This window comes from Maylandia zebra, linkage group LG7 (genome assembly GCF_041146795.1).
Source record: "Maylandia zebra isolate NMK-2024a linkage group LG7, Mzebra_GT3a, whole genome shotgun sequence".
NCBI classification, from domain to species: Eukaryota; Metazoa; Chordata; class Actinopteri; order Cichliformes; family Cichlidae; genus Maylandia; species Maylandia zebra.
The window spans coordinates 54,063,078-54,205,822 of NC_135173.1; the positions used below are offsets into that span (position 1 = coordinate 54,063,078).

Here is a 142,745-nt window from a genome sequence, read left to right on the forward strand (position 1 = left end):
TACTATTATACTTTTTAAAATATTACACTTTTTTCCTTTAATTTGTCCCATTGAAATGAATGGGAAACTTCCACAATTCTGCTAAAACTTTCTTGTCTTTGAAACTTAACTACTGCCTCATACTTTCACCTAGAAACTCCATTCAAACTTTAAAATGTTCTCAAATGATTTGGCTATTCCTGTATGATTCAGCTTTTTCAGATCTTCTACCGTTTTAATCTTATCCCTCTTTGAGTTTTCAGTTGCAAAATTGTGATTTTTCAGAAAATACATGCGTTGCTATGGTTGCTATGCAATTAACTCAGAGGGGACAGTGAAACTGTTTGAATTTTCTCTTCATGTCCAAACAACTTCTTGCTACTCGCTCAATTTCCACTCAAGCCCCACAAATTATACACCAAAACGTAGGTATTTTTGCTGGCTTTCAGAAAATGTCACTATCATTGTTGTGGGACTCATAGATATTTTGCAAATCTCCTCAGAGTAACACAAAGTCAGAAAACTCTCCATATAAACTCAATGGAGAGTTTGTTCAAAATCACCGCTGGATTTCTCTAATGAGAGGCATTTTCAAATTGTCATATCTCCTTAACGAAGCGAAGTTAAGACATGAGGCTTGTCCCCGTATATGTTCAGACACTCCTGACGCTCACAATTCAAGAATTTCTTTCTCACCTATTACCATTCTGAAATGAGTTGGACTTGTTTGAGGGTAGGAAATTTGTCCCTCGCTCAGATTTCATCAGATTTCAATCTCTGGAAATGAACCACTTTTTTCTCTCGTCATATCTTTTTGATGGATTTCCACAGAGCCCTGAAAATTTCCATGACTGTTCACCAAAGCCTGCTGTTTCTTACGGTGAAAGAATGATTTTGATGCTCCATATAGATTTAGAGTTACCAAAGGTTGTTTGAGCGCAAGTCAAGGCAGTTTTTGCTTCGCCTCTACTCAGTTACAGTGTATTACAAGTCATATATCTTTAATAATTTATGTTTTATCTCTGAATTATGAAGACCTGAAGATTCCCCCATCTCTTCTGAATAAAACGATGCCTGAATGACCGTTCTAGCCTCTACGGTTAGGAAATTATGGCCATTTGTTCGAGGGGAATCCTGAATGTCAGAAATACACTGAAGAAAACTCACACCTCTCTCTGTGTCTGTGTGTGTAAGGGCTGACTACAGCAGGTGCAGCTAATTTAACTGACCTACATATACCAAGCCCAGACTCTCCACAGCTCCTGTTCCCTTTACTGTCTGTGTATGTGTGTCTGTGTATCAATATTTCTCCTATGTTTAGGTATTACTCCTCAATCATAGTATTTCTGCTAAAGCAAAGTAGTTCTACTACATCTTAGTACTTCTGCTAAATCATAGTATTTCTGCCAATTCATAGTATTTTTGCAAAATCATGGTATTTGTGCAAAATCATGGTTTTGGGGCCAAACATTTCTGTTATTTTATAATATATGTGCTGAATATATTATATGTGCCAAATCATAGCATTTATCCCAAATCATAGTATTTATGCCAAATTACAGTGTTTCTGCTAAAACGCAGAAATAGTGCCTTTTAGCAGGAATTTCTACCAAAAGATAGTACTTCTTCCAAATCAGAGTATTTGTACTAAATCATAGTACTTGTGCCAAATCATAGTATATGTACAAAAATATACTATGTCTGCAAAATCACAGTATATCTGTTATTTTATAGTATTACTACTAAGTCACAGTATTTCTGCCAATTCATAGTATTTGTACTAAATCATAGTACTTGTGCTAAATCATAGTATTTGTTGCACATCATAGTATTGGAACCAAAACATAGTATTTGTCCCAAAGCATCGTATTTGTATGGAGTAATAGTATTTCTTCTAAATCATAGTATTTCAGTCAAATCTCAGTAGTTGTGTTAAAATGCAGTATTATTGCCAAATCATAGTATTTGTACCCAATCATAGTATTTTTGCCAAATCATCGTATTTATGCTGAATCATGGTATTTTTGCCAAATCGTGGTATTTGTGCCCAATTAATAATTATGTTATGTTATAGTATTACTACTAAGTCGTAGAATATCTGTTATGTTATAGTGTATCTGCGGAATATAGTATGTGTGCAAAATCATAGTATTTATACCAAATCACAGTATTTGTGGTAAAACATAGTATTTCTGCCATATTGTGGTATTTGTGCAAGAACATTGAACTGTTATGTTATAGTATTACTACTAAGTCATAGTATTTCTGCGTTGTTATAGTATTTGTGCTAAAACGTAGTATCTCTGCCAAGTCATAGAATTACTGCAATTTCATCGTTTTTTTAGGAAATCTGTTATTTTATAGTATTACTATTAAGTCATAGTATTTCTGCCAAATGATAGTATTTGTGCCAAAGCATCGTATTTGTATGGAGTCATAGTATTTCTTCTAAATCATAGTATTTCAATCAAATCTCAGTAGTTGTTGTTAAAACGCAGTATTATTGCCAAATCATAGTATTTGTACCCAATCATAGTATTTCTGCTAAATCATAGCATTTGTGCCAAATCATGGTATTTGTACCCAATCGTAGTATTTCTGCTAAATCATAGCATTTGTGCCAAATCATGGTATTTGTGCAAAAACATAGTATGTCTGCAAAACCATAGTATATCCCTTATGTTATAGTATTACTACTAAGGCATAGTATTTCTGCCAAATCATAGTATTTGTACTAAATCATAGTACTTGTGCCAAATCATAGTATTTGTTGCACATCATAGTATTAGAACCAAAACATAGTATTTGTCCCAAAGCATCATATTTGTATGGAGTAATAGTATTTCTTCTAAATCATAGTATTTCAATCAAATCTCAGTAGTTGTGTTAAAATGCAGTATTATTGCCAAATCATAGTAGTTGTACCCAATCATAGTATTTTTGCCATGTCATCGTATTTGTGCCGAATCATGGTATTTTTGCCAAATCGTGGTATTTGTGCCCAATTAATAATTCTGTTATGTTATAGTATTACTACTAAGTCGTAGAATATCTGTTATGTTATAGTGTATCTGCGGAATATAGTATTTGTGCCAAATCGTAGTATTTATACCAAATCACAGTATTTGTGCTAAAACATAGTATTTCTGCCATATTGTGGCATTTGTGCAAGAACATTGAACTGTTATGTTATAGTATTACTACTAAGTCATAGTATTTCTGCGTTGTTATAGTATTTGTGCTAAAACGTAGTATCTCTGCCAAGTCATAGAATTACTGCAATTTCATAGTTTTTTTTAGGAAATCTGTTATGTTATAGTATTACTACTAAGTCATAGTATTTCTGCCAAATCATAGTATTTGTGCCAAAGCATCGTATTTGTATGGAGTCATAGTATTTCAATCAAATCTCAGTAGTTGTTGTTAAAATGCAGTATTATTGCCAAATCATAGTATTTAATAATAATAATAATAATAATAATGGATACTTTATTGATCCCCATGGGGAAATTACTTGTTTTTCTCTGCATTTGACCCATTCACTCTGTGAAGCAGTGGGCAGCCCACTAAGCAGGCGCCCGGGGAGCAGTGTGTAGGGACGGTACCTTGCTCAGGGGTACCTCAGGGTAGCCGTTAAGTGGATTCGAACCGCCGACCTTCCGATCATGGGGCGACCACTTTACCTACTGAGCTATCCCTGCCCCATTTGTACCCAATCATAGTATTTCTGCTAAATCATAGCATTTGTTCCAAATCATGGTATTTGTGCAAAAACATAGTATGTCTGCAAAACCATAGTATATCTCTTATGTTATAGTATTACTACTAAGGCATAGTATTTCTGCCAAATCATAGTATTTGTACTAAATCATAGTACTTGTGCCAAATCATAGTATTTGTTGCACATCATAGTATTAGAACCAAAACATAGTATTTGTCCCAAAGCATCGTATTTGTATGGAGTAATAGTATTTCTTCAAAATCATAGTATTTCAATCAAATCTCAGTAGTTGTGTTAAAATGCAGTATTATTGCCAAACCATAGTAGTTGTACCCAATCATAGTATTTTTGCCAAATTGTGGTATTTGTGCCCAATTAATAATTCTGTTATGTTATAGTATTACTACTAAGTCGTAGAATATCTGTTATGTTATAGTGTATCTGCGGAATATAGTATGTGTGCCAAATCGTAGTATTTATACCAAATCACAGTATTTATGCTAAAACATAGTATTTCTGCCATATTGTGGTATTTGTGCAAGAACATTGAACTGTTATGTTATAGTATTACTACTAAGTCATAGTATTTCTGCCAAATCATAGTATTTGTGTGAATTTGTATACTGTAATATCACTGTAGTATGTAGTGGCTAAGTAGGGGGTGTTTACAGTGTAAATAGGTCATCTCTTGTGTTGGAGTGCCCTCTTGTGGCGCCTTTTGGGTAGTGCCTTAGTAAACGTGAACCCTGTAAGAAGTGGTATCAGACTGATTTGTAGTGGAGGAATTTGTTGCCAGTTTTCTTAATCATAGAAACCACACCATATCACCTCTCCACATCCTCCTACTGTATGCCATGCCTCCCTCTACCATCCATCTGACCGCCAATAAACTCCACCTGTGGTAATCTAATCCCTGGATGTCAGCCTCTCCTTCTGACCGAGGATAGTTACTATTGTAGCACCACCCAGCATTAAACTGACGTACACCATTCTGTACAATAGTATTTGTTCTAAAAAGTAGTATTTCTGCCAAATCATAGTATTACTGCTATTTCATACTATTTAAACGAAATTACAGTGTTTCTGCAAAAACATGTTTGAGGGGTGGAAATCTGTCCTCCTCTCATTTTTCAAACTCCGAAAATTAAGCCATTTCTTCTCTCGTCATGTCTCCGCCACGGAGATACAAAGAGCTATGTAAATCGCAGTCAAAGTACACCAAAGTCCGCTGATTCACCCAGTGCAAGAATTATGCTTCTATCCCACCTAGTTTTTGAGTACAAATTTATACACTATCACAGACCGGTAATTCATATTGATAATTTATTACAATTCTGCAAAGTTTTATGATTTTAGCAGCTTTTCTAATATGGACCTCAGATTCTTGTTAACAGTCTATGGCAGAAATACATACAAGTACACAGCCTGATGAAGCAGACAGAAGCAGTACCTCTGATTGGTTCAGCATTTTCACCTCTTATCAGCACAAATCTCAGCCTCTTCTGCTGTTTTCATTAGAATTGTAAGCTTTTCCACCTTTTTTCAGTTACGTGAGAACCAGTTTGGCTCAATGAGTAGCTGAAAAATATCAGCCTCTTCTGCTGTTTTAGCAGGATTTCAGAGTTCAGCTTTTTCACTTTTTTTAAGCACAAATTTCAGTTTCTTTACCTCATTTCACAACAAAGTTCTTCCTCTTCACCTCTTTTCTGCTAATTTGAGCTTCTGCTCCACAGTGCACATTGTCCCTCTCATCATATCTTTGCTTGTGACCAGAGCTCATTTCGCTCAGAGGGTAGGGCATCTGCCGTGAGACCCGGTGGCAGAGGTTTGAATCCTACCTGTGACAGTTGCTACACATGTTCCCTGCTTGCATGCGCTCTGCTTTCTTGTGTGTCACTGCTCTCCAGTGTGTCATTACACATACAGCCATCTTCAGCAAGCACTTCTGCTTCTACACCTCTTTTCAGCTCATCTTTTTGCTTCTTTGCCTCTTTTCAGCAGAAATTCTTCTGATTCACCTCTTTTCTGCCAAATGTTTATCTTTTTCACCTCTTATCAGCACAATTCTAAGCAGCTTCTGCTAATTTCACCACAATTGTCACTCTCTCCACCTCTTCTTTGTGTGAATGAGTTTGGTGCACTGAGGTGAATCGCCGCCTTTAGACCAGAAGGGCCAGGTTCAAATCCTGCTCAGGGCAATGTTTTGTTTTTTTTTTCAACTTTTTCAGCTTTTTTCAGCAGACATCTTCAGCGTTAAGGCATCCACACAGCATTTTCGCAGGAAATGCAAATTTTTCTAGTTTTCATTGAATTCTGACCACTTTTGCACCCTCAGTTAATATTAAAACAATGTGAAAGTAACTACTAAAGACCAAGAGGACATAAGTGGAAATTCAACCGATGTTAAACAAAACAAATTACTTAAAATACTTCAGATTAATGTATTTTACTTATCTAATATTACAATTAATGATGTAATGGTGTTGATTAAAACATTTTAACAGTTCTATTAAAGACTAGGCTCTAACATATAAGCAGCAAAAGACAACATCAGGCTATTTAATTTATGAAATCAAGATTAGTTTACAATCATTTTGGTAAATTCACTCCTGCACTGAATGATGTACTTCTCTGGTCTGGATCATCCTAACTGTGAGCTACTTATAGTTAAAGGAGAACTCACAGACTGTTACTGCTTCAATTTGCCGAGTTGCCTCATCTACAAAAGAAACCAAAACCAAAAAGTGACTGAAGGACATGAAAAAGTTAAGGAAAGGGCATAATTTGGTCAGATTTTAAATTTTCCACCTAAGACATGTCTCTCTGTTTCACTAACTCATCCTAGCTAATATAATCCGCCTGAAGTATCAGTTACGTTAGCAATCTAACTTCAGTTAATGACATTTTTGATGTGTCTAATAATGACCATGGTGACAGTCATACATCTACAATATATGTCAATGTATTGCATGTTCAGCAATATGTACAGATGGGGTGTACCACTGTGCGAGGGGTGCAATGGAACAGTCTAACTGATAATAGCTTTTATTTCCCGGTTAACTAGAACGCCACATCTTTTCAACTAAATCACACTGTTATACACATACACTGTCAGATTTCATCAGTATTTTAACATTGATCCAACATTTATATAGCACTGAGATTTCAATCTTGACTATAATGATAATGTGGATGAAAACTCTGCATCAGTTTAATGTCATCTTACTATCTGGGGCATTTTATCTACCTCACATCTATACCAATTTAGAATCACCAGATCTCCCCTGTGCTTTGAACCTCAGTGTGTATTTAGTGCAACAGAGAGCTTGGATAACCTCCAGCTCTATTGCAAATTGCAAAATCATGCCACCTTTCCTAAGCAGTGGTTCCACTGCACATTCAGACTGCCAGTTTCCACCGTGTCCACCTTGCTTTACCCGTCCAAATGGATGAACTCATAACCACTGCTACATTATCAAGTGGAGTTATACCGTACACATTTAGTACGGTACCATACTAAAGATATCACTAAAAGACCTTTAATCTCTTCACTGTTTACCCTCTTTAACTTGGAAAGTCATATATTGTATTTCTGACAATAAATTGTACTGTTAAAAAATTCAACTGTGAACATGTGAGCCATTATATAGATACAGTGGGGCAAAAAAGTATTTAGTCAGCCACCGATTGTGCAAGTTCCCCCACTTAAAATGATGACAGAGGTCAGTAATTTGCACCAGAGGTACACTTCAACTGTGAGAGACAGAATGTGAAAAAAAAATCCATGAATTCACATGGTAGGATTTGTAAAGAATTTATTCGTAAATTAGGGTGGAAAATAAGTATTTGGTCACCTCAAACAAGGAAAATCTCTGGCTCTCACAGACCTGTAACGTCTTCTGTAAGAAGCTTTTCTGTCCCCCACTCGTTACCTGTATGAATGGCACCTGTTTGAACTCATCATCTGTATAAAAGACACCTGTCCACAGCCTCAAACAGTCAGACGCCAAACGCCGCCATGGCCAAGACCAAAGAGCTTTTGAAGGACACCAGGAAAAGTATTGTAGACCTGCACCAGACTGGGAAGAGTGAATCTACAATAGGCAAGCAGCTTGGTGTGAAAAAATCAACTGTGGGAGCAATCATCAGAAAATGGAAGACATACAAGACCACTGATAATCTCCCACGATCTGGGGCTCCACGCAAGATCTCATCCCGTGGGGTCAAAATGATCATGAGAACGGTGAGCAAAGATCCCAGAACCACACGGGGGGACCTGGTGAATGACCTGCAGAGAGCTGGGACCAAAGTAACAAAGGTCACCATCAGTAACACACTACAACGGCAGGGAATCAAATCCCGCAGTGCCAGATGTGTTCCGCTGCTGAAGCCAGTGCATGTCCAGGCCCGTCTGAAGTTTGCCAGAGAGCACATGGATGATACAGCAGAGGATTGGGAGAATGTCATGTGGTCAGATGAAACCAAAGTAGAACTTTTTGGTATAAACTCAACTTGTCGTGTTTGGAGGAAGAAGAATACTGAGTTGCATCCCAAGAACACCATACCTACTGTGAAGCATGGGGGTGGAAACATCATGCTATGGGGCTGTTTTTCTGCCAAGGGGACAGGACGACTGATCCGTGTTAAGGACAGAATGAATGGGGCCATGTATGGTGAGATTTTGAGCCAAAACCTCCTTCCATCAGTGAGAACTTTGAAGATGAAACGAGGCTGGGTCTTCCAACATGACAATGATCCAAAACACACCGCCCGGTCAACAAAGGATTGGCTCCGTAAGAAGCATTTGAAAGTCCTGGAGTGGCCTAGCCAGTCTCCAGACCTCAACCCCATAGAAAATCTGTGGCGGGAGTTGAAAGTCCGTGTTGCTCGGCGACAGCCCCAAAACATCACTGCTCTCGAGAAGATCTGCATGGAGGAATGGGCCAAAATACCAGCTACTGTGTGTGCAAACCTGGTAAAGACCTATAGTAAACGTTTGACCTCTGTTATTGCCAACAAAGGTTATGTTAGTATTGAGTTGTATTTTTGTTATTGACCAAATACTTATTTTCCACCCTGATTTACGAATAAATTCTTTACAAATCCTACCATGTGGATTCATGGATTTTTTTTTCACATTCTGTCTCTCACAGTTGAAGTGTACCTCTGGTGCAAATTACTGACCTCTGTCATCATTTTAGGTGGGGGAACTTGCACAATCGGTGGCTGACTAAATACTTTTTTGCCCCACTGTATAAGTGTGCAGATGTCTATACATGCATCTTTTACAGTGAAAGAGTGAGCCTGTGGTTTCTGTTTGAATATTTCACCCATGACCAGTGTGTTTGCTTAAACTCCAGTTTAAACACCATCATACCCTACCAGTGAAAAAGCAAACATTACCAACTTGTAAACACAGTTAAGTCATTTAATTTGTGGGTAATATAAAGTCGACATTAAAAAAAAAAACAATTAAAAAACAAAAAAACATGCTGATCAAAATATTCCATTAATCTTTTTATCACAGTTTTGTTTTCATAAGACTACACATTACATTTTATTCACTGCTTACACAAAGTGCAAATTAGACAGCCTTGCTACTGCCTCTAGTGCCAAGTTTAAAGTCCTTGCTTAGGATATTAAATTAGGATTAATGACCGATTGATCCTAATCTTCCAAATCATGTCAAGCAGAGCTCTTGGACGTCGCTGAAACTTCACGATCATCGCTACGGACAGTGTCAGATTATAGCTGAGGACTGGATTATCACTGCTAATCCAATTACACATGGTGTGCTGTAATCGGCTGTGAAACTACTGTAAGTAAGGATGACCATTTGGAGACTGAATAAAAAATTGTGAACATGCACTCGTACCAAATAAATAAATAGGAAAGCTGTGGCTGTACCTAGAAATTATTTCCAAGTTTAAACGCCTACTGGCATAATAATTGATGTGTGGTTTGTAACGCCCAAATCTCTGTCGATACTTGACTATCTCTAGTGACATCGGACCATTTAGTGGTCAAGCAACCGGAAATAGAAAAACTCACAACCGATGACGATTTGACTCCACCTCATGATACCATTTAGCAACAGATGAGCAGCGCTTCATGTTCATTTTGTCGGGCCAGAGTGAAGCACAGCTGCTGCCGTGGTTTCCTGAGGGAATACTTCACTGTGTAAATGTTTGTCGGGGTTGCGGTCCGTCCCTCCGTCCCTTGCACCGTAGCTGGCTGAAACCGTTAGCGGCTTCCTCATCCAGAAACACCCCGCGTGAGTCAGTGCTGCTGCTAGTTTCTGCGGCGGTTTCGCTATGGATGTGCTGTGGATGATACCGCTGCTGCTGCTCATGATTATTCCGCTCCTGATGTGCACCAGCAGCACGTTTGTTTTTTATTTCAAAAAGTTCTTTTACGTGGCCTGGATGATGGTCTTGGCCCTCATCGGTATACCTCTGTGCATACTAAAGAGCGGAGGCAGAGACATTGAAAACATGAGGTGAGTTTTGCAGAAATGTCGCTCGCGGCGCCGTCTGACAGCTAGCCCTCGCTAGCTCGTTAGCTGGCTAGCAACCGTGGTTGTTTATATTGAAGCATTTGGGTTTTTACTCTCAGCAAAAACAATAATGGCCTCATTGTTGCGAGGAGTTAAGTTGGCGTTACAGCAATGTGGCGCAGGAGGTGTTTCCTGCCAAACTGTGTGAAATTTGAAATAAATAAATAAGCAGAAAATGAAGAAATCCCTAATGCAGTTTTCTTTATCATTCGTATGCTACTATTAGCTCGCTTGGCACATTGGCAGTAGCGGCGTGTGGACATTAGCTAAAAATCAGGGCGCTAATGTGACGTTGCGTTCATGCTGGGTTAATGTTTGGTAAATCTTAACGCCAGAAAAGCAATAATATCTTTAGATGACGGATATTTTCAATGTATTTTCTGCAGGCACTTTCTTAGAATCCCAACCCATACAAGTATCCACTAACTTGTGCCCTCTGAACGTGTAATCCAGCACTGTATCCGCTCAATTTGTCCTGTCTCTTTAAATCTGTGTGTGTGTGTGTATATAAAGGAGTGACTCATTTATTGAATCCATAGTTACTAGTAGTGCTGATTTAACTTTATATTTCTGTCTTATTCCACCTCATTTCATTTCTGTATTTTATGTATATAAGTTTAGATTAGTTATTTATAGTTGGTTTACACAGCGTTGTGTATGTATGTGTAATGTGTATATATAGACACGTGTGTGTGTGTGTGTGTGTGTGTGTGATTTACATTGCTGTGCTTGAGAGCCACCATCTACCGGAACCAAATTCCTTGTATGTGTGTGCACATATATTTGGCCAATAAACACGATTCTGATTATCTGCCTCAGTTTACATCTGTGTTGGGGGCAGAATGTTAAACATTTTACACCTGACACCAAAATCAGTCACCAAAACTGATCCTTACTGTAGGAATGTAACGCATCTTCAGTGTTGGTGTTCACGTTGTAGGGGGTGTTGTTGTGTGGTTGGTTAAATCTAGTCAGTGGTGATGGCTTGCTGCACACAAATGACTGCATTTCAGTAATTACCCTGAAGAGACAGATGCCAGATGGCACTTTCCCCTGATTGGAGCTGGGTTACTGAATAGTTATGAGACCCATCCTCAATGCAACCTCACTTGGCCCTGAACTGCTGACAGCAGCAATGTCGGTTACAACAGTAGACCTTACTGCCTCAGTGCTCCAGGAATAACAATGTCACAGTCATGTTAGCTGTGCCAGTGGTGTCATGTTGCACCAGTGTACCGTTCTATCAGTGCAGAGGTTATCTGGACCGGTTGTCTGTGACAAAGTGACCGAACTGAGGTCAGACCTTAGATGAATGAATAGACTTTTTGGATGGATATTTTACACGGCAGACAGGACTGGAAGAGAGAGCATTGTAATTCAGAGGGTTCTGTCACCTAAATTTACTGTTACACCAAAGCCTGAAGACTTGCTTTCCAGTCACTTTACCTCTGAATTAAACCTGTAGGCCACAGCAGGTATCCCTGAGTTCGCTCACTCAATAACATCTGTAAAGCATCAAGTTACAGCTTGTTGTGCTTTCATTTCTTGAAACACATCCATTAATTTACGTTTAATTGAAACTGTTTTATCCGTCACTTATGTGAATGGCTACTTCTGGGTAGAGCAGGGCGATATGGCCAAAAATATTTATCACGATATATATTTGAAAATTTGCGATAACGATATAACTGACGATATAATTGATGCGAGACAAAATACAACTCCACAACATTACTAGCGCAAAAAGACAACCTTCCATTTATTTTCACTTCAACAAGAAGCTGGTTTTTATGTACATTAAAGCTTTATAAAAATGTAACCGTGCAAATGCAAATTCCTTGCTGACAGTTTAACCAAAAGGCATTTCCAGTAGAAATGTGCTGACATATCCTGAGCATAACCATGTATAATATCCACTGAAGTTAAAAAGAGGTGCTTTGCAACATTAAACTGCAGTGTGCAGTACGTATTTTTCGGACCATAAGGTGCACGGGATTATAAGGCACATTAAGCGAAACAAAGCAGTCAGATAAATCAAACTTTATTAAACTCATTCTTCTTGCTTCCTCCACTTCTGTACCATTGATTCATTAATGTTGAATTCTCTGGCAGCTGCTCTATTCCCATGTTGTTGCAGTATATTAATGACTAACCTCGTATTGTGGATGGATTATCTCAGTTGTTCTCCTGACTGAAGTTTGGTCCGTTTACAGCATCCTGCCATGCGATTGCATTTGTCTCCAACTATCAGGAACTTTAACGTTAACTTTTATAAGTGGAAAAGTGTTAGTGTTCGTCCTCCAGCTTCACTGTTTATGTTATGCTAACATAGCTGTGTCGCTAGCGATCACGTAGCACATCATTATATACCAGCTAGCCCAACTTCAGTAACCCTACAAACATCACTGCTGTTTAGTTTCCTGTCTTCATTTATGTTGGAAGTGATAGCAGAGCTGTACGTTTGAATTTTTTCAGAAATCTCTCAGTCAGAACATGCTATATCATGCTTAGGTAACTAGCGAAACTAGCAAGGTAACTTCCGCTAGCTTCCTGCTAACTTCTAACGCCGTTAAATGTAATAAATTTTGTTTTAATGGATGCCTGGAAGCTAAACTTCATAGTTACACCTGGTAAAGCAGCAATGCTGATCGTTTTACTAAAGATGAAAGAATTTAGACAGTTTTTAACGCTCAGTGATGCTGCAGTGTTGTTTGACCTGAAGCATACAGCGTTTAGGACCCAGATTACTCCCAGATTTAAGAGCATCTTAGTCCGACAAATACGACAACAACGATGGCCGCTTGCATGTTCTGCAAAAAAAATGTGCTTTGTTGTGTATCTGATGGACAAACACCAAACCAGTTCCACATCACGGAAGTTGCACCATTTTTACAAACCAATTCTGGTTCATATGTTTCACTCAACAATCGGCCATGTGCGTATGAAAACAAAGGCACTGCGCATGCGCGTTTTACTCCCATTCTATCGCGATATTTCATTTTCCTATCGTTGCCTAACATTATACCGGTATTACCGTGAACGGTATAATATGGCCCAGCCCTACTTCTGGGTATGGGTTAGTTATTAGGTAGGATCTCATGACAACAGATAAAGGACGGGTTTAGTTTTCTCACTCACAATTGCATGAGCTCATGTTCTGTGCTGTGTAATGGTGTCGAACATCAGTGGGAGATTAGTGGCCCTGTCTTTTTCGTAAAGGAGTAATATTGCCACTCAACTTACTGTATTGAAAACAACCAGTTTTTTTTTTTTTTTTTTTTGCCATAGTATTTCTGATGGAAGTAATTGTTAGCTCTGTCACCCTGAGACTGTGATTAGATGCCTGTCCTTTGGACAACCTACTCACCTTAAACTTGTGAGTAAACTCAATAAGATTGGCAGTTTTACATTTTGGCAAAACAGGTCAGGCTGACCTTTGGAGTGGCCACATTGCATATGATTTGTCCTCTTGTTCAAATTTGATTGCACTCTCAGGGTTGCAGATAATGAAGTGAACCAAAGTAAATGCTTAGTGGACTGATCATAAAATATAATTCAACAGCAGTCACTCATTACCCTTGAACATAGAGTTGCTGCAACACTATATCGTTGCATAACCTGTGGCTTTTACTTCAGACCGAATGTGTTATCACTGCACCACTATGTTGTAAGATAACCAAAAGACTACTCTAGTTTAAAGGTTAACAACATTTTTCCTGTAGATTACCAGTCAAGCGCAAGTGGAAACAAAGTCTACTACAGTCATCAGAAGATAGTGCTGAGAAATAGCGTACCACCACTTACTACTTTATATTTTGCTTATAAGGAGCCGGACTGTGTTGCATTTTTATTTAGAAGTGGTTGAGTAATGGTTCTGCCTGAAGGTTGCTTAAAACATAAAAAAGGGCACCTGTTATGTCCACACATTATAACTTATCAAAGAACCAATTTTAAATTGTTCAAATGGTGAAGAACGATTGTCTAAGAGAGTTTAGGCTGTGTTGAAGAATAAAGCTGGTCATACCAAATATTAACTTTGCAGCTTGTTAGAATTGTGCAAACTCAGTTGTTTTTTTTGTTTTTTTTTACTCTTTATGTTGTAGTTGCATGTATGCTTGCACATTTCAGTAAATATAGTACTTATGTCCTATATTTCCTACCAAAATCTAAAGACATGAATTGTGGTTCAAGACTTTTTTTTTTTTTTTTTTTTTTTTTTTTTTGCTATATTTTAGTAAGAAACTAGGTCCAGTGTATATTTGAAAAAAGAATAATCTGGTAGTTCTTTTTTTATTTTTTTTATTTTATTTTTAAAGTGTAGAGTAGAATCACTATAAAATTCTTAAAAGACTGCATGTGAGGCCTTTGTCAGCAGAAAAGGGTGTGAAATTAAAAAAAAAAAAAAAAAATACAGTTAAAAGTATAAAAAATTTTGCCCTTCATATTTTCCAAAGCCCTCTAGCAAACCGAACTGGAGTCTTTGCTGGACCAATTCTAGGTCCTGAGCCTTATGTTTGACACTCCTGCTTTCGAGTTGGCAGTATTGAGTTGGGATGTGCCTAAATCCTTAAAGCTGCTCCTTCATGGCACATTATTAGCATTAGTGGTGTAGTTTTAATGAGTATGTGTGGCATCAGATGCACGTTATGGCTGAAACTTGCTCAAAGATGGTTTTAAGTAGTTAGGTAGATGTTTTAGTCCATCGACACATTTTGTGTACAGTCATGAAACTGAGCTTAAATGAAAGCAGAGTTGAAGGTGAGTTTGGTTCCTGTAATAGCTGGTTTAGCAAGAAAACTACCCCATGTTACAAGAAGGATAGTTTGTTGTTTTTGTGACAGCAAGCAGAGGGAATATGATTCAGGGATGAGCAAGGTCTCTTTTGTAAGTATTATGTATAGTATTATGTATAGCCTCTTCCTGAGGCCGGATTGGTAGTGCCTCTGCTCTTTTTCGGAGAAATTTCATTCAGATTATTGACAGAAGCCAGTTTTAGTGTGTCACACAGCTAGTTTGCTATCCAAAATTAGTGGTACAGTTTAGCATGGAGAATGTTATGGGAGTATGATTGTTCAGCTGCAAATGTAAAGTAGCATTTGCATGATGTGTGAACTCTGCCTGAGCACATCATGGTTGTTAAGAATCACACTGAAAGTTTTCCAAGCCAAGGGGCACCTTGGATTTGTCTTAACAGAGGTCAGAGCTGTTATCATGTTTGTGTCTATAAAGGTTAAGCTTTACAAGTCCCAATAGATCTCATCTGGTGGATCAGACAGTTTCAGGCTTTTAATAGTTGCAAGGGGGAAAGAAAAGCTTTAAAAAAATGGTTTTGTTAGATCATCAAATCACATTTATAAACAAGCACATGCTGACTAACAAATAGCTACAGTAATCACGTCATTATTGAACTTGAGTAATCATGCACAGTGCAGCCCAAAAAAAACCTTGTTTCTGTTGAATTTTTTTTCTTCTTCTTCCCTTTTTTTCCTTGTCCATTGCCTCATTGCATCAGCGAACCTCAGGTCACGAATGCCCTGACAGTAGGGCTGCACGATTTTGCATAAAATGAGAATCACAATTTTTTTTTTTTTTTTTGGCTTAGAATTGAGGTCACGATTCTCTCACGATTTTCTTTTCCAATCCATCCATCTTCATCCGCTTTATCCGGGGCCGGGTCGCGGGGGCAGCAGCCTAAGCAAAGAGGCCCAGACCTCCCTCTCCCCAGCCACCTCCTCCAGCTTATCCGCGGGAATACCAAGGCGTTCCCAGGCCAGCCGAGAGATATAATCTCTCCAGCGTGTCCTGGGTCTGCCCCGGGGCCTCCTCCCGGTGGGACATGCCTGGAACACCTCACCCAGGAGGCGCCCAGGGGGCATCCTTGTCAGATGCCCGAACCACCTCAGCTGGCTCCTTTCGATGTGGAGCAGCAGCTGCTCTACTCTGAGCCCCTCCCGGATGGCCGAACTTCTCACCCTATCTCTAAGGGAGAGGCCAGCCACCCTTCGGAGGAAGCTCATTTCTGCCGCTTGTATCCGCGATCTCGTTCTTTCGGTCACTACCCACCGCTCGTGGCCATAGGTGAGGGTAGGGACGTAGATCGACCGGTAAATTGAGAGCTTCGCTTCTTTTCCAATATAAATATTTATTGCACTTATTAACTGTCAATTAACTTCGCAACAGTTGAAACTGAACATAAAAACAATAAATAATCATAAAAACAACAAATGTCTCACGTTTTGTTGTTGCCGCAAAATGTTGTACTGCTTGAAATTCCGTCTCCACCGTTGCTCGACACTGCGTGTATAGAGCAGGTAGTGCAACAATAGAAAAATAGTTGCGGGACGGCACTGTGTAGCGTTTGTCTAGGGTGTTGATCATTTTCCTAAATCCCTGGTTTTGCACAGTGTTGATGGGAGCCATATCTTTGGTCAGGTGATAAGTAATAGCCTCCAAAATTTCTTTGTGCCTGCGGGAGTTCGACGGGTACAGGGAAGCGCTGTATAAGGTTCCCGTTATTGATGTTTGGGTGGTTGACCGGGACGGATTTTCTCCTGTCACTTTTTCGTCATCTCTGACGTGCTCTCCGTTGTTTTTTCCCTGCTAATTTTAGCATCACACAGCACAGCTTCTGTATCACGTGGTATAAGGCTCCGCCCTTGTCATTTGTTGAACAGGAAGAGTGAGCGCTTGTTTTCATGCAGATTACGTCCCGGATAAAAATGCGGTACAGTCGTCGTTTTTTTTTTTTAAATCGTTGTCATTTGGAAATGAGATCGCACAGAAGTATGAATCGAGATCGCGATTTTCTAACGATTAATCGTGCAGCCCTACCTGACAGTTTCTAGTAAAATTTCCTTGTAACATGTTTTTTTTCTTTTAACCCTAACTGCAAACAGATTACTTTTTTGTGATACTTGGAGAGCGCTCCCATGGAAGCCTATAGTTTTGTGAGTTATTGTAAGGTCAAAAGACGGCTGCTTTTGTTGTTGTCAGCAGACTAGCTCTGATAAACGAACTCTTCACTACCTGCCTATCAGAGTAAGACAGATAGTGACTATCTTGCAACGAGATAAAAAAATTAAATGTTCAGATAAATAAAAATGTGCATCTACTTTGACTAATCACAGCCTGTGTGTTCTTTTATGTAATGTTTGTCTTGAGGCAGGTGGATGAACATTGCTTTGTCAATGGTTACTGGAGCGTTATACTTGGTGAAAGTAATTATTTCCCCAACCAGGAAAAAAAACAATGCTTAAAGGGGTGTTGAACATGATTAATTTAGCCTATGTGTTTAAAGATAGTTGTGATTATATTGCCTGACACATTCCGCTTTTGTTTCTACCTTTCACAGGGCTTTGGTTAGTAATATGCAATACACTGGCATCATAAGTAACCAGTACATACTCACTGTATTTAACCTTTTTCTCTCTTTTAGGATCATCCGTTTCATGGTTCGACACGTCAAGTATTTGCTGGGTCTTCGATTTGAAGTGAGCGGTTGGGAGCATCTGCAGACCGAGGGTCCCTATGTCGTCATCTCGAACCACCAGAGCTCCCTGGATGTTTTGGGTGAGTCTTTTAGTGCTTCTCTGAAGACGGACGTTTTTGATATTGATTTAAATGCTTTCAAATACAGTCATACAATCAATTTCTTTTGGCATTTTAGCAAAAAATATAATTGGTGAAGCAGATAGAAAGGGCATGTGGATAAAGAGAAGGGTGTGCAGTAAAGGTCCAGCTGGCTGGGAATTGCTGGGATCCTGCTTGGGGCATTTGCACCCATGCAGGATGTCTTTACTGCTCTGTCACCAGGTAGGCCTGTTTGATGACACACTTAAAGGTTATTTGAAACACATTCAACTCTCTACTTATAAATGGTCATAAACATCAGATTGAAACGTGTTGAAAGTTTAGCAGTGACAGCGTGTCTCATCTGTTTCTCACTATACACCGACTTTTAATCTGAGAGGAAGAATGAAGCAAGGCAGTCATGCGGACGGCAGATTTGTCTCAGCTGTAGTTTTTGTGCTTTTAAGCCCTACAGACTCAAGAAAACAAACCAAGAGTAGGAAAAAGAGAGAATCCTCACCAGGGAAGAGTTGTTTTACAGTGAGTCCAGTTCATCCTGAGCAACTTGATACCAGATATGATGCATGCGGTCCTGAACATTTTAGCTGGAGGAGCAGCATTCCTCTGCAGTAGATGCATGAGTCCCAGATGGAAGAATTGTACCGTTAAGTAGGGCTGGGCGATATATCGAGTTTTTTTTAAAAATATCGATATATTTTCATATGAGATATAAGATGTGACAATATCGTTTATATCGATATAGTCTATGTTACGTTATAATTATACTTGTGGAGCCGCAGGTTTGCCTCTCTTTCGTCCACTTTTGTCTCTACGCAACGTTACTCGGCCTCGCCTCTCCTGCACTGAACACAACTCCCCCTCCCCCATAGCTTCACCTGCAGGCAATGACAAGATGAAAGCGGAAAATCTCCGTTAGCGAGTTACCGTGCGTGGGGCTGGATGGCGTCAACGTGTTAGCGAGCTAACCGCGCTAACGAGCTAACCGCGCTAACGACATGCAGCCCAGAAGGGGCTGCACGGCCTAAAATCCTTTCCTTTTCTCAAAAATCGACAGTGCGCCTTATGTATGAATTCTGGTTGTGCTTACTGACCGCGAACCGATTTTATGTGGTACACAGCGCTCAGCAATCTGTCAAAAAATGTTTTAATATGACTTTGGTAAAATGGTAAATGGCCTGTATTTATATAGCGCTTTGCTAAGCTATGGAGCTGCACCGCTTGATGGATTGTCAGAGGATTACGGCTACCAGGGAGGAGCCTCGCGGAGTGATACGTACTGTGTGTGTATAAGGACCACAAATGGCACCTGTTCAGAGAGGTGGTGCAGCTGTGAAATCTGTCTCTTTGTTATTATGCTCAGCGTCTATTAGTTTACATTTTGACTGCACAATTGTGAGCTTTTTGTTATGCACAAAAACAACATTGTTTTCTTTTATTTATGGACCATGATTATTTAATATATGCTGATAATTTATTTTTGAGTAATATCTACGCTGTATGTAAATAAAAGTGCCCGTGTGACATCTGGGACACAGTGTGACTAAGAACTCTCTTTTTGTTCTTAACTTATGGCTTTAAAAAGAAAAATCGAGATATATATCTTATATCGCCATCCAGCTAAAAAATATCGAGATATGAATTTTGGGTCATATCGCCCAGCCCTACCGTTAAGCTCCAACCATGGGAATTTTTGAATCCCACCTTAATATACGGTACATGTGACAAATCTCTACCTCATGACCTAAAGTAGGAAAGGAAAAGCTGATATTGAGCCTCGTCGACTGATGGCTAATTTAATGTCTGCTCCAATCACACAGGCCGAGAGACCAATCAGGGCTAAAAATGTATTTACCTACTGGCTTTAGGAAGGCGCTTTTGTGTCTTGGTGAAATTGAACACAAAGAGGTTTAGGATTACTGTGATTGCGCTGGTCACTAGCAGATTACTCTCGTCACCTGTACATTTTGTAAGATGGATGATGCCAACTTGTCTGCAAACAGTTGCCAACTATTCACCAAGCAGTTAAGAAAATTTGAATTGTAAACACAAACTGAAAATAGGAAAATGTTGTGCTTTTGGAAATGTGTTCAGTGGCCCAACTTTACTTTGGAGGCATTTTGCAGCTCCAGTTTATCGCTCTTCTTCAAGTTTTACTACCAGTCTGTGGTTAGTTCCCCGGTATCTACAGACAAGTTGGCTTCTTCATGCAAACCGCTGGCAAAACCACAAAATATGCATATTAAATAATACAAGAACGAATCTTGAATATCAGAAGAGTTCATGTCACCTGTATTCTGGTCAGCATGTAGTGATAGCTAAACTCAAGCCTGTGTGAAAGCACAAAAGCAACCAGCTAACTGGTACAGATGTTTGCAGTTGGCTCAGTTCCTGCACATGTAGTACCAGATGCAACTTGTTTTTGTGTCAAACTTTATCCTTGGTCTCTCCTTTTGAAAGTCATATACTACTATCTAGAGCAGGGCGATATGGCCAAAAATATTTATCACGATATATATTTGAAAATTTGCGATAACGATATAACCGACGATATAATTGATGCGAGACAAAATACAACTCCACAACATTACTAGCGCAAAAAGACAACCTTCCATTTATTTTCACTTAAACAAGAAGCTGGTTTTTATGTACATTAAAGCTTTATAAAAATGTAACAGTGCAAATGCAAATTCCTTGCTGAAAGTTTAACCAAAAGGCATTTCCAGTAGAAATGGGCTGACATATCCTGAGCATAACCATGTATAATATCCACTGAAGTTAAAAAGAGGTGCTTTGCAACATTAAACTGCAGTGTGCAGTACGTATTTTTCGGACCATAAGGTGCACGGGATTATAAGGCACATTAAGCGAAACAAAGCAGTCAGATAAATCAAACTTTATTAAACTCATTCTTCTTGCTTCCTCCACTTCTGTACCATTGATTCATTAATGTTGAATTCTCTGGCAGCTGCTCTATTCCCATGTTGTTGCAGTATATTAATGACTAACCTCGTATTGTGGATGGATTATCTCAGTTGTTCTCCTGACTGAAGTTTGGTCCGTTTACAGCATCCTGCCATGCGATTGCATTTGTCTCCAACTATCAGGAACTTTAACGTTAACTTTTATAAGTGGAAAAGTGTTAGTGTTCGTCCTCCAGCTTCACTGTTTATGTTATGCTAACATAGCTGTGTCGCTAGCGATCACGTAGCACATCATTATATACCAGCTAGCCCAACTTCAGTAACCCTACAAACGTCACTGCTGTTTAGTTTCCTGTCTTCATTTATGTTGGAAGTGATAGCAGAGCTGTACGTTTGAATTTTTTCAGAAATCTCTCAGTCAGAACATGCTATATCATGCTTAGGTAACTAGCGAAACTAGCGAGCTAACTTCCGCTAGCTTCCTGCTAACTTCTAACTCCGTTAAATGTAATCAATTTTGTTTTCATGGATGCCTGGAAGTTAAACTTCATAGTTACACCTGGTAAAGCAGCAATGCTGATCGTTTTATTAAAGATGAAATAATTTAGATAGTTTTTAACTCTCAGTGACGCTGTAGTGTTCGTTTCACCTGAATCTTACTGAGTTTAGGACCCAGATTACTCCCAGATTTAAGAGCATCTTAGTCCGACAAATACGACAATAACAACGGCCGCTTGCATGTTCTGCAAAAAAAATGTGCTTTGTCGTGTATCTGACGGACAAACACCAAACCAGTTCCACATCACTGAAGTTGCACCATTTTTACAAACCAATTCTGGTTCATCTGTTTCACTCAACAATCGGCCATGTGCGTATGAAAACAAAGGCACTGCGCATGCGCGTTTTACTCCCATTCTATCGCGATATTTCATTTTCCTATCGTTGCCTAACATTATACCGGTATTACCGGGAACGGTATAATATGGCCCAGCCCTACTACTATCATTATTCTATGTCACAATGGTTATACATAACAATTCCTTTTTTTCTGGATCTAAGTAGCTACTATTTCTGAGCCGTACTCCAATTTTAACGCTCGTTCCTTTGTATGCAAACAGGAACTGGGGAATATGTAAATAATGACAGCTACATTGTGGGTTATGCCATGCGAAAACACTTTGTGATCAGACTGCAAGATTGTCTGCGGCAGCCGTGATGGAGCCAGACTGTGATCTGGTCTCATCCTGTCACAGTTTAGTTCTTCTCAGCCAGCAAACAGTGGAGCAAGACTTTAGCTGTGCCACCATCTACAGCTTTATAGCTCAGTTCATTAAGGGAAAGTCTGCACAGGCTACTCACAACTTATTGGAACCGAATGTTAAGGCCTTCCAGGTGTATCTCACTTTACACTCCCACCTACTTAAGCAACGGTCACCTTTTCTGGTTTGTCAGACAGGCAGTAGGCATGTTAAAACTAGGCCAATTGTTAGATTACTGCATTCCAGCTTTGTGTTGGTACACAGTGCTTGTCAGAACAGAACAGTTTTCACAACCTCTGTTGATACAGGATCACGTGCTGTTTGCTTCTCAGCAAGCTGAATAATACAAAACCTGGTGAAGAAACAAAGCACGGGCACAGAAAGAACCTGTTACATTGGTATGGGTTTTTAAACATTCTTTACATACTGATCACTTACTGTATGAATGAAATGTAGGCCTCGCAGAACCCTGTCTGAGCTACACACTGGTCGAAAACAAAAGCATGTTGTAGAAAGGCTTCGATTCCTCTTTTATTTATTTTCTTCAGCTTGTATTGTTGATAGTTGAGATGTCTTTTAACAGTATCTCATTCTTCCCTGTTCTAAACCTGAGTGTTGAGGGACGGTTTCTCTCCATCAGTGTGTGGGGGAGAGGGTTTTTCAGCACCGGTGAGTGATGAGGGCAGGCTCAAGGCCAGGGTAGTGATAGCAGGAGGAGAGCTAGGCGTCTAATTAGCACTGACAAAACTCAGCATGCGGTTTGTTTGGCGTCCAAGTTGCCATGCCGACTGCTTCACCCCAGCCATTAGGAGATGCTGATCCTAGAGCAGATGTTATATTAGTTTCTTCACCTTTCTGAGCTGCTTTTTCAGCTTGGTTTAAATGCATCTGCTCACCTGCTGTTTTCAGAGTAACATCTTATAAAGAGATAAGACAAAGAGGCCAAAGCATGGATGTTTTCATCTGGTCACTGATCCTTCTCTGAATGAGCTCCAGTCAAAAGGCAGAAACATGTGATTTCAGTTTGGGTGTTATCCCCTTCTAAGAAAGCGCCACTTCAGACATGTAGCGGTGCTACAAATATCCCATTCTGACCACTTATCAGGGTTCATATCCAGCTCTTCGTGGAGGTGGACTCTCTGCTTTGAGAGGGCGTATTTTTAAAGTCTCTATGGTATAAGTGCATTGCATTTGGGGTATTATTTAATGACTGAAAGGAAGACAATTTATTATAGTAAAAGTTCTTATTGACTCTCTGTAACTTGTCATATTAGCAAACTTTGAAGCTACAAAGCAGTTGCTTGTAGAAAGCTGTGCGCTTAACTGCAATGTCTTTAACTTTTATTTTAATTTATTATTTTTATATTTTAGTTTTAAAAGTAGTTTTTGTGAAAACTGTCACCACAAGGTGTCACCGTTTCACTAGGTTGTAGTATAGCATTACATTTTTATTTTTTTATGGACATTTGAAATATGTTTAATTTTGAGAAACTGCAGTCTCTGTGCTCTTCTAGCTGCCAAAATAAGTCGGGTGAGTGTGATAGAATCATGAACTCTTTACAAGTATTGAGCTAACATCTGGTATATCTCATTTTGGACACAGCAGATTGGACTTACTGCACCATCTTGCGGTTCAAAGTGGTATTACATGGAAGTACAGCCAAGCCCTGTTTGTACTACAGTTGTCTCTCATACACTGCACAAAGACATCTTGGAAATGGAAATGATGAGCTGTTGTTTCTTTGCCAAAACCAAAAAACCCCACTATGTACATACAGTAGCTGTGATGGTTCTAAAAGTTTCATGATCCTGACGGTTAAGTCTCGTTTTGTCTCTCAGGCTTGATGGAGATCCTACCAGACCGCTGCACCACAATTGCTAAGAAGGAGCTGATCTATGCCGGTACAGTGGGCCTCATTTGCTGGCTGGGCGGGATCGTCTTCATCAACCGCAAGAAGACGAGCGATGCCAAAAGCGTGATGGCTGATGCCGCCAAAACCATGTTGGACGACCAGGTAACCTGCCTCCAGTTAACACAAGAAACATCTTCATCTCAAGGTTCTGTTGTAGTCTTTGTTAGAGAATGTGAGCTGGTTAAATCAACCTTGTCTTATGACTTTCACAGATTCGTCTGTGGGTATTTCCAGAGGGAACCCGTAACCAAAATGGCGACCTGCTGCCCTTCAAAAAGGGTGCTTTCCATCTGGCAGTGCAGGCACAAGTAGGTTTATTTATTTGCTTTAAAGATCTTAAATCTTACCTTGTACGTAGAGTGAAGGAGCGTTAGAGCTCTTCTAGCTTTTTGCTTCATCCATACATGTAAACATCCTGTTTATTCTCTTTACTCTGTCAGGCTGTGATGATTCTGTTGGTATTTCAGGAAGCTTCTGCCAGCTTAGGGTTCCCAATAGTGAGGGGGCCGATTCCAGACATGTGGGGGAGCTAGCAGACTTATGTGGGGCAAGACTAAATTATGAAATCATAATTTAGTAGAGAGCACAGCTTGCAGCCAGGTCATTTTCTATGATATTTTTTCGGCATTGTGTTTGACACAATGCTAGTGCGCTCTCACAAAGTGATTGGTGGGACAGCAGCAGACATGACCTCCAGTTCAGAATGGCTGCAGCTCAGCTGTGCAAATTTATGAGCTTTATCTCTGCGTGCATGCAGGTGGGAGGTCTCTGTTCTCCAGTTAATTCATATTTTCATAGCAACACTCGGGGTCAGAAAGGTGGGATAAATTACACATACGCAAAAAGAAAAACACTCTCGAATGAGACCTAGCCATGAAGCTACAACGGTGTGTGCATGTGTGAACCCAGATTTTGTAACTTGCAGCTGAAGATCGATATCAGTCGGGTTCAGATATGCACCAGAGTCTGCAAAAATAAAGCCCTGCTGCTCCTCGTTAGAAAACACATTAATATTTTGGTAAGAGGTTCTTACGCTTTAGAGCGCTTGCTAACGCATTCTCCAAACAGTGTTTAGTGGATGTTAACAAAAGCACTTTGTTTGCATTTGAAGTGCCGGAGTAACTCCATTTGAAATGTGTTGAATACAGTCTGTTTCATCTTTCCCTGATGGCTTTTTTCTTCTTCTTTTTTACACACTTGAGACTGTTTCTCTCTCTGCATTTGCTTCTGCTGAGTTAGGCCAGCCTTTTCATTCGTACCCGGCCGGCCAGATTGAGTGGAAACAGGACAGCCCCCAGGGGGAGCCGCGTTTGGCTCAGTCAGCCCCGCTGAAGGGCCACTCGGGGCCTTGAGACAGAGCAACTCGGCCTCTATTAGCGGGAGTGGAGGAGATGGAGAATGCTTGTGTCATGCTGAGTTTGTGTGTGTTTGAAGAAATGTGCTGCTGGTTTAATCAGGCATTTCGGCCTTTTTTTGATTGGTTTAGAAAGCATTTCCTTTTAGGGCTTCTTTTCTGTCTCTTTTCTTATTTTTGCCTTCGTTTTTTTTTTTTTTTTTTTTCTTCCAGGTACCCATCATACCTGTCGTTTTCTCCTCCTACAGCAACTTCTACCTACGGAAAGAAAAGCAGTTCAAATCAGGTAACTGTCCTCAACTTTTTAATTTGTGTTGGGTCAAATGACAATAACATTAAAACAACAGCTTGATGTTCCCCGAGACTCCTGACTCTAAAGTTTTTTGGGGTTTTTTGCCCCTGCAGGAATCATCAGATTGAAGATCCTTCCAAAGATTGAGACAAAGGGGATGACTTCAGACGATGTGGCATCCCTGTCTGACAAATCCTTTGACCTGATGCGCGCTGCCTTCCTGGACATCTCTGACTCCATAACCCGGAGCAACGGGCCCGTAAGGCACTGAACATTGATCTTCCACCCGCCCTCTGTTTTTTCAGCCCCATGTCTGAGATCCACCCCTCCCCAAGGCCCCCCCACTCTCCGCCCCAGGTTGTCCCACCGCCTTCAGGAAACAATGTGACACAAGTCTTTTTGTGACGAAAGCTCTTCATGTCTAGTTGACGCCTGGTCCGGTCCACCTCTGGCCTGAGCACACAGCACAGTCAGTCCTGACCCTCACTGTCGCAGCAGCAGCTGCTCTGCACTTTGTGAGCGGAGTGACGGACGGCGAGCCAAACAGTCTGGGTGTGTGTTGTTCATGCATGCCTTTTGGATGGCTCTGTCCACCTTTCATCCTTGCTTTGGAAATCTCAGCTTTCTTATTGTCTTACTTTATTGCTGTTTTCTACTTTTCTTTGGTTTTTTATCTTCACCTGCTTTTGTTCGTTTTGCCTTCTGTTCAGCAGATAAACTTTGCGGGGTGGTTTTTTTTTTTTCCTGATCATAAATGTCAGTGGATATTTATGTTTTCCTCTCATGCTGCCTTGGTTTTAGTTCTCTTCGGATGCTTAAACAGACATACACAAAATCAAAGTACCCCATCTCATTTCTTCGCTTTTAGTTCTTTTCTGTTTCTCCCCTTTATGCATTCCAGTCTTTTGCCCAAAGACAAAAATGAGTGCGGGTCTCCACAAAGTGCGGAGCGTGTGGAAGGAAAGGACACCCACGACTTTCTATAGCTCTGTCGCTCTAGATTGAACTCTGTATCCACATTGGCTCATCAACCCAATGACCAATAGCTCCATGACACGCTTCATGATGTCAGAAGGCAAGGAATGCAAGATACCGTGTATAACAACAGCACCCATCTGTACTGGATTTATGGACTTCAGTGAACTGATCAGTTCTCAGTGTCGTATGTTGGTGTATCCCTGTACATTCTTCCAGTTTGTCTCTCTCTCCAAAAATGAATTGAAGCAACCGGTCTGCAGCAAGTGTCCTCCAGCAGTGCTCTAAACTCAAACTCTAATTTCACACTCTTGCTTTGTTGTTGTTGTTTTGTTTTTTCAGGATCACCTTTATGCTCCTACTCATATACAAAGTGTCAAAAGAAGTGAATTCTTTAAGTGCAATGTCCAACTGTTTCAACGTTACTACTGTTCCAAAGTGCGAGCTACCTGCTGTGCCATGACAAAGATGTTTTGGGAGGTTTCCAATGTGCGTGGGGTGGTTTATTTTTGTTTGTTTGTTTGGGTTGTTGTTGTTTGTTGTTTGTTTTTTTTTGTTTTTTAATTACTATCTCCTTACGGTCTACTTAACTGGTGACCCCTGAAATTATTTAAGGCAGTTCTTGCCATAAACAGGGGGAGGAAACCTATGAGATGATTTAGATCTCTAGTATTTGTTCATTTATTAGGATTAAATCAAGGAATCCCAAAGTACTAACAAACTCAAGGATCTAATGACTGAAGATGTGTTATGTTGATTGGGTGTGATGGGAAGCCTGTTTTTTTTTTTTTTTTTTTTTTTTTGTTTTGTTTTTTTTAATCCTATGAGAATAAGTTATTATATTTAGTTATGATGTTCTGATTATTTAACCTCACTGGAAACTATTAGATTATTTAAACAGGAAAAAGTGCAAAAATTTGGCCTGAATTTTGATTGTTGGCATCATTGGGTGAGTTTTGGTTAAAATGGATTTGTTGTATGATTTGTACTGAAAATGTCTTCGGACCACTGACTGAACCGCTTTCGTTTACACCCAGGTCTTAGTTTCACTTCGCTCAGAGTGCAGCCACAAAAATTATTAATTCTGCCCATCAAACACAATCTGAGAATGTACCACAGCATTCAGGACAGTTGTTTGTTACTAATTGCAATTTTTGAAAAAAATGACTTTTGCTTTCTTTATTAAAACTGTGACGTTGCTTTGCATGTACTTGGCATCAAATGTAGGTGACTTATTGGGTTGAGCACAAGGCATTAGGCTTAGTCTAACCTTGTTGTGCGCACTGACCTCCTGAGGAGCTCATGTGAATGGATTTATGGATACTTTGGTAGTATGCCCTGCTACGTGCGTTGCTGTTCGTAGTTGAGTGCACTTAGTGAGCCCTGCTTTGGTGACATGTGAGAGTCTGATTTCAGACAAGTTCCTAATCCAGTTTGGATCATAAGCCCTTACTATTAATCAATACTAATAACTCACCAACCTGTTCTCTATTATTATTATTATTATTCCTATTATTTTATGATTATTATCATTTTTTGTTATTTTTCTTTTTTCTATTCTTTTTTCTATTTTTTTTTTTTTTTGGATGGGGGGGGGGCTGTCTAAGACCAGTTTATACCTTTGCAGCAGGTGTTTCGAATGTTCAAAAAGCACTCTACCAAATCGGTTTCTTTCCAAAAACAATCTATACCATATACATTTATTTAGTGGAGTGTGCTATCCATTTATTCCCTGTTCATTGTGTGTGTGTGTGTGTGTGTGTGTGTGTTGGGGGTGTTTTGTACAACAGATTGTGATTTTGTTAGCTTTGGCTAACAGGCTCTGCAACAGTCCTGCCTGTTTAATTCCCCCCCCCCCCCCCTTTTTTTTTTTTTTTTTTTTTAAATTTATATATATAAAATCTTTTGTCCCCCCCCCCCCCCCCCCCCCCCCCCCCCAATAGGGCCGTTGTTTACAAACTAATATGTAAGATATTGGAAAATATTCAAAGTATTCTTAAAGCACTTTTCATGCCGAGTTCTCGTGGGCGAAAAAAGTTTGTTTTCACCAAAGCTATTAATGTGTAATTTAGATGGATATGAGAAACAGAGCTGACATCCTGCAGAGCCGTGTGTGTGTGTGCGTGCGCGCGTGTGGCCCTTTATTGTATGTGTGTACATATGCACACATGGTATAGATGCCCATTATAAGTATCTGGTTAATATTTAATGTAGTGTTCTTGATTTCACATATTCTGGGTAAATGTGAATGCCTTGCATAACATTAAGTAAATAAATTCTTTTTGTTTTTTCTTAATTGGTCGTGTACTGAAATGCCTGTCTTGCCCTCCTCTGGGACTCATTTTAAAATCAACAGTGGAAAAGGTACTTACTGTATGAGACTCGGCAGTAATGGCTTTAATCTGAGGCACGACAGAACTTAGTTTGTTCCAGCTGTTTCTAGAAGTTCTCAAAGTTCACCGCACACCATCAGACCAGATCCACACATAAGCTTCGTACAGTTGCAGCAAACTACGCTCCGACTTAAAGTTGGGGCATAACGACCTGGAGGTACTTTGTTTCTATTTTCACTTTCTGCTACTTCATATTAATATTCCACATTAACTCTGTGACATTTGACTGCGTGTTTGCAGACATGTTGCACTGTGAAGCACAAAAAGTGTTCTGAGACCTAAAACCTTTTAATTTCATGGAGCAAAAAGGGGGGAAAAGACATTGCATTGATGTACTTTTAGGGAATTATGAATTTTCTAGAATGATTTCTGATTCTAAAGCAATGATCCCATTTATCTACAGAAAACAATCATTGTACAAAACTGTATCTATGTAAAGCATCATTTCTCATAATGTGGACTGTAGATATATATATTTTTTCCAAATCCCATTTTTCCTGGTGTGCTTTTACTGGAAGTATCTGAATACTTTTACCACTGATTGCAGTATTTCCTGTACACACATGAGGTCAGCAGGTTTGTAATTGCACTCTTCCATCAGCATTGTAGACAAGCTCACATATCTGCACACATTAATCAGTAAGTCGTGTTTTTGATTAGGAAGTTTTATTACAAAATGTTACAAAACTAGTTATAAATGTCTATTGGAGCACTGAGACAGACCTACAAGTAATCATAATTTAAATACATAAATACAGATGCCCCAGGTCACTTTGGGACAAAGCTGCACTGGTGAAAAACAAACTAAGTAGCAAGTTTGACCTCTGACTCTAACAGGGGAGTTTAATTGAGACGTTCCTGGGGTGGTGTAATAGTGAAACTGCCCCCTACCACAGGCACTGTTAGAAAATCAACAACGTGACAGTGATTCAATGAGAAAAGTAAATGAATCTGTCAGGAATAGTAAAAATCTCAAATGATTTCCGAGGCGATTACATCACGGCATAACGAGGACCGAGGCACTTTCTGACATCTGCAATCTCTTTGCTGCAAATGCCAGCAGTCTTGGCACGTCCAGTCTGGCAGGTTTGCGTGGACGGTAACTTTACTGGAACAATGGTGGCCCTGTTCAGAGGCTAATTCTCCTGACATGAACCTGCAGGGAAGAAGATGAAAAGACTTACCACAAGTATGTTTATAACTGTGGATTTTGAAATATGATTGAAAACACTGGGCGCTATCCGACATGATTTCCATTAAAAGAACGATACTTTTAAAAAAAATAGAACTGTATTCCTGGCTCGGGAGACCTTTTCAAAGAATAGAAAAGAGGTTGGTTTCAAATGCTTTTAAGTGTTTGGATTCCCGAAGTAGCTATTATTAAAATGAAATCAATCTAAATTTGGTTAAGTTTGTTTATATAATTAAACATTTACACTAATGTTGATGAATATATTCTGGTTAAAAACAAGTTAAATTTGATAGAAGACTTGGTTGTCTTCATCTTGTATGCCATTTATTCTTCATCTACTTTAAAATACCAGCATGACGGTGCAGGTTGTTAAGCCGAATGGGATGTGGGCTCGTGTGGCTGCACAGTAGCAAGAAAGTGTTTTTTAGTGAGCACAGCAGAGACTGGAGTGTTTAAATAAAAAGCGGCATGTCTGCCGCACGGCTAACGCTGTTTCAGCAGCTCTTCAACAGAACACCATTCTCCAAAAATCCCTTATTGTCTTTTACATCCCGTCTCCCTCCCAACAGCCCAAACCAGCTGTGGCAGACAGCTGCTCCTTGCTGCTCCTGGTTCTGTTGGAGGTTTCTTCCTGTTAAAAGCGAGGTTTTCCTTCCCACTTTTTCCATGTGCTTGCTCATGGGAGGTTTTCTCTGTATCATTGATACGTTTTTACCTTTTAGTGACTGTTGTTGTGATTCAGTGATATATACTAAAACTGAATTTAACCCCTGGTTACTCCTTTAGAGCCACTGTTTGTATTTTTTTATGATAGTTGGATAGACTGCAGTTCCGTATAACCAATACACAACTTGTGATTAATTATAACATTTCTGCAACGTAGTTTGTCTAACATAGCTGTCCATGAGCTTCAGCTGTGCCTAATTAGGTTAAACTTTAAGAGCAAATGTGTCATTTTTAGCTTGTACAGTTTACTGTATTACATCATAATCAAAGCTTATTACATTAGAGGCACAAGATTGTATTTTATTGATGGATTGGATTGTGAATTTTATTACATTTGAGATTTTGTGTGGCCTCTTGTCTTTAATTTGACTTTTTTTGTTACAGATCCTACTTTCCCAGGAAACCAAGTTCCCATGGAGTTCAACAAAATACTGGCTTTTAACTTATGAACAATAAAAAGGGTCAGTCTGTGTAGTCACTCACATGTGCCAAGGCGCTCCTCCAGAAAGCCGATCTGCTCGCTGAGGGAGTCGATGCGATCTAGCTGCTGGAAAGAGTGGGATAGCAAGGTGGTTTTCTCCGACATGCCCTCATCCAATGACAGTGGGAAGAAGCTGCTGAAGGGCGTCAGCACCAACTGCAGCTTCTTAACAGAGAGATGAGAGGAAGTTAGGAAAAAGAGAAAAATGTTCCACATGAGGACCATTACACATCGTTATTTTATATATTCATCCATTTGCTCTTTATAATTGTTTAACATGAGAAGGATTTTAGTAAACTCGTGCAAGTTTTAAAAAGCCACTGTGCAGGCCTGGCATATCTAAAAATCTTTGGTTGGGGGATTAAAGAGCAGCTAAGACGTCAGATCACACACAAGGCTCAGAGGTTTTCCTGGTGAGCCAGACTGGGAGGTATCAGAGTAGGTGGCTTTTATATGGTTGAACATGTGTTCTTGAGTTTTCCTGTGTACCTTTTCCAGGAGCTCAACTCGGTTCCTCAGGCTCTGTACCTCCTCTGTCACATTCTCCACCAAGCCAAACTTTCCATCTATAGAAAACCACAAAAATGCAGACATACACATCAGAGTGTGGTGACTTCAGTCTGAATCTGTAGAAACAAACTGATGAGGAGCAGAACAGAGAGAGGGGTAAGGGCATGGATGTGATGATGCGTGAGAATGATGCAGAGTATATATTGCATTGGATTCCTTGGAGCATCTAGGAAGCCCCCTTCAGTCCCTCCTCGAATGATTCATGACCACTGCAATGTCTCCAAAGTATAAACCAGGAAGAAGACGGCAGGGCTGCTGAGAGAGAGGGGGAATGCAGGGCACAGAGGGGGGAATGGCCCAAAAAGCCAGTAGATAAGCTCAAAGACAGATCATGAGAAACATACAGGCAAACATTCATTCCTCCTGTGATTTGACTGTGAGGAAAAGCCTGGTTGTCTCCACTCGAAGGGGAATGTGTCTGCTGCAGGCCTTCGATCTGTGCCAGATGTGGCCCATTACTGAGACAAGAATAAGTTGAGAAACAGGGTGATGAAGAGGTGGAGGTTCAGGAGAAGAAAGGGGAGGGGGAGCTGGCGATGGCCCCCAGCAGACGGGGTTGATGTGGCTGGAATGAGAACACAAGTGTTGGCCAAGAACAGGGTGAAAAGAATGCAGGCGAGAGGGGGGGGTAAAGACTGCAGCATAGAAATGTAGTCCAACACCCCTGGCATAATATCACTCTGATATGTGCATATGAACACAAATAACAGAAAACTGTCTCAGGAAAGACATCTTACAAAAACATTGCAATAATTATTTTTGCCTCTGACACAGAACACATTGCTTTCTTAAAGTACAAAAATTTGTCATATTGGCTTTTTATTTCCCTTTCCTCTGAGTGTTTTTCTGTCCTTTTCGCAGACTCAGCAATGCTTCCACTGATCTATCACGCCGAGTCACGGAGACGAGCACTTTCCTTTGAACAGAGAAAACTCGCTCAGTGTGAAACTCGATAAACAGAAGGGAGTCTGGAGCAGAGCCTGAGAAATTTGGCAATCTCACACACTTTACAGAGAAATATTTCTTTTTCTGCAAGTACAGGAGACACTCTCTCCTTTTGGATTTTAACAATGTGGTGACTCACAAAAAAAATCCCCCAAGTTTGAAAGCTCAGGATGAGGTACGTCTTCTTTAAACTTTCATGTTACATAAATTTCTGAGAGAGCAGATAATGTTGACACAGAATTGGAGTTAAAAGGAACATCCTCGGGTCAACGACCACATTTCTAGACATGGAGAGGGAGGGGGGGTTTGTATTTTTCTGTTGTTGCTAAGATACAGTAAGCACACACAGGGAAAAATGACTTTTTCTTGGTAGGAGATAACATTTAAACTTTTTTTAAGAGAGCTAATGGAGTGTGTGGGATAAAAATATGTCTGTATTAGCACGGGAGCTCTATTAGAGGCAGATGTTTGCTTTGCTCACAGGACTCATAGGAGTCATTATCAAAGCCCAATCGGTCCCAGTCTCGCCGCACGGGGCCAGACCGCAAGACATCTGTCTGGAGTCGGCACCAGTCGCAGTGCATTATTACTCACGGTACGAGTTGAGAGTGGCATAGCGCGTACCAAAAGTAATAATGGACCGCGAAGCTGGCCATGTTCCTCTCTTCTGTCCAGACACTTTGCTGCTGCGTAACACAAAATTAGACACACTCCTATCCTGGTCATTTACCTGCATCAGTGTGATGACTCACACCCACTGTTGCCTGGCTGCTCTGTGATGAGGAGGTAGGAGTGGCAGGAGGAGGAGATGGAGGAGGAAGGCTTTGACAGGAACGGCCGTCTCCAGCAAGGGCGAAGCCCTCTCTGCATGCACATCGATAGCTGCCAGCTGTGTTCACGCACTGCTGGGCGCACCGCTGCCGCTCACTGCACTCATCCACATCTGACAGGCAAGAAAGACCACTGTGAATATACACGCAGACACCCGAGAGTGGCTTTGCAGGTAAATGGTATGAGCACATGTACCTGTTTGGCACTGGTGTCCCGTCCAGCCTAATGGACAAGCACACTGGTTGGGTCTTAAACAGGTACCGCCATTCAAACAGGGTTGTCCGCACACAGCTGTGAAAGACATTTATGAAGCGATCATTTGGTTAAGAGATCACTCTTGTATATGGATCCATGGTATCACAGTTAGCAAGGGTTGGTTTATGCTAGCCTGGCTTTCTAACATTTTAATTGTTGTCAAATTTAATGTAGTTTGTTTTAATCTGTACAAGTGACCTGTCTAAGTTCTAGGAAATATGCAGTTTCACTTTCTCACTGAGATGAAACAGATGTTCTTGCTGAGACAGAGACAAAAAGATCGACATCAAAATAATAAATCAAAGCAAATTAATACAAACAATAAAAAATACACCACCTCAGAACTTCAGAAAAAAAACAGTTAACTCATTCACTGCCATTGACGTCTATAGACGTCAATTACGTTTTTCAATGGGAGGGGCCAGAATACAACCTCGGGCAGCTTGTCAGTGAATTTTATTTTTTCATATATTTGTAAATAAATTGTTTTGATAAAACATAACCTTTCTCAGTGTTATTTCTGTTTTATAGAAGTGAAAAACTATTTTATATGTTAGAGGTGTCACAAAGCAAGAAATATTAGTGTCAAAGGCACTTTTCTGCTTGAAATGTATTTTTCACAAAAAGCTCGTTTTCTCCCTTTTTTTTGGTCAAAACAGGCATTTTTGGTGGAACCCACCTCTCTTCTACAGCTGATTACTAAAGAATGGAAAATGGTAGAAACAAGCTTTTTTTTTTGGATGAAAGAAGAGAGTCTGTTCTTCATTTTGGTAGGTTCAGCGTTTATATGATCATAACACACAGTTTTCTGTGGCTCTTCAAAAATGAGTAAAATTCTCAAAAACCCTGGCAGTGGGGAGTTACCTGATTTGAAAATGGCTGGCAGTGAATGAGTTAATATTGTACAAAAAAAATGTAGCTGCATTCCATCTGCAGAGAGCTTGCTAGCAAGCTATCTGCTCAACTCTGCATTTGTGTTGGTAACTGCAACTTTTTAACATACAGAATGACTTCCCATATGATTTGCTATTATTTAAATTCAATAAAATGCTCTAAAAGGCAAAAACAGCATAAACACAGAGCATAAACACAGAGCTTAAATGCAGAGATGAAGCCTAGCAGGCAGCCATGACAGTTGTCACTAAAAGTTGCCACACCCCAAATAATGCAAACTTTAAGCCTTACCAACCTTACACTTCTAATAGAGTAAGAAATCAGTTACAAATAGTGTAGCGGGATGTAAATACGCTTATTTCTGCTCTAAATGTGAACATTTAAATTTGGGTATCTATGTGGAGTTTTAAAAGCAAGCCTAAAGTGGACATTTGAGGAACTGCAGTTTTGTCACTTGTATTTTTTATATTAACTGCCTCCAAGACTGGAGCTTGGACAGGGCCTTTGACTTCCTGGAATTTCTGCTGATCCAGTTTTTTTTTTTAAACTGGGCTAATATAGCTCTTTCCTCATTATTCTAATTATTATGCTACATTAAGCTAGCTGTAGCCTACAGCTTCATATTACATTTAAACATATAAAGGTGGGATCGAGCTCTTTATCTAACTCTCAGCAAGAAAACAAATTGGCATTTTTCTAAACTCTCTATTAAGAGTTGATGCTACACAGGGAAAGAAAATGAGGTAAACAACCCTGAAACTCATCACATCCCACTGAAATACCTTGGTTGCAGTTGTGAGAGTAAAATCTCCTCCAGCCCGGGCAGCAATCTGGGTAGAAATGCAAAGGAGAAGCTGCTCTGTTCACCTGTCGGTATGCCACCAAGTACGTAGTCCTGCGGAGACGAAGTACAGACACCCACAGCGTTTAGGCATTTCTAATTATTCATGCTGTCATCACTCTCATCTGTAAGTGTGTGTGTCTGTGCGTGTGGGGTTCAGCCTGTGAGGCCTTTTCCAGGATCTGTCACACAGCAGGAATGCTGATGAGAGGATGGTAATTTGGTGGAATACTGAACCACGGACCACTGACTTCCAAGAGTGTGTCAGAGATGAGAGAGGGGCTGGAGATCGTATCGAAAATCAGAGCTTTTGCTGCAGCCTGCTGAGAGCTTGGTATGTTTAGCTTGCAGGGGGTGATGAACCGAAAGCTAAAGGAACCCGTTTGGGATGTGCTTTCTTAAAACAAAACAAGGAACTATTTTCTAGGGCTGTAATTGTCTACATAATGAGCACACAAGTTACAAATACTTTAAAGTGAAGCTCCATTTTGGTGGCAAGAGGAGTTAAAGAGAAAAAAATGGGGAGAATGTAGGGGTGGGTTGGGGGGGGTCAGAGCTAGAAAAAGGGAGAGAGAGAAGTATGGAGGGAGATAGAGTCCAAAATAAACACGACCAGTCTCTGTGGGCAAGCAGTTCATTTCCCGTCGTTACACAAAGTATTCGATATTTAGATTCTACCCAAATATGTGCCACCATGACCCAGTTCTGTGAAAAATGCACATGTATGTGTATATGTGTGTTTGTGTGAAGTCAAGATCTATTTATGATTGTATTCCTAACCCTTTCCCTTCCTAAACATGTCAAGCACTGTTTACTCCTTAATAAACTAAACATCTTCAGATAAAGGCTGACTCTCGATGTAAACTGACCGTGCAGTTCGGCTGGTTTTTCTCCCCCAAAAAGCTGTAGATGTCTGATTTAGTTGTTGTGTCTTTGTGCTGATTCAGTGTATGGAGGGCTGAGAGAGTTTGTCTCACTTGTATGTGCTGCAGAGGCGATGCCCCTGACACAGGGTGAGGTAGGGCTTGTGCACTGGCTGGACGAACGACTCTGTCGTAGTGACAACACTGTGACGGAGGTCTCTGCCGCACACCCTTCTCCTGTGAAAGGCAGACGTGAGATTTGATGTTAAAAACTGACCAGAAGTGCACATTTGTAGGCGCTCCAGCTGCACCGGAAGCTGAGCTGGTTTTTAAATGGAGACATTTTTACAGCTTTTAAGTCATTCCAGACCCAAGTTCAAACAGTTTGAGATATTTAAGCCCTAAGTGGTCCCCAATTCACATGAAAAACTCCAGATTGGAGTCTAATTGCTCCTGAATGACCTATGTAATCACTCCTGAATGTATCCGAGTTAAGAGCTGATCTTCGACCTCCAAGTTGCCACTTGACCTTTCATTCACCTTTCAGTTAATTTTGGCCTATGTACAAATCAACTGAAAAGGACAAAATGAGCCTGCCCATACTGATGTGCATCTAAGAGTTGGAACAGAGACTGAGGTCATTTGACCAACCTGTATACATTCACATTGGCTGAGAATGTCACAGTATGAATGACAGCTAAAGGGGAGATCTGCAGCTGAAATCAGGACAGAGCTACTGACTAAATGACAGGCCATTACAAACACATGAAGAGTATTAAGTGAGCTATTACCCGTGGTGAGCGAAGAACTGGGGAGTGGCCATCACATGAAGGATGAAGAGGGAGGAGGAAAGGAGCAGTATTTGGTACATCGTCTTCCTCTTTCCCACGTTCCCTCGCTGGGTCTCTTGGACTCTTCTCCGTGCCAGTCGGAGGGAAGAGGAGAGGAGGATGAAGAAGGGGTGACGGGGGGAAGGGTGTGGATTGAATCCAAAGTCTCCTCACGCTGAATATCTATGTGTTTCCTTCAAGGAGGACCACTCCAGCTACCTATAAGGAGAGGGCATGGGGAGAGGATGTGTTAAAGCAATAAAACGGAACAAAAAATTATGCGAACAAGGGGATAAATAAAGAAACTTAAATGGAATACAGTTCATTCTTTTGCAGCCACAGAGCAAATCCTACTTCCTTTGAAGCCATGGACCACTAGAGGGAAGGACTCTGGTGTCAGTGTCAGCTGTGTCATGTCTGCATTAGCAGATTTCTACAGGCGACCACACCAGAGCCTCTGCACTCCTTTTCAAAAAAGGATTAGCACCCATTAAATCTGTGTAGAAAATGTTAATGGGTCTGGAGAAGCTCTGTCACTTATGATTAGTGGGGTCGCTGAGAACAGGTAAAGGGGAAGCCTGAGAAACAGCAGATTACTGAACCCAGAAGTCATTAAGTAGCAAATAAAAAAAAACTAGCTGAAACTGGAAAGTGGTCACATTTGTACGGCAGGGAGCAGCTTGAGCTGAGCAGTATGGGTCTGGGCAAAAGAGACACGCGATTGTGTCAAATAAAAATGGGAGACTTTACATCTGGAAACATCTCAATTAAAAAATGGATCGTTTATAGCTCTTTTCAGTTTTTACTTTCAACTTTTAACATCCCTGATTTGTATTTTATATCACAAATAAAGTTGTTGCTGTTGGGTTTTTTCTCAGTGAATGTTTCTAAAAGTTATTCAACAGGGTGCAATGAGAAAACAGCAATAAAGACCTAACATGTATCTAAAGAGTTCATTTGCTCCCACTGTACATTTGGATTTCTGCGCTAACCCTAAATGTCCAGTTGACATTCCCAACGACACAGAAAAGCCTTCTGGAAAGATATTGGAGATCTCGCTGCTAGGCAGATGTTTGAATGCATCCAATAAGAACATAGAGGGGCATCGATGACCTGCACCTGCCCTGCCTCTGAGGTCACAGGGTAAAAGACAAAAAAGCCAGAGCACTCTCATTTCACAGATATGTTCATCCACCCTCACACCATATTAGATTATAACATACTGTAGAGGATTAAAAGAAAGACTGAGCCACCCATTCCCAAGTAGGACTGTCGGAGTGCATGACAGTCAGCTTGGACCCGCTCCTGCCCTAATGTAAGCCTACAGGCATGTTTTAACACAGCCAATACTAAACCCCTGGGAAATCTCTCAGAGCACATTAAATCCATCCAGGCGGTATCACCAGTTTTCAGGACCGAAGCCTGCTGGAGAGTCCTCAGTTATCCTGGAGGTGACACTAAGCCATGGATGACAGTTTGCATGTCTCTCTGATCTCTGGCTGGCTTTGTGCCTGAAGACGTGACATGCACTTCTAAAGCCCTGCATTCATTCACAAATCACTTCAGAGAGCAGGACGCTGTGCAGCAGGTAGCCACTTTCAAGATGATATGTGTTAACGATTCAGCATCATTACACTGGCAGGGGAAGATCGCCACAGGGGGAAACACTTGTCCAAAAAGTTAATGTCGGTTAGGACATTGGAGTTTTATCAGCTTTATTTTAAAGTCTTTTGGGTGTCAGGAAGTACATCAGGAACACCAGAGACTTAATCCGTGTTTGTATATGCACATGCAAATGTTTCAAAGCATAATCAATCCTGGCCTACTGACACATTAAAAAGCAATCGGACCATTTTTAGATTCACCGCGAGAGGGCGCTGTTTTACAGGCACTGTATATAAAGTCTAAGAGACCCTCTCTCCTCCGCGCTATTCTCACGCACACAGAGTCACGTTAAACGCATGGTTTCACGAGAGAATCGGAAATAAATACAAAGAAAAACCAAAGAGTCCTACATCAAAGAACAAGCGGGCATGCCGGACACACCATTAAACACGAGCCAAACTCCGGGGCGCCCGCATGGATACATAAGAATAATGACAAACCGTGCAATAAACTATCAGCTCCTCTAAGATGACTCCCGCAAAACAATTTAAAAAATTAAAAAGCACACACACTTGTACACTGCTGGTAGTAGAGAAACAGCCGGAGGTCTGATAAAAGTTAGTTTCCTTATATTCCGCCAAGTGAGGGGAGAGTCCAGTGATAAAACTCCGCCAGTACTCAGGTTTGTCCTAGACTGTCAGAGAGCATGGGGGGCGATGGTAGGACCTCCTCCCACTCCTCCAGCTGGGTGTCCCGCAGCTCACTCTTGCCTTCACTGGGGGTGGGGGGTGGGGGGGTTCACTCGTGTGTGACATCAGTAGGTAGACTACTCAGCTTTTTCATTCATAAACTATCGACTGCCGACTGGTTGGTAAAGAGACCCGAGAGAGGCACGCTGCCCCTCCCTTCAAGCAATTTACCCATCACAAGGAGGCAGATTTTGGGTGCTGGGATCACTCCTCCTGCTCTGTCTCACACACACATACGTCCACTGCTTTTGTGAAACGATACATTTGTTGGAATAAATATTTTTTCTTTGTTTTGCACAAAGCAAGAATCACGCTGTTTCCTATTCCGCAAACAGCTCATTGCAGGGACAAAATAATCCAATCCTTTAATTAACTGCTAAAGCTGAAAAAATAAAATAGTCCAAGGAAATCTATATCAACAATACTTATAAATCATGTAACCTATTATTGAGACTTTAAACATTACAACCCTGTTATGTGAAAACAAATGGCTACCACCCCCCCTACCCAACCAATGGAAATGAGCTCAGAAAGTCACCACACTGATGAAAAACAGCGTATTTTTTCATCCAGGTCAGAAAGTGTTGGACCTGGTCTATCTACCAGATTACTCTTTTAATGTATGTAAGTTGTACAGGCCCGTGATTCGGTATTTGCATGTACTCTGGTGATTTTAAACGAAAAAACCCCACCAATTTGAAGTTTTACTCTATACGATAGTTAAGCACACACGGTGCAATAACACATATAATTATGTGATCCTACAGATCCGCAAAATACACTACTCTCTTGTGATTTGCGGCACTTTTAACCCTGTATAGATTTTTATCAACAACATGGATAATTTTGCTAAGCAACTCTTCTCAGTACAGCTAGCCAATGCTGAATTTGAATTAGGTTGTTTTATCTAGCTAGCCTTACGAATTTCCCTTCTTTGAAGCGCACCTGTGAGTGAGCTGAAAAGTAACGAGCCCACTGTTTGTAGTATGTGAAAAATATCATTAACTTTGAAACACGGGTTAATGCAGTGTCCTACCTGCAGGAATGTGACCTTTGAAATAGGCACAAATCTTACCCTTGCAGTATGAGGTCGTCAGGTGCGTGTGCGCGCGCAGGCTGAGCGGCGGCCATGAGCACGCGCCGCTGGACCGGCGGGTAACGAGACATTTCCATGGTGCCAGTTTCTTTTAAGAGCTTCTAGCGTTGGTGCATCGAATTAAAAAACCCTCGCTCTTCATTCGAGGTGCTCCCTCTGAGTCGACTGGCGGCAAATGAAATGTCTTTGGGCGTATTTCACTTGCTTTTTATGCAAAGCTTCCTGTGGAACGCAGGAATTGGATGGACAATCCCAAACCGGAATTCCTGTGAGTGTTTGCCGCTGATAAAACCCCCTCTCATGCACAAACACTCTCCATCCTGCTCAAACCGCTTGGCGAATCTGATTTTGAAGCATTTTTTTCTCCCCCACCACCACGTCCATTGTGACATTTTTAGTTTTTTTTTTTACGGCAAGTGCCTCCAGTCTTCTCACCTCACGGCCTCCTGCTGCCTATGCAAATATAGAGAACAGTGAAGCTCGCACTAGGCCCAGTGCAACAGCACTTACTACTATTCCATTAGAGGGTAGAGTCGAGTTTACAACTGTTTAAGGTCACTGCCAGATCAAATCTGTGAAATTGCAGCTTGTTACATGATAAGTAAGTAGATTCTTTTCCCTGCTTGCATGCATCCATTGTAGATCAGTGCAGTGCAGTGGGACAAATGGTAGCCTGTAACTCATTGTCAGACCACTATTATTATATTAAGAAAAAAAAGAGACTTTCCTGATCACCTCCCTTATATGTCTCACTCCCACCTCCACAGTAATGACCAACAGTTTGATAAACTGCAAACCCCAAACTTCTCCTGACATTTTCCAGATGCATGAATTCACTTTAGAATTCCCATCTTTAGAATTCCTTCCTTGTGATTCACTTTTTGAATCCTTGTTTGTTTACCTGACGTGTGAGAACTCATTCGTTTGTTGGGTTAAATCGCCGCGCTCAGTCTTGTAAAGCTCCTGGAGCGTGTTGGATGTGTTCCTGCCTGTGTTCATAGGAATCTCATTTGAACCAAAGTGCATTTCGGTGGCTGCAGCTGACATTGTATCAGCAACAGGCTCCTCAACCTTCTCATTTAAACTGAGTTTAACTTTGACAAATCCGATGAGAAGGATTTAGTGTGCAGAGCTGCTCTGCTGCACATGCATTTATGTGTGCGTGCACACTCAGACAACTTCAGTGTGTGCATTTAGGGTGAGCTTTAAGTGGCAGAAACCGGAACTTTCCTTCTGCACTAATGATAAATGCCTTGATTTTTAAAAAATATGTATTTGTGTTCTGGCTTGTTTCTCTTTGTTATGCAATGATGCTGCTGTGGGGGATGTTTGGCCCTTTTTTAAGTGTTTGTTCAAGAGCTTATATTGACTAAATCAGACCCTCCCAGCATACAAAGAACTATTTTCTCCGATAACAAAGAGCCTACGTGCTGAGGCACCATGGGAACCTTTGACTTTGGGGTCGCAGGTGAGCATGCACCTTCAGCTCTGATTGCTCAGAGGGGGCGCATTAGAATAAGATGCAAAAATCAGCGTGGGCTTGTTTGTCAGCGCATTAGCCTGTGTGTGTTTGTATATTAAGGCTTGTGTAACAAAGTGGGAGGGTGCCTCTTTTTTCCTTTCTTTTTTTTAAGGAACTTTCATTCTTTGAAATCAAGACTTGGCTGACAAAAGCAAAATCATGTAGCTACTGTTCCAGATTTGTCCCAGAGAAGATGTGGGGGGAGGGGGGGGGGGATGAAAAAAAGAAGCAAAGCAGCACTTCCTCTTCAAAAGGAAACAGGAAAAGGCTGGGGGAGTGAGATTCTGGAGCCTGCTCCCTTGGAACAATAAAAATCTCACTTTGACAGGAAACGGATCTGCGTCAAAGAAGGCCTGACAGATTTTACTAAAGGGCAGTAGCAGTGACCCTGGATGGGGCATGAACAAGAGGGCAGCTGTTCCCCGACAATAACTCATTTAACTCAATAACTTATTACTTGCATTTTGAAAACACAGATTCCAAATCAGTGCTGAGGAGAAAGCTGCGTTAGTATGAATGCAGAGAATGGGGAGTAATGGGCAAACTTTTACAAGAATACACGGCTAATACGTGCACATCAGATACTTCTTAAAAAGGGAGTCAAGGAAAATCTAAATTATTAAAAGAGCAGCGAGTTGTTGCTCCCAGCAAGCCTGCTAGTCTGTTAGGCCATTCGCAAAAGCATGCAGACCTTTTAGAGAAACGTAAGTGTGGAGACGATTCCTTTTCCTACCAAGTGTTAAATTCAAGTTTTACTTCAAGTTTTTTTTAAAGCTTGCGTCATCCTTAATCAGTGTCGTGTGCCAGTGGAGCAACATAATCAACATAAAAGCCACTTTTAGGGTGAGATCTAACATTTTAGAAAAGGGACGCCAAAGTAGTGACTGATTGTGTTTTAGGTTTTACTGTTAAATAGTCAGTATGACAGTATGTAGATGCAGTAGTTTCACATAGTTTCTCTATTTCCAATCTCTGTGTTAATATAACCTTGGAATTTACAGAGGAGTTGCGAAGTATTTGATTTTGCCAAAGCCCTGCTGATTCATTCTGCTGAACAAGACTAGAGGTGCAGCCAGTGTCTCTGCTCTGATTTCCATGCTGAGCAGCCAAGCAGGACATCCTGTTGTCCAAGTCCTGCCACTAGTACCATCACTCCCCTGTCACCCCCAAAGCCAAAGCATGCAATCCTCCAAAACCATCGTGTTAATGACTTCATGTTGGTGGTCTCAGTGCTTCCTCTGTTCCGGAGCCAGACTATATCACACTATAGTTTGAGACTGATTGTGAACTCTTACAGACCCAACAAAACTATAAAATATCTCGTGAAAAATTTGTCTTATTTAGTTCTAACAAGTTTCAGGAAAATATTGATCGAGTGTTAGTCCTTCTTAACGACTCTATTTACTCTGTGAGATCTCCCAAAAAAAATTCATGAAAAATTTGCAAACTTCCATATGGTTCCTTAAAAATCACTTCCTAAAATATGGCATATTCTGGTATTTGTCCACTGAAAAACACATTTGGTACACTATTCTACTGAAATAAGTTAATTAGGTTGTCACTTTAAAAAAAACTCTAAAGAAAAAGGTTTCACTGTCGTGCTTTAGAAATGAGATCTGGGAACCGCTTTATTTAATTTCTGAAACAGGGCATAGGCCTGTAGAGTGTTGTCTACATTTGTTCATTTATTTTATTCATTTGTTTATCCTCTGATCTCTTCTTTTTCCATCACCCCCAACTTGTTGTTGCAGTTACTTGCCTCTCCCTGTTAAAAGAGACTTTTTAATTGCCACTGTTGCTAAGTGCTTGCTCACAGGGGGTTATCTAATAATTCTCTCAATTATTATACGGTCTTGACATTACAATGTATGGCAATTGTTGTTGTGATGTGGTGCTATATAAATAAAGCTGAACTGAATTGAATTGGTGTGTTTTCAACAAAAAGACCACTATTTGTTAGATCAGCCACAAGAAGATCTCTTCATCTTGCCCTGTTTTGCAGAAAAGGTGTCAAATAATACTGTTATTCTGTAAGGGTTGCTTTCATGTTTCTTTTCTGGCCTGATTGATATACCCCCTTTTATGGCCTCTTTTTCATAGAGTAATTTTTTGCTCCTCCTGCCAGCTCTCTGTGTCAGTCTGTCAACAGTGTGGACTTTAAGCACATTCCCCAGAAACACACGTGAGTCTGATTGGTTTATTTACCGTAGTAATCACATTCTCCTGCTCTGAGGATATTCTGAACAGTGGCCATGTTAGTTGTGGCTTAAAGTCGATCCAACATTTGTTCTTGTTGTGTGTTAAGTGTGGGTGCTGTCATTGCTTAGCCGCACAAATCCTAAAATATTTTCTCCATTCATCCAGCATGATTTAATGTTAGTTCACACACAGATATTTATTGCCTAGGTGAGGTGTCACAGCGAGGAGTGATGTTTTATGAAGAGAAATGCTAATATGTCCTGGATATGAGATCCACGATACCATTGCCAGCTCTAATGATGTATTTGGTGTTTTACTGAGGGGTTTTTTTCCGCTATTCTTAGATTTACCTTCTGTTTTGTTTTTTCAAACTTTTGCAGAAATAGGAGCGTTAGGAGCGCTTTTTATTTTCTCTTTGGATGAATAGGCATGATCTTTACAGAATATTACATTAAAATAGTAATTTCTTTCCAAAGAGTGCTGCTCATAAAGATTTCTAAAGAGTACATTTTCCTGGCTAGAGGACAAGATGAGATTGCTTAAGTCTTTAGGATTCCTCTACATGACTTTAAAGTCTTGAATGGCATTCTACCTAATTCATGCTGCTTGTGTACAAATATTTTACTGAGAAAAGAGCAAACTAGATATTTTGGCAGGATTTTGACGTGCTTATAGTTTCATCATCAGATAATGCTTACTACCTTAGCTATCTTTGTCTTCTTGTTAGGACAAACAGAAATGTTGTAATTGAGAAATTTTAGGCCAGCACCAAAAAGGGGCAGAGGCAACAAGACTAGAAAAGGTGTGTAAAGATATATAGCAACTAATAGGCCTAAAAAAAGATGTGTGGAGACATGGTTCAACAGTAAATAGCATTTTTCAACATTATCAATGGTCCAATAAATTCAAAGTGTCAGAAAAGACCCTCAAATCAAGGCTGAAACCCAATAATTAATGGCTGTGATCGTCAGGCACCAAAGTGCATTACAACAGGCACTAAAGGAGGACAGGGACATGTCTGAAAACTGCTGTCAGTGAACAGGGTTTGTTGCTACATCCATAAATCCAAGTTGCCTTTTTTAAGAATGACCATGCTGTTTAAGTAAAACTCTACACCACATTATTTTCAATTCTCCAAAGACTTACAAAGACTTGTTAAGTATAGAACACAGTGGTAACAATTTAGATCCACATCTAAATGTTTTTGAAATAACTGTTGGTGTTATATACAAATGAGCCTTTTTTAAAATTACAGTTTTGAGTTTGGATATTTGATACATTTCAAGTTTACAATTTTCAATATTATAGACTTAAAACTGTCTTCATAATAATTGTATTCAGTTTTTAAATTTTACACTAACATGGTCAGGGTTGTAGCTTAGAGCAAGTGTTCAGGCCAGATTATAGATGCACTAAATAAAAGGGTATGAAAGCTCCACTTGGGTCAAGAACAATTCTACTAGTTGGCTACCTGTTTATTGTTCCGCTGTAAAAATTGGGGCAAAATTTAATTGAACTTTTGCCATCAACGGTGAGCTCTGCGTAAACCAACATATAAAAGTTCTGAAAGTCTGCTCTGAAAGTTAGAGGCTCAACATAATCGATTCCCTTCTTGCAGTAACCAAAGAAGCCAAGTCAGTCAATTCTATAGATTTTGATGCCAGTCTGGAGCCGCTTTGATGACAGCCACAAGGATTTTGTCTGCACTGCTGAGTGGAGGGATATTGCACCAAAAAGGCTGAGTGACATCAGGCTGGAGCAGAGGGGGGGATTCTGCTCAGCCAGGCAGCCATCTGTTCCTGCGCTGAGACAAAGTCCACGGTTCATTAAAGGCAAGACCACCAACATGTTGGCGGTTTCTTCCTAAGATGTGCTACACAATCTCTTGCTTACTTTCAACAAGTTAGCAACATGCTAATGTCATGTATATAATAATATGTCATGCATATTTGAATTAAGGTTAAGTAAACCGATGATTCTGTCGATACGTTCCCATCAGCGCTTCCCAGTGTTTACTACAGATTAGCAAAATCTCAGTGGTAAATGTTTTACCAACTGCACTTCTTTTGTAACTTTTGCAAACAAAAGTCCAAAAAATCATGGTGCACTTAAAAAGAAAGCGACGCACTCCTTTTAGGCACTTTCCTTTCAGCAGGCCACAGACGTTTTTTTTTTTGTTTTTTTTTGGGAGGGGGTTGGAGGGGGGGTTGGTTTGCTTTTTTTTAGCTGGTGCAGACAAAACACAGTATCAGTGTGAGTTAAAACTCAACTGTTGTCAGTGAAGCAGAATGACTTCTTGCACTGATGAGAGTTTTATGAGAATCCACCTCGGAGACCCCCGCCGTGCTCTTTCTGTCAGGTTACAACTTGATTCTGATTGATGTGAACTGAGCATTAAAGTGGACCACCACAGCTTATGAGGGAGAGTGCAGTCTTGCAGTGCAGTTCTGTAATGACATACAGTGCTGTCTGAAATATTGTATTTACAGAGCCATCAGCAAACCACAGAGGGAATACCAGCTGAATGCTGTTGCTTTCTCCTAAAGTCTTAATGATAGGTTCATTAAAAAGGTATCTTGCTCTCTAACTAAGCACAGATGGCTGACAAGCAGTTATGGCATATCAAACAGGGGAGATTTATGTCAAACCGCAGCTGAACCTCGGAAACTCTGCACAACAGTCTCAACATTACATCTATTTGAGCTCTTGCCTGCCTCTGTTTTTACACAAGATCTAAAGCTGCACTGTCCCTGACATTGATTTAGGATAAATGTGACCATTCACAGCATCTATGGAGGGCAAACCAAGGCAAATTTAAACTGACAGTTCGCTCAGCATTGTTTTAAACATACCTGTTTAAATTATATCGCCACCAACTGGAAACATAGTCTTTGGTTTCCCTCTAACAGTGCCAATCAAAATTCACTGAAAAAGAAAGATTATCAAATAGAGCGACCTCTCCAAATGAGACAAATTGGCCTCTCTTTGATGGGGCTTACAGCTACTGTACACAGGCTTTATGAGACAAAGTACTCTCATAACTTTGTCAAAGACATTAGCAGCAGAGCACTAATGTGCCCACAAAAGTGTGTGTGGTATTGCACCGTCCCAAAAATGTCTCAAATGCAATAGCACTGATGGCACCAAGGAGCTGATGATGGCATTAGGAAATAAATGGAGGCAAGGAAGGGTAGTAAAAGAAGGGAAAGTGTGTGTCTGCCACGAAACGATTTTAGCACAAACCCTTTATCCATTTGCCAAAAGCAGTGTGGTGCACAACACACCCATGTTTATTCTTCACAGTGTCACAATAGCTCAAATTGTTTGACATTTTGGGAAATGCTCATTACATATGCACTCACTATGAAGCGAGAACTAGCTGCGGGTTAGCTTATGTTAATATAACTATGTCTGGAGGTAAAAAACTGGTCAATATAGAATGTTTAAACACACTAATTGTTATGTTTAATGAAAGCAGCTCACCATCTTTGAGCTAAAGCTTCATGTTTCCTCATCTGACTCTTGGCAGGAGAGTGAATTTGCAAAATGTCAAACTGTTCCTATATATGGGATGAAATAAGTGACAGTCTGCTTAACAATGTTTCTTTATTTTTCACTTTTGCATGTGTGCAGTTCAGAAGATTGTAGATTGTTTTCACATCAAGCTTTTAGATGTCGAACTAAACCAAAGTCACTGAATTACGCAAGCCTGCAACGGTTGCCAACAGCCCAAAAGGGTGAGAATTCAGGCTCACATCTGTGAAGGCTCGTCAGACTGGCAGTGGAAAAGGTTTGCTGTGTTTCAGCCCAAATCCCTCTGCTGCTGACTGCAGTTTCCTAGAGAGTCATTAGTGGGACTGAAGCCTTTCTCGAGAAAAATGGTGGATTTCCGCATGTCTGTGAGCAGAGAATGAGGCATAACTTGAGATGTCCCAGGAGAGATATACCCACTTACAAATAAAAGCCTGTAGACACGCTGTTGGTGAGCACAGCATGACTTACATCCTGTCTTCACCAACACAATGGAAGTGCCAGGTGTCTGAAGATGTGGAAACCCACTGAGCCAGTCATCTTATTTGGGAATGTTAACAAGTATTTGAGTCGCACATTTTAAGCATCAAGTTGCGAACAGTGTGTAGCACAGATGAGCAGAGATGCACACACACACACACACACACACACACACACATACAAATACACACAGACTTCCTTTTAGGGGTCAGTGTTTATGTCAGTGTGCTGGGACTGCAGGGCTTGGTATGTCTGGAAACAAGGACAGACCTGCTACAGGATGTGAAGCGGGTGTGGTGCTCAAGTTTTTCTCAGTCTCCCACAGACCTTGGGACACATACAGGACGCGTACGACACACACGCACACAAAACCAGCTACGCGTGATTGGCTTGATTCGCTCCGACAAGAGAAAATAGACATAAAAAGCAATCTTGTGGGAGCCTTCGACTAAAAACTCCTTCATTCACAAACACAACCCACAAATAGTCCCCACAGTGCTTTCCCATCTTACTTATGCAGAGGTTAATGAACTTGTTTTGAATTCCTTCACCTACTTGACAGGAACTACATTCCGAGCCTTGAAAATAGCGGCTGAAACAAAGAGAGGAAGTGATGTGAGAGCACTTCCTATCGACTCCCTTCTGAATTTATCTCAGTCCTGCAGACTCGCCTCCCACTTGGCCCCACCCTAAAAAAGGTTAAGACAAAAAAAAAAAAAGCATACAGATATCTGAGCACCTCAGCACGGTTCACCCCGCCATTTGAGATCCAGCAAAACAAAATCTTCCAATTGTTCCCGGTCTTTGATCCCCCTGGTCCCGAGCCTTCACTCATTCTTTCAGTCAAGGTCAGTCTGGTTGGGATTATCCACCCCGGCTGGCCCAGACTTAATGTTTTTTAGTCAATTCCCTTAACTTAAAATAAATGTAGATGTATTGGCGGCGAAATCAGCAGGATACATCTGTAACAAGCGTTAGGGTGTATTTTGCGCTTGATTCAATATAAACCTGCTGTGAACTCTGACCTCTGATTCATGTGGCATTCTGCCTCGGGGCCTGTGGCAGAAAGAAAATATCCTTGAGTGCAGAAGGTGGGTGTCTCGTTCGGGTTCCCTGCTCAAAAAGTCTGCACTTTTGCCTTGAATGTTTATTCTGTCACGATTCATTTGGATGTGACAAATGGTCACCGTGTAATCCACTTCTTTTTTCATAAATATGCAAAACCCATAATTTACAATTTTCCTGCACTGTACAGGTACGTATGACTGACTCGAGAGCATATTTGCCACGAGATAAATGTCTAAACGTGGCTTTAATAAGCACACAGCTAGAGTTCAATTTCATAAAAAATCATTAAGCAGGGCTATACGGTAGCATGAGGCTTTTAATGTTGATGTAATGGTTCTGTAGGCAACATTAGAGAAGGGAATTAGGGGTGAGAGACAGGAAGCGTCATTTAGTTACTGGCTCAATCTGCAGAAACAGATCTTCCGGTCAGCGGGCGCTTCCCTGTGTTAACACTACAACAATATATGAGTCACATTGCAGGCTGATAGATGAGGAGATGAACAGGAGGGAAGGGTGGACTGCAACGGAGATAAAAGCCTAACAAAACCGTGCAGTAGTAGAAGTAGAAATCTATTGTGTGCAAGACAGATAGACAAAGAGGGTGGTCGGTTTGGCCAGCAGCATTAAAATGGGTAAGCTGGCTGTTCAGCTAACAGTGAAAATGGTGTAAAATGAATACCTTCTGTTGTGATTTGTGCGAGAGGAAAGCTCTGCGCTTAGGGTTTTGCGTCAAGATGAGGTTTAGTGTCAAGGCCGCCAGAGAGTGAAAGATGAATTACATACACAGCACTCCGTCTTCAATTCACCGTGGATATGCCGTGACCCTGTTACCAGTTGAGTTTTTTTTAAAGTAACTCAAGAAAAATAAATCTAGTCTTGCCTCGACTATACTTGGTCAGTATTAAGTTGCATTCAGGGACACAAAACAAGCCCGATCACTTGATTTCCTGCAACCTGCTGATGCTGATATTCTTTCTCTCAACCTCATCTCCACTCTCAGTCACTGGCACCATCTGCAGCATTTCCCAGCATGTAATATAGACATATTATTTAACAAAACAAAAAACAAAAACCCCCACATGTAGTAATGAAAAATCTAATAAAGTGTTGAAATCCCATACAGGGAAAATCCCCTCGGTTCTGTCATGTTTGCACACAGGCACACACGCTAATACGGGTTCACGTTTCTCTCTGTCTGTATGAATACGTGTTGGACTTTCTGAGTAGAAGTAAGATTTAAAGACTGCTAAATATAATGACGACCCATGCCCCCCTCCCCCAAATCTTGCTCCTAGCCAAAGGAAAAATCTGAGGTTCCCACCTTTAACAATCCTCTGCAGGCCCATCTGTCTTTCTTAAGAGCCTGTCAGTCAGTGCTGTGGGATTTATCAGGTTGATAAATGGACCAGCTCTCACATGAAAAGGCGCCATCCGAGGCTACCGGTCATAAAGTGGCTTAACGTGATTTTGGATGTCACCATCAAACAGCTGCTTGTCTCCAAATTTGTTCACACTACTGCCTTAAAAAATTAATATTTGTTTGGTTTTCAAATAGAGCTGGGCGATAGAACGATAACGATATGTATCGCGATATAACTTTTACTCGATAGAGAAATTAAGCTATCGCGATAGACCTCGCCGCTCTTGTCCTCAAAAAAAAAAAAAAAAAAAAGATCAGCCAATCCAAATTAAGTAGCGCAGAGCCGAACCAATCACAGCCGCAGCGTCACGTCGCGTGACTTGTAACGTACAGCACAAGTGCCAAGCCGCACGTGTGTTTGTTTGGGAAGCAGCCAGCGGGTAATGGAGGAAATGAGTGCGCCGACTAGAAAAATCAACCGAGCGTGACCGAAGAGAAAACCGATGATGGTTCCAATGCCGGAGAGATTGTCGAACGGAAGAGCCATAGAAGTTCCGTAGTGTGAAGGTATTTCAGCTATTTCAAGTCTGACAAAAAACAGAGTAGCGTGCACTGTAAATTGTGCCGAAAGCAAGTCTGGAAATACAATAAAGCGGTGCATGCGTCACACTGTGCGCCACGTTATTGTTTCGGTGAAATGAATTTCTACAATACTGTTACTGTTAATTCTACTCTCTGCAGTGTTTAAATGCTTACATATACACACAGTTACTGTCCCTCCACACATACGACTCGGTTCTGCTTCTATGCCCCAGCTTTGTTTACTTTTTCCCACCGAGGCTTCTAGACTTCTGATTGGCCAACATTTCTGCACGGTTAGGAATCTAGCGCCACCTGCTGCTTTGGCATGTTCATAGCAGCGTTTTCCTTTATTTCTGCCTTTATGTGTGGACGGGATTATTTTTTAAAACGAAAACGGAAAATCTCCGTTTTCAAAAATACCCGTGTACGTGTGGACGTAGCCTCAGTCTCTGACTGGAAGCGCTAATTCGTCATTCGGCTTTTGTCAGACTAAAGTAACTGTTACAACTGTTTGAAAAGCTCAGCTATACAACAAGGAGAGATTGAGAATTTCCTTTTAGTTCTCAGTTTATTTGATATTGACAAAAGTTAGTCAGTTTTGTCTGTTCTTCTGTAAAACAAACTAAGATTTATTTTTAGAATTAATATTTTGTTTCTAAGTGGAATTGACAATTTAGTCTGTTTCGTTTGTTCTATTTTGAAACTTAAACGCTTTAGCGGCTGCCTTTTGTGTAGTTTGCAATATTTGCCTTTATTTATCTGAAAAAGTCTCATGTTCCTTAAGTACATCTACCCTGTTGAACTTATTATGGGAAATAAATATTTAAATAAAAACAAGCTGCTGATTATTTCACATTTTACTTGTGAGCAACGGCACATTTAAATCTTACAAATATAGTTATTTGGCTTATATCGTGATAGATATCGTTATCGCCTGAAATGAAAAAAACATATCGTGATATGAAAAAATCTCATATCGCCCAGCTCTATTTTCAATCCAAACTGGTTTTAATTGACCAGACAAGTTGTGCAGTCTGACAAATTCTATATTTGAATTACCAATAACAATAAAGAAGGAACTGCTGGCTTCCCTGAGATTTTTATCTTTTCTGGGGCAGTGAACACGTCGCTTTTCTGCCACACATGGCCAACGAAGATCTGGGTTAAAATTCAGTCTGCTTTTGTTCACAGACATTGCTTTTGTAAGGTTTAACAAAACCTGGATAAGACTGGGAAGAGGGGAAAAGGTCTGCACACTGCGTGGCTCCAGTTTATCTAAACATCCTTTAAAGGCAATGGGATCTTCTTCGGGCATATCTGACGACTGCAATAAAGACAAATTGTGTGTAGACCTTTTCCCCGCTTTGTAACTGCTATTTTCGGTCTTAAACCCAAACCTTTTTACGTGGATACACACAATATTTTGCTCATTTTCAAAGGTTTGTGGTTCTGAAACTTGAAGTTGCTGTTTACTTGTTAAAGCAGAAGCTACAACCACAATTGCTTTGCTGCATATTTAAAACACATTATCAGTTAACATCTCACAGATGTGTTCACTCAAAATTTTGTGACTTGCCAGATGTGTTTGGATAAGGTTGAGCCGTTGTCTCTATATGAAGTGAATCCTTTGCACAAAAACATTCCTTTCTTCTGTGTATGCAGAATTTTTGTTTTTCCATGGATGGGGTGTGGGTGGCAGCACATCACTGCAGTGACCAGGGGCAAACAAACACACACTTGTACACATGGTGTCTGGCTATTGATCATCAGCCTGACTACTAGCAGCTCTTATCAGCGTGTTGGCCCGGCTTGGTCGGCTGTCTGCACTGGCTCACTTTCTCAGTTCAATCAGCTCTCTGTGTTTATCAGTTTGCGTGTGCATACTCTGTGTGTGGGAGAGTAAAGGAGGAGTCGAAGAGCAAAGGAGGGAGAGTAAGTAAATGAGTAGCGAGGTATAAAGGTTGCAGATGGCTTCAGCAACCTTTCGCTCTCCGTCTTTGTCGGGACACTTGAAGCAATGAAGTGTTATCTCACAGCTGAACTGCCTATTGAAGCTCCAAGTGTCCTTTCAAGGCTTTTAGCAGGAGAATAATGAACTATGTGTGTGGAGGTGCATCTGTTTCCTCTCTAGTTTTCCTACTTCATTTAATGCTTTTTTAAAATTGTTTTTTGTTATATCTTTCAAATACATGTTACACATTACTTTAAAAAAAAACTACATATATATATGAATTTGTAATTAGAATTTAAATCGACAAAATTCTAAAGTATTTTATATTTAATCAGTCACATAATGTTATAATTTTTCATTTGCATTTTGCTATTTTATTTGTATTTTTTATTTTTGCTAGCTCAGCCAGAGTTAAGCTGAAGACATCTTGGTTGGTGGTGTAAGATTAGCACATCGGGCCTCTGACGGTTACAGATTAACTGACTAAGGCAGCACTGATATAGTATGCAAACACTTACCTTTTAGCCCTTCTGGTAAACAAAGAGCAATATTTGTTTGGGGTTTTGTTTCTGGATGATCCTTCATGCTTTTGTGGGGCTCCGCTATCTCTCATGGGATATAGCTTCTCTTTAGCAGCTAATTGCGCTTTTATGTTCACCAGCTCCTCACTACATCTGTCTAGCGGTAGTGAGGCCAAAGAGCTACCTGCTAAATGAAAAGAGCATTGATACGAGTTGTGAAAGGAACAAAAACAGGAAAGAAGCCTATAGGAAATCACAGCCTGGTGATAACGCTGCAAGGACACTTTTTACAGGTTTAGGTTTATCAACACCAGTGTTGGGCAAGTTACTTTGAAAAGGTAATTAATTATAGTTACTAGTTACTTCTTCAAAAAAGTAACTGAGTTAGTAACTGAGTTACAATATTTTAAAAGTAATTAATTACTTGATAAGTAACTATTGTGTTACTTAAAAAAAAAAACGTTTAACCCTCTGGGGTCCAGGGTATAATTGGCCATTTTTAACTACTTTGGATTTTCCCTCCACATTTTCCCTTTAAAAACTATTTACTTTGCCTTGTTTGGTTTCATCCTTTTCAGCACAACCTCACGTGTCTGAATTTATAGTTATGTTTTCATTTTGACATACTGTATTAACACAATTGATCTAAAATCAGAGTAGAAAAAAGTTATATTTTTTACTGTAGCAACCACAAACATGTTTAATGAATCATATTTCATACTTGTAACGCCGTTATTCCCATCACTGATCAACACTCACTGCAAATGCTCTATATTTAGCATTTAGGTAAACGCCAACAAGCTAACAGGCTCTTCAGCTAACACGCTAACAGACTGATATTTATGATGCTACTTTAGCTGCTGAAAGATATAGCAGGCATTTTGCCTCATCACAGAAATAGCACAGTCGTAACATGTATTGGATAACTACTGATATGAAACTCAGTCATCCTTAAGGTTATTCATTACACCTGAGCCTGTACTGACGTGGCAAGTCAATACAACTGCATAAAGCCCAAGTGTTGCTGATTATAATAGGAATGTAAATTTAGGCATAAACCAAAGTCTGGAAGTTAATCTCTATCATTAAGGATAGAGTTTAAATTTTTTAAAGGCTCAGTAAATATATTCCAGTACAGTCTGGATGTTAATGAAGCACAAGTGTTAGTGAAACAGACATCAAATTTTGTTAATTTGTTTTCATAGACAGGATTTGTGTTTTCTATTTTCAAGAAGACACAAAAAGGTTGCAGCACAGTTTTGTAGCAATCTGTCAAGTAGATTTTTAATTTAAAGCAAGACTGTAAACCTTCCAGTGGCACTGAAGGAAGAGTCAGGAGCTCAGATCAGTTTGATTTATGATCTGGGCAAAATCTCACGATATACCACCCAGTAGCTGTATGTATATTTCAGCCTGCATCAAAGCTGTAGAATCACTGACTTGTCAGCCTAACAGTGTCATCACCAGAGACATGCCACCAGCATAAGTAACATAAAAATATTTCTGATGCTTCAAATATGTTTCCCACTGATGATAAACTTGAACATGGAAAAGGCTTCTTTGGTTAGGTGTACTCGCCAGTTCCCTTCTGTCGTAGCTTGTATAGAACAGCTGATGGAACAGGTGGGTGTAAAAACTAACCTCTTGCTTGTTTGTTTCTCACCACCACCCACCGTTGCTGCCTCAGTTCATTTATTTTCACTTTCCTCGTTTCATCCCTCACCTGCTCCGTGTGTGACAAGTTGTTTGCGAGCTTGTTTTACAGCTGGGAGTCACACATGGCAGCGATAGATTTCACTACTATTTCTGATCCGGTAGGACTTTGATGTTATTCAGTAGTACTGCAAGTTCTTACGTAAACAAGTGGAGATGACACACTCTGTATTGTGAGGAGATCGGTTGTGTACAGATTCTGCTCCGGCCGTTGTTGGACACCTGTTTGAATAGTGTGATCCAACAATTCAGTCTGTGTTTGTTTAGCTATTAGACCTGAAGGACGCTGACTCATTTACACACCAAAGCAAGCATAACTGAATAGACCAGTTACTCTGAAGGTGAAAACAGTCTTTTTGTTCTCAGCTGCCCTCTTGAAGCTCTGAGTTAAGTTTGTATATATGAGCCTAAAGCTCCCAGAAGACTAGATTCATTAAAAGCAAATACATTTATCTGCTTTATCGTTCCTTGTCACATACTGTAGCGCTGAAACTTGCCATTGTTTATGTTTTATATGCTTCCAATGTCGTTCCTTGTGTTTTTCTAAGATGGTTATAGCGAAATGATTTATTCGGGCATTTAAAAAAATAACAGCACCACCGTTCAGCTCCAGTGCTTCTGCAGATGTTAATGGAGTGAATTGATTGAACCCAGTTTTTAGAGCTGTGTACATCCTGGGATTCAAAGTGAGTAATTTTCTTCCTGTGTGTGATTTTTTTTTTTTTTTTTTTTTTTTTTTTAAATGAAGGTATGTAATGACCCTTAAATTGAGTTAGAAAGTTACATTTATTTCTTTCATTCTTAGTTTTGTTTCTCGTTGGTTTTCTCTTTGGTCGTTCCCATACACAGTTTACAGGTTTGTTTTAAAACGGTACTAAATTGATGCATGTAGCTCTCCATTCAACCAAGTATGTTTACATTTTTATCAGCTTATTAGTTCCTGGCAGGTTATCGGGCTCGTTTTCTACATTTGGTCTGTTGTAATCAGCTCCACTGATTACATCTATCCACAGAGGACCTTTCAACATGACACGGCCACATGTTTTTCACTATACTACACTTTACAAAGTAAGATAAACAAACAAACAAAAACAAAACTATGTGGGTCGATGTAGATAAGATATATTTTATTTACCCATATTTTGTAATTTTAAAAAGAGCCTAGCAGAGGAGTACTATAGCTCAATATAATAGAAGACAGTATGATAGAAGGTAACAACTACTGTGAAATTGATGTACAAAATAAAGTAAAACAAGTAGAAATATAAATAAAAGAAACCACATCCACATTACAAGGAGCTGCTCAGCCATGGAAACCGATGCCTTATAAAGCATACAAAATGCATTGTTTAAAATATTTCACCTTTAGAACGATCCATTTATTTAAATTGTTTATTTTCCTTCTGCAGAGTCGCTTGTAATTTAGATTTTACACACGTTTTTTTCATCGCTAAGTGACTTTCCATGCACAGCATCAGATAAATGCGTTCATTTGATTTTGCTGTTATTCATTAAAGCAAACAACCTTTTGTTCAGATTGTGTACCTCAATTCTTTTGTTCTCTATTACGGCAAAATGCAAACCATTTTTGTATGCATTTCGTTTTGTGTTGTCTTACTGGCTGATTTGTAAGTCTGAGCAACTAGCTATGCAAAATAAAAAAATTAAAAATGTAATATGTTATATAAATACAGACTCCTTCAAATAAATCTTTTGGTTACGTTTTTGATTGCTTAATTGACGGCCTTATTTGACGTTTGGTATTTGCATGAAGAAAAGAAAACACTAAAATGGACTGTTGTGTTGGACTGTTGGACTGTTGTGTTATAAAATGCATTTATGCTTTATGTGTGTAAGGTGTTTATTTTACACATATCAAAAATAAAACTAAGAAAGACATTTGGTGGTTTTACTGTTAAATTACATTAGCAAAGACTAACTAGCTCTTCCATCACTCCCTTTCCTTGATCTGAGAGTCCGGGTGCCAGGATCGTTCACCACCTGAAAGAGGAAGGCTGAGGCGGATGTTGGATATGAAATCACTTCCTGCTCGGGGTCTGAATATAGTCGTGATTCGGTAAAGAGAGGATGTTTACATATTGGGCTGCTGGCCTGACACAATAGGAACAGCTCAGAGCATCTTTGTGGCATGACGGCAAGCATTGTTGTGCAGAAATGTTCTTTCTCTCTCAGTCTCAGAGTAAAGTTCCACTTAGTCCTTATTGTCCTGCTGCATGCTGGGATATGTGTGTTCCTATTTTGCTAGGAAAAATGTAGCTTTCTGGAGGCTGATGCCTCAGAGGATGAACATTGCCTTTCACTATTTCTGTTTATCTACTTGTTGTGCGCCATGTTTGTCAGAATTTTTCCTTGAGGGTCGACTGTGAGAGGTTTTTGCTTATCTTTAGTGATGTTCGTATCTACGCCAGGATGAAGCTAATTTCGGTTTATCGTGAAATAATTATTCATTCATTGCAGCTTGAAAATATTTGCAAGCCAACAGAAAACCCAGCTCACTCCTGCAGGGATCCAGAGAATAATGTCACACATATGGTGCAGTAGTACAAGCCTGAGAGCAGGTGTTCCATGTTATCTGTGGAGAATTGACTCTGCTCTCCTGGCTCATTCACGTTTCTCTGTGAGCTGCTCAGTTTATATATGAACATGAAATGTGGACGGAAGAAGACACACACAGACACAGTTGGTTTGAGTTTGAGTGTTTTGGGTGATTTTTTTTCCCATATTTTAATGTATCGAGGAAAGCAAAACAAGACCCCAGCAGGTGACTGCCATACATCACAGCACCAAGGCAAGAGATGTAATCTATAATAACAGTGATGTTAGCATCAGCAAAGGAAGATGTCATGTTAGGTCATTTGATGTTTGCTTTTTTTAAATTTTTATTTCTTTTTTTTTTAATTTTTAACTATGTTGTCTGAACCTCTGAAAACATTACAATGTCAAATCTTAAGTAGGTCGACCACTGAAACCAGTGGTTTTAACTGTTAAAAAACCCTCAATCCAATTACTCTCTTTCATTTAGTCTACTTGCTAAAAATGTTCATATTTCATAATTCATTCTTAAAACTGATAATAAAGTGCACTTTCAGTAATGCTTAAGTTTTTCACATTAAGGAAATCTAATGTCATTACTGCCGTAAATCACCAAAACTATCTTTTCAAACCATCTTTTCATGTATTTCACATTAGTGTGGACCACTGTGAAGTAAAAGACAAAAAACAAACAGGAGATCCTCGGTTATTTAATGTTTTATCTATCGACAAAGGAGGACATTTTCTGTAATGTCTGTCTCTGTAGGTTGTAAAGTGATGATGACTCAAACTCTTTTGGCAACCAATCTCGTGATGCAATCTATTCTTAAAGATTTAAACGTTACACTTCCTGCTGTAAAATGCACTCACTAATCACCTAATGCTAGCCTGGCTGTGGAGGCCTGTCATGTTCAAGAAAACAGTTTGAGATGATTTGAGCTTTTTGATATAGTGTGTTAGCCTGCTGGAAGGACCCATCAGAAGATGGGTACTCCGTGGTCATAAAGGGATACAAAAACACTACTGATTAATTGTAGTGTTTAAACAGTTTCCAGCTTGTACTAGAGGGCCGGAAATGTGTCATAAGAATATCCCCCCATATCATTATGGTATTAGTTTAGCAGGATGGAGCCATGCTTTCATGTTGTTTATGCCAAATTCTCACCGTACTGTCCAAATGTTAAAGCAGAAAGTAGTTGATCAGTAGTAGCTCATCAGACCAGGCAACATTTTTCCATTCTTCTAGTGGCTCAAGAGTTGGGAGTTCGCCTTGTAATCGGAAGGTTGCCGGTTCGAGCCCCGGCTCCGACAGTCTCGATCGTTGTGTCCTTGGGCAAAACACTTTACCCGTTGTGGTCAGAGGGCCCGGTGGTGCCAGTGTCCGGCAGCCTCGCCTCTGCCATTACGCCCCAGGGTGGCTGTGGCTACAATGTAGCTTGCCATCACCAGTGTGTGAATGGGTGGATGACTGGATATGTAAAGCACTTTGGGGTCCTTAGGGACTAGTAAAGCGCTATACAAATACAGGCCATTTAGTGCTCATCTTCTGTTAGTCTTTGAGAGTTGTAGCCTCAGTTTAAGCTAACGGTTTGACAGTTTGGTGTTTGACATCCTTGGCATATACTGTGAATACTGTCTGTCAACTTTTAAAAATCCAGTTTTATCCCTTGCAATACACCCATCAAATCTGATGCAATTTTTATTCTTAGCATTCTGATCATAACATAAAACGCAAGTATCTACGATCTGTGCACAGAGTTTGTGTGGCTTAGATTTTTGACTTTTGGCTTATTCTACACTGTTTGCCCATTTTACTTACCAAATTCATCACTGTGTTAAAACTAAATTCAGCTCCCTAAGTAAGGATTAATCGTATTCTTCTAAATTTATTTATTATTTTTGAGATCAGGGTGGATAATCTCAATTTATTTTAAGAGCAAGCAGTGCCATTAATCTTTCCAATAGTAGTGAGTAGAGGTCAGGATCAAGGTATTTGTGCCGGTCCAGGAAAAAGCAGCAAACCCTGCAACAGCACACTAGGAATGAGGAATGTTTAGCCTGTAGAGGGAGCTGTAATCTACACAAACTCTCACATACAAGTCTCCAGATAAGCATGTAGCTGATCATTGGTGAGCTGCCTGTCCTGCAGCACCACCATCAGGTGGAAGAAACTGCAAAGAGGCAGTCTGCACTCTTTTCAGCATATCATCGATCAGTTTTGTGGAAATTATTTGAAAGAGATGTTTTAATAAATGCTTTGGCATCACCAGCAATACAAAATACAATCCTTCTGAGGATTTTACTTACAATTTAGCCAAAAAGCATGTTCATTAAATTGCATTTTTCCTTGATTAATCAGCAAAAACAGATGATGTTGCTTAGCTCTGAGCTCTCATGTAGAACACATTGGCAATCAAAATGTGTAACACAGACTTTTAAAATAAACTGTTCTACTTTTGAGTGGATTTATTCCAGTGTCTGATTATCATGATGCAATAAATGCGGCTCTAAGTGCCCACTACACGTGACTCATTTTTTTGGTATTGCAGATCCCATGTCTATTTTTGTTTCCCCTTCTGTTTCTCTTCTAGTTTCCATTATCACACACTGCAACATGAAAGCGGTGAACCCCTCGTGGTGGCGGTAAGCCTGATTTTCTCACTGTTCACTTCACAAGAATTTGCTTTCAGCCGGGTTCGATTCTTTAAGTTCAGCCACAGCTATCGCTGTGAGGGGGGTTAAGGCGAGGGTTAGATGAGGTGAAAAGAGAGGGGAGTGGGGGGTCAGTGTGAGGTTGCAGTAGTGCTATTTACAGTGGGATTAGAGGTTGACCCGTCTCCTCTGTTCTTCCCTCTGAAGCTCTGATGCTTTGGGGGACAGAACAACAGCACCCATGAGAAACTGGTGGGAATAAAAGAGGAGAAAGGACTTCTAATCTGTTACTAACTGGTAACAGCAAAGTTATTTTAAAACTAGTCATATATTTTTACTCTGCAAAGTTATTCTTTCTCACTTGATGGCTGTTGAGAAGGTGCCCGATTTGTCAAGCGCTGGAGTCAGTGAGGGGAAATCCTGTAGCACAGCAAACATAATGAATACAGTCATAGTTAAAGAAGCCCTATCTAAACTTGGTAAAGTGCTCTCAACCCACCTCCACCAAGGCCAGTGTGCTATTACTTTTAAAAGCATCTTAATCTAAATAGATTTGTTCAATGGAAGTAGCACAGGTTAACCTCTGGTTAATTTAGCTTGTTTAGCAATTGTTGCAGTATTAGGAGCACATTTATATCAATTTATGAAAGGCAGCCCTCTCACAGTTGACTACCTTGAAGGACGTTTGCAGCTGATCTGCAGAATCAGGGAACTCTTAGTGTTTCCTGTCAAGTTAATTGATAAAAACAAGGAAAGCAGCACAAATATATCGTTGTTACATGTTAATTTTCCAGCTGTTGTGCTGGTAAACACAAATGATCTATCCACCATAAATCCCACGTGTGGTCCAACTAGACCCCACAGTGGAGCTAGTCCTGGTTTTGCTGGTTAGTTTAACTTTTTGGGATAATTATATCATTTCTTTCTATTTTTGCCTATGCATGCACATCCCACAGTGGATTTTAAGTCATATTTTAAAATTTGTCTTAAACCAGTAAATAATTTTAGATTCAAAGGGTTTTACAGAGGTATTGCATTTACTGTTTGGGAGTTCCACTCGAAATGACGTAACTGCAGAGCTGCTTGACAGGCAGCTTCAAGGCCACGCAGGGTCTGTTTTCTCAATATTTCATCACAAGCAGATAACAGATCTGGAGAAAGATGTGGAGGTGAATCCAATTGTCAAACTGGAGGCTATCGTTCTGCTTATTTATTTATTTTTTCATCTGTTCATTATTATAAATACCCTTAATCAGTTATGTTTGCACATCTGAAAGCTGCAATAACAATAACGATTGTTAATATACCAGCAGAGTAAAAACATATTGTGACCATTTTAAAATTAAGCTGCAAAAAATGATCCCGGTTACACTCTTCCCAATCAGGCCTTGCACTAGTTGTCTTAACGTGCTAAAAAAAAGTTTATGTCAAGCTGAGGCAGGAGGCGACCTTATAGGACATGAAATTTACATTATCTGCACATTATTTAAGCAGGTAAAATCACATCACATAGTCATCACAATGCAGAAATACCAAGAATGGAATAGTGGCAAATATATGTTAGAATATATGTTTATATGATAGGAAAAAAACCCAGTAATGGTGGAAAATAGCTAGTTCACTCATGAATTTCACTTTATGTTATGACATCTAGACACATTTTTGAGACATTTAAAGATGATAAAATGGTTAGGGCTAGGAAGCACCCTAACTGTGGTCTATCTTTAGCAAGATTTGAATTCATAATTTAAGCCCATAAACATGTCCTTCTTTGCTTTGTGATTTGAGGAAACACAACATCAGGAGAAGGAAACTAAACTGACTGCTTGGAAGACGAAAAGACTGACAGGGAAGGACAGATGAAAGTATGCAGAACAGGGGCACAGTTTCATGATACGTTGTTGATTTGACCAAGTCAAAGCAGTGATGCCTCACACTGGTTTAGGATAAACTTTGAAATGGATATTTACACAGAGTGAAAGTTGCTTATATAAACTTTTATTAAAATGGATCTGGAAACCCATCTTTTAACATTTAATGTGAAGACGTGGCATCAAATTCCTTATCTTTCTGTAGTTCACTGCTCTTCCTGCTCCCAGAATAGCTAACAAGCCAATCTAAACATCTATTTAAGCAACATAATTTATATAGATAGAATCATTATTTACAGCAGAAAAAAATACTTAACTTTATTGAACATTGTCTTTCTCTCCCAGGTCCTTGTTAATAAATTATTTAATATTTATTCTATTTTGAGTGTTAATTTCTTGAAGGAAGAATATGTTGGTTTAAAAGACCCATTTCCTACTTAAAAGGAGTAGAACTGGCAACAATTCTTACTGATGAACTAACCCTAGACAGAGATGTAATTGAAGATGTAATTGATTGTCTTACCATTATTTGGGCTTTTATTTGAAATATGATCAGTTTATTTTAATGAAAAGGCCAGATAGGTTTAAATTTGTTGTAATTAGACCATTACATAGTCAACCTTTGTTTGATTCAGATGCCTTAGATGGTCATAGACCAATTTCTCACCTTTTTTTAATTGCAAAAATTCACGAGTTGTTTTGAAACAGCTTTGCGATCACATCAATGGTTTATTTGAAGACTTCCAGCCACAGTTTAACATTCTAATTACACGACTGCCTTAACACTACATTAAATTGATTAATAGACTCAACTGGCCTATCTCAAATTCTAAATGAGCCCACCCATCATCTTAATCACACTCTCAGTCTTGTCATGACACATGGTAGAGAAATGGAAATCCTTCCTTTGTCTAAGAATTTCTTAATAACCTATTATCAGACTTTTCTGAAAACTGTGTGAGATGCTTCTAGTTCATCCAAAACACCACAGCCAGAGCGCTACCCATGACTATCCAGACACTCTTTTTTTATAAGATTGTATTTAAAACTTTCTTTTTCCATAAAGTTTTTAGTCAGGGTAGATTAGGTGACCCCTCCTTTAGTTATGTCAGATGCTGTTAAACTGTCTTCTCTCTCCTATAGTTTGTTTTTTTATTTCTATGCTCTTCTTTTTCTCCTGCCAGTCTGATCACCACGGTAGTGTGCAGATACTACCATGGTGATCAGACTGGCACTGGAGTGCAGATAGATGCTGAGTGCTCAGCTCTTTGAGGATCAGGATCAAAAAGACATCAGACCACCTTCTTCCTTAGGTCCACCTGAGGCCTTTGTTTCATTATAGCAGAACCAGAGCTGTCATATTTATACAATTAAAAATAAATATCAGTGCAAAGATTGTTGTATTGTTTCTTTTTTATTTATGTAAAATGTTATATTACGTATACATGAATAGCTTACAATTCATTTTGTAAGTGCCAGAATTAGTAAAAAAAAAAGAAAAAAAAAAGAGTTTGGATGTTAAATAGATGTTTTACTGGACAAATGGCTCCGTCAGAAGTTCAGTGAATTTTGCAATAATTTTGAATGGTCTTTCAAAACTGTCATATCCTGATTTAGTCTGCAGCTGAGGTCAGTGATTTTCCTCCATAACTGTTATGCTGTGGGAAATGTTTGTGTTTGGCAATGCTCTCCACCAAAAGACCAGCTTCACAATACACAAGACAACAAAACAATATATAGTATATATAAAATATGGCGGCCTCTCCTTGGTACCAAAACTATCCTGATTTTTGACAAGTCCAATGTGACCTGGGGATATTTGGCTTACTGTAACATATTGTAAATAAAGACCTAATGTGAAACCATGGAGGAGCTTTATGAGCACAATTCCAAAGACCACATAGTGTGGAAGAATATTGTAAAACACAAATATTTAAAATTAAAAAAAAAAAAGAAAAAAAGAAAGAAAAAAAAAACAAAAGGAGTGCACGTCCCTGCAGGAGTCACTGACTGCAACATCCGGACCTGGGAGAGGCAGACGTCACGCGCGAATTGTCAATCCTGCCGAAAATAGATAAGGAGAAGAAGACGCAACCTCACCTTTGGACCCATGACAACCGCAGCGCCACCTTCGCCAGCTGACTGTATCGAGTTCACTCACTCCGCTCACAGGCTCCCTGCTTTTGTTTTTTTCCTACTCTGTTTTATGAAGCGGTGACATTTGTGAGAAATGAAGCCGAGTACGCGGCACATTCTGCTGCTGTGGATGCTGGTGTGCTCCGGCACGACGCAGGCGATAGAGCCCATTAGCACCACCATAGCTGTCGGCATGGCTGCGGCTCTCACCGGGATTTTAGCTAGGTATCAGAACATTTTTTACTATTTCCACGAGTGCTGCCGACCAGAGTGGATTTCTTTCAACAAGACAGGTAGCATACCCACCAAACAGCCCTGAACCTATTCTGAACTGCACACAAACAACACCCCAACTGTCGCTAACTGCCGCTTTAACGTTAGCTGAGCGGGGGATGTGCTACATGATAAGCTAGCGATACGACTAGTTTATTGGTATAAACATGTATAGTGCTTTTCTCTTCTTTTCTTGTCTTTTTGCATCTTTAAACTTGATAAACATTTTTTTGCCTGCTGAGCGTAGAGCGACGCATTTGTCACGTGTTCGTGACGAATAAGGAAGTTCTGCGTTGTAGAGCAAGAAGCTAGTTGGTTTACATGTTTAGCGCGGTATCACCGTGGTGCTATGACTATTTTGCCACAGAAAACGACTCATATCCGAAATTAGTTAGTTTTAACGATGAGAGCGAGACACGTATATGTTCTTTTGCATATTTTTTTGACTGTCGGCGTGCTAGTTAAAGCATTTGATCCGATCACAACAACAGTGGTTATCGGTATAGGCGCGACTCTAGGGCGGACTATCTACAATTACTTTCGCGAAAGCTGCGATTCCAAATGGATCGCCTTCAATGCGACAGGTGAGCAGGTGCCCCGTGCAGTGTAAACATAATAGCTCTGTGCACATGGTTTGTTTGACCTCGATTAAAAGTGCAGGCAGCTGTAACGTTAATTAGTTACGTTATCGTACGGCGCCGACGTTACAGTGCTATCGGTGTGGCTTATTTTAACCCTCGAAACTGAAAGCTAACTATCAGAGTAAAAGACTTTTAGATCACCTTTCAGCAGTGAACATTATGTAGACCCATCGGGTAACCTGATCTAAGCCAAAGACCGCCACTGCTGCCTCTTTAAATGTGAAAGGACTGAAGGAGCTCACTGTAGATGTGTATGAATGTTTACATTAACTTTTTATCAGCCTGTAAAATGATGGAAATGTTTGCTTATGTTTGACACCACTGTTCTAGGTAGTCTTAACTGCTCATCTCGTCTCCGTGCAGTGTATGATTAAGAGGGTGTTCTAAATGAAGTTCTTCTAAAAGGCACGATGTTAGCCATTTTTTATCCTCCAAGCTGGTCAGCTTGAGGATCTGGGAGCAGCTTAAAGTACTTTGGTCACATGAACCATAAACCTAGTTGCAGCTGGAGTTTGATTCAGATCTTTTATGGCCATAATACAAATTTAATTATCCATCCGCCTTCACAGATTATCCAATGGAGAATTGGAGGTTACCCAAGCTGTCAGTGCACTTAATTAAAAAATTTTAAAGTATTTATTCAAATTTTTATCCATTCTATTTTTTAACCATTTGATCAGTTACTCTTTCTTGCACACAAAGTTTGTACTGTCCTGTCAGGTACTTGTTGATATATCTTTCCACTAACTACATGAACATATGAACTTATAAATGGTTTATGATAATGAAGAAGGTGAGACTTTTAGCAGCCCTACTGCTGTGGCTAAGGAATGCAAGAAAATAGTTTTAGACTCATACATTTAGCCGTTAATTCCTTTGACATTCTGCTGTGTAGGTCTCCGAAATGACCTGGATACCAAACTCTTTGGGCAGCACATCGCTTCACGCATCCTCTTAAAAGCTGTGAGTGGATTCATGAGCAATGAGAACCCGAAGAAGCCCCTGGTGCTCTCCCTGCACGGATGGACGGGCACAGGGAAGAACTTTGTCAGTAAGCTGATTGCTGAAAACATTTACAAGGAGGGAATGGACAGCAGCTTCGTTCATGTGTTCACATCCACACTTCACTTTCCACATCAAAGTCAAAGTGCATGCTATAAGGTACGGAGAGCCACGCATTTAGCTTTTGATTGAAACCCAGTGGTCTTGCTCTGTTTGGTCCGATTTATTCTGCTGCCTCTCTCTCCTCAGTCTCAGTTACAGCAGTGGATCAAAGGCAACGTCACAAACTGCGAACGCTCCATGTTCATTTTTGACGAGATGGATAAGATGCATCCCGGCTTGATCGACAGCATCAAGCCCTACCTGGACTACTATGTCAAGCTGGACGGAGTTTCTTACCGCAAATCAATCTTCATCTTTCTCAGGTGAAAAGCTGAATGCATTTCCACAGGACTAAGTCACTTTAAGCAGGTTCTGTATCTGTGTGGGTGTTGCACAGTGCATGTGAACAGCAATGCTCCTACTCCTCAAAAACACATTTGGAAAGAGGTTTCTGAGATGGTAATGGCTAATGGGCTCTTATTGTTGTTATTAAATCAACTGAATATGAGCAGTGCTGTCCACAAAAAAAAAATCCCTAGCAGTATAAGGAGTGTGCTATACTTATTCTCAACAATGAAGTAAATAAAGGTATAAAGGCTGTGAGTGATAACAGACAGTTGAACGCTAAATCTTATGTTTCTAATCTTTGTCATAGCAATGCTGGAGGGGAGAGCATTATACAGACGGCGTTAGATTTTTGGAAACAAGGGCGAGATCGAGAAGAGATTGAGCTCAAAGACCTGGAAACATCGCTCTCTCTGTCAGTGTTCAACAACAACCAAAGTGAGTGTAAACGACACTAATATTTCTGCCTTTATCCTTTATAAATGAGTAACTGCTCCACATGGAAATCTTTGTTCCAGGTGGCTTTTATCGTACGAATTTGATAGACAAGAACCTGGTGGACTTCTTCGTCCCTTTCTTGCCTCTGGAGTACCGACACGTCGTCCAGTGCGCCATGGCCGAGATGAAAGCCAGAGACATCAAGCCAAACCAGGACGTGGCAGACATGGTGGCCAGAGATTTAGTGTATTTCCCCAAATCGGAGAGGGTTTTCTCTGTGAAAGGCTGCAAGACGATAGAGAGCAAGCTGGACTACTACACATAATGTCAGCATCTGATGGATGCCGGGCTTGGTCACTATGTGCACTTTTTTTTCCCCTGAGGAAAACACTCAGCCAAAAGACTAAAGAGCTGACTCAAGAGGTCTTTGTGACGGTTTCTGTGTCTGGCCTTGTGGTCATGGAGATTATATCAGGAGGCCTTCTGTAGTGTTACATGTCACTCGCACTGAATGAAGGGCTGATGAAGAGCGCAGTGCCAGCTGAATGAAACATTAATAAGAATGAAATACTTTCCATTGCAACTGATCAAGGAGCTTGATGTCTGCTTTTATGTCGCAAGAATCTCAAAGAGAGATTTTCCTGAGAGAGCTTCTTGGTTATTAAGGGTGTCCTTCAGTCAGTGAAACTGTCACTGTGGTGCATTTGTTTTTATGAATGTGTAATGCATCCATATAGATTACTGGAAAACACCTGCCTTACTACTTAATTTTAAATTCTTTTTAGTACTTTTAAAGTTAGGTTTGTTTTTGTTTTTTTACCCACTGGTCCACTGTACATGTAATTAAGTCAAGGGAGGACTTTGTAGGTGAGATCATCACAGTGAAGCTGTTATAGAAAAGGATTACTGTGCAGTCCAAAAAGTAATGACGCAGAATAGTTTTACATGTGTCATATTAAAATTAACATTTGCAAAACATGTGTGCTACTGTTAATGTCTTAAATTAGCTTCATGTGATTCATTGCAAATATATTATATATGATAATATATTATGAATGTTTGTAATGCATGAATATAATCTCACTTGAAAGGACACCACAGACTTCTCTTTTTTTTTTTTTCTTTTTTTCATCACTGGAGCTGCAATTGGGCCCTGCGTAAACTCAGGATTTTTATTACTATTGTTTTGGGTTTTTTTGATAATTCAAAAATGTGGTTGTATGTGACTGGTTATCTTATTTTGATTTAAAGAAAGTAAAAAATGATTCCCCTCATGGCACAATACTGTCTGGGAAAGATGAAAGGAAGAGCATGAGAGCATACACTTGTGTTATCGTGACACTTTCCACAGGAGGAAATGATCTGCTAGTTCCCCCAAATCTGACACTTTATTGGGTTTTGAAAGCATTTCAAGGATCTTTTTCATATTCTGCACAGCTGTTTATGGCTTCCTCTCACTCTGAGATAATTGGTGCTTATGGAAACTTACCTTACCAAGCTTCTTGGCTGCAAACACCACCAGAGTAGCAATGCACAAATAAAATATCCAGTTTTCTTTGTGGGACTGTTTTGTTTTTCCACATTTGGTTAGAACATAGGCACATAGCAGGACACAGTGGTATACAGATTGTATAAGGAGTATCTGAAAGCCATGCGGAAACCAATTAAAATAGCTAAATGTTAATTGTTACAGTACTCGTTATTAAAAAAGAAAAAATGTTAGTGGTTAAGCCGTCTACTTGCAAGGTCTTTATGAAGTCGTCATTCCTTAATGAAAGTGGTTTGACTTTTTAAAGCAGGGGGTCTAAGCCATGAGTTGCATAATAATCAAACAACTTGCAAAACCTGACTGTGCAAAGTCTAAATGAGTGAACCTGTCTGAGTGAAGAGGAGCGTAACTTGATATACATTCAAGTACGACCTTGCTCTTGTGCCAATATAAAGTCTAGTAAAATGTGAAGCTAAAAACACATTACAGAGCAAAAATCATTGTTTTATTGAAAGAATTAAGCACTGCAAAAGTAAAGTGTGATGTCAACAGTTTGAGGAATATTAACTAAGCTTTATGATGCATATGTGCAACTTTATATTGCAACAGACAAAATTTCAGAGTTCAAAGTATATGTGTCCCATTTCGTGTACTAGAGACAGACTAATAGTGAGTTTTGAAATTAATCTTTATTTATGGGCATTTTATTTCAGGATAAAACAGTATAGTTTGATTTATCTGAGAATAAAGTTGAAATGTGGAGATTAACAGTGTTAAAGTCAAACAACTTTATTCTCAAAATACAATTTTGGGTTATCTCAGTCTCTACACCACCACAACAGGTTTGTAAATCAGTCGCCTTTAACTTAAATTCAAGGGATTTTACAGAAGTATTGCTGTTCTAGAATTTCAGCCATTTTTCTACAAGGTCTCTCATTTCCAGAGGCCCAAAAGCAACTGGACAACTGACTGACAGGCAGTTTCATATTCCGGTAAAGCCTGTCCCTTTGATATTTATGGAATTGATTCTATACACTGAATTTGCATTTGGCATCTTCTAGCTGGAGCTCTCAATATGAGGTCCAAAGAGATGTTAATGCAAAAGAAGGACGTCCTCATGTTTCTATGATGCTTTTCAACAGCAAAGGGATCCTGTTGCTAGTGCTTAATTATTATCTACCATACACTGCTGTAAACTAAGCAGTTTGTAAGACGTTAAAGCGTCATGAACACATAGCACTCATATGTCTGATTATAGCTGTGATCTGGCTTTATGTAACAGCCCGTCAGGATCCCACACAGTCCTCCTTTGTTGAACACAGTATCTGAACCCTCAATATTATCAGCAACAACCAGTATCCCTGTTTACGCAGTGGAAAACATCATGACTACTTTACTATTTTTTATGTGTGCACACAAGTATGCAAGAGTCAAAAAGGATCTGGTGTCATTTCAAGTTTATTTATTAAATTTCACACAGTAATTGCCACACTTTTTCCCCTCAGAGTGTCCTTTTTGTTACAAACAATGTTACCAAGCTCAGCACCAAAATCTTCATGAGTCTGCAGATTTCATTGCTTGTTGCAAATTTAGGTGGATACACAACAGCTACCAGGCACGGTCAGAAGGCAGGTCCAAAGTCTTATACCAGCAGAACTGCATTAATGCAGCCGTCGTTCTCTGGGTTATTTGTCACCTGAGCATATTTACCTAAGGAGTGAAATAGATGACATTTAAATATTTAGCATTTGTAGCCTGAAATACAGTAAATATACACACCGCTGCACTCATCCAAGAATATGTAACCATTTGTCAACACTGATATTTTGTCATCATTTACCAAGACTGGTGAGTGATCGGACTGTTGCAGCACATGTAAATGAGCTGAGTTTAAAGACTCACCCCAGATAACTTTTCCTCCTTGTGTTACCAGGCCCAGCTCACTGACATTGACTTCTATAACTGTTCCTTTTGTGATGACTCCTAGAGAGGTGTAGAGGGGTGAGGAAGGGTTCTTCTTCACTCCCAGGATCGGAAGACAGAATGTTGCTTTCAGCTCTGGGTGTGTGACGTGAGCCTTCTTAAATCTCAAACCCTGAAAACAGAACAGAAAAATGGCAATAAACAATGAGCATGTGAAAGAAAGGTGTTTCCGATAATTTCAAGTGCAGAATATAACGTGTAACACGTGCAAACATTTCAGTCTGTCATCTGCTTCCATCTTACCGTCGGTCTGATGAAACGTTCATACTTTGGAGGTTTACGGGTAAAGCCGTCGCCCACAAAGCAAACTTTTGTGACCATCCTCTTCCAGGCTTTCTTTTGTCTCTTTCCGGTTCTGATAACTTTAAGCACCTCTGTCTCTCCTTGTGCGCGCACCTTGGGCAGAGGCACTTCCCATTTGCCCTACAGAAATGAATCAAGGTGGAGTTTACAAACAGTGACAATATTTCCACACATCACACATCGCAAAATGAAAGATGGCCCTGAAAAAACAAACTAGAAAAGCTGCAGCTGATGAGCAGATATTTGCCGACACTTACGGCCTTCTCTTTCCTCTTCTGTTTGATCATGTTGGAGAGAACTTTGGCACGAGACTGTCCCTCTCTGTCCAGCAGGTAGGCTGGCACTGCTCCCTCGGGGGTCTTATCATCGTTCTTCTGCTTCGTCTTTCTCTGTTCGTGCATTTTGATGCTGCAAAGACACATTAGATATTTGGATGTTTATGGAAGTTGTATTTTTGTGTTTTGTATTTGACTTTCTTTTTTTTTTAAACTCACGTCTTCTTCATCTGGATCTTCTCTGCGTGTCTCTGTTTGTGGTACAGTTTGGCCTTCAAACCTATCATCTTCTTGGCTTTGTGAGACCGCTCGTGGGCCTCACGGCTCTCCTTCTTCCTTTTCCTTTCATGGTGATCCAAACGGTAGCCGTGCCGCTTGCGGTGTAACTCAATGTGTTCGTTCTGGGGCTACAAGAGAAACAAAACAATCATGAAAATCAATTGAACCAAATTAAAACATATAATAAGAGCATGGCTTCTCTTTGAAATTTCAAGTAAACTCTACTGCACAGGATTCAGCACAGGATTCAGCACACTGTAGCTCCAGCACTACTGATAACAGCCTGTTCAGTGATTTAACTCCACAACCGTCTAATTCTAAAAATAAAAATCTATAAAGAGTACCAGAGGCTGTGAAGCAGGCACATCTGAATTTACTGCTGAGCTATACGAGTTTCTCAATGAATTCAGATCAGTCTGGTGGTATTTCTACAGCTCTCTGAACCACCCCACCAAAAATAAGATGTAGAAAGCACAAGGTTAGCAACAAAACAACAACAAAAATAAATAGGTCAGCACATATTGTCAAAATGAGTGTGTGTTTTCACAGATTCTTATTAAAGGGCAGCAGGCTGGAGATGTTGTCCCACACACCTCTGATCATGGAGGTCAACAATATTTTTCTGATTCAAAATTCATGATTTAAATAAGTTGTAAACAGCTGGTTCAGATGGCAGAAACAGAAATGCCAACAAAAATTCAAACCTTAATGGTTTCATCACAACACAAACGTTTCATTTAACTTAAACCTCCAAAACACTACGTTGGGCTGTGAAGTTATTTAATTTACATTAAGAAGCTTAGATCTACTTGAAATTTAATGAAATATGTTCATCAAATATTATATCAAAGAAAAGGGCCAGAAGGGTAAAAAAACAGAAAAAAAAACCTTGTAACTGATTGTTTACATGTAACGTTTACTCATTAAAGGCTAAATTATGAATTTGTTTTACACAAAACAGGCAGGTTTGTCCAGATGTAAAAAGACAAGGGGAGATTATTTCAACACAGAAACGCATAAGAGGTATGACAGTTCAAATGAACTTCAGTCAGCTTCACTGTCTAAAATATAAAAGCTCTACAAAAGCAGAGCGAAATGTTCTTTAGCTTCACCTAACATAGCTCTTCCACAGATAAATACCCGAAAATATTCTTAATTTTAACATTAGAGGGAATATAACGCACCCGGTTAAGTAATATCAAAATGTTTTGACACGGTAAGAATCACAGTGCTGTTCAGAGCAGCGGAGCGCGTCACTCAGCCACATGTAATCCAAAGCTAACGCTAGCACGACATGCTAACGCGTTAAACTCCCTGATAAAAGCCAATTTGTGTATTTTAAACGATTTGATTTCTTACCATTTTGTGTGCGCGGAGTTACGTGTTACGATAAGCGTGTCGTAGAAACTAACAGTTGGTAAAGACGCAAAGTTTCGGTGTTTTTTTGCTTCAGGCTGGGGTCCTTCTGATGTTGTTTTCCCCGGAGCCGATACTTAGAGGAAGGACGTCATCGTTCTGTAACCACTTGTCCGTTCGTTTCAACTGACCGGCCTCAGTTTAATGTAACACACGGACGGATAAAGTTTACTGTACACGCTGCGAATAGAAAAACTTACAAAACCGCTATTGTAATTTATAAAAGTATATAAAATGAGCTACAGCCGCAAATATGGACGGAAACGGAATTGATTTCATAGCCGGAACTATGTTATGACCTCTAAGGTGTCCCGGGGATGCATTTTGACGTGTACCAAGCGTGAATGTTTTGAGAGGTTTTTCATTTATGTAGGGCTTCTTTCGGTTTTGGGTAAAGTTCAATAATCGGCTGATTAGAACTACAGTCTTCCCGGCTCTCCTGTTTTAAATGTTGTGCTGCATCCGTAAAGAGTCGGCTGACATTGCTTCGTTCAGTCCTCTTCTGTCTAATGTTCCTCCAGTATGGCTCAAGTCTTCTCTGACTCTGAAGAAAAGGCAGCTCGGATAATAAGCAGATATTAAAAATGTCTCTCAGGGGATTGCAGACCTTTAGCAGGATGATTCGGGTGAGACATAATCCCCCCCCCAAAATCAGTACTGCCAGTGATTAGATATATGAACTCTTATGATTTGATAACCTGGTTTTGGTCCACAGGGGAGGCGTTTATTCGCTGCGGGGCTGCAGTGCTGCAGATGTAGACTAAGCTGTCACGTAAAGAGACATTACAGCCTTCTTCCAGGTAAGTTCTCTTATTGGATTCATTGGTTAGGTGAAGATTCGTGTTATATTTAAGATATATTTTCATATGAAGTGCCTGTCATTGTGTGTGTTTTAGTTTGAGATTGTTAAACTTAATTATTGCTCTGCATTTAAAAACAGTTTGAGACCTTCTTAAATAAATTAAATTATTTTGCAGAATGTGAAAAAAACAACTGGTTCAGAAATCTTGGGTGTATGTTTGTAAAGATATCAATAGAAAGCGAACTAGGCCTTTGCTGTTCTTTCCTGTAATACAACAGTCAGTTGCAGATAAACTAGTCAGTGATAGACTTTAATGTGGCAGCAGTGAAATCCTCATAATTGTGCTTCCTGTTCCTGTCATAGATGATGTCAAATCATTACGGGCTCTCGTCAACCCTGAAGTATCCAGGTGAGTAATTTAATTGCATTCTGCATCTGCATTAAAAAGTACCCGGCAGATTCTGCTGTGTTCTTAGAGTCCCATCAATTCGTGTGTCTACAGAATCCGAAACATCGGCATCATGGCCCACATTGATGCAGGCAAGACGACAACCACAGAGAGGATGCTTTACTACGCCGGTTACACAAGGGCATTGGGAGGTGTGCAGGAAAACAGCATGCAGCAGTGATGCAAATTCTTAATTATCCAAACCTGACTCTGATTCTTTTTTTAAAATGTTTTTTTTAAACAATTTGATTTCATGTCACTGTTGTTTTTAGATGTTGACGATGGGGATACAGTGACAGATTTTATGGCCCAAGAGCGAGAGCGTGGCATCACCATACAGTCAGCAGCAGTAACCTTTGACTGGAAAAGTCATAGAATAAATCTCATAGACACACCAGGTAAGAATAAAGAAATAAGGCAATTTCTTGTAGAAATTTAAAAAATGACTGAATGACTGCGTCACTACAGGACACGTTGACTTCACGCTTGAGGTGGAGCGGGCACTTCGTGTGCTTGATGGGGCTGTGGCGGTGTTTGACGCGTCGGCTGGCGTTGAGGTTATTTCCCCTTTTGCAAACACCTTCTTTTTTTCATTAAAAAATTGGTTTCAGGCTCTGATCATTGTGGGGGGTTTTTTTCCTTTGAAAACGCCAACAGGCTCAGACTCTGACCGTGTGGAGACAAGCAGAGAAGCACCACATCCCCTGTGTTTGTTTCCTCAATAAGATGGACAAGCCTGCAGCGAAGTGAGGGACTCAGTTTAAGTTTTCCCATTTAATGGAAGTTTTGTTTTACTTTTCTGTTGCAGTGTTAAAATAGAGACCCTTTCATTTTGTTTTCTTTCAGCTTGAGTTTCTGCATTGAGAGCATAAGGCAGAAATTGAAAGCCAATCCAGTCCTCTTGCAGGTAGGTCATCAGAAATTTTTAACAGCTCTTTACGTTCCTGAAAAGTTTTTCTGTTTTATTTTGCCAATTTTATTTACACATAGTTTTGAGTGTCCAGCCTCAACTGACATCTACACATCAGCAGCTATTTAAATACATACATACATACATACATACATACATACATACATTACATTTCACAGTTTAAACACTGCACCAGTGTGCATGTAAGCCTAGGATATTAAATGTGATCCTAAACTTGGCTAGCACAAAAACAGGTTTAAAACAAAATGTACTTACTGGATGAACTGAACAGAGTGTCTTTTAGTACAACAATACAACACAGCAGCGATATTTCAGTCTATAAACCCCTATGTCATAGATTCCTGTTGGCAGTGGAAAGAACTTCACAGGTGTTGTTGACTTGTTAACCAGTCAGAAGCTGATGTGGAAGATGAAATCTATGAGAGATGATGGCAGAGTGTTTGAAGTCAAAGCTCTTGACCGGTCTGATGATCCAGACCTCCTGCAGGTGGTCAGCGATGCAAGGACAGCTTTAATTGAGCAGGTACACGATCAGATTGGAGTAACGTTTTCCAGCATTACTTAAGGTGCCTCCGATTTTTTTCTTCCAGTTTACACGTCTTTTCTCAAATCACAGGTCGCTGATCTGGACGATGAGTTTGCAGAACTGTTGCTAACTGATTTTAGCGAGAATTTCGATGCCATTCCCTCTAATAAAGTAAGTCTTGCGAATTGTAGTGCCCCAATATGACCTTTTAAGGTACATCAGTGCTGCTGTTAGTTCTTGTGAATATAGACTTATCAGTGTCGAACACGTCTCCAGCTTCAAGAAGCCGTGCGGCGAGTTACTCTGGCCCGTAAAGGTGTACCGGTCCTCTGTGGGAGCTCTTTGAGAAACAAAGGTGTTCAGCCTCTTTTAGATGCCATCACTGCCTACCTGCCTGCTCCTAATGAACGACACCATGATGTGGTGTAAGTGAACCTTTCATCTTACTGCTAACTTAGACTAGACCTGTTATAACACCAAGTTAAGTATGTTTTTTACCGTTCTTATCATTTTAGATCACATTGCTCTAGTTTAGATCAGATTAGGCTGGAAGGATTGTTTTTTTTTTGGTTTTTTTTCAATTTGATATTATTAATTGTAACTGAAACGATTGTTTCTTTATCTGTTGACTAGATTACAACTGAACCTAACTACAGAGAATGCTTGGTGTTGATGCTGTGAATAGCACTGATTATCTCTTCGTCATGGCTTCTGTTAGCTGGTGGGACATATTAGGCAGCAAGTGAACATTTTGCTCTCAGAGTTGATGCGTTAGAAGCAGGAAAAATGGGAGAGCGGACGGCTTTGAGCGAGACTGACAAAGGCAAAATTGTGATGGTTAGACGACTGTGTCAGAGCATCTCCTAAACTGCAGCTCTTGTGGGGTGTTCCCGAGTTGCAGCGGTCAGTAGAAAGGTGAAAGAGAGGTGTCAGAATACACCGTGTGTCCCAGTTTGTTGCATATGGGGATCCGTAATCGCAGACCCGTCAGGTTCTCCATGCTCACCTCTGTCAACCTCTGAAAGGGCCAACAATGGTCATGTTAGCATCAGGAATGGTTGACTTGGCCTCCAAATTCTGAAAATTCAATCGAGCGGCTGTGGGATGTGCTGGACAAACAAGACTGATACACGGAGGCCCTTAAGCCCTGTTCATTATCATCTCACAGGCGGTGGTACAAAGACGACCTGTGTGCACTGGCCTTCAAGGTTCTCCACGACAAGCAGCGCGGCCCTCTGGTGTTTCTCAGGATCTACTCTGGTACTCTGAAACCACAGATGGCGCTCCACAACATCAACAGGAACAGCACGTATGCAGTTTCGAACCTCTGATCTCCACAGCAGCTGCAGTGTAACACACTTTCACAGACGTACTCCATCACAGAGTCATTATTACAACACAGCATGTCCAATCTTGTATATTTGCAGTGAGAGGATGAGCAGGCTGCTGGTGCCATTTGCTGACCAGCATGTAGAAATCCCTTCGATGACAGCGGGAAATATTGCTCTTACTGTGGGACTCAAGCAGGTAGAGCTTCTCTAAATTTCCAATATTTGCTTAAATTAAGATCCCCCCCCCCCCCACCATCAAATGTTCCTTATGGTTTCTCCTTTCATTTAAGACAGTTACAGGAGACACTATTGTGTCATCGAAGGCGTCAGCAGCAGCCGCGGCCCGTCGAGCCCAAAATGACAGCGAGGCGGGAAAGAGGAGCAGAGAGTGTGCCAGCGTGATCCTGTCAGGAGTGGAGGTCCCTGATCCCGTCTTCTTCTGCACCATAGAACCGCCATCTATGTCCAAACAGGCCGGTCAGTTATTTGAGGCGATTATGTGCAAAGTGTGTAGCTGTGCTTCACCAACTGTGCTCACTCACTTATTAATTTTTTTTTTTTTTTACCATGAAAGATCTTGAAAATGTGCTCAACTGCCTCCAAAGAGAAGACCCCAGTCTCAAAGTCCGAGTTGATCCAGACTCTGGTCAGGTAATGCATCGGATTAGCCGGGACTTTCTTTGTCCAGTGCTAGAATGAGTCACCGAAACCACCTTCGCTCTCCGTTCTCAGACCATTTTATGCGGAATGGGAGAGCTGCACATCGAGATCATCCACGATCGAATCAGAAGAGAGCACGGCATTGAGACTCACCTCGGGCCGCTGCAGGTTGCTTACAGAGAGACAATTCTCCACGAGGCTTCGGCTTCAGGTACAAACACTTTTCACTTGTTACATTTGGAGGAACAGTTTTCGTCAGCTTCGCGCAGCAGCCGTCAAATTCTTTTTATGAATTTGGTGCAGACACGCTGGACCGGACAGTAGGGGAGAGAAGACATGTCGTAACAGTGGAGCTGGCTGTCAGGCCTGTGGATGTCGCCTCAGTGGGTGGTTCATGCGAACTGGCTTTCACAGAAGAATTAGAGGGACAGCTTTCAGCAGAAATGAAAGAGGCAGTGGAGAATGGAGTGCACAGCTCATTTCTTCAAGGTAAATGGACCAAACTCATTTTTTCCCTCTTTCAGGGAAACACACAAAGCACTGGAACGTCCCTTATTTTAGTTAAATATTTTTTTAATTATATGCTGTATATTTATTACAATTTCCCCCCCTTAATTGCAATAACTCCTTCATTCAGGGCCACTGCTAGGTTACCCATTGCAGAGTGTGTCTACACTGATGCAGCGTGTTACCATAGAACCTGGGACTTCACCTGCCATGGTGTCTGCCTGCGTGTCTCGCTGCATGCTGAAGGTAAAAGCATTATTGATAAGCTCTAATTGGTTAGTGCTGGAACTATAAGGCTGAGCCGTGGTTCCATTTCTTTGGATGCAGGCCCTGCGGCTCGCGGGCGGACAGGTCCTCGAGCCAGTCATGTCGTTAGAAGTGACTGTCGGCGATGACCACCTCAGCTCGGTGCTGGGAGACTTGGCTCAAAGACGAGGAACGGTCAGAGACATCCAGAGCCGTCATGACAACAAGGTGCTCTTAGCAACCGTGCCCCTGGCTGAGATGATGGTGAGAGGACACTCAAACGTTAACAGATTGCTTTTTTGGAGGGTTTAATTTGCTAGTGAGAATTATTTCTGATTTAAAAATTTGTGTCCACGTAAAGGGTTATTCCACCGTTCTACGAACACTGACATCTGGCAACGCCACATTCTCCCTGGAGCTGGATACCTACGAGGCCATGAACCCTCAGGAGCAGAACACACTCCTCAAAAGACTCTCTGGCCTGCTGTGATCCCAGTTCAGTAATGTGACCAGAAGCCTTCTCAAACAGAGAGATGATTTTTTTTCCTCCCCCTCAGACAATAATAGTCTGGATCAAATATTTATTCTGTGAATATCTACAGCTGGTTAACAGAGACAAGAAGTTGTGTATGATGTTCTAAAATAAACGTGAAACCAGTCACTTTAAATCCTTGGTTTTTATTTTGTAAACAACCAGAAAAATCTTCTGAACTTTTAACTTTTTATTGACAATGAATTCTAGAAACATTCATAAAAAAAGTGCAATCATAACAGTAACACCCTCGACATTAAATGTGATTTAAAAGTTCTGTGGAGCAAATCTAAAAAAAGGACGATGCGTTTCAGAGCTCATCGGTACAGTGATCTAGGAAGTTCAGCATTTTAGTTTCATATAGTTGAAGAATAGTCAAAAGAATATGAATTTCTTCCCTTTCCATTTCATTTGCTGGGTCCGGTCTTCGTTTTCAGACACCCTTGTACTCATGTGGACAGTAGCTGGAAAACAGCGGCTCAGCTGGGATGCCGCGCCTAATGTAGGACAAAATTATTTAGTAGTGGAACAACACCTTAATGCAAAATACCTAAATGAATCTCCTCTTAACAGAAAGGCACCTGCTAACTGATAAAATTAGCAGGTAGATACAAATTAGTGGTACAAAGGCTCCTCTGATACTTACTCTACCATACGGCAGCGGTGCAGCGACAGTCTGTTGAAGGCATCGCCGATGTCGGTCACGTCTTTGGCGCTCCACAGCCGCTCTGCCACAGCACTGGCACGAGGCCTGGAAGTAATAACAAGAAGCAGAAGTTTTGGTTGTCTGGAGTATTCAGGTTAACTCAATGAGGGAGGAAAGCAATCAGCAGTGATCTTAGAGAAGCAATTGTTGCTGCCCATCAATTTGGGAGGGCTTATATGGACATTTTGAAAGTCTCACATCAGAAAAAGACTGAACAAGTATGGGTTTGTTTGGAAGACTTGCCAGGAGAAAGCCTCTCCTCTAAAACATGGCAGCACAGATTAGGTTTCGGGGATAATATCCTTTGAACAGATGAGACTAAAACAGAAGTCTTTGGCCAAATTGGTGGAAATCGAACACAGCATTGGCACAAACACCTCGTAACAACTGCCAAGCACAGTGGTGGAGGGGTGATGATTCAGGTTGTACCGAGTCAACCATGAACTCCTCTGAATACTAAAGTATTGTAGAAGCAAATGTGAGATTTCAGAAAATTCAGAAAACCTATAACAGAATGGCTGAAAGAGAAAAAAGTAATGCTGTATTGGCACAGTCAAAGTCCAGACCACGCTCTCGACCTCAAACCTGATTGAAATATACTCCACAGCATTAGATAAATACTTCAAGAGAGCTGTGTTCATGCAAATAGCTCTCAAAGGTTCCTGAAAACCTCAATAAATTGAACATTGTAAACCAGAGGTCTCCAACCTTTTTTGCGCCATGGACCGGTTTATGCCCGACAATATTTTCACGGACCGGCCTTTAAGGTGTCGCGGATAAATACAACAAAATAAAACTAGTACCGGTACCGAAAAAAAAAGATTTATTCATAACACACGTGAAAAGACCCAGGAAAACAGAGTTAACGATAAAAACGATAACAAAATAACGCTGAAAACCGATAAAAACCCTGAAAACCATACATTTCACACCTGAGCCTCAACTCTCGCGGCCCAGTAGCAAACGACTCACAGACCGGTACCGGTCCGAGGCCCAGGAGTTGGGGACCGCGGTTGTAAACAATAGAGGGCCAAAATTCCTCCACAATGTTGTGAGAGAAAACAATTACTGAATGATAAAGTGCACCTCGTTTTCTATACACTGCTTCTGCATTTTTGCTTAGTTATTGAATAAAAGAGTGTAATATGTCATGTGTTGTTGAGCTCAGGTAGCATTTACCTCATTTAGAACTGAATAATATGCATATTGTCTGTTAATCGCCTATTAAAATGCACCTATATCAGGCTTACCAAAGTCTGGGTGTGAGGTTTGTGGCGTCCACATACTCTCCCCACAAGCAGGCCTCTCCACCAATCACCAGCTTTTTCTGCTCATCAGTTCCTGTTTTAAAATTTAGCATTTGATCGGGTCAGGGAAATTCAACAATGACACATTCGAAAAACTGAAAAGGGACAAGTGATGAATAAAATAATTTAATAATTTAAATTATATATTCTCCCGAATGACAGTAAAATATTAATTTATTGTTCTGCTCGTTACTGAACAGGCTTACACCAATTTACACAGGAGTGACCTTCCTGAAACTTGAGATCTAGGCCAAAAGTTGACTACAGTGTGACCCTGACAACAACAAAGCAATAAAATATTATCACATGAACGTGGTCAAGTTCTGACAGGTTGTAAATATGAATCGGAAATGACCTTAAAAAAAAAAAAAAAAAAAAAATTATATATATATATATATATATATATATATATATATATGAATCATTAATGCAGACACAAACCCTTAAAGTCCTGTGGGTCGGCCTTGTAAAAACCCTGCCAGTCCTGCCCGTAGGAGATACGGTTCAGGTACCAGGGAGTGGACAGCAGGGTCTGGTACCCTGATGCAGTAACGCTTGCCATCTCATTCTGGTATTGTTCCTGGTTTCCCTTCCAAACGTGGATTAGTGTGTCTGCTTTCAGCTACACAGCACACACATACACAGACATCTCAGTAATGAGAACATAAGAGAAAAGTACGGAGAGGAACTAGGACAAAAGCTTTTTCTAGCTTTATAGAGAACCAGTCATGCACAAATGTACCCAACATTGTTTACTCATGACTTCCTTCTCATTTTTTTCAGTATCATTTCAAATATGCGATTGGTCCCCCATAGTGGTGAAAACAGCAGCACATTAAAAGGAACAACATCTGAAACCACCAACCACAATGCCCCATGTTCAGTCTGTTGGCCTTTTGTCACAACTGTGCAATTTTCAAGTGTACAAGTGTAAGCCTGTTGGAAGTAACAAAAAAATTGAGTTCATATCAATATATATTCAAAATATGACCAATTCTTGTTTAAAACTGACCTTCAAAGTTGAGTGGTTCAACTTTGTAGTACTTCTGCCAATCCTGCCCGTAGCTAATATAATCTAGGTACCATGGAGCAGAGAGGATGGTGGTGTAGCCTGCTGCCGTGACATTGCTCATCTCCTTATCACTTCCGCCACCAATCCACACATGCACTACCGTGTCAGGCTTTAGCTGGAATGGTTACAAATCAAACTCGTGCACTTGAGTTAAATCGTTACATGAAGGTTGACTGTGACTAAAGAAATGATTAGAGGACATGACTGGTGTAACATCGTTTTGCTTTGTTGTCAAGAGTTAGATGAGAATCTCAAGACTAATTTCATGTCTGTCTCTAAGTTAGCATAAAAAGCTAGTAAGCTAAGCTTACTACAAAGTCTTGAAATGGGTAAATTGCTGTTACGGCCTACATCATAAAATCCCAAAGTCTAATAAGCAGACTTTAAATCTTTTAAGCCATTGACTCTCAAACTTTAGTAGCCAGGACCCCATACAGGCAAGACAAGCTTCTTAATGATGCAAATTGAGCTAGTTTGGACTTAGCATCATTTCACAGTATTGATTATTTGAATATTTCTCTATGATTGTCAGCTAGCTAATATTAACAAGCTTCCTGAGAAAAGTGACTAATTTCATGACAGTTTAACACAATTATACAGTACTGTGCAGAAGTCTGGAGTCACCTTTCCTTTCAGGCTCATGAGAAATATATATATGTATCATGGTAACTATAGCCCCAGTAACCGGCTACTAGTGCGAGCCTATAATTTAGCATTTAGACAATTGAGTATTTATCCAACTTTCAGCAAGAAAGTAAAAAAAGCATAATTTTTCCAATTAGTCCTTCACTAACTAAATGAAAAACTTCAAATTAAATCAAAGTTAAATTGATGATAAAGCATTCAACATTCAAATTGATTTAGCTAATGTTTCAAGAACTTACCTTAACACCATTGTCAAAGACCTCCTGCCAGATCAGGTAGCCCTTCTTGGTAGAGGTCACAATATCCAAGAGTCTGTTGGATCAAGAAAGCATCAAAGGAAACTTTTTTTTTTTTTTTCATTTCAACTATTAAATAACAAACAGAGGTTTGGTGGGAAACACACTTTTGGATGTAGAATGATTCCAGTTTTCTGTAGTCGTCTCCAAAATGTTGCTGCTCCATGAACTTCTGAATGTCTGGGTTGGACTTCCTGCAGGACAAAGCCAGCAGCTAATATCTGTTGCCTGACCTCTGAGGCGAAAAGTAATTTTTCTGACTATGCGTGCACAGTCTCACCAGCATGTGAAGTCCACCTCATCACCTCCCAGGTGAACGTAGCCATCGGGGAACACGGTGCTGATCTCCGTGAAGAACTGAGCCATGAAGTCGTACGTGGTGTTCAGGATGGGATTCACTGGCCCGAAAGAGCCAGAGGGTTTGGACCCAGAGTAACAGGGTGTGAGAAGATCTTTTTGGCCTGATGGGAAATGATAGAGTAAAGATCAAGACATCTTCAAAAACAAAAAAAAATTGTTAAAACTAAAAAGTTGTCTAAAAACCTCACCTTTGCCCCAAGACTGTGTGTGTCCTGGAGTGTCAAACTCCGGTATGACGCGAATGCCTCTTAGACGAGCAAACTCGATTACCATCTTCACATCGGCTGGTGTATACACGTGGGTGTATGGGTGGTAAGCTCCCTGCGAACAGTGGATCACAGCACTCTTAATAAAAAGCACCCTGCTCCTCTCTGGTGAAGTTTAAAACCAACAAACTTTGTACCGACTTGCTCGCTGAGCTGTGGGAAGGTTCGGCTTAAGTAAGGGAAGGACTGATCATCAACAATGTGCCAGTGGAAAACATTGAATTTGTTCATTGCCATTGTTTCCTGTATGAATGAACCAGGAGAGAAAGTAATTTAGAAAGTCTGTTAAATGATTGAAAGGTAAAAAAAAATTTTTTTAATGGTTTTACTCGCACCAAATTGGCCAAAATGACTTTAATGGGAAGGAAGTGCCGAGAGCTGTCCAGTAAGATGCCTCTGTGTTGAAACCTGGGGAAGTCATTGATTATTGTTGCATTGATACTTTTCTGAAAAAGATGCAAAGTTGGGGGACAAAAATTCAATTCAAATCTAGCTCACAAAAAGTTCTTTAAGGATTAACATGGTAGAAACAAAAAACAGAACCAGCCAAATGTCTTCAACTTACAGCTCCATATTCATCTTCAAACACCAACTGGCTAAAGGTTTCCAGGCCTAGAAAAAAATATAGCAATCCAAAATAAACACATGATACAGTTCTTGGAAAACATTACACACCCATAAAACTAAATGTAATCTGAAAACAGCAAAGGATAATATGACCAAAGTTCAACAACAACAAGTCATGTTGAGGTGTGTCCTGTGTAAAAGCTCTTTGGCATTAACATCAGCACAAAAACTGCACTAGGAACTTCGTGGTCTGGGTTTCCAAGGCTGAGCAGCACCTGTAGGTGGCCCAGTACTTTTGGACAAAGAGTCTATGAAGCTACAACTATAGTTAGCTTAGCATTAAAGCTATAAACAGGAAGCTGTGGCACGTCTACCAATTGGAAGGTTGTGGTTTGATCCCGGCTCCTTCAGCTTACATGTTCCCAGTGTGTTCATAGGATTTTGAGTGTGTGTAGGATGTGTAGGACTTTGGGTGAGTGCAGTAAAAAGCACTTTGAGGGCTCAATTAGAGCAGAAAAGCACCATACAAGTATGAGTCCATTTAGCATTTGCAAACACGGAAGACCTGAGCAGACTATTACTGTACACAAATAAATGAGGTGCAACATGATCATTTATAAGCTTGAGAGCTGCTGGATGACTTTGTTCACCCCGTTTCTAGCTAATCAGGGCCTTGATTTGATAGCTATCATCTCGTCTCTCAGCCAGTAATCGAATAAGGAAATTTCTCAAAAAACAAACAAGATAAACAAAAACTATTCATATGAGCTATTTAATTTAAAAAAAAAAAAAGACAAAGAAATCTTTATAGAATTTCTTGTTTTCTTACTACTAAACAGAAAAGGGGAAATAAGAAATTATTTGACAAAGAAAATAAATGCTGTAAATCCTACCGTGCAGAGCTCCCCAGACCTTAGGTGCCTTCAGGACAGCAACTGGCTGATTCACTGTCAGTTCATCTGTAAGAAACCACCACCTGTTTACTGCATATTCAGCGTGTCAAAACTTGGCCGATTGTTGTAGAGGTGTTCAGGTCAGGGTATGGAAATGGTCAAGTCACGGCCTTAAGGAAGGATTTGAACATTTGGTGTAGATTAAGGTTAGGGTTAATTCTAGTATTTGATCTCCAGGTGATCACTAATTCCACTGCAAAGTCTTCAGTGTGACCACGGAAACCAGCCAAAAATGCTCTAGTGCACTGAAATTACCCTGCATTTCCAATGTAAATAAATGTATCATCAATGAAATATTAGTCAGAGCATTCACAGAAAAATGAATGTTATAACTTTCTTTGAATGAAAACAATTTCATTTGTAAATCAAATAAAATGCAAGTTGGTGGTACTAAAGTCAATACTGACGTTTTGTAAGAAGTCACATGTCAAAAATGTAATTAAACTCTGTAATTTAATGAAATTTTAATCTCTTTAAAACATCACAATATAAACCTGTTTTTTTTCTTCATTTCAGTCTGATTTCTAAATGTACTTCTAAGTTAGGTGTTAAAGTCTAAGAAAACAGGACAGAAACCACAAGCAAGAGTAGATAAATATCATGCTCATCATGCAGAGGCAGATAACAGTTTGCAATATTCATTTCTGCATAATCACAGATGGACGAAGTGTTAAGATCATTTATATACGCTTGTGAAAACGACCTTGTCTACAGGACTACGCAGTCCTGTTAAAAACTACGTACACCCCTTGATTCAGCAGCAGAATGCCTCAAACTATTGTTTGCTTATTGTAGTATTGTACTGTTGTAGTGTTCTCTGTATGACTGGAATAGTCTCTCGTTGGTGTAGAGGCATTTTGGCCCAAAAGCCATGGCTGACAGTTGGTATGAGGTATTTGTGCTGATTAACTGCGTTCGAAATTTGGAGTTGTAAATTATGACCAAACATCACCCCTTGGGCATTGTTCCAGAAGTGTTGTGATTCATTCTTATGCACATAAAAAAAAAAAAAAAAACATAAAAAACCTCTCTAAACAACCCATTTGGAGAGGCTGTTTGTAATTGTACTATCATGGATTTTAACCTTTAACATGCTAACTGAGGCCTGTAGTGTCTGAAATGCTTTTGCTCTGACCTTGGGGTGAATTTCCTGGGATGTTAAATGCCCAAACTTGTGCCTTTAGAGAGGTGCCCACAGTGGCCAATGATCAATTAATCAAGCTGGCACCTGGCTGCCACTTAACCTTTTAATTCCTATGGGAGCTGTAAGCGTGTACTTAGTTTTTCCACATGGTTGCATAGTATGAAAATTTGTTTTCAGGTGGCAATAGTTACAATCAAGTTAGGAACACTTCATACATAATCAATATAAAACAGCTGTACAAATTTGCTCCATATTTTCATTCATTCGGTTTCACTTTCATTGCACATCTTTTTCGTTTGGTTTGCTTTGTAAAATCAGAAAGTGGGAAGTACCCTGAAAAGCTGGAACATACATGTAATAGAGTAAAAAGTACACAATTTCCCCTCTGTGACGCAAGGCAGTTTAGTAACAGTAGTTACAGCTTGTTACATGGAATAGCTGAGGAAGAGGCGCCTGATTGGATACCGCCGTAAAACATGACATGAACGAGGAAGGGAAGGTACTCACATGACTCGTCAGAAGTCACACTGGGGTATCCGTCACATTCAGAGTCAGGTGATGTGATCCACACCTGCAGCTCGGACAGATCAGAGGGATCTGATCGCCTGTTGTTTTTGCTCCACCACTGCTTTTTAGCGCTGCCGAACATGTACTCATAATACCTGCAGAGAGAGACCGCACGAGGGTGGAAACTGGCCCCTGAACGCAACACGGGCTGCGGTGTTGAGATTTCGCCACATATATAAATAATGTGCAGCGATTTAAATAAATAAATATAAAAACAGCTTATAAACACAGCTGCTCACCTCCTGTATGCGCTCTGTAGGAGACTGCAGCTCGGTCCAGCGGACGATGCTTTGGCATCAACAATCCTGAAGCTGCTACTGGTTAACTTGAATGAAACCTCTGAAATCTGCACTTTCTGCGGCAGAGGCCACAGGGAGCCGTACTTTGACGCCTCGAAAACGGGCTCGGCCTCAACATAGTCGTCGATGTTGTTGTGCTGCAGGCCCTGGCAGAAACTAAGGGCCAGCAATAGCGACACGAACTTCAGCATTACTGTTTTGTTGACAAGTTACAGTCAAGTCACAAGACCTTGCGACAGCAGCACTTTTATTTTGCGAGAGGGGGCGGGACTTCCATGCGGAAGTCAAATTTAACAGAAATTTAAAGAGAAACCACAAACCTGCCTACTCTCTTGAAAAGTACAATGTATCGTATATTTACTCACCCAAATCATCGAGTCGGGTCCAGTATGAATGAAATGTTATTGAAGTAAGCTGATTTACTAATGCTAAACTATTACAAAGTACGCAGAACAATCAGCATGAAGCTTGGTGAGAAAATGATAGCTGTTTGTGTGATTATTCAGAAATGGAAGACATACAAAATGACAATGAATCACCTTTGGTGTGGAGCTCCATGCAAGATCTTGCTTCATGTGGTGAAGATCATCATGAGAAAGGTGGGGGATCAGCCCAAAATTACAAGGGAGGAGTTTGTTAATGATCTGAACAATCACAGAGAACACCATTGGTAACTCAGTAAGGACTGAATGGATGTAATCGATTGAAATCCTGCAGTGATCATATGGTCCCTGTACATGAAGACAGGTGTACAGGCCCATCTTAAGTTTGCCAATGATCATTAAATGATTCAGTGAAGGATTGTGAGGAAACGCTGTGGTCACTCGACCCGCCATGTTTAGAGGAAGAGAAATGCTGAGTATAATCTAAAGAACACCCTTCCCACAGTCAAGCATGGAGGTAGAAGCATCATGCTTTTGGGTTGTTTTTCTAATAAGGATACAGGATGACTTCACCATTCAGCCAGAACACTGAAGCTGGATCACGGATATGTCTTCCAGCACGACGGTGACCCAAAACATGTCATAAAATCAACAAAGGATCGGCTAAAGAAGAAGCACATTGATGTTATCAGTTTAGTTTCCAGAAGATTCTAGTTTATTCTGCCACAATAGGCAGGCCGTCATGGCAGCTGCGTTTTTAATAGTTTCTCTGCTTTTACTTTTGTATTGTGTAAGTCAAAAGCACACTACATTATTGTGACATCAGGTTTCTGACTTGGCCTTTTAACAATATTCCGTTTTTTTCTTTCTTTGACTTAAAAAGAAGGTTTTTTCACACTATGTTTTGGGATAGCACCTAAATGTACAGTATGCTTTGCATCACGAACCTACCTTTCTGTTTAAAAAGAAAGACACCAAACTTTGACCAGTATGTAAATTATACCTTATTATTCTATTATCTAGATTATGTGAATGTGTTTACAGCCTAAAGTGAAGTGTGTGAATTTACATACAACTTGCCATCGGGTATATTTGCTTACTCATTTCTAACTGACGTGCTTGGCCGCTAAAGTTAGTGCTAAACAAGAACAACAGGTTTTACTGTGTATCTTTGACAGCCCACATGACAGGGTAATCTAAAAAACCGTAACATAACTAGCTCTTTGCATGCTTATTCGTCCATTAATTACTTTTAAACACAAGAACCCCAAACTGAAAGAATAATATGCAGATTGGAGCATTTATTTAACTCACAAATGATAAAAATATAGGCAGACACTTTGGGTAAAACAGTATTTGCATTGTCATTTGGTCATTTTAACTCATCACTGATGCTTCCTTTCAACATCTACTAACCACAGTGTTATTCAGCTGTGTGAGGCCAATGTTTTTTTGTTTCTCATGTCATATAAAGTATTTTATGCCATTGGATTGATGGCTTTGCTCCTAAATATGGCACATCATTTTGTTATCTATATATGAATCGACAAATAACAGTATGATCCCTGCTTTAAAGAAATTGGTGTATAGTATTCAGAATACCATTTTACTACAATTAGAATAGACAAATAAATCTACCAAACACCACATGGACTTGATCAATACACTATGTAGTTGAATATCTACCACTTGTAACCACTTGTATAATGGCATACCAATAATTAGAGGTATGCCATCATACAACATAGCATACCACTTTATCTATCCATGAAGCCAGATAGGACACAACAATTAGTTAAACTGCAGTTGTCTTAAAGACATAAACACCATGGATGGCCTCTAATTTTCTGCTTCTAAATTCACATAAAACTGAGGTTATTGTACTCAGCCCTAAAAATTGTAGAAATATGGTATTTAACCGGATACTTATTCTGGATGGCATTACGGTGGCCTCCAGTAACACTGTGAGGAACCTTGGCGTCATTTTTGACCAGGACATGTTCTTTAATGGACATATTAAACAAATATGTGGTACTGCTTTTTTGTATTACCGTTATATCTTTGAAATTATGAATATCCCGTCTCAGGATGACGCTGAAAAACTAGTTCATGCATTTATTGCTTCTAGGCTGGACTATTGTAATTCATTATTATCAGGATGTCCGAAAAACTCCATGAAAAGCCTTCAGTTGATCCAAAATCAAGAGTACTGGCAGGGACTAGAAAGAGAAAGCATATTTTGCCTATATTGGCTTCCCTTCATTGGCTCCCTGTTAAATCCAGAATCAAATTCAAAATCCTGCTCCACATATAAAGTCTTGAATAATCAGGCCCCATCTTATCTGAATGACCTCATAGGGCTGTATCACCTCATTGGGGCACTTTGCTCTCAGACTGCAGGCTTACTTGTGGTTCCTAGAGTATTTAAAAGTAGAACGGGAGTCAGAGCCTTCAGCTTTCAGGGCTCTCTTCTGTGGAACCAGCTTCCAATTTTGTATTAGGGAGACAGACATCCTCTCTACTTTGAAAATGTTAGGGCAGGATCAGGTGAGCCTGAATCCTCCCATAGTTACGCTGCAATAGCTGCTGGGGGATTCCCATGATGCACCTTTTCCACTCACCATGTCTTTATACACCTCTCTGCATTGAATCATTAGTTATTATTAATCTCTCACAGCAAGAGGATTCTGTGTTGGAATCCGCTGGAGTACCAGGAGTTCTCTCCAGGTCCTCCAGTTTCCATCCATGCTACCATATGTGTGCAGGGTGTACCCACCTTTCACTCTATGGCATCTGGGACAGGCTCCACCTTGAAGCTTCATGTAAAGTAGTATTACCTAATGGTGATTTGTTAGTGTATGTATTATCAACTTATAGAAAGTACAGTAAAGGGATATCACGTTAGCTTGGACCTCTGACCTCTTCTTCAAGGTCATACAAGGTCAAATTTTCATAAAAGTGTTGAGAATGAGCTGCTTAGTTAGGAATATACTGTAATATAAAGTTATTCAGTTATCCATTGTCTACTCCTATATAATGTTTGTATAATAAAGAAAACATATGTCATGCCATGCTACATTTACCTGATTTTTACTGCACTACAAACTTCTTACAAGTGAGCAAAGAAACAATACAAAAACCTGTTTGTCTGCTAGTCTGCTGTTGACAATAATTAATTATTTGACAATAATAATTATTGGCAAATATATTAAATTGTCATTATTTGGCGACAATTATGCTGCCAAATAAAGTAGCATGCTGCACATAACAGGCCTACTTGCATGACTTTGCCCACTAGGTGTCTCTCTTGCCATACACAAAGTCCATGTTAGAGCGCAAAGACGTTTCTCTTCAACACTTTTCAGAGTGTACTTCCCTGGTGAACAGTATGCTGCGTTATCCTCAGCATAAACCGATTGTTCGGTTTTCATCAACAGTCGATGGGAAAGGGAACTGGGCGTGAGTTCTCAACAGCTCTGTGGCCACCACACTGCACATCAAAAACAAACAAACCAAACAGCAACATCACAGCCTCGAGGATCCTCTGAAGAGTTTAGTCACAGCCAAATGCACCGTCAACGAGCACCGCAGATGTGACTCACACAAGATGCTCACAGATAAAATTGGACTTCCCGTTCCCAGCTCTCCCCCCTTTTACTAAAAACCACAGAGACCTTTGTAATCCTATAGGACCTGACACTGGCTCAATGTGACTCAGTCAGACTTTGTGGCATTTCCTATATGTTATTGTTTCACAATGTCTTGGAGTGGCTGTTTATAGTCTTGAGTCCACAAAGCACAACACCGGAACAATACCTTTAATTTTCTCTTGACTCTTCTGTCACAATGCTGGGTGGATCCTGTTTGGTCTTCTGAGGAACCACTAAACCATTACGTGGACTGCTGCGACGCAGATCCTGCACACTGTATCAGAATTTTACTAAAGCATTTGCCTTTCAAACCAAGTTAAGCACCGCTCCTATCCACGCAGCCTGCTTAGTAGTTACTTTGTAGAAAGATTTAGAGACATATATATATATATATATATACAGATACGTTAATCATATTAATGATTACGTTAATCATGCATTAGACTCCTCTAATGCATACTTTATTAAGAGTCTGAACGGTCAGAAAGTCCTTAAAAAAGAAAAAAGAAAACTTTAACTGAACTCATCTTTAGCGATTACTTGGTAATTATCTTACACAGTGGGATGGTATGGTACATGTTCTCTTTCCTTCGCTCGGTTTCGTGCGCGAGGTTACGGTCCTCCCAGTTCCCACTGTGGACACACCCACTTGTTTCAGTGAGAGAGAAGTGGGAGCGCAGGAGAAGGAGGAGGACACATAGGATTCAGTCACACAGCAGCAGCAGCTTTAGAGGAGCTCATCCAAACATCTCCGCTCATCCTTCACATCACAGCTACCATCTATTGATACCCGGCTGCCCAGAGGTCCATTGAAGCCTCGGTAAACTACCTGTAACTCACAATCGGCGTGGATCTCGACTTAGTATTCCGTGACCTTTCGGATATAAATCCCACGGAGTTGCACTCCCCGAGCGTAAGGCTTGCATCGTGGCTCTTGTAGAAGTGGCATGTTCGAGGGAAACTCCGGGCACAATTGAACTCCTGCTTTCACCCAAAGAGGTAAAACAAAACAAAGCATAATAATAATACTGATTATAATAATGATGATACTAATAATGCTAAACCACCTCACTGCATCATGTTAAAGCGTGTGGCTCGATTGTTACATAGTAACTACGAATGCATCCCCCTTCTGCTCCAGGATGGAGCATTAGGAAGCGCAACAATGTTTACATTCGCTGATCACGTTCAGGTTCATTTTATTGATTTATTGATTTATCGATAGCTGATCTCCCCTCGGTCGTCTGCGTTCATGTCCTCAGCTGTTTCCTTGCACATTCGTGCATGCTGGGGATGTTTTGCTTGTTTAAAATGCGACGTCAGGTGTGACACGCTCTTCTCGACGTTACAAAGCCATGATTTTAATTTATTTAATTAGGTTTTTTTGTTTGTTTTTTCAATTGTACGGCGTTTGTTTGTGCATTTAGACTTGAGATCGTACATTTCGATCTTCAACACTGAAGAAGCAGGCGAACACATCTATAGCTCATTGCTCTTTCCTCTTGTTTTGCATCTTGCTTCAATTACCGCCCCCACTCACCGAGTGGCAGATGTACAGAACGAGGTCCACATAAGCTCCGGTGTTTACTTTTGAAGTGACTCCCCTCCCATCCCTCTTCCTGAGTCCATGGTTGACTGTGAACACCTGGCAATGATTTTTAAACAGGCTGTAGTCAGCCAGGCCCTGGCTCGAGTCCAGTGGCTGCATGTGCATGTCCTTTAACTGTGTGCTTTCTGAGTGAGGCGTGTAGTGTGGGCTTTCTGGGCTGTGTGCTCGGTGTGTGGATCTGATTTCTGTGAGGGGTGGGATGAGGAAGACATCTCTCCCTCTCTCAGCCACTGAGCCAACCACACATCTTGGCACTGCTGGCATTTCTTCCTGTCTGGACCCTTTGGTGTACTGACTGTGGTATTATAATAGAGGGAAGTCCTCCAGAGCAGCGTGGAAACCTCAATGCTGATAAGCTGTCACAAATTATTATTTTAGTCTAGTTGTTTGTATTAACTTGTGCAACAGAGATATTTGCTTTATTATACCACAAGCTGTCACATATTGTAATGGTCATCAAAGGGTTTGTGTTTGAAATTAGGCTGCATTATCTGCACATTTGCGGTAAATTGGGCACCACCTTTGCAACTGTGAGTCTTTCTCTCCACTGTCCTTAAAAATAAACTATAAAAATGACCACTTTGTAAAAGAAATAGAAATATTAATGGCACAGCAGAACTTCTCGGTACTCACAGCAATGGCTTTTGTTCTTTCTGACCAACAGTACAAAACCTTCAGGAATTTTCTCACCAATTTGGTTTGAATGGAGGCAGGGCGGGGACTTAAACTACTTGAGGTTGAACCTCTTTGTAGGTTATGTTAATAAAGTTTCATTAACCTAAAAATCTTTGCTACTTTGCTTTGTCATGAAGCTATGAATAAGTAGGAGGAAGAATGTTGCGCAAAGAAAAAAGAGTCAGAAACATCAGATAATCAGATAAATTATGGTATGAAAAACTTGAGTCACCAAAGAGGGAAGTGCATGTTTCCCAACATGTTATGTAAATGTTGTCATTTGCTTATTATTATTATTATTTTTACTTTGAAATTGATTATATTTTCCTATATTCTCATGGAAAATGATTGCGTCTGCAGATGTGAAGATGTGTCCAGGAGTTTGTTCTCATTTAGAGCAGGAGTAAGACAGCCTGCATTAGTTCATAGCCGAAAAGGGTTTGTCAGTTTAATCCTAGCTTTGAAATAGTTTTCCTTTTGTAACTTCCATGTAATTTACAGTTTCCAGACAGCTGTCAGGAATTTTTACAGACTTGTCACACTCGTGATGTTTGAATGCGCCCTGTGCCTGTGCCCTGTGGATGATGAGATTAAGCAAATTTAAACAGTGATACGAGTTATCTAATTTCCTCTGTAATCAGATCAAAACAAGAGAAACGTGCTTATGTTTCAGAGGTTAGTCTAAGTTTAAGCTTATAATCAGGAAGCAAATCCAACACTTTTAAGCGTAAGTGCAGTCTTCAATTATTCTTTCTCGTTGCATTGTCTAAGATTTGTATAAAACTTTTTTTGTTTTGTTTTATTTATTTCTATTTTGAATCTAGCCGTGCTTGTATATGTCACAGACGGGTTTCGGGACCAGCTGCTTGAGCTGGTAATCCAGACTTTACCCTTTAATATGCAAATAGTTGAGGCATGTGGTTTACTGATCTTTTCATTGTTCACCTTTCCCGCACTCCCCAGTATGCGGGCGTGAGTGAGCACTTTCGTTTGACAACAGGGAAAATGAAGATTGTGCAAACAGATCACCTTTGGTAATTGTGCTGGCCACCAGTGTTGTTTGGAGGAATGAGTGCATTGCAGTGAGATTAAATGGAAAAGCTGTGTTATGCTTTGCTATTTTATTGCCACTAAATGATTTGTTTGGCAAAAGAACAGAGACGGTTAGCAGCTCAGCTAAGTGTCTATCATTTACTGGTAGACTATAATTAGCTTGTAATCATTTTGCTACCTAGTATGAAGCTAAATTATTGGACTAACTGAAGTGTTTATCTGCCAGCTCCAGTGCCTGAGAGTACCAATGGTTCTATTTATTAATATGCCAATGATTAACAAGTGTGAAACCTCTTCATTTTAGCGCCTGACTTATAAGGATCACATATTTAAATCGAGTCACTTACAACCTCCAGTTAGAAACCCTGAGCTGCAATGTGTCCGTGTGTGTGTGTAGCATGTGACGTGTGCAAGGAGATTAGGTGAGGATGTTCTCCTTACAGATGAGCCAGAGGCCAGGAGTAGACAGGTTGCCAGTTTTGTCACTGCAGGAATGCAGTAAATCCTGTTCAACCGGTGGCGGTTGGTTTTGGGTTTCATTAACTTGTGATAAATAAGATTCTTCCTCTTTATACAAAGACGTGGAATGGCTGTCCTTTGAGCTGTGCGCTGACATCCCTGTGCGAACATGTTCAAAGGGACAAAGCCCAGAATCATTAGGATTCATCCTCTGAGCACCCTGAATGCCAAAAAAATAAAATCAAAATTCATAGCTGTTCATTCAGTATGCATTGATATTAAGCCCAAGGTATGAGTGCCACTGCTCACCAGAAATCCCCACTGGACTTGCATTTATACCTGCAGGGATTGGGCTTGATTTCCTATTCATGAGACTGCATTCTGAGGATTTTGGAACAGATGATGCAACTTAGCGAAAATGGAAACTGTCCTTAGCTCTCTGTAGCTTTCTGTTTTTTGAAGAGGAGTCATTTATGACAGCAAGGAACTTTTGAACTCTTTCACTCTTGAAGTGAAAATCCTATCATTCGAACATCAAATGCTCGCCACCTCAGAATCAGAATCAGAATCAGAATACTTTATTGATCCCTGGGGGAAATTATTTTTTGTTACAGTGCTCCATTTTAAACCAACATTAAGACAAGACAGACAATACGCTAACTAAGAATAGTACAATATATACATATATATACATACATACATACATAAGTCACTTATAAATAAATAGTTGGAAAAGAAACATGTGTAGCTGTAGCAGCAAACAGTGTGTTAAGTGGATGCGTTGTACAGGGAGATGGCCACAGGCAGGAATGATTTCCTGTGTCGTTCAGTGGTGCTTTTCGGTAATCTCAGTCTCTCACTGAACGAGCTCCTGTGACTGACCAGCATGTCATGGAGTGGGTGGGAGGTGTTATCCAACATTGTCTTTATCTTGGACAGCATCCGCCTCTCCGACACCACCTTGAGGGAGGTGTTTTACAAACCTGTAGGTTTGTAAAACATTTGCTTGCTGACAGAGCTTGACCCCTTTCAGCTACAATAGATTTCACTTCAGGAGAGCCTTTGAAATGCAGAAAAGTGTGTGTGTGTATATATATATATATATATATATATATATATATATATATATATATATATATATATATATATATATATATATATATATATATATATACATCTGTTTTATACCTAGCATATAAATGGAAGTCTGTTCCTTCTTCTGAAGCATTTTATTGATGTTTTTTTTTTTCTTATTGAGCCATCAGAACTTTTTAATCATTATAATTTACAGCAGCTGTCAGGTTGTGGAGCTATTTGCAGTCAAGAATGAAATTACAAAACCATTAGAAACAAGCCCAGTCCTGTTTTTGTACTAAAACCTACCCTTACTACTAGGATTAACCAGCCTTCTATCAAATTCTATCAAGACCGATAGACTTAGGGGCAGGCTGACAACTTAAAATGTCTGTCAGCTGTGGATTTACTGGGTTAGACAGAGACTTGGTCCCTCTGTAAATAGAGTGCAGAAGGCACTAGACATGTCTAGAAATTGGTTGGAATAAAAGCGAGCTGTGAGCGAGCACAGGGCGAAGACAGTGAAGATGGGAGCTGTGATTTTCTGGAAGGAGAGTGCATTTCTCAGAGGCTTAAAAGAGCCCCACTGTCTCTTTCTTTTTCCCTTTTCATGAAGAATCCTCTGCAAAGGGAAACTTCATTGTTAATCGTGGCATCTCTGAAAGAGGAGGATTAGCATTGCTCAGAGCTGCAAGGCCTTGCAGTCTCTGCAAGAACACAATTGTTATCTACTCGACCTTCAGAACCCTCAGATTTATGCTGTTTTGTAATTTGTAATCACTTGATCTCTTTCTGAATATCTTGATCTCTTGGGAATGATTGAGATTCCTCCTCCAAAAATACATTTTACGTTTTTGTTTTTTTATCTCATTGTGGATATCAGTGCCCAACAATGTAATATATCAGCATCAACATCACCACATAGTGCATCCACTGTATTCACTTCACTAAACCTACATTTTTATGACTAATTGTACAGGACAAACAGTTTGTTTGCACTGTAAAGCTCCTGATTAATAGCTACTACATGCCCCATTTTTCAACATAAATTGCATCTAGCTTTAAATTTTAGTGGATGTGTTTAAAAGGTTAAGATACACCATATTACAGACTATTTGAAGACGGAAGATACACGTTGTGGGAAATGTTGAATTGGTGAATAATAATTATGTGTAGTGGGCTTCAAATGTGCAGTGCATTGATGAGAGATTTTTCTTTATCTCTTTCATTTTAGGATTCAATGAAAATGTCCGTGTGCGTCCATGAGAACCGAAAATCGCGAGCCAGCACCGGCTCCATGAACATCTACCTTTTTCACAAGTCCTCCTATGCCGACAGCGTCCTTATGCACCTCAACTCGCTGCGGCAGCAAAGGCTTTTCACCGACGTCTTGCTCCATGCTGGCAGCCGCTCCTTTCCCTGCCACCGCGCAGTGCTGGCTGCCTGCAGTCGCTACTTTGAGGCCATGTTCAGCGGTGGCCTGAGGGAAAGTCAGGCCAGTGAGGTTGACTTCCATGATTCGATCCACCCGGAGGTTTTGGAGCTCCTGCTGGATTACGCTTATTCATCACGGGTGGTCATCAATGAGGAGAATGCAGAGTCGTTGTTGGAGGCTGGGGACATGTTGGAATTTCAGGACATCCGGGATGCCTGCGCAGAATTCTTAGAGAGAAACCTTCACCCATCCAACTGCCTTGGCATGCTTCTGTTGTCAGATGCCCATCAGTGTACCAAGCTGTCAGAGCTCTCCTGGGGCATGTGCCTCAGCAACTTTCCTGCTATTTGCAAGACGGAGGACTTCCTCCAACTGCCCAAAGATATGGTGGTGCAGCTTTTATCACATGAGGAGCTAGAGACAGAAGACGAGAGACTGGTTTACGAAGCTGCTCTTAACTGGATCAACTACGACTTGGAAAGGAGGCACTGCCATCTCCCGGAGCTCCTGAGAACGGTTCGCCTTGCGCTATTGCCTGCCATCTTTTTAATGGAGAACGTCTCTACCGAAGAGCTAATTAACTCCCAGGCCAAGAGCAAGGAGCTGGTGGATGAAGCTATTCGCTGTAAGCTGAAAATCCTGCAGAACGATGGCGTTGTTAACAGCCCATGTGCTCGACCCAGAAAAACCAGCCATGCCCTGTTTCTTCTGGGTGGCCAGACTTTCATGTGTGACAAGTTGTACCTTGTGGACCAGAAAGCCAAAGAGATCATCCCAAAGGCTGACATCCCCAGTCCACGGAAGGAGTTTAGTGCCTGTGCAATTGGATGTAAGGTGTACATCACTGGTGGCAGAGGCTCAGAAAATGGCGTGTCCAAAGATGTTTGGGTCTATGACACTGTCCACGAGGAATGGTCAAAGGCGGCACCCATGCTGATTGCCAGGTTCGGCCACGGGTCTGCAGAGCTGAAACACTGTCTCTACGTCGTAGGTGGTCACACCGCAGCGACAGGCTGCCTTCCAGCTTCTCCATCAGTGTCTCTCAAACAGGTGGAGCAGTTTGACCCCGTGGCAAACAAGTGGACAATGGTAGCTCCTCTGAGAGAGGGTGTGAGCAACGCAGCAGTAGTTAGCGTCAAACTCAAACTCTTTGCTTTCGGAGGAACCAGCGTCACCCACGACAAGCTGCCCAAGGTGCAGTGCTACGATCCGCAGGAGAACCGATGGACCGTGCCTGCATCCTGCCCTCAGCCATGGCGCTACACAGCCGCCGCTGTCCTGGGAAACCAGATCTTCGTCATGGGCGGAGACACAGAGTTCTCAGCATGCTCAGCATACAAGTTCAGCAGCGAGAGCTACCAGTGGACAAAAGTGGGTGATGTGACTGCCAAGAGGATGAGCTGCCAGGCTGTGGCATCAGGGAACAAACTCTATGTGGTGGGTGGGTACTTTGGCACACAGAGGTGTAAAACTCTGGACTGCTATGACCCCACACTGGATGCATGGAACAGCATAACTACAGTGCCATACTCACTCATTCCTACTGCTTTTGTCAGCACCTGGAAACATCTACCTGCTTGAGTTCAGAACCCTCTACATGCACCCTTTCCATTAGGTAAGATCGTGCTCCTGATGCCTTTGATTTTACGTGCCTTGTGGAGTACTGGTATTATGCGATATATGAGAACAGTTGTATGAAGCAGGTTTTTTTTGTTTCAGTTGGAGCTGTAAAAAAATCCAATAAATTTCCTGAAGTAACTGGAAATTTAACTAGAAATACGAAAAAAAAAAAAAACCCACCTCAGCAGTACACTTCCCTTCTGTTTGAGACTAGCACCTCGAGGCTATGTTAGCCACTGCTATAAGACACCTGACTCTTTGACAGCTCTGTCAGCATTCGTGTTTGATCTAGGGCAGTCCAAGAATCGGGTTTTCCCAAGGGAAATCATACAATTTGATCCTTTTTTAAGAACCCTCTATCACAAATCTGACAGTGCTACACTAGAGCGATTCTTTGAAGCAACCTTTGAAGGGTTTGACAGTTTTTGGTAGTATAAACACTCAGTATTGAATTGCATTATTAATGTTTTACCCCCGTATAGATGTATGTCTATGTGAATTGCATTTAGAGTTTGAAGTATCATGATTTTAAAGTTAAAAAGAATTCAGGCCTGTAACATGATGCAATTTTTCACTCTGTTAGGCTTTTAGATTTTCACAATAAGAGTTATACTGGCACGATAAGTGGAGTGGAGGGCAGACCAGTGGGGGATTGATAGGGCTTGTGTGCTTTAGTTAAGTGAGTTATGCGGCTGCGGGGATGGGCCGAAGGACAGAGAGGGTAATTGAAAGAGAATAGGATACTTTTATTGCTCCTGTGGGGGAAATCTCTCTAAGAGGGAAAAAGGGGTCTGCCAATTAGACAAGCTCCACACCAGCAGGCTGCAACACCCCAGCGCGGATAATCCACTCTCAGTTGCCTTCCTTTGATGAGGTTATGGTCTTTACACTGGGTGAGAGGGAGGTGGCCGGCGACTCACGCAGTGTCGGAAACCATTCATCATCAGCTACAAGATGAGGCGACTGCGAGAAGTGGCAGTGAGGGACATGAGGAGGCGTTGTAAAGCTAGACGGCGTGAGACCTACCCCTCAGCCCACTCAAACACACACCATCCTTCATAGTAGTGGCCTCGCTCTGAAAATTTACGGTCTCTTCCGGTTCCGTCTGTGCCTTCCTGGTCTTATTTTTAACTACGGTCTCCGGCTCTGATGGTAAATAGGCTGGACGTATGTGGAGCATGGGTAGTGAGCTGGCAAACCTGATCTTTCTGCGCACTGCAGGCTGGAGGGTCATGATCACATCACATCAGACAATCACTGCAACCTACTCCGATGCCCACGCACACATAGCCTTGCAGACAGTCTTTCATTTTTCTCTATTTTTTTCTGAAATGGCTAGCAGGTATGAATGCAAAGTACTGACACACACAAACGGTGTCCCACTTGATAATCCCAGGAAACTGCTCGGAGTGGCATCACTGCTATAAGGCTGTGATGTTCCTCTTCTTTACTGGATGAAATATTTTGCATTGTTTCTTTTTTTGTGTGTGACTTGTCTCTGAAAGAGAGACTGAAGGCCTGAACTATCTGTAAGCCAGCGCAATAAAATGCTCAGTGAAGTGAATAATCCTGCCACTAATTTAATAGAGAATTTGTTTTTTTTCTGTGTCTGCCTGTCATGGCAACTGACAGTCTACTCAATGAACGCGGTGAAAAGATGAAATGTGGAGGAATGGAAAAGAAGGCTGACTGTTTAGGAATAAAAGGAGAATGAAGGATGTTAGACCTCACAGGAGGAGATTGTAGCTGTGAGGGGAAAAAACGAAGTTTGCAGTCTTTTTCTCCCAGGGGAAAATTCCTAACTCCTCTTTGAGTTCTCCTTTTTTATTTTCTCAGAAAGCTGTTAGCAGGGGAAAATGGTTGAAGAATTACCACCAAAATGCCTAATGTGAGGCATAACAGAATCATTTTAGGCCTCAGTCTTTGTATGGGTGAAGCGAATATAATGGTTGATGGCTTTTGTTAGCATCAGATGAAGCCACGCTAGCTTTTTCTCAATTTTCCACAGTTAGCTGCTAAGCTAAACTAAGATAAGATAAGCTAAGCTAATAATCCCATCTTTTAGAACATGTCAGAGTAATCAGGCTTCAAACAACAAACTATTGACATAAAAGTAAACAAATGGAGATCACACAGTATCCACTGCTTTAAATACTCTAGCAAATCTGTGTTAATCTCTGGACTAAAACAAAACTCAGGACTCCAGTTTTCAGACTACTAATAATTTTGAACAGAAATCCAGTACTTAAATAGGTTTCTGGATCTGAAGGTACACAACAGCACTACCCATACGGGGAGAGTGTAACACAGACATATACTCATATGCACTTCACTCATCTCTTTTCACTCTCTATGTGTTTATGCACTACTTTGCATTTAGTCACGAGTTATTATTATTAGTTTCTTCCTGTTAAAAGGGGGAGTTTTTCCTTCCCACTGTTGCCAAGTGCTTGCTCATAGAGGGTTGTCTGACTGTTGTGGTTTTCTCTGTATTATTGTAGTGTCTTTACCTTACAGTATATAGCACCTCGAGATGACTATTGTTGTGGTTTGGCGCAATGTATAAACAAAATGGAATTTAATTAAACTGAATATACTGCTAACAGAAGGAAACTTGTAACCAACATGTGAGGCACGCTCACCCAAATGACACCAAACACTACACTTCTCTCACTGTGGTTCCCAGCAATACATTCACTGAGTTTGAATTAGATTCACTGATTCTGCAGTAAAACACAACCTGTGGACTGTTCATACTCCTAAATTGTTGTTTAGATCATGTGCATCACTCATGTCTGTCATGATTATTAAGTGAATTAAACACAATCCAATACTGCTCATGTAAAGACAAATACACGTCTCCAAAAAGCTGACTCAACAGCAGGGATACAGTCCACTAGGCAGGAGTTTGGTTTTATTTTGTGCACCCTGACTCTTTAGACAGAAAAAAAATCTTTTATTCCTAATCCATCTTCTGTACTGTTTTGATTAATTAAAAGGTCACCTTTAAACTGTTTAGCACTGTTTGCTTTCAGGCATTTTCACCTTATTAGCCTGCCTAATGAGTCTTTCTTTTCTCTCTCCCTTAGATTTCCCTGTTTTGCATCATCTACTGGTCTCCCAACTGTGAAGAAGCACACATTCTTTTTCTCCAAAAGAGACACTGAGCAGTGATGTACAGACGCCCGCATTCATTTTGATGTTGCAAAGAGGCAAAAAAAGAAAGAAGAAAAAAAATCAGAGGCATGGACAGATGGACGCTTTCACTAGAACGATGCCATCTCTCGTTTTGTGAGATGGAAGCTGAGGCGTACAGTAAAAAGAAGTTCACGCAAACAAACCAAACAAACTGCTGCTTGGCACAAACTCCCACTCTGCGTGGGGCATTTTACACTTGTGCTTTCATGCTGCCACTGGCGTGCTGAAAACATATCACACTACCTGCATTTCTTTCCCCCCGTTCAGTCATGAAATGCTTGTTAGGACTTTATTGTTGTTTTTAAATATTAAGAGAAAAAGAAGAAAAAAATGTATAGCATGACAGATGCCCTGTTTAGATTGCTGGAGGTGGAACACGAGGATAGGTTAAAGTTTGACTGAACATAGATGATTTATAAAAGGCAGAATGAAGGAGCAAACACCCCCTCAGTCCTCTAATAAGCTCTTCCGTTTGTATCTTCTTTTGCGTCGTTTCAAGCTTGTGCGTCTAACAGCTGTGACACAGAAACAAACCAGGCAGTGACAGGGCACTGCCTGGTTTGTGAGGTTTTGATGGCCAACACAAGCTGAGTTGGAAGAGGTTGGAGGGGTAGATCTGTGCATGGCCAAGGAGTGGGATGGGGTGAAGGTGCCTTGAGGTCATGACCTTACATGTTTGCATGTGACGCTCGCTGAACCAACCCACTGTACACAGGGCTGGGCGGATTTCGGCAGGCTCGGAAGGAACGCCGTAACACTTCATGCTGTAAAAGACTGGCTTTGCTTCTGACAAACGCAGCGGCTCGCTCGCCTGAGTCGTAGCTGAACCCTTTTTTGAGCATGTTTGTGGTGATTCGCTAAGAAAACAAACAAAAGATAACAAAAAAACTGGCATGGACTCTCGTCACCTTAAACGCAAACTGAGAAGTTATCAGTTTCTTCTTAAACTTGCTGCAATGTAGTCTTAATTTATATGGCAATGAATACTCTTGTTATGTTAAGATGTTTTAATCGTATTTATTTTCTTCTCTGCCTGTGTTCATTATGTGAATGTATGTTTGGGTTATGTTGTGCATGGCCGGTTGTTGTGTTTTAATTTCATCGCAGTTGGGGCGGGCGGCTGTATTTTGGACAGTCCAGTTTTTTGCGTGAGGTACTTGGTTCTTTTAAGAGAAACCTCTCCCAGGGTTTCATGGATGCAAGAGGCAGAATGACTCACACTACGGATAATGTAAAGCAGTCATTAGCAAGACTATAGAGTCCCTTACACTATAGAAGACTGAACGGCTTTGAAAGAAATGTTGTTTTAATTCTCTTTAAGCTCTAATCTGGGTCCAAACTTGCCTTAAATCAGCCTAAATAGGAGCCCAAATGAAGTGGGTTAGATGAACCATAAAACAGAAAAGGCTGGCAGATCGGTGCAGTATATGACCCAGTACCAACAAGGGAGAGTAACCCTGACATGGCTAAGATTGTGACAGCTGGACGACTGTCACATGTGCTAACTTGGCTTCTCGTGAGTCTTTGTAATCATTAGGTTAAGAACTCCAGTAAGCTGTGCATTGTTAAGGGCAGACACCACAGTGCTTTTCACCATAGTGTCATTCATACACATTAAAAAAAAGAAGAAAAAAAAAAAAGAGGTATCCGAAGACCAAAACATGTGTCATTAAACACTTTCATATGAAACACTTGGCAACATTAATCAGCGTTTTTCATCTGTGTGTCTGTCTGTGTGACCTGAACATTGGCGTTTTACATTTGAATATTAATGGTATCATTGAATTTCAATGTAAGAGGTAATGTTTTGGTGGAATATGTATGTAATTTTTTTAAAACTTCTATGTGCACTCAAATTAAATCAACAGGGGATTAACAGCCCAGTAAATTCTGCTTCAGCGCCCCAAGCCACCCAAAAGTTCCCTTTTATTGTCAATTTCAGGACAAACCATTGTGGCTCCATAAGTTTGACCTCATCCAACCACGGAACACGGAGCCTCCGGCCCCGCCAATCAGACGGGAGTACTTCTTTCCCTGTAGAACACAAGTTTCCCTGGCAACAAGAGAGTAATGAATGCCCCTTCAATTTGCACCTAATTGCTGAGTGGCATTTCCCATTTCAGCTCTTTGCCCTCCTTTATCCTCTTGTTTTATCTGGAAATCCAGCCGGCTCAGAATCGGATGCAGTATCTTGCTTTCATGTGTTGATGTAAATTAAGCCACCGTCGGTGTGCATCGGTTCCTTTCGTCATGTAAGAGTTTTAATTTCTATTTTTATGGCATTATTTTGTACATGTGATTTTTTTCACAATGTGAAATTCATGGCTAAATAAACATGAGAGTTTTTTCCTCTTGACTGTAAAGTGTTGTGTCTTTCTTCTCAGTGCCAAAAACCATTTGTCCATTGGCTTGTTTTAACGCGGTGGTGGTGGTGGTGTGTATTTTAAAGGGCGCAAGGCAGCTTCAGCACAGCATAGGAGACTTTCTGCACTGCTGCATGTTTCACATATTTCGGCAGCTTTGGGGTGAACGCAGCAGCCAGAGCGTCCTGAGGTATTTAAGGCAGTATATCATGCGTACGGCTTTTGTTCTGTGGAGGAGGGACTGAAATCATCTTATCTGTGCCCCTGGCTTCTGAGCTTCCTGCACAAGAACAGCCAGATACTTTCCCTTTCTCTGTCAAGTCACCTTGGCAACAGCAACCTTTTTTTTTCCCTGCCAACTGTGGGGGCTGGAAGACATCATGAAATCTTAAAAAGCACCTCCCCAGCCCTGACTCCCCCTCTCACTTTTTACACCCCCTCCCCCTCCTCTATCTTCCAATGAAATGCATTGCAAAGCAGCACGCTAGTAGTGAAGTCCTTGCTGCTTTAGGACGTCCCCAGGTTTTAACAAGTAACAAGTTTTAACATCCCATCAGCCCGCGACCGCCACCGGCTGAGTTCCTCCAGCTCCAGCTCTGCTGACTCTGTTTACATTCTTCGCCCTGACACAACTCCTGACCGGTGACATGTGGTTGAGAAACACCAGTTCTACTGGATCCCCGACCCTCATGCAAGCAAAAACACGCTGGAGGGGAGGGGATGGTGGCTTGAGAAATAAACAAGTGTTTTTTCTGACTGTGTCAGCATGTGCTGAGATGTTGTGAAAAAACAAAAAAAGCTGTGAAAAATCGTACCGGCACCATTTTCACTTTTCTTACAAGAATGTTTTTCTCAAGCACTCTGAGATCCGGGGGAAAAAAACAACATCAAGCTGACACTGAAGGTTAAATGCGAGGGCTTTGTGTGTGGGAGGCCCCTCTGTGCCTCAACAGTCCCTTCATTAATCAAGACAGGAAGTTGGGCTTCCTGTCCGCCAGGATGTCGGCCTTACCCCCACCTCCCTGCGCCTCCCAGACCATACCGAGGGTGGCTCGACCCTTTAACACTGTGAATCCTTTGGGTGCTGTAAGCTTATGCAGAACTTGGCTTGAACAGACTAAAAGTCTAGGATTTTGTGTGGGCAGTCTGTATGTGTGGCCGAGTGTGATAAAAACAATGTACCTACATGTCACCGTCGCCTGGCAACGCAGGCATTAGGCTTGACTCAGTAATGTGCACACACGCACACGCGCACACAGACAAAAACATTTCAGATGTTTTTCCAGTAAAATATAAAAACTGCACATTTGTTGTGTCTTTACCACCACTCTGTGTTTTGTAAATGTCAGCAGATGATCTGGAACATGAATGAAAGATGAATGAAAAAGTATCAAAGGTCTTATTGATTTATTTATACAAATTTTGAGATGGGGCACAAAAATGTTCCTGAACAATTAAATATAATTACGTGGCTATATGGTATCATTATATTTTATTCATCTTGCATTAGAAGGCCAAAACAAACAGTGCATATGTCTCAGTGCTGGTTTGTCTGGGGTACTGAACTCCAAGATCTTTGGTTCCTATAGAAAATACAAATACATATACAGATATTTAGTTTCATTTTATTTGTAGATTCTTCCATTTCTCAAAACTGATGGGCACTGTAGTTTTTAACTTTACTGCTACTCAAGCATGAGTCAGAGTGCATTTTATGTCGGTGACTTTTTACAGTTGTTTACGAGTACACATGTGATGCACTGATGAGTACTTCCAGCATTGGCACTGTGTATGTGAGATGGCCCCAGAATGAGGGCGAACATTTGGCAAATGATGTTTTTAATTGCCTTTGGAAACAATAAAGCTCCATGGTACAAAGAAATTACAGCATACAATATCAGATTAGTACTATGCTCACAGTAGGGGGAAGGCTTCTGAGAGTTGAATGTGCATATTCTCTTCAACCTAAAGCCATAAATTCAATATCAGGATGACATGCCACAGAGCGGCAGTGTCAGACATGAGGCCTAGGGGGCCAGTATCGACCCGGCAAAGACTCAATTAGCCCAGTGGATGGCTTTGGAAAATAGGAAGGATTTCTATACTACATGAAAGCAATAAATTGATCTAAAATTTATTATTAGCACAGAGGAAGCATACTAAAAAAGAGGACGTTTTCTGTAAATTAACGAAACCCTAATATTTGTTTGATTTTATAACTACAGGACACTCTGTGCTACCAGAACTTTGTGTGCAATTTTACACACATTATCATGTCATTTCACTGGTCAAGCCCACAGTACATTTGCATAATGACTGAAACCAGCCCACTGAAGGAGCAATGGGCTGGGAGGTCAGTTCCTTAATCTTAATTATGCAAATTCTCATGACCATTGATCAACACCACTGACCAAAATCCACTGATCAAAGCCCCCCCAAGGATCGGGTCCCCTGACACAAACAGAGTAACGTAGTGTTTGCTGTCAAGTGCCAGGAGGATTGCCAGGATTTATACATCGGGGAAACCAAACAACCTCTGGCGAAGCGGATGGAACAACACAGAAGAGCCACCTCATCAGGCCAGGACTCTGCAGTCTATTTAAACCTACAGGCCAGTGGATACTCTTTCAAGGATGAGGATGTGCACATCTTGGACATGGAGGAATGCTGGTTTGAGCGCGGAGTCAAGGAGGTCATTTATGTGAAAAGGGAAAGACCATCAATGAATTGAGGAGGGGGCCTAAGGGTACATCTTTCGCCATCTTACAATGCTGTGATTGCAGCCATTGCCCAACTCTCTGTGAATGGTACTCATGGCCATTGATCAGTGGGTTTTAGTCAGTGGTTGCTGATCAATGGTCATGAGAATTTGCATAATTAAGATTAAGGAACTGACCTCCCAGCCCATTGTTCCTTCAGTGGGCTGGTTTCAGTAATTATGCAAATGTACTGTTTATAAGATTGGGGAAACCTGCAGTCAGCTGAGACTGAAGAAGTCACTTGGATGAGTGACGAAACGTTTCTCCCACAAAACGCTACGTCCAGATGAACAGAATCAACTTTTGGAGACAGCTGTGCAGAGGTTCAGGTACATGGACACAAAGCTGGAAGCTTCTTTGGTTTTGCCCAACCACGAAATTTTCATGCCATTCAGGGTGGAGCTGGTTCAAACCACCCCAGACAGACAATGTGATCATGCCAGGAATGTTTTCGAAATGAGAGAGCCTTCCACTGGGCTGTGCTCCCTCTGACCTATGAGTTACATCAGCATTCAGGCAGGCAGCTGAAAACCAATCTGCCTCAGGCAAGGGTACTGTGTCAGGGGCCAGTGTGCCACTGTCACATGTCCCAAAATGAAGCTTATAGCAGAAAAAAAATCCACATGATAAAGTTAATCTTTCACTTAAAAATTTAAAAAGTTTTCAAAGTACTCTCTAAAATAACTTCATAGCACAAGTACACCAGGTTTCCCTTTGAAATATTATATTACATTTTCTAGATTGCTTGAAAATGCAATGGTGACATTGAAATGTTTTGGTATTTCTTTTGAACCTTGTTGTTTTCTGTGTCCTTCAGTGAAGTTTAATTTACTTTCAAAAGCCCTTCAGCATATGCTGCTTATCTAGACCACAAAGCAGACTCAGGAGATAACATAACGGGCAGGAAAAAAAGAAAAATGATAAACTGCTAAAGAAAAGGCCATGCAAGGCTCAGGTCACAGAAGACTTTCAAAACCTTCCTCTAACCTTCATCAAGGCTTCCTTTTAACTGCAGACAGGAATGTCTGCAGAGATGTTCTATGGTTTTGGCTTATTGCTGTTTGTCTCTACCAATTTAAATTTCCATTACATGTTTGTTTTTGCTTCTTTCTTTTTTTTAAACGAGTTTATTCCAGTTCATTTAAAACACCTTTGTTCATTTTATTTATCCTCCACAGCACGGCTCTTGCATTGTTGTGAGAAAGCTGAATGAAAATGGATGGGCAGAAAATAAGTCTGAGGAAGTCTCTCCTGATCCACAATGACTCTGTTTCTTATTCTTTTATTTATCTTTGCCCTGTGCTTTTGTCTCTTGCTTGTGTCATTAATGTAGCCTCCCCCAAGGATAATCCTACTGACCCTGTCCTTCAAATTTTGTGGGTATCCCTGGAAAGACATCCTGCTGATTATGGTGCTTTGCAGCCACAAGCTAATTTACTGCTTTACATCACCTGAAGTGAGATGAGGACATTAAGAAAAGTGCTTTAATTAAAAGAACACAAGGGAGCTACTAATGCATGACTGACCTTGGTTTTGTTCACCTCTCAGTCCAAGTGCAAATTTAGACAGCAAACTTAGTTTGTTAAAGTTTTGCTTCATAAAAAAAGAAGGGAAGGTGCCTGTTGTTGTTGTGCCTGTCGATAAACACGTGAGGTGAGCACCATGACTCACAGGAAGAAGAAGTTGTTGTTAATGACTTGTTCAATAAAGTAGTGTTCAGCAAGAGCTTTCCTGCTCCTGGTTTTGTTTGATTTTGGAAGACTTTAGAACTAGGTTACTATTAAATGTGTTAATTAGTGGGCTTCAGAGGTGCTGTCTGTGTTTTTATTTTATTTTATTTTATTTTATGGACAGAGGCAGGCTAGCATTTTCATCTTGTTTTCTATCTTTTTGCTAAGTTCAGTTACTGACTACCAGCTAGCTTATCTTATCTTAGCACAGCACAACACAGCACAGCGCAGCACATCCATTCATCCATTCATCCATTCATCCATCCATTGTCTTAGCCCCAGAAATGGTTAATGGATTGTCACTTATATATATGAGGACTCAAAGCATGTTCTTCACATAAGTGTGCACCTTGACTAGTAGTCGCACTTACACTCTGATGGCTGCATCTGCAGAAACTCGTCCCAAACTGGTTGAGGATGGAACCATTGGTAGAGACAGTGAGCCCCACCTTCCTATAGTGTCTCTCCGTGTAAAAACTGACACAGACAGCCACTCGCCCACCACATTTGCGCCTGTAGCCATTTCAGAATCAACAATTAGTTCCGATACCTGACTTGAAGGATGCCCCATTTATACACTGATTTATACACAATACACACAATTATTAATCAGGTTTATGGTTATGCCTGGTTTATAGTTTTGCCTACACATTCATATGACTTTCAGTGGTTTTAAATCCCTACTGTTGGCTGCTTAGTGAAAATGCACATAACTTACACCGAGTCTTTAGACAAATTGTTACGGCTGGTACGTTGAATGACAATGTTAACATATAGCAGGTTTAATATTTCCAGTCATTTGACCATAAATCACTGGACAAAAAATAAGAATTCACCTGGAGGGGGCATACACTCAATAACATAAATGTCAACCTCGTGGTGCTGCAAAGGGAAAGGTCAGGGGATCCATTCATCCATTTTTTTAACCGCTTATCCAATTTCGGGGTCATGAGGTGTCAGTTGCCGGAGCTTATTTGAGTGCAAAAGGCTGGACATGAAAGGGCCAGCACAGAGAGAACAACGACCGCACGCTCACCCATCCACACCTACAGCCTATTAGAATCACTTATTAACTTAACATGCACATCTTTGAACTGTGGAGGGAAAGGCCAAACCTTGTGTTCTGTGACACGACAATGCTAAGCAGTCCTTTTGGATCCCCTAAATGGCACATATACATTTTGATTCAGGAGTTGCTAGGGTTTTTTAGTGTGGACACACCACCTAATCAATATTTGGCACGGTCTTAACAGGACCTATCCTCCGTACAATATCATTTTCCAGTCCAAGACTTCCACCAGCTAACATTCCTGCACGTGATGAAATAAAATCACCTTTTCTAGACTTTCCAAATGTTATTGGATCGAGTGGTTTGTGATGCTACACAAGATTCATCATTGCACAGCTGCTGCTGTTCCAATGACTGTGTATGGGAGAAAATGCCTTCTGGGACAGAGCACATGTATCATGTGTAATGACACACTCACTTGCATCTCCCATAGGAGCTTGAGAACAACTGAGCAACCAATCTACGGGACTCTTATCTGAATTGTCACTGAGACACCATACCTCTTGACAGAAGCACCCGTGACCCTTCTTAAATTATCCTCTGCTGGATTTTAAACACTTCACGCTGCTTCAAAGCTGTGAGACAGAAGCAATTTAGATGGCGTAGATGGTGAAAACACAAGGCTTTTTAGTTATGGTTTAATGGTTTTGAAAAGGACACAATCAGGAGATGAAGTTGTACTTAGGTGAGGCCGTAGATAAGACTGTGTTTCTACCACAGCTCAATAACTGCATGTTGCAAGTGTCATGAATACCTACACTCCTTTTTTTCTGACAGCTGCAGATTTACGAGCCTACGAATCAAAACACCACTTCACCCTCTGGTTATGCTGGCGCTTTATCAGGCTTTTTTATGTTGATAAGATGTGTTTGGGAGTCATTAGTACATACTTATTAACCACTCAGGGATGCTTTTAAGGCCACTTAGCTTACCTCAGCTTTCTCAGGCTTATCTCAGTGCTGAAAACCACAGAAAGATGAAATGCCGAACTACTTCATAAGATGTAATAACAGTGGGGTGAGTTACTGCAGGCAGCGTGCTCCTAACATTGTTTATGTCGTCTTTGAAATGGGGTTGGTGGGTCTTTTAATCAGTGTGGCTCAAAGGCATTTGCCCTGCAATTTCTGCTGTTATATGGATTTTCACTCGGGTGTGGTTTGAGGTTGGGAAAGGAAGGGGTGGGGGGGAGTAGTTGAAGAAGGGCCTGGTGGTTTAGGTGGGTTGATGGGGTAAAAGCGTTTAACTTTAAAGTAGCATAGCTCAGGCTGAAGTCTGTAAACATTATTCCCTTGTGACGTGAATGAGAAGCCAAAACAATCAATTAACTCTTGCCTTCTAATTAAGGGAGGGAACAGGGGCGGTGGGGTCTAAATGTGCCCTGTTTGCATCTTCCACTCCTCGTCAGCTGCCCTTTTCAAACAGACAACATTAGGAACAAGTATGGTGGCATGTCACTGTTGACCTATATCAATCTGACAAGATGTATAGCTGCAGAAATCATTCAGAATAATCAGTTATGGGGGCGCTTCATGGCTTAATGGTAAAGAGCACATGTCACAAAACCACTAGCTTGACCTTTGCTGTATGTCTCTATCCTTTCCTACAGTTCCTGTCTGTACCTCCAGTATCACTGTCAATACAGGGACAAGCTAAAAAAAGCTACTTTGAAAGCAGACTTTGAATGTGGCATGGTTGTTGGTGCAGGAAGGGTTCATCTGAGTGTTTCAGGAACTGTTTAGTGTAGTGACAGGAAAGCTACTGTCATGGTCCTGGGCCATGTGGGCCCAGTATTCTTAGTTTTCATGTATTTTTGTATTTTGTTCTTTATTTAGGCCATGCTTCCTGGGTTGATCTGTTACGTTGTTCCTTATGTGTTTTCCCTTCGTGACTCTTACCCCCTGTGTGCCCCTCTGTGTATTTATGAGCCCTCGTCTCTCTTTGTGCTTTATTCTATGTTTTCCCCAGCCCGTTATGTCTGCGTTCTCCCCGTGCTCTCTCTCCTCCTGTTTGAACCTCTGTGTACTTCCTGCTTTACTTTGCCCATCTCCCATCAGTGTTACGTTCACTCCTGCCGTGTCTTGTTATGATTATCAGTGTCACCTGTGTTCCCCGTGTGCATCCACTTCCCCTTATCATCCCTCATGCTGTGTGTGATTCCCCTGTGTTCCTTGGTGAGCTTTATGTTAGTTTTTCCCAGTTTAGTTTTGTATTGTTTCTCGTGGCCAGCAATAAAGCTGTGTTTTTGAGTTCATCCCCGTGTGTGTGAGTTTTGCGATTGGGTCCTCATCCTGCCTGCCACACAGCCGAAACATGACAGAAGAACGCGACCACAACATGGACCCAGCAGTTCACAACCCCTCCACGGACCTCCAGGACGACACGACCATGTCAGACTCAGCGGACATTTCAGAGGAGGTAGGGGAGGAGCTGAACCGGCTCTGCCGCATTATGGATCGCATCATCGGATGCGCGGATCCAAGTGTGGTTTCCACAGGATTGGCGGCCGTGGACGCCGTTTTGTTGCGGGAGCCACGGTTGTGACAGCTCCCCCACCTCGTCGAGGTGTTTGACTCCCTGGGCCCCCTTAAGGAGGAGCTTCGTGCCCGTGCGCTGGCCCAGAGGGTCCTGAATGCCGCCTCAGCACCCACACCTCCGTCCCGTGAACGGGTGTCATCGCCGCTGTCTCAGGAGCCGGAAGCAGTTGCGGTTGGAACGGTGAGGCTCGCCACCGACACACCCTCCGCTCGCGCCCCGTCGGCTTCCGCGTCTTCACCGCGGTCTGGCCGCACGGCGTGGCACACGGAGACGACGGAGGCCATAGACTTTGGCGAGGAAGAGCGGCAGCAGGTGTTACGGGCTTATCGGGAGGACGAGCTCCGGTGGAAGCCCTGGCTCATCCCGGAGGAGGACCTCTCACCTGCTGCACAGCCTACCAGCCGCTCGCCGTCTCCAATCCGCTTAGACTTTACTTCGCCTGCCTCATTTCTGGCAAGGATGTGGGCGGACGACCGGGAGATCGCCGCTACATCACCCCCTGCATTGGTGCCATCAGCGCCCATCGCGCCAGCTACCAGAAGGGGGCGGCGCCGGTGCCGCCGTGGCACCGCATTAACTCCGGTGAGTGACTGCGTTTTCGTGCCTCACGTCCCCTCTATGAAGCAGAGTGAGATGAGCATTGATTTGCCGGGGCCGGACACTATGACTGAATCGTGTTCGGAGACTGACAGTACAGTGTTTAGTTGTTTAGAAAGACCTACTAAGGAAATCATGGAGTCCGGTCTCTGTGAGCAGCAGCAAGCAGCTTGCACCCACGTAGAGGAGGAGCTCCGGGGAAAGCCGTGGCCTACCCCCGATTGTCAGCACATCTTTCGGGGAACACGCCTGGCTCTCGGGGGCCCTCGGAGCCACCAGGGTCCGCAGCCCTTCACAGTTCAGTTAGCTCCCTCGCAGCCACCCTCAGTTCAGTTAGCTCCCTCGCAGCCACCCTCAGTTCAGTTAGCTCCCTCGCAGCCACCCTCAGTTCAGTCTCCCGTGCCGCCTGTAGCGCAGGCCCCAGTAGCTCCCGTGCCGCCTGTAGCGCAGGCCCCAGTAGCTCCCGTGCCGCCTGTAGCGCAGGCCCCAGTAGCTCCTGTAGCCCAGTCCCCGATAGCAGTACGGTCCGCTGGTCAGCTTAACATTCAGCCAGGGGTCTCAAGTCTCTCTGGCTCTGCATCAGCTCCTGCTGGGAGCTCGGATGAGCTCATCCAGGACTCCGCGGCTCCCACGCCGCCACCTACCTCGTCAGCTGGAGGGTCCGAGGGGCCCGTTCAGCCTCCTGTCTCCGCTGGAGGGTCCGAGGGGCCCGTTCAGCCTCCTGTCTCCGCTGGAGGGTCCGAGGGGCCCGTTCAGCAACCTTCCTCGTCAGCTGGGGGTTCTGGAGAACCGCACCAGCCTCATGCCACGTCAGCTGGAGGGTCCGAGGGGCCCGTTCAGCCTCCTGTCTCCGCTGGAGGGTACGAGGGGCCCGTTCAGCAACCTTCCTCGTCAGCTGGGGGTTCTGGAGAACCGCACCAGCCTCATGCCACGTCAGCTGGAGGGTCCGAGGGGCCCGTTCAGCCTTCTGTCTCCGCTGGAGGGTCCGAGGGGCCCGTTCAGCCTCCTGTCTCAGCTGGAGGGCCCGAGGAGCCCGTCCGGCCTCACGCCTCGTCTGCTGGAGGGCCCGAGGAGCCCATCCAGCCACCTTCTGCTACGCCTGGTCCGGCCTGTGCTTCGTCTGCTGCAGCTCCGGCCTGTGCTTCGTCTGCTGCAGCTCCGGCCTGTGCTTCGTCTGCTGCAGCTCCGGCCTGTGCTTCGTCTGCTGCAGCCTCAGAGTCTTCGTCTGCTGCAGCCTCAGAGTCTTCGTCTGCTGCAGCCTCAGAGTCTTCGTCTGCTGCAGCCTCAGCCGGTGCTTCGCCTGGTCCCGCCTCAGCCGGTCCTGTGCCCACCGGGCCTCGGCCAGTACGCCTGACACTGGAGAGCCGCCGCCGCCGCCTTGCGCACTGCCAACCCCCTGAACTGCTTCGCCGCCGCCTTGCGCACTGCCGGCCCCCTGAACTGCTTCGCCGCCGCCTTGCGCACTGCCGGCCCCTTGAACTGCTTCGCCGCCGCCTTGCGCACTGCCGGCCCCCTGAACTGTTCTGTCACCGTGGCCACCTTTCCCGTGGCCGGCCTCCGGATCTGTTCTGTCACCGTGGCCACCTTTCCCGTGGCCGGCCTCCGGAACGGTTGGACTGGACTTTTGTGTTGTCGCCTCTCGGGTTGGCCTTCGGGCCTCTTTGGACATTCGCCTTCCTGTTCTGGACTCTTTTGTGTATTTGTGGACTCAGTTTTGTTCTCGTGCTCCTTGTTTTTGGTTCGTTTTGTTCCCTCCGTCCTGGTCCCCCGCCTCCCGCCCTGGGTGGGGTGTTTTCTGTTTCGCTTGTGTTTTGTTTCTCGGGTTTGGGCTGTCGGGAGCCAGCCCTTTAGGGGGGGGTGGTGTCATGGTCCTGGGCCATGTGGGCCCAGTATTCTTAGTTTTCATGTATTTTTGTATTTTGTTCTTTATTTAGGCCATGCTTCCTGGGTTGATCTGTTACGTTGTTCCTTATGTGTTTTCCCTTCGTGACTCTTACCCCCTGTGTGCCCCTCTGTGTATTTATGAGCCCTCGTCTCTCTTTGTGCTTTATTCTATGTTTTCCCCAGCCCGTTATGTCTGCGTTCTCCCCGTGCTCTCTCTCCTCCTGTTTGAACCTCTGTCTACTTCCTGCTTTACTTTGCCCATCTCCCATCAGTGTTACGTTCACTCCTGCCGTGTCTTGTTATGATTATCAGTGTCACCTGTGTTCCCCGTGTGCATCCACTTCCCCTGATCATCCCTCATGCTGTGTGTGATTCCCCTGTGTTCCTTGGTGAGCTTTATGTTAGTTTTTCCCAGTTTAGTTTTGTATTGTTTCTCGTGGCCAGCAATAAAGCTGTGTTTTTGAGTTCATCCCCGTGTGTGTGAGTTTTGCGATTGGGTCCTCATCCTGCCTGCCACACAGCCGAAACATGACAGCTACAGTAACTCAATTAACCACTCTTTACTACAAAAGTATGCAGAATACCATCTCTGAATGCTCTTCAGTAGCAGAAGACCCACAGGTGCCACTCCTGTCAGCTTACAACAAGGCTGTGTGGTGCCAAGCGAATGGCACCATTAGACAAAGTTACACCAAATGAACGTCACATCCACTGTCGCAAGATGCCATTTGTGCCGGTCGTGCATCTTTCAACCATGTCAGTTTTTAACACAGTTTCAATGGCACATCAGCACAGAGATTCACAGATTATACAGAGGGAGATGATGTGGAGGAATGTTTTAACTTGCAACACCTACTGTTCAGGAGAATATTGCAGTGGCTAGTTAACGCCAAGCATGAATGAATGTTACTGTGTTGACATTACTGGCATGCAAAGTGACTACTGTGGTATACTGTGGCCTTAAAACTATTGCATGATGCTATCACAAGGAATTATTTCAAGACCTTGCTGAATCTGTCCACCTGGTACCAGCAAGATGTATGTTGCAAAGTAGCTGGTGAGTGAACGTCATACTTTAAATAAATCACTTGCATCCTCTTTTAGGGACAAAAGCAACACCCCATGACATAATTGATTACATTTTAGTATGAAGATTGAGTATAAGGTAATTAGGGGTGCAACGATACACAGAATTCACGGTTCGGTTCGGTTCGATACTTTGGTGTCACGGTTCGATATTTTTTCGATACAAAAAAATGTTCATGCACTTTTAATTTGTCATTTATTAAAATTATAAATATATATTTTAACTCAAAAGTACAGTTTTTAAATTTAACCCTAACCCTTGTGCGTGTTTTTTTATTTTGACAGCGAATGCGCACCTGCGGACCACTTATGTGCAGCCCTGGTTATTTAGCTCGTCATATTGCAGCCACAGAAATTATTTTGTCCAAAGCTGCACTTTCTTTTTGCCTTATAGTCTGATTTGTCATAACTTCTCCGTTTTGTGGTAAGCTTTTCTTTGGCTGTCACTTCTTCACCCTGACCTGTCTTATTTGGCTCAGCAGAACTGAAATGCTTTTACACACGCACTCACATAAGCTCAGCGATTCTCTGCGCGATCAACCTCTCACATGTTTAAGCTTGCTGCGGGAGATTTCACTTGTCATGTTTGCATAGTAAGCTAACGATTAATAAGACGATGTCAGAGGAATTGGTGCACAAATTATCATCACTCACAGATCAGTGCTGTCGCTCTCTATACACAGTTCGCACGATTGCAAAGTGAAAGCAAAAAAACAAGCGCAAATTCAAACGCGACTTCAATATGTCACATATTGGCAGTGGCTCACCGATGCCAATGACATAATTACCCAGCTACATTTCTGAAAGAATGCAAAAGCATTGACATATATTTTTCCTACAATAGCCCGACGGGCAAGGAAGAGATAGATTTTGGTAGCCCGACTGAAAAAATCTCTAGCCCCGGGACGTCAGGCTAGCGATATTGCGAGCCCTGTATCTGATTGAGGAATCACTCATCTTTGGAAAAGAGAGTTTATTACAGAGAAATGTCTCTTTCCAAAATAAAAGCTATACTATCCGCTTCTTCTGGGCTATATTCTCAGCAGCATAAGGAGAATCATGTGCTAACAGCTGTCTAAATGACTCGGCTAAAGTTAGTAGCATGCTTGCTTGTTTTTTTTCTGCTTCCACTTGTCTTTGCACTAGGATGATGTCGGCGTAAATGTGCAGTCATATTCGTTGTGTTCCCACTAGTGCTTTCAGGTTAATCTCGTTGAAATGACCTTAACGCCACAACACGGCAAATCTCCGTTAACGAGCTACCACCGATCGCCCTGTGCATGGGGCTAGACGGCCAACACGTTAACGAGCTAACTGCGCTAACACACTAGTTCCCACCCATGTAATTGAGCATTGCATGGCACATCCAACATACTGTTTTACTTTAGTCCATGACTCGCTTACCTTCAGGGTCATACATCACATGAAAACCAAAATAATTCCAAACGCCAGATCTGAATGAGGTTCAATTTGCCTGTTGCAAGGAGAGCTTAACTTCTGTCTCGCTAGCTTGCCCTGCGCTCTTCCTTCTGACTATGCTGTCTGTGTTGAGCGCTCAGTGGATCTGCGCTGGACAGTGCAGCCTAGGCGGAGTAGTCGAACACAGATTCACTGAGCGCTCAACACAGACAGCATCGTCAGAAGGAAAATTGATAAAATAAATTACAAATGTTGTATTGTTCGATACATATGCGTACCGAACCGAAAGCACTGTATCGAACGGTTCAATATCGATACGAATATCGTTGCACCCCTAAAGGTAATATATGGTTAGGTTTGGGTTAAGAGGTTAGGGTACAATGGCATGTTTAGAGGTAAAATTAATTAACTCTTTAATTTAGGCCCCTCAATCCAAAATAGTGCAAATCCCTCGTTTCACTTTTAAGAATATTTTGAATTTTCTGTTTACCTCTGCAATTAAAGTGAAGTAAGTTTTGCATAAAATTGAAAAGTAGCTCAAAACTGTTTACTCTCAGGGACTTAAAACAGTGCACCTCTAGCTTTCCTGATTAACCAAACGACTGGAATTCTGCAATCTTCAAGGACGGACATGATGTGAACTCATTATTACCCACCGTTCTCTGGGGACAGACTTTCCCTGATCCTTTGAAACTACCTGTCAGATAAAGGTCAGCGCTGCTTTTACTCTGACAGACATGTCGGTACAAACAACTCCGGGCTAAGACCTTAATCTGCAAACCAAAACAACCTGACTAAGAGGGAAAAATACATATATATCAAGACAACAATGAAAAGAAAACATAGCTGAAGGAAAAGAAAACAGTGTTTACTGAGGTTTGCTCACAATGAGCTTGATAAATGAATGTTTGCTGATGTAAGGTAGCTTAGCCGCAGCTAATGAATGAGTGTGAGCGGTGTGCAGAGCTGCAATTTCTCAGGCATTTTTATAAGCACTTGAAGTCAGACTGCAGGTTTGAAGCATTTCTCATTAATTAGGAAAGTCTCCTTAATTAAATGCCACGCTTACAGATGGAGCAGAGGTGAGGCTGGGACAGCCGAGGGTGTTGGAGGTGGTCGCAGGGGGGGGGATCTGGAAACCCACAGAGTTTGTAATTAGCAGAGTAATGCAGGACGTCTGACAGCTGGTTAGGATTTTGACTGTTTTATCCGTTGCTTGGCTTCCATCATGGCAGGTTGTTATCTGAGCCTTAGAGGGATTTCATTGGCTTCCACTGGCTTCCCTGATGAGGCTATGAAGCTTTATCTCAGGGCCCCAACAGTGGGGGACACCTAAACTTTTAGTCTTAATCGCACAAAAGGATTCCTCGCTTGACTCGGGCATGTGGTCCCCATTGGGGTATCAACAAGCACGCGAGAAGATGAAAGCCTGCCTCTCTTTCCCGTTCCGAATGTGCTCTGCGCACGCCAACCCCGCCGATGAGTGTCCGCTTTTGTTCTGCACCGGACCACACACGCACACATGAACATAAACACTGCAAGCCGCACATGCGCCCGAGCACACTTCCAAACACCCACAGACACACTCTGCTGGCCGCAGTCGCTCACACACCCAGTCCCCAATGCCCCAATGTGCAGTGAAAACTTTTCGAAACACCCAAAGCTCTGCGTCAGAAACGATGAAAAGCGTCTGGCATTTCGGAGGAGCTTTATCACACGGCTTTACTGACAGCTTTAGTGGCCACATCAAACTTTACTTTGGGTCGGCTCCTTAAACATGTTTCCCTCTCCAGCATTTTGCTTCATTTAGTCTAAGCAAAGGAGATAAAGACGGGCAGAAAAGGACCAACATGAAAAAGCCATCTTTTCAGAGCAGATCAATGGCAACAACATAAACTTAAAGCACTGGATTGATCTTTAGAGGACTAAGTGTCCCATTTTCATCACAATTTTTTTTAAAATCCCACTTTTAAACGTGCACACTGGATGTATTTGACAATATATGTGTGATCGGGCTTAATCACATTGGCCGAGCAGAATGTGTATTTCAGCAAAGTAGATCAACATATGGAATATGTTAGGAAAAATTACTGGCTTAAGCAGGGTAAGCTGCTCTTTGCCAGCAACCTGTTTATAGTCTGGAAGCGTGGCCACAACAATGCAACCATTAGGCTGAAAGGAGCAAGATAAAACATTTAGTTAGCATAACCTTGCAGAAAATGTCACACTCTGAATACAACCCATCTCGAATCCTTTCACAGGATTTAATCGCTGCGCCTTTATGAATAATGAGCCTGTGCTGTTTTTAGAAGATTTCGGCAGTTGGGAGAGACATGGACAGCGGTGCTGTGGTCCATGTGGAGCTTTTAAGGTACAGTCGCTGGCAAAATTATGAGCTAAATAACAATTTTGGAGCAGAGCAGATCCAAACACGAGCCCTCTATGGATTAGCCACAGTCCACTTTTTGTTCGAACAGTAATTATAATTGGCCTATGCCAGCTACCACTCAATCCTCAGACCTTGTCATCTTAATCTCCACTAATCCTCCTTTGTGTTTGCAGAAATTAGTTCTTAAAGTGGCCTCAATCTAGGTCAATCCTTTGGGCACTTTGGAAAGAGTCTGATGGGGGTTTTGTAGATGTGTGTGTGTGTGTGTGTGTGTGTGTGTGTGTGTCCCTGTGACAGATTTGATGTGAGGTTGGAAGAAGGGAGGATGGAGCTGGGGTGCAGTGGTGAGCACTGAGTTGGGCAAACACCTATTATTGCCATTTTAATTGGAGATTAGTGTGAGGATTTAGCTGTAGTCTGTAGGGAGGCAGACAGCAACGGGTGCTGGCAGCACTCTCTGTGGGCATGACTTTGCGCTCTCTACATAAGCCTGCAAATCTGTTTATGCTCAATGTGGAGGGAAATGTCTCTTTGGGGAATAGTGAGAAGACTCTTCCTTGCTTTTTTGTCTTCCCTCGTTCTTTCCTCTGAGAAGAAAAATAACTTAAATGTGATGGAGTGAAGTGACAATTTCAATTATAGTGCCAAATGAGTTTGCCCTTCGACAACGAGAGAAGCAATATTCTTTCAGTGGATTCCCGAGACAGTAATGGAAATGGGTCATGCTGTATCATGAGCAGAAAAATAACACTGAATGTAAAATGGACGACACAATGAGGTTAGAATAGTTTGTAAGTGGCAACACATGATAGGAGTACAACCTAATATATTCTGGCTTTTGATTAATAATTTAAGATATAAATTATTGTCTCCAACACCTCACCCCAACCTGTCGCGACAGAGGTTTCTTCCTGTTAAAACCGAGTTTTTCTTTCCCACTGTCTCCAAGTGCTTGCTCACAGGGGGTCATCTGATTGTTGGAGTTTTCTCTATATCATTGTAGGGTCTTTACCTTACAGTATAAAGCACCTTGAAGCAACTTTTGTTGCGGTTTGGAGTGGCTGTAGCTCAGGCGGTAGAGCAGGTCATCACCTATCGAAAGGTTGGTGGTTCGATTCCTAGTCTGCGTGCCAAATATCCTTGGGCAAGATACTTAACCCCAAATTGCTCTCCAATGCATCCATCGGAGTGTGAATGTTAGTTAGAAAGCACTAAGAAAATGTGCTTATGCGAATGGGTGAAAGTACAAGCTGTGTAAAGCGCTTTGAGTGCTCAGAAGAGTAGAAAAGCTCTATATAAGAACCAGTCCATTTACCCTTTACTATAAAACTGAATTGAATTGAATGTGTATCATCAATAGATGGCTAGGCATCAATCAGTGTGCTTATCCATCATTCCATATTGGATTCTAGTCAATGGATGTTGACCTATGGATATGGATAGATGGAGGATATCCATACTCATTAATAGATTCTTGATTGAGCCACATTTAAAATCTGCATAAATGTTGGAAGAAGACTGTGTATCAAACATTAAAAAAAAGAGTTGTGTTTGTGCGATGTGTTATGTATGACGGTTGTTCTGTGGAGAGCTCTTTTGGCCAACACTATTTTATGGTTTCAGGTTTCAAAACTATGCTATGATTAAAGCAACAAGAATGATCTTAAGATTAATATAAAGCTAGATTTGGTGTGCAAAGGTGGACACATGGTACCATGGTTGTGTTGGGTTGTTTGTATTTGGCTATGCGGAGTGAAGAATTATGGAATGCAACCTAAGCAGATGTGGTTGCGTGTAGTCCCCCCAAAAAGCCACAGAGCCTGACAGGGATGACACAACCTGAATGCTGACTGGTTAAAAACGGGCCTCAAAAGGAAAGGGAGCATCAGCGGAGTTCACCACAGCATGAAAAGCGCAGATAATGCAAAGGGTAGTTTGCATTGTTTCAAACAACCTGTGCCACTTTAGCTCTTTGTATGTTATAACTTACCTTCTCTTCTGACTGATGAACCAACAACAGCACATGGAAAAAGAGTCCACAGACCATTTGTTCCACATATTTCTGACACTGCAACTTGCTTGTAGACAACAGTGCAAAGAATGTATGCATAGGGTCTTTGTAAGAGCAACAGGTCCATAATTGTAAAACAGGCTTTATAAAGAATGTTATTTTCATTCTGCATAGATACTATTATATGAAATCCAAACATATTGAAAGTCTCAAGAAAGTAATACTACACCATCTCCTGTTGGAGCATTCACTGATTGACTCTGTGTGACTACATAATAGTACCTTACATTTAACTCCGTGTTAGAAGCAGCCCTGCAAACCCCTACTGAAGTTATTTACTGACCTGTCGACCGGCCCAGTGAGAGGAGCTAAGCCTTAATTATACTCTTTTAAACCTTGATCATACTCTGTTGCGGACACGGACAGCTGGAGACACCATGGTCGAGTAATCATTCCTGTTATACTTCTTTTAAGTTGGTTTGAAGTCAGCCGCCTGAGGTGCATGCATAGTTGGTGTTTAATTACATGAAATTTCCATGGACAAGTCTGCACGGTAGCGAAAAACTAGCAGATGAAAAAAACTGGACAGATGCTCACACTCTGAAATGAAATCTGTGTTACTTGGACCTAAGTAAACTTGGAGATACGGAAAGGCAAGGCCTCGGGAAGGGTTCACATTTAGGTGTTGCTTCAGTGACAGGTGTGCTTGACATTTGAAGATATTATCACAGCGATAACAGTCACTGTAATGCTGAAATCATCATTCAGCAGTGATAGTGTGCTGGGAGTCCATGGGCAGCCCATCTACTTGAGAGCGTCTGTTAACGATGGTACAAAGTATGCAGTACAATCGGTGTATGATCTACTCTTGCTTACACTGCGACCAGCTGTGAACCGTTATAACATACAAGTGTTATAAACAATGAACACTGCAATCAGTCACTTGTTTTCATGCTATATCCTTTGATTTTTGATGTTGGTTCATTCGATCTCAAATCAACCTGGGCCTTTTGCTCAAGCCTTTTGCTTCATACTTTAAAGTATGAAAAAAAAGCCCAGTACTCCTGCAAAGTCCTATATTTGAGTGTAAACTAATAAGAAACTGCATTCTATTACTACATAATTGTATTGCCACTAGCTGTCTTTTGCAATGTGAAGTTTCTCATTAGTGTAAAATACTGGATTCTGTAGGACAGCATGAATTCTTTTTTGATCTGTCCAAAATTACAGATTCTGGTTTAATTTGATGACGAGAACCACCAGTGAAAAATTTAGGCTTTCATCTTTTAATAGTTTTTGAGACATTCCTGTTAAAACATTACCTCATCCACATCTAGTAACGTGCACCTACAGCGAACGTCTGCTGTCTGTATGGAAATCTGCATGCAAATGTACACACATCAGTTTGCATGTTCAGGTAACACAGGATAATTACTCAACATAGTGATCAACTTCTCCTTTATTTGATGTCAGATTACGGGCTGAAATAATAATATGATTAGACTGACTAGTGGCAGCAGTGGATCACTTAAATAAATGTGGTTTTATTGACTTCCAAATATAAGCGTTTCTCAGCTCTTCAGCACAAACAAACTGAAGGAGCAGATTGGTCCAATACAACAACACATGACGTCACCTTTTTTTCAAGGTAAACAGGATGGAAGATCGCTGAAACCTGAAAGGTGTGCCTCGGAATGTGGCGTTGCTGAAATACAACACACTTCACACTGAAATCAGGTACATTAGGTCAAAAAAGGCGAGGGGCAAATAAGCAAATTTTCCTTTTTAAAAAAAGAAACATTTCAAACAATAATGCCGTAGTAAATGAGTTTAAAAGAGTTTAAAAGCAAAGGGTGCAAAAGCACAGCCTCTTTTAAAGTCAAGTCAGCATATTCAGATTGGTGAAAGGACACGACAGATCGGAAATGTCCTCAGGGGTTTCCCTGTGCTGAGCCTGATGAGTAATAACCACAATTTTAGATTTAATTCTAAATTCTGCTGGCAGCCAGAGCTAGAATAATGGCTTCCTGTACTTTATTATTTGTGTCTTGTCATGTTTCAAAAGCATGGCATAATTGCCCTCGATTTTTTTCATGCCAACAGAGAAATCCAGAGACGAGTCAAATGTGACAAAGTGCAAGGAGCGGATTTGTTTTGTGACTCAAAACAAATCCATTTGCACAGCAAATGATTAATATATTTGGTGATAAAACATGAGCGTGAAAAGCCTTTGCACAAGAAATCTTTGAGGGAGAAGAGAACTGTCACTATCAAGGTGAGTTTTGGAAACAAGATTGCCATCGCTATTAAGATTACAATGCTGAGAGAAACTGCAGTGTATTTCTACTTACATTTCATTTAAGGCACAATTAAATTTTACTACCTCTTGGATTCACACCTTCAGATTTATCACCAAGTTCTATATCTATACAACAAACAAGCTGTAGGTTGTAGTCAAGTTACTTTTAGTCAGCATCAGATTAAACTGTCATTCAGAAGACTCAATCACACATTTGTAAACCATAAACTCTTCAATATTTAAAAAACCACACCTCCAACAAACAAAGGATCAAGATTTAAGTAGCTCGAAACGGTCAATAGTGCTGAGACTGAGCACAAACAGGCTGAATCAGCAGCCATAGTGCAGGTGCTCATTGATAAGAGTTTTACGATTACGGTTATCTCACACAGCACAGCACCTTCAGGTGTTACCTTCTGACTACTGTCATATGTCTCCACAGAAAAGTGGACTGTGTTTAATCTTGGGTGTTTAAACTGCAGGAAAATGTGCTACCATAAAATATGCAGGGGTATAACCTTGGCCAGAGTGTGTTGGGGTGTGATAACACATATGGCCCTCAGCGCTAATAGGCAGAAGAGCTGAGGGGGATCTAACATGATATACTGCAGCTTAACGCAGTTAATGTGCTTGAAAGAATGTCTTGTTATCTTGCTTATTTTGCTTGTTTCCCACAAATTTATCTTCTCCGGCGCTGTATCCGCCACTCTGCCTCTCATTTCTCACTGTCCGCCCAACCATTTCTTCCTCAGCTGTAATTTTCCTCATGTGCGATATATTTAAGCTGGTTGAAGATCACAGAATGAGAAAACCCTCCACTCCACCTTCACACCCCACTTTAGACGGCCAAATTAAAGACTATTGTACATTTGTTTAATTAATAACACTCTTGTATGTGTGCTATAAAAATGTAGCTACAGCTAGCTTAGCTAATTAGCTTAGTTAGCATCAAGGGAATAAAGTGGGGAGGTTCAGCTAGCTTGCTGGATAAGCTATTGGAGATAAAACAGAGAGTTAAAAACTTCAAATTTCTCCCAGGATGCAAAGCTGCTTAAAAATGTTCTTTACAAAAAGATTTTGTAAACTCATGTGAAAATCTCCTTAGCTGTTTCATGCTTTGACTTTTTCGTGTCTCCCTGCAGTCACTGTTTAGCAGTTCACAGTGAGACTAAATATGGGTAAATGATGAGCAAATATCTGTATTTTACCCTATCCTCCTCAGATTCAGATGTGATCCCTATTTCTTTCTGCACTTAAATCTCAAGAGACACTGGCCCACTTTTCAACTTTAAACTCATCTCGACTTTTCTGTGAAAGCAGCAGCAGTAAATCTCCATCTATTACATTACATGCAGGGAGCACAACCCCCCTACTCCCTTATGACTAATCAGCTGGAACAATTCTTCCCAAAGCACTGCATACCATCCTCTCCCACACAGACTGTAAACTCTTGACCTCACCTCACACCATTTGCAAATCACCAGTTTTACCCTGAAAAAATAAATGAAAAAAACAAAACAAGCAAACAAAAAACTATCATGCTGAAATAATTACTGGGCTAATTAAATACCTCAGTCTTTCAGAAAAAGAAATGAAGTGTTAACTGAATGTATTTTCAAACTGATAGAAACTGACATGAATAATAAAAAGTATTGCAAGGTTGTTTTTTCAGGTATAAGGTCAATTAAAATGAAAAATTAATATAAAAAAAGTAGACAAAACACCTGTTTTTAATTCCATTATATTTTGCTAGGATAATGGGAAATAAGTGCAAAGATTTATTGTAACATGTGCAAACATACTTGGTTGTATGTTTGCACATAAAATCTGTTTCCAAGTATTTTCATTGCAGTCTTCTGTAATTTGGCACACCTCAGCCTGTTCTTCCTGTTACCCTTCCATAAGAATACCTTCTTGACAGCTACCCTTCCACTAAGACCATTTCTGATGAGCTTCAGTGAGGAGTAGATGTATCAGCTGAAGGGGCCGATGCATCTCTCAGGTCCTGTGTCACGCCTTTGATGGATATTTTCCTGTTTCTTAAGGACATGTCTTTCAGACCCTAACCCTACCATACAGCTCATCTGCTGTAGATGGGTAGCCTATAACACATGGGAAAAACATGACAGAAAGGATGACAAAATACCTTATTAATGTAATCATAATAGCCAGTCATAATCTAAGCTCTCCTCTCCTCTCCATTAGCAAACTTTAAGTAATGCTGACCTGCTAATAAGTCACCACTTTGGTCCTCTTTGGCACTGGCTATGCAGTGGACCATTAGTGATAGAGCTGCTTCACTGTCTTCCAGATCACTCAAGGTCACTGTTCAATACTTATATGGCTGTTCCCTCAGGCAGCTCATTTACTGTGAGGTTTTTCCTTTCCTGTATCTGAGCACAGAGAGAAATTATTTTTTTGTGTCATCGGATGTCCTGGAGCCAAAACCTGAAGGCTGTAATCCTCATAGGTTTTTATCATCAGGTTGTGAAACCATTTTAAAACACCATGGCTGGTATGTTACACCAAAATGAAAGCCACTTCCTGTGAAGCCACACTGGAATTTTAATTGACCTTGAAATCAGAGCCTTTCCTATTTTGCTTCTGCTGCAGAAATGAACACATTACGCTGTACACAGTACATTTCATCTGACCAGCTTACCTTTATTCAGGCATGAACTAAAACTGAAGCTCATGGAAGCTAATATAAACTAAAATATTGCTTCACTTAGAACCAACACATTTCATCACAAATATGTTGAATGTAATGCATTTAGGCACATAACAATAAATACATTTAGGTCCTGTCAGAAATGCTGAAACCTGAAAAAATATTTAGCAGTATTTTAAGTATTAACATATCGATGGTTGCATTAAAAACCACAAATATCTTTGTTAAAGCCCTCTTTCTAGTGTCACAAAGCAGGTCACATATCAAGATTTAACGCTACTTTTTTGGCATACGATTAATCAGACCAGGCCACCTTCTTCCATTACTGTGGTCTAGTTCTGATGCTCATGGGCCCATTGTTGGCACCTTTGGTGATTGACAGAGGCCTGCGTGACACCCTGACTTGTCTGCAGCTATTCAGCCCAATACGCAACATACTGCAATGCTCTGTGTATTCTGACCTTTACCTCTACCTCACTATGTTATAAGAGTAAAATTTATACAATTAAAATGATTCTGAATTATTTATAATTACATAGTAACTATCCTTTCTGCGGATGGCTCTTGTACTGGCTGATAGTATAAGCAGTTGTTTCTACTTTCCAGGCTCTTAAGCTGGATCTAGCATGGCACACTTTCTCTACCACACTTCGATTACAGTCACTTTGTTGTTTGAGCTACCAGCTAACTGGCCTGACGGATTTAAATATGCATCACGTTCAGGATAGTTTCCTGAACATGTTGGACAAATCACAGGAATGATGGTACACAACTGACCCAAATATAAATCAGTGTTTATCTGTTACACACAGTCACCTGCCAATGTGCCTCAGGCTGCTGGCTTGTCCAGTCTTGGAAATACCAGCAGTCATGTCTAATGCAAATCAGCTTGTGTAGTTGCATCTGAAAGGGCCACGTAAGACCACAGGTTACAGTTTAACCCTGCTTGTTAAAGCAGTCAGGTAGCGGCACTACTGTTTGCCAACCTATTTCTCCTCCCACCCCACCCCCGCGCTCGATTTCCACACTAAAATCCTAACAAGCCTATTGCGATTCAGGAGAAGGCGTTTAATTTGCCCCGGAGCCAACATTTTTTCCAGCATGTGTACACTGTAATGAGATTTCCACTGCATTTCCCTGAGCTTTGAAACCATTCTCACCACATTTGAATACAGAGAAACTACTGCAATTCTCCCCAGAAATAAAAACTCAACGGTGAATAACAATAAGCACAGTTGGTTTTTGCATCACTCTGCTGTGCCTGGGACTCAAGCCTCTGAGAAAAGACCCAGTAACATAATGCCTTGTTTACTCATTACTGGAAGTCTTCTGCTGAGAAGAAATAATGGTCTAAAATGACTCATCCTGCAGCACTGTGGGTTGAGCAGCTTATTGTCATTTGTTTTTAATTCGTTGTTTGGTGTTGAAATTATTACTAATTTCTGCTCGCAATTACAAAAAATACAGGATACCAAGTGAAACTAAATAAAAGTGTACTGCAGTGCACGAGTACGGGAGGATCATTTATAACACAAATTAAATGGTATTACTATGAAAAGTTTGCAAACATATATGAAGATAATATCACATCAACAGTGTCGTACAGCATGTGGTTATTTATCAAACTGACTGCAAAAGGAAAAGTGCCGCTGCTGGGCAGACAATCAATACTGGAACAAAGAGAGCCACAAATTGGCATTGTATACAAATTCATACGCGTCAACAGTTTATGAGTTATAATAGAATACAATGTTTATTCAGTTTAGAAAGAAAAACTTGTCATGTCACGAGTCTACTCAGAGACAAATGTGCGATTTGCATTTCCCCCCCTGCAAAATGTTGGCCAAGTTGTCAAAAGTTTTGATGTAAGACGAGCCCGAACTCGTCATCGTTTCTGTGAAAAATTCAAATTGATGACATTTTTTTTTATCTGCAGGAGGTTAAAAAAACAAACAAACCCATTAGGTGTAAATCAAGAGGAACAAATGCAGACATTAAATCAAACACAGGAACATTTTGTGGTGGTGGTGGAGCGGTGGGGGGGTGTGTGTGAATAAAATCACAAGAAATCCATCCATACATAAACAGTGAGAAAATACCGAAATGCAGACGTGGAGATGTGATCTTATGCTAAGCTAACCATCAGAAGACTGCCAGCTGTCCTTTTTCCTGTTGGCTAAGAGTAAAAAAAACAAATCTCTTGGCTGCAGCCAATTCATATTACAGAACCAGATATCTCATTTACACTCTTAGCTAATAAATGTATTTTCATACATTACCGCGCTTCTCATTTAAAGTAGTAATACTGTCACTGTCACAGTGAGGAAGATTCTGTTGTGATATTTTAATCAGATAATCACAAAAAAAAAACAAACAACAAAACCCCTGAGAATTACAGATAACAATGGTTCTGAACAGTGTTTCAGCAGGAATGTGTTTACTTGTAAAGATTCATAGATCACTGATGTTAAAAAACAAACAAACAAACATCTGTGTCTCGCAGAAACGCCTATAAGTAGGACTGTAAAGCATAACAAAGATAGCATGGGGGCGACTAAGAGAGAAATACACTGTAAGAGCTGATCTGTTATCAACAAAATAGACTCCCAGAACTGAATTAGTCACACCAATACATCAGCTACAAAACATTATGAATCATATTTGAACCAGCTTCTCTACAACCTGACTTCACTGCACTACATCATTTTTCTCCAATCCCCATGCGTTGCCCCGTCTGACAAAAATCAGTTACATATGTCTGAAAGGCTTTAGGGCTGTCTTCCAAAAGGCACCAAAACATACGCAACCTCTTCAGATAAGCCGCCATACAAGAGACACAAGAGGCCTACCATGATGCGTCATGGCTTAAAGAAACAGAGCCTGAAGGGACAAAGGGTGGATCTGACTGTGAAGGGACTGACTGATGACTTGTGTTTGAGGAATTTACTGATTAGTTACCTGGTGAGCAACTACCTATCAATCAAGCTCGGCCCACCCATAACAATGCATAATCAATTTAACTGTGTGAATTCTAAAAATAAAAAAAAGATCCCACGCAGAGCCAGGTCATCAGAGTCATCAGAGGTCACAGAGCAAGAGAGCCAAGGGTTGTTTTTCCATGGACTTCTATGCAATCATAAGTCTATTGCAACCAGAGGAGTTGGCTTTAACAAGAATACAGATTTAAGACAGAAGGTAGTGTGTCCTTGGCAGTGTTGGGGAGTAACGGAATACATGTACCGCCGTTACGTATTTAAAATACAAAATATGAGTAACTGTATTCCGTTACAGTTACCGTTTAAAAAGGTGGTATTCAGAATACAGTTACTTTGTTGAAATAAATGGATTACACTGCGGTACTTTCCTGTTTCATTTTGTCGCGGTGCAGGACTGTTTGGGTTTTGTTTGACAGCTACGTTCTGTTGTTCTAGGCGGCAGCGCTACGGTTGCCATGGTTACAGGGCGACGCTCTCTCTCTCTCTCTCTCTGCGACTGTGTGTTTCCTGGGTGAGAGAGCGCCTTTTCGTTGTTGTTGTTGTTGTTGTTGTGCTAAGCTAACAGGCAGAATGCTACAAGCATAGCTCTAAAGAATGTAGCATCATGGCCAGTGTAGTCCGTGCTGCAGGGAGAATGGACTGCCATACACATTATGGGTCTGTGAGCGCGAGGAGGGAGAGAGAAAAAGGGGAGTGGAAAGGTTGGAGTTGTCATCGAGGAAAAACGGGAGCTGGAAGCATGTAAATATAATAATAACCACTTCAGCCAAGAAGAGTGCCTGACGAGCCCAGTTGTAAGTAAGCTATTAAGACTCGACTGTACACCGTGTTCGTGTTTTCCTCCGAAAACAATAAGTTCCGTTGGAGCAGTCTTTCAACGCCTCTCTCTGTCTCTCGCAAGAAAAGTTGACCCACACAACAAAGTAAAGCTATTTTTCGGCTATGAGCCGACAGGGACCCCGCCGTATTAGTCAGAGGTCCCTTTACTACAGCTCGGAGTCGCGGACCTTCAGTAATAGTAATAAATCACACAGCAATAGTACATTCACGTTGTTGTAAAAAGCATGATAATATATTAAGTAATCCAAAGTATTCAGAATACGTTACTGTCATTGAGTAACGTAACGGAATACGTTACAGAATACATTTTGGGGCATGTATTCTGTATTCTGTAATGGAATACATTATAAAGTAACCTTCCCAACACTGGTCCTTGGGCAAGACACTTGACCCGTTGCCTACTGGTGGTGGTCAGAGGGCCCGGTGGCGCCAGTGTCCGTCAGTCTCGCCTCTGTCAGTGCGCCCCAGGGTGGCTGTGGCTACAATGTAGCTTGCCATCACCAGTGTGTGAATGGGTGGATGACTGGATGTGTAAAGCACTTTGGGGTCCTTAGGGACTAGTAAAGCGCTATACAAAATACAGGCCATGTCCATCTGTTTTATTGTCTTTGGGACTGATGTAATTTTGGGACCAAACTATAGCGGATATTTGGGAACTGAGATTTTTGCTCTTTTTTACTCAAAACTTTCCATTTGCCTCAAAATGTGTTATATTCATAAAAATGGAAGGTCAACAAGTATGTTCTATATAGAGATAGATTCAATTAAATTCAATTCAATTTTATTTATATAGCGCCAAATCACAACAAAAGTCGCCTCAAGGTGCTTCATAGATGCAGAGAAAAACCCAACAATCATATGACCCCCTATGAGCAAGCACTTTGGTGACAGTGGGAAGGAAAAACTCCCTTTTAACAGGAAGAAACCTCCAGCAGAACCAGGCTCAGGGAGGGGCGGGGCCATCTGCTGCGACCGGTTGGGGTGAGAGAAGGAAAACAGGATAAAAGACATGCTGTGGAAGAGAGACAGAGGTTAATAACAGATATGATTCAATGTAGAGAGGTCTGTTAATACATAGTGAGTGAGAAAGGTGACTGGAAAGGAAAAACTCAATGCATCATGGGAATCCCCCGGCAGCCTACGTCTATTGCAGCATAACTAAGGGAGGATTCAGGGTCACCTGGTCCAGCCCTAACTATATGCTTTAGCAAAAAGGAAAGTTTTAAGCCTAATCTTAAAAGTAGAGATAGTGTCTGTCTCCTGAATCCAAACTGGAAGCTGGTTCCACAGAAGAGGGGCCTGAAAACTGAAGGATCTCCCTCCCATTCTACTTTTAAATACTCTAGGAACAACAAGTAGGCCTGCAGTGTGAGAGCGAAGTGCTCTAATAGGGTGATATGGTACTACAAGGTCATTAAGATAAGATGGGGCCTGATTATTTAAGACCTTGTATGTGAGGAGCAGGATTTTGAATTCAATTCTGGATTTAACAGGAAGCCAATGAAGGGAAGCCAAAACAGGAGAAATATGCTCTCTCTTTCTAGTCCCTGTCAGCACTCTTGCTGCAACATTTTGGATTAGCTGAAGGCTTTTTAGTGAGTTTTTTGGACATCCTGATAATAATGAGTTACAGTAGTCCAGCCTGGAAGTAATAAATACATGAACTAGTTTTTCAGCGTCACTCTGAGACAGGATATTTCTAACTTTAGAGATGTTGTGCAAATGGAAGAAAGCAGTCTTACATATTTGTTTAATATGTGCGTTGAAGGACATATTCTGGTCAAAAATGACTCCAAGGTTCCTCACAGCGTTACTGGAGGCCAAGGTAATGCCATCCAGAGTAAGAATCTGCTTAGATACCATATTTCTAAGATTTTCAGGGCCGAGTACAATAACCTCAGTTTTATCTGAATTAAGAAGCAGAAAGTTAGCGGCCATCCAGGTCTTTATGTCTTTAAGGCATTCCTGCAGTTTAACTAATTGGTGTGTGTTAGATAAATTTCACATTTCAGCTTTGTGTATGCACAGTTTTCCAGATTCTTGGAGTATCATTTTATATTATCCAATGCGATGCACGAAGATTAAGCTGAACTGAAACGAAAAAAAAGAAGATGAAAAAAACCTGCTGACTGTATATTTGTATGAAACAACCAGCTACTTCAGAGAGGTCCCTGGCAACTGCTGCCACTTAATTGGAAGTGGTTGAGTGTTTTGTTTGCGGTGCTCACACCCTAGCACTCTCCCACCTCTTCTCTCCCTGATATATCTCTCCCCTTAACTTCTTCACCCATTCGCCTTTGTTACTGCTGGTGTCACCTGCTGGGACAGAGTGTCATCTACTTGTTAGCTTCTCACCAGGTTGCCCATTTGGAGGAGTAAAGAAAAAAAAAACCCTAAAGTGTGGGGGGGATGGTACGCTGAGGTAGCTTTTTCCAATTTAGAAAGCTCTTCAAGGGGTTGGATGAGTGTGATTTGAGGTGAGAACCTCACATCTCTGTCTTTGTCTGTAGTGAGGCGAAATACCACACCCATAGAGACCACTGTTTTCCTTTATCTCTGTGTCCTGTGAATTTCTATAGCAGAATTATTTGGGATGTGGAGAGTAGTTCTACACACACATGTATCTGCACCTATCTACACAGATATGTCCTACAGTTTAACATGGGTGCAAAGAGTTTACTGCTTGGCAATCTGTTTAATTAGCATTCAGCCCAGTAACAGGTAGACTGTACATGGAAATACGAGGACTTTTTAGTTGCTAGATCCTTTTGTCCCGTCTCCCTCTCCTCAACCCTAACCAGTCATGGCGGATGGTTGCCCCTCTGTAAGTCTTGTTTGCGCCAGATGTTTCTTCCTGTTAAAAGGGAGTTTTTCCTTCCCACTTTCGGCAAGTGCTCATAGTGGGTTGTCTGATTATTTGGTTCTCTGTATTATTGTACAGTTTTTACTTTACTGTTACGATTTAGCGCTATATAAATACAACTTAACAGCTTTTGGTGAGATCGTTGAATGATTGGAGAGAGTCAAGGCACAACGGTGACCCTGGGATCAGATTCAAGATTTCAAGGTGCACACATCTTCCTTGCTTTTGTTGAGCATAAGCCAAAACTGGTAACAGAGATAGACGTGCTAGGAAAGAGAAAAGAAATAAATTGCTAATGCTGTTCGAATATCTCACCCACGATTAGAAAACACTGTCAAAATGAATGCCTGATAACACATACGTCAGAGTAAACAGACAGCGAGTTTAGTTTAGTCTATTCAAACCTAATTAAAGTCGCATTGTATAAAATGAGCATTTGCATTAAAGACAATAGGCTATGCTCATACAGTGCAATTGATCGTGCCATCTGTTGACATCTAATTAATGTGCTGACTAGAATTAATTGTCATAGTTAACACCAACTTGCCAAAATTATGCTATGGTTTCATTAAACAAATAAACAAATAGGAGAATGGTATGTTTTGCAGTAAGCTATGGTCAGAGATGATTGTTTCTATTCCTGTTTGTAGGGTATCATCATAGATATACACACTTTGGCCTGCTGATGTTACAGTTGCTACATTAATCACATTAAATCCTCAAACTTGACAACATTTTGCTGTATCGTGTCCACTGTGCTCTACAAATACTGTTCTTTGTTACTGAGGTTTGGCAGGTGGTGTTTTGAAAAACTAGGCTAGCAGAACCATAGTCCTGAAAATATGGTTTCCAGTACTGTAAGAATCACTCTAAAAGTCCAAACTGTGATAGAATTGGTTAAGAAATGAATGTATTAAGATACTCCTCCCTTTCTGGCAATCCCCTCTACTCCTTTCAGAGGAACAGCAATATATTCCCATGCTTGTCAGAAGACACAACATCTCCATCATGGTCTCCTCCAGCTTCACTTGTATATTCAGCTCTCTCTTCACTCCAGCAGACCGGTACAGTTACAGTCGTGTCTTCAATCTTGGAAGAGGAGACTCACTCTCTTCTTCAGCACACTGACTCAGACCCAGCAGACAGAGTGGTGGCTGCAGCTATATCTACTCCGTATCTTTCAACCTAAAGAGCTAGCCGCGGCTCCTTCCATGTTCCAGGAACTCATCCTCTGACCGCTGTTTGATCCACACCAGACCCCATAGCTCTTTTGCCATGGATCTGTCTAGTGGCTTGGCCATCATAGTAGTCATTTTATCCATTTGCAGGCTTGACTCCAGTGTGAGTCCCCAGTAACCCAGTCCTGAGACAAGTCATAGTCACAGTCATTTTTTTTTTCATGGTGATCTTTTAATCAGACTTTTTGTTTTTTTTGCCACTTTTGCTCAGGGAGATCCTACCAGGCTTCCCAGCTCACCTGGGTGCACAACTCACAATACTCTTTTTTTCTGTGTCCAGTGAGAGACAACATTTTTGGTGTTTTTTGTGTTTGAATGGTAAGAAAGACAAGTGGTCATAACACTTAAATGCCCATGGAACTAGTATTCTTCTGGTACGATGATGATGCAGTTATGTCTGACTTCAGTAAAGCGTATGTGAGTGCAGACAGTATCATCACAAATGTCTATCACCCGCTGTAAGTGTGCATCACTGGTTTTAAATGTATAACTGCTGAAGAGCTTCAATAATTCACTGCACTGTATGTGTCAAAGTTCTGTTGTGTGCAGGGAGGACTTGTGGGCGTTAATATTTGATGTCCTCCTTTCTAACTGTGAGCTGGTGCAGAGCTGATGGATGACCCCTGATGTTTGCGTGTGTCAGTGTTATTCATCAAAATAATGTGGGAGAAGGAAAGAAAGAGACGGAGACTCATCCAGGCCGTCTCAGGTCACAAGTTTTTCTTACATTTTCTTTCACTTTAGCAGCTAGAGTATTCAATTCTTAACAGACCCATCCTACAGATAGATCATGAATAATTTATTGCAAATCTTTCCCTCACCTCTACAAAAACTGTGTCACTCAAGCCAAGCTTTCAATTTACAAATGAAAAACAATGAAAGAAAAACAACAAATAATACACAAGATGAAACTTAAGTGCTCCCACAGTGAAGCTGAGCACATAAACAATGTCAGACAACCTTAAAGCAAAAAACCAGAACCTCTTAGTTCTGGATGGGGATTAATCTTTGTCCAAGCTTGTATATGCGGCTTGTAGCCTATGCATTTAAATGATCCATGGTGAGTACTTTCTGTGAGGTGTTAGTACTGTGATTGTTCTATAAAGTCAGTAGTAACAAATTATATTAAAGTTGTGTTTTGTCCTGATTGGCACGCACTCCTGATTTTTTTCTGGTGTGACCCAGAGCAGCTTTCAGCTGCTAACCCAGTTACGGTTCCCTCACAGAATTAGATCAAACAGGAGGGAAATCTTTCTTGGGACTTCGGTGGGAAACATGTTCTTGCTAAAGACAATAATAGAGTTGAATAAATTCTAGTCAAAATTGAGATATTTCAAGTTATGGCGAAGCTTCTGAGGAAACATCAGATTTGAAAGGAACCCTTAAAAATATCCACTTTGACATAATAAGAGAAATGAGCTACTAAACATAAAGTTTGAGGTCAGGTCAAGTGGTATCAAACTAATCGGGGCAGGAATGAGGACACGTTCTTTTTCAAACGCGAGTGCTACAAACCAAAGATATGAGGAAAGGAAAACAAGGTGAATCTTGTGCGAGACAGACACAAGTAGAGGACTTTTTACAACCTTCACCACTGTAGGGTAGCTGATCACCTTTACACTTTTCCACTCGCTAACGCTCTACCTGATATGTAAAAAAAATCCTTCTCATGTGTGTTGTGTACTTTTATTTTACACAGTATTTGAACAATTATACATTTTTAAAATCATTTTACCAGTAATGCAGCAGTCAGTATGTGATTAAAGTGCAGTCTTTCAGCTATCATTCCAGGGGTTCAACACAATTATTGCATTAACTGTTTTTGAATTAAAGGCCTTTTCAGGAGCTCAAAAGTAACTGGACAAACTATCATAAAAACGTTTTTTTTTTTGTTTGTTTGTTTTGTTTTTTACAGTCAATGCTGCCTGAGCTCATGGATATCAGCAAATGTAATTTACTCCTTTGAGATGCGTCGGGCATTTACTGCAGCGTCTCTCAGTTGCTGTTTGTTTGTGGGTCTCACTGCCTTCAGTTTTGGCTTCAGTAACCAAAAACCATGCAATACTAGACAGAGATCGAGTGACTGTCTTGGCCTTTGAAGAATATCCAATTTCTTTGCTTTGAGAAACTATTGGGTTGCTTTTGCAGTAGGCTTTGGGTTATCCATTTGCTCTGTGATGTGCTGTCTGAGCAGTTTTGCATCATTTAGCTAAATGTGTACATTATTCATCTTCTTATGCTCGATCAACCGTCACTAGTCATTAAACCCCAGTTTTATTGGGGCCTTACATGCCAGTGTCATAACACTCCCTCCACCATGTTAGACAGATGATGATATATTTTATTCTAGCAAAATATAATCAGGTTTTCCTTTCCTTTAGTGTAATCCACGGCATACACCTCGTTATAAACCATCTGTCTTCAAATTCACACATACACACATCCTGTTCCATTGTTTTCCAGGCATTTTGGTGATGCTGAGTTGCCCTGTTAATCCCTTCCTTTCAAAAATGTAGCAGATTTATGTTAGCCAACATGGCCTCATTCACTCACACCAACATTTCTTTGACTCTGATATTGAGAACTCGGTTAACAGATACCAAATACGAGCCATTTAACATTTGCAGTCAACTCGAGAGATCTTATCATCTTCATTTGTAACAACTTGTTTGAAAATATGGGACTATGCATAAATATGGTTTCAATTCCAGCTGCAGAGACCAAAACAATTCACAAGAATCACTAGACCTCCTAGAGTACTGGTTGTACTTGTTGCACAAAATGATCAGTTGTGTCCTACAGATGCTGCTAACCAAGAATGCTAATGTTAGCAGCAAGTTGTGTCTTGCAGCTATATCTAGTAATCTATTAGTCCATTTAATACAATCAGGCTAAACATGATTAATTATTCTGTCTATTAATATTCAAAATGTTGCACCGTAATTTATGTTTTCAAGCAGCTTGAGATTGTGGATTGTTAGTGGTTGAGCAGGTAACCACATGTAACAGCCCGAGTTCATTCTAACACAAGGCCCTTTGCTGCATGCTTACTTCTCTCTCTTTGTCCCTGTCTGTTTCCTGTCTCCTCTTTATTAAAAATCCATTTCTTAAAGGTGGGAAAAGTCCTAATTGATATTTTTTGAAAAAAGGTTCAGTTATGATTACTGTGCTCCCAAAATTTTAGAAAAATGTTACCAAGAAAAGAAAAAAAAAAACGGTATTACCAAATGTACTGAAATAAAACCACAAGTGTATTGTACCTAGAAATTCAAGGCTCCTTTGTTTTCAAAACAGCTTAGTGAAACTTACTGCTGGCTTGTCAAATGTAATTTATTACTGCAAATGAGACTGTTGAGAAGTTGCTGCTGACTAATTTCCTGGCAAGATCCAGAGTTAAGACACAGTGAGAAAACACCTAAAAAATTTCCATGAATTGTTTTATTTAAAACGACCAATCAGTTGTCTCAGCATAGTAATTTTTTCAGCTTTTTTCTAAAGGTAGTTAAAGCCCTGCAGCAACTGTATCTTAATTGTGTTTACTTCATGTTGGCATGTGTGATTGTTTTCACCCGTAGAAGTAAAGCCATGGAGAGAAAACATTTTGAAGTCTAATAAATTGAGACAAAAGGCAGCTGGAGTTACAGTGAAATATTTTATGGGGAAGTGAACAAGGCAGCATTTATTAGACATTTAAAGCTTCGTATTTTCAGCCTTGTGTTTGCTCTTAACACCTTCACAACAAACAAATACAAATGTGAACAAAATGCCAAAAAGTGTAAAGCACTGTGTTATTTTGTGAGAACTGCAATACTAAAAAAAAGAAAAAGTAGAACCCTTAATTCAATATATGCCTGCTTGTAAGTGAGCCTGTGTTTTGTTAGAGCGAGAGAATTCTCGCTTCTTGGCACTCCATTAAGTTTTAACTTGTGTTTACTCATTTTGTGTAGCCAATCTGAGATAACAAGCTCTAATTAGGCATTGCTAATTCATCATTTGAGCCAAAAGACTCCCAGCACAAACAGTAGGATTCATTCTGTAATATCCCACATACCTGGCAGTTGTATTGCATCAAATCATTTCTTCTTTGCAGTTGTTGTTGTTTTGGTCTTGTGGCTCTTTGCTACAGAAGAAAAATTGTTCAGACTGTGCCTGGCTTTTGCCCATAAAGGCAGACTGAGAAATGTAATCAGACTTTATTATGTACTTCGCAATTTTTAAATACGCAACTAAAGAAACATAATCCAACCCGAATAAAGTTCAACATAATGAGGAAATAATTTTCTTCTTTTTATGAAGAAAATGAGAACATTGCTAGCACTGACAATTCTCTGGACTTGTGATAAAAATGTAAACCGTCTTATGCTACAGTCACACGAGGGAAAACAGTTGTTGGACACTGTGGCACAAATTACTGTGAACGTACACAATGAACTTGTAATCTGGTTACATTTGTTGCTTTGAAGAACAGTTGCCTCATGGTGAATTGTAAGGTAAAAGACCCTACAATGATACAGAGAATACAGAGAAAAGTCCAACAATCATATGAACTCCTATGAGCAAGCAATCTGGCAACACAGGGAAGGAAAAACTCCCTTTTAAAAAGAAGAAACCTCCTGTGGATCCAGGCTCAACAGTAACATAATGAATATTATTTAAGTAAAGCAATGCAATGCATTACTAATCAGAGAGACTTCATTAATCTCAGAGCAGCAATCCCTGCAAATATACCACAAACATTAAGCACTCATATAAAATGAGTGTAGAAACAGAGATATTGGTAGATAAATATTAAGATAAACAGATAAATATAGAGATATAGGTATAAATATACATATACATATAAATATGAAAGGACTACAATGTGTGCAAATATATGTCATGGAGTACAAGTAATGTGTAATGAATTTCCTTTTTGAGTAATGACGAGGGAATTGCCAGTCTGTCTCATGCTAGCCTAAATCTAATGTCTCAGACACTTTACTAAAAGGCAGCTTTGTGTAATTTGTAGATTTCAGCAGCTCTAAAAAATTGTAGTATTTGATAGTTGTAGTTAGTATTTGATGGTCTGGGAGTATCCACAGGCTGGGTAGACTGAAGGTCATTGGATCAGGTTGAGCATGAGAAGCTGATTATGCTAGCTAGCTAGCATCCCATTTCCAAAGCCATAACTAAAAAACTAAAAAGCAGCTGAGAGTAGGTACCAGTTTTTATGATACAAACAATTAAACAAGTGACAGACAGACAGAGCTGTATGAAAGACAAAGTTACAACACTGAAAACAATTAATTTCAAGAGTTTTTTCTGTATGCTAGTTTTGCTAGTTATGTCTTGTCTTGTCCATGAAATTAATGAGGAAGGCCTATGTGTAAGTAGTTTTTGCTTAATGTGTCATTACTCAGCCCAAATGCCAACTGTCCAGCTGACTCAAACACTGTGACTTATATTTAGTTCTGTACCTAAATTTACTCATGCACATGACAGGATGACATGGTAAGCGTGCAGGAAAAAATTAGACATGCATCTCTGACACTCATTTCTTTTGCGTGAAAACGGACTTAGAATAGATGAGAATGTTTGAATGCCACAATACATGATCATAATTTAGAGTTTCAGTTTCTTTATAATTATTTTGTTGAATGATGAACGCTGAAACCTGAGACCACTGGAACTGTATCAGGAAACTGTGGCGATACAGTGCAAATCAAGTCAATTTGCAAAGAGAAATTATTATTTTTGTGCTCAGGCTTACATATATTTAGTGGTTGTAGAAGGCAGTGTTGAACCTGTGTCAGGGGCCTCATTCTGATTGCCGTAAATGTTTTAAAAAAAACCTAGTCAAGTCTCCCACCCAGAGCGAAACTTCTCTCAGGAACAAGGACTCCAGATGTTTCTCACTGTTTGATCAACCTGCACCATTCATATATCTTCCAAGGCTATGTAGGTCAGCTCTTTGTTGTAATTGGCCTTAGAGTGAGTATAACAGCAGCACACAGCACTATAAGGTTGACATAATGAGAGCAGACCGCTCCAAGTTTCAGTCCCTTCAGTACCCGCCACCCCCATTATGTTTCCAGCGCAGCAATGAGCTTCAGGTTTCCAAGAGTTCATCATTAAGTCCATGGGATGTAAATCGTAAGCGTACTTTTTGGTGAACCGCTGTGGAATATGAAATATGGCAGGTATGTGAACGCCTCTGCCGTGGTAGTTTATATACTACGTCAACCAGAGTCACTTGACATAGGATCACATATGTGCTTTTTGTAGCTTAAAGGATGATAAAAGGATGATACATGGATGTTACACCATGCAAGAACAGAAAAAGAGTTTATGGCAAGCTGTAAAAATGGGTAAATCTAAGTTACACCTCTTAACACACTGATAATGTTATATAAGCTGTCCATTTTCAGTACATCGTTGTGGGTGTCTATAATCCAAGTTTCACAAGATGTAATCAGCCAGAGTAGGTTTTATTAGTAGCAGACAAAAGCCCTCGGCTCATATAGAAGGTGTTATGTCTCAGCGTTAACACATCTCAACAATGTGAATGGAGAGAAAGAGGAGGAAGAGCACGTGACTTGTTATCCACAAAGGAATCCTTTACTGCTTCTGTTACTGTGCACACAATAAAACACATCCAGTGCAGCAAATTTCACGGTAAAAGAAGATATTGAAAGAGGACGTTATCAGGAGGCAGGATGACAAAGCAAAGCCTGAGCAGGGGAAGGGGTGTTCATTTCATAGCCAAACAGAGAAAGAGAATCCCTATAGAACTTAGATTCATTCCACAAATTACTTTCCATCACGTTGTTTGAAGTGAAAGTATAATTCTATAACACGCATTACATGAAATAGATGAAAACTGGGCTGCTCCACAATGAAGTGACATAAGGGGCAAATCTTTTTATGTAGTGAGTTATCATCTAACTATGCCCTTTTTCTGCCTTTCCCCATCATGCTAGTACCATTACGTAATAGATGTCAACATTTCCCTACCTACTCTAGTTGTTTATGCATAGTGTCCATGATATAACATTTGTGGCAGATGTTAAGAACACTGGAGACAGTCTGTCTGTGAAGGTTCTCAGTCATCCAGGTCATCGTAGTCTAAGGAGCTTGGAAAGAAAAGTGTCTGGACTTCTTTAAGTTGCTTGAAGACATT

At 41.0% G+C, this 142,745-nt stretch overlaps 7 protein-coding genes across 13 annotated transcripts; 4 read left to right on the forward strand and 3 right to left on the reverse strand.

Moving 5' to 3' along the window:
- Window positions 1–9,768: 9,768 nt before the first annotated feature.
- Window positions 9,769–28,407, forward strand: agpat2 (1-acylglycerol-3-phosphate O-acyltransferase 2 (lysophosphatidic acid acyltransferase, beta)). 2 transcript variants are annotated; one of them, XM_004549859.5, is made up of 6 exons: window positions 9,769–10,199; window positions 17,692–17,825; window positions 23,866–24,041; window positions 24,152–24,247; window positions 25,507–25,579; window positions 25,699–28,407. In XM_004549859.5, exons 1-6 carry the CDS (start codon window positions 10,015–10,017, stop codon window positions 25,854–25,856), a joined length of 822 nt encoding a protein of 273 aa, XP_004549916.1. In that variant the 5' UTR covers window positions 9,769–10,014; the 3' UTR covers window positions 25,857–28,407. The 2 variants fall into 2 exon arrangements, with proteins under 2 accessions (XP_004549916.1, XP_076742807.1); XM_076886692.1 differs by having other exon boundaries at window positions 25,542–25,579.
- A 1,190-nt stretch (window positions 28,408–29,597) lies between these two features.
- On the reverse strand, window positions 29,598–41,006 carry egfl7 (EGF-like-domain, multiple 7). Of its 3 annotated transcripts, none has more exons than XM_004549860.4 (9): window positions 40,811–41,006; window positions 37,343–37,600; window positions 36,666–36,788; window positions 35,630–35,742; window positions 33,894–33,989; window positions 33,598–33,810; window positions 31,842–31,918; window positions 31,355–31,517; window positions 29,598–30,109 (listed from the first exon to the last, which is right to left on the reverse strand). In XM_004549860.4, the coding sequence occupies exons 2-9, from the start codon at window positions 37,420–37,422 to the stop codon at window positions 30,090–30,092; spliced, it is 885 nt and encodes a 294-aa protein (XP_004549917.3). In that variant the 5' UTR covers window positions 37,423–37,600; window positions 40,811–41,006; the 3' UTR covers window positions 29,598–30,089. The 3 variants fall into 3 exon arrangements, with proteins under 3 accessions (XP_004549917.3, XP_004549918.3, XP_004549919.1); XM_004549861.6 differs by lacking the exon at window positions 40,811–41,006 and adding an exon at window positions 39,559–39,698; XM_004549862.4 differs by lacking the exon at window positions 36,666–36,788.
- A 23,859-nt stretch (window positions 41,007–64,865) lies between these two features.
- tor1 (torsin family 1) lies at window positions 64,866–69,326 on the forward strand. 2 transcript variants are annotated; one of them, XM_004549863.3, is made up of 5 exons: window positions 64,866–65,263; window positions 66,780–67,045; window positions 67,136–67,311; window positions 67,644–67,771; window positions 67,852–69,326. In XM_004549863.3, the coding sequence occupies exons 1-5, from the start codon at window positions 65,065–65,067 to the stop codon at window positions 68,094–68,096; spliced, it is 1,014 nt and encodes a 337-aa protein (XP_004549920.1). In that variant the 5' UTR covers window positions 64,866–65,064; the 3' UTR covers window positions 68,097–69,326. The 2 variants fall into 2 exon arrangements, with proteins under 2 accessions (XP_004549920.1, XP_004549921.1); XM_004549864.5 differs by lacking the exon at window positions 64,866–65,263 and adding an exon at window positions 65,515–65,827.
- A 1,374-nt stretch (window positions 69,327–70,700) lies between these two features.
- Window positions 70,701–73,619, reverse strand: nsa2 (NSA2 ribosome biogenesis homolog (S. cerevisiae)). Its single transcript, XM_004549867.4, has 6 exons — window positions 73,460–73,619; window positions 72,041–72,228; window positions 71,804–71,954; window positions 71,487–71,666; window positions 71,163–71,355; window positions 70,701–70,970 (listed from the first exon to the last, which is right to left on the reverse strand). Exons 1-6 carry the CDS (start codon window positions 73,460–73,462, stop codon window positions 70,903–70,905), a joined length of 783 nt encoding a protein of 260 aa, XP_004549924.1. The 5' UTR covers window positions 73,463–73,619; the 3' UTR covers window positions 70,701–70,902.
- An 18-nt stretch (window positions 73,620–73,637) lies between these two features.
- On the forward strand, window positions 73,638–79,635 carry gfm2 (GTP dependent ribosome recycling factor mitochondrial 2). The gene is made up of 20 exons (XM_004549865.4): window positions 73,638–74,142; window positions 74,232–74,316; window positions 74,682–74,727; window positions 74,821–74,918; window positions 75,039–75,164; window positions 75,235–75,323; window positions 75,424–75,512; window positions 75,613–75,673; window positions 76,035–76,220; window positions 76,314–76,394; window positions 76,500–76,648; window positions 77,392–77,532; window positions 77,651–77,750; window positions 77,845–78,031; window positions 78,129–78,205; window positions 78,287–78,425; window positions 78,518–78,703; window positions 78,852–78,967; window positions 79,049–79,231; window positions 79,329–79,635. Exons 1-20 carry the CDS (start codon window positions 74,101–74,103, stop codon window positions 79,455–79,457), a joined length of 2,310 nt encoding a protein of 769 aa, XP_004549922.1. The 5' UTR covers window positions 73,638–74,100; the 3' UTR covers window positions 79,458–79,635.
- Window positions 79,626–87,946, reverse strand: hexb (hexosaminidase B (beta polypeptide)). 3 transcript variants are annotated; one of them, XM_024803000.2, is made up of 14 exons: window positions 87,622–87,944; window positions 87,323–87,477; window positions 85,612–85,677; window positions 84,717–84,763; window positions 84,487–84,597; window positions 84,293–84,394; window positions 84,074–84,206; window positions 83,806–83,986; window positions 83,633–83,719; window positions 83,469–83,541; window positions 82,525–82,699; window positions 81,456–81,546; window positions 80,146–80,250; window positions 79,626–79,996 (listed from the first exon to the last, which is right to left on the reverse strand). In XM_024803000.2, exons 1-14 carry the CDS (start codon window positions 87,870–87,872, stop codon window positions 79,933–79,935), a joined length of 1,641 nt encoding a protein of 546 aa, XP_024658768.1. In that variant the 5' UTR covers window positions 87,873–87,944; the 3' UTR covers window positions 79,626–79,932. The 3 variants fall into 3 exon arrangements, 2 of the variants coding, with proteins under 2 accessions (XP_024658768.1, XP_012774236.1); XM_012918782.4 differs by lacking the exon at window positions 82,525–82,699 and adding an exon at window positions 81,954–82,134 and having other exon boundaries at window positions 87,622–87,943; XR_013099541.1 differs by lacking the exons at window positions 79,626–79,996; window positions 80,146–80,250 and adding an exon at window positions 81,954–82,134 and having other exon boundaries at window positions 87,622–87,946.
- A 4,447-nt stretch (window positions 87,947–92,393) lies between these two features.
- On the forward strand, window positions 92,394–105,193 carry enc1 (ectodermal-neural cortex 1). Its single transcript, XM_004549868.4, has 3 exons — window positions 92,394–92,713; window positions 97,819–99,634; window positions 102,729–105,193. The coding sequence occupies exon 2, from the start codon at window positions 97,825–97,827 to the stop codon at window positions 99,598–99,600; it is 1,776 nt and encodes a 591-aa protein (XP_004549925.1). The 5' UTR covers window positions 92,394–92,713; window positions 97,819–97,824; the 3' UTR covers window positions 99,601–99,634; window positions 102,729–105,193.
- Window positions 105,194–142,745: the final 37,552 nt, after the last annotated feature.

What these genes read in the sequence shown, in the direction of transcription:
- agpat2 (XM_004549859.5), top strand. Translation starts at nt 10,015, where the DNA reads ATGGATGTGCTGTGGATGATACCGCTGCTGCTGCTCATGATTATTCCG. An exon ending in GAGCTCCCTGGATGTTTTGG is followed by an intron (nt 17,826 to 23,865) that starts GTGAGTCTTTTA and finishes TTTGTCTCTCAG; the next exon opens with GCTTGATGGAGATCCTACCA. An exon ending in AAACCATGTTGGACGACCAG is followed by an intron (nt 24,042 to 24,151) that starts GTAACCTGCCTC and finishes TGACTTTCACAG; the next exon opens with ATTCGTCTGTGGGTATTTCC.
- egfl7 (XM_004549860.4), bottom strand. Translation starts at nt 37,422, where the DNA reads ATGTACCAAATACTGCTCCTTTCCTCCTCCCTCTTCATCCTTCATGTG. An exon ending in GAGTCATCACACTGATGCAG is followed by an intron (nt 31,919 to 33,597) that starts GTAAATGACCAG and finishes GGTTTTCTATAG; the next exon opens with ATGGAAAGTTTGGCTTGGTG. An exon ending in GGAGGAGCGCCTTGGCACAT is followed by an intron (nt 30,110 to 31,354) that starts GTGAGTGACTAC and finishes TCTTCCCTGCAG; the next exon opens with GTTCATGTCAGGAGAATTAG.
- tor1 (XM_004549863.3), top strand. Translation starts at nt 65,065, where the DNA reads ATGAAGCCGAGTACGCGGCACATTCTGCTGCTGTGGATGCTGGTGTGC. An exon ending in GATTTCTTTCAACAAGACAG is followed by an intron (nt 65,264 to 66,779) that starts GTAGCATACCCA and finishes TCTGCTGTGTAG; the next exon opens with GTCTCCGAAATGACCTGGAT. An exon ending in TCAATCTTCATCTTTCTCAG is followed by an intron (nt 67,312 to 67,643) that starts GTGAAAAGCTGA and finishes TCTTTGTCATAG; the next exon opens with CAATGCTGGAGGGGAGAGCA.
- nsa2 (XM_004549867.4), bottom strand. An exon ending in AGAAGAGGAAAGAGAAGGCC is followed by an intron (nt 71,667 to 71,803) that starts GTAAGTGTCGGC and finishes TCATTTCTGTAG; the next exon opens with GGCAAATGGGAAGTGCCTCT. An exon ending in AACGTTTCATCAGACCGACG is followed by an intron (nt 71,356 to 71,486) that starts GTAAGATGGAAG and finishes TTCTGTTTTCAG; the next exon opens with GGTTTGAGATTTAAGAAGGC.
- gfm2 (XM_004549865.4), top strand. Translation starts at nt 74,101, where the DNA reads ATGTCTCTCAGGGGATTGCAGACCTTTAGCAGGATGATTCGG. An exon ending in ACGCGTCGGCTGGCGTTGAG is followed by an intron (nt 75,324 to 75,423) that starts GTTATTTCCCCT and finishes AAACGCCAACAG; the next exon opens with GCTCAGACTCTGACCGTGTG. An exon ending in CCACGAGGCTTCGGCTTCAG is followed by an intron (nt 78,426 to 78,517) that starts GTACAAACACTT and finishes AATTTGGTGCAG; the next exon opens with ACACGCTGGACCGGACAGTA.
- hexb (XM_012918782.4), bottom strand. Translation starts at nt 87,872, where the DNA reads ATGCTGAAGTTCGTGTCGCTATTGCTGGCCCTTAGTTTCTGCCAGGGC. An exon ending in GAATCATTCTACATCCAAAA is followed by an intron (nt 83,542 to 83,632) that starts GTGTGTTTCCCA and finishes TTGATCCAACAG; the next exon opens with ACTCTTGGATATTGTGACCT. An exon ending in TCTTTGACAATGGTGTTAAG is followed by an intron (nt 82,135 to 83,468) that starts GTAAGTTCTTGA and finishes TGTGCTGTGTAG; the next exon opens with CTGAAAGCAGACACACTAAT.
- enc1 (XM_004549868.4), top strand. Translation starts at nt 97,825, where the DNA reads ATGAAAATGTCCGTGTGCGTCCATGAGAACCGAAAATCGCGAGCCAGC.